The following is a 143,523-nucleotide window of genomic DNA, read 5'->3' on the forward strand; positions in this document are numbered from 1 at the left end:
GTGGCTGCGAGGAGAAAGGCTCTGCAATGAACGACCCTGAAAACACACGAGAGATGGCAAATAATCCTGTCCCTGTCAGCTGGTCCAGAACGTCTCTTGTGGAACGGGGTGGCAGGTAAGAGCTGAGTTTCAGGTAGAATCTAAGGAGGAAAAGTAAATCATCTCAGCTGTAATTATCAAAGTTAACGGGAAGGTAATATCCCACACATTTGTTATTCCCATTTCGTAGCTGACTTTCAAAATGCACAAATCCCAGCTGTTTTTTAAAGAGACTAAACTGCAAGAAATCCATTGTGAACAGGATTTCTTTTTTGGCTATGAGTCGTGTCTCAGTTCCTAGCGATGTTTACACTGATTTCGTGTAGTGATTTGTGTCTCAGCCCTTTGCTGAACCTTTTTTTCCTGAGCTAGTTCCGAATTTACATTTTAAAAGCACAGAGGTTAACAGCTGAAAAGGATGTCACAACTCAGACAGTTGGTATTTCTTGTAATCTGGGTCTGCATCTGACGAAATGCAGAAAATGAGGAAAAGAAGAACTGAACTGGGAATGCTTTAGTTGCTCATATATTCTCACTGGAGAGAGATTAATATCCGTTTCCATTCTTTCTTTTAAAAGCATAAACTTTTGAACAATCGTATCTGAAAAATGCCTCCCCCACCAAAAACCCTGCAAAACTCTGCACAAACTTTACAAAGCTATAAATGACAAGCCTTTTTCCTTGGAAGTGAATATTTTCACTCTTTTTCTTAAAGTAACAAACTATAACTCTCAGCCTAGTCCTCCTTGATGCTGTCATCCAGCAAATAACGTTATCATGCAATGGCCGAAGAATAAATTTGTCCTATGGAAAGGAATAAATTCCATAAATTTGACCTATGGAAAGTGAGTCTGGAGAATGGTGGAGCTGCCTTCACAAGCCCATTGCACAAAACTGTGTTCTGCAAATTCAACTTGCAGAGGAGTGATAGAAATCTGACTGCAACAATGCCCGTGCCCACGCTCCAGCATGAAAAAAAAAAGTTGTGAAAAGCATCTTGTAAGAAACCTCTGTGATTTCTGCATCTCTGCCTTCTAACTCTGTGACAAATCTAAGAGAAAGAATGCGTCTTCAGATCCACTGTTAACTGGAGGAGCTGCCACTAATTATTAATAGCCCAAAGTCTTTATTTGTGAGCTTCAGTGATGATTATCTGTGCATGTCTGTGTCCTGGCCAATAAGTGTTCCTTTGATTTCCTAGACAGCAGTGACAGAAACAGGAAAACATGTATGAGACATTATATTTTCGAAAAATGTACTTTGAGAAAAAACAACCCAGCAACCTGCAGCTTTCTGTCTGCAAGATAAAAATCAGACATTGATTTGCACTGAAACTTTGTCTGCACTGATTAACAGTCAAAGATGTATCTTGTATTTATGGAAGATAATAATTTTTGAAGAACAATATGGAAAATATTTGCCACTATGAGAAATTGAAGTATCCCCAATAAAAGGTAGTTATTTGAAGTGTGAATTTTTGACATCCCTGGGGCCAGAATGGTGGCCCGGATTGATCTCAACTAACCCGAAATGCGTAACTTGGGAGTGCAGTCACCCCAGGCTTCTTCTAGAGCAGTGTGTTTTTATCCTCGTGCATCTAAAGCTGCACGTTGGAAGGGCTTGTGACTGTAATTTTGTAAGGTCTTATATAAATATGCTTCATTTTGCTCTGTACCTCCAAGAGGGAGCATTATGGCTTCTACACGCTGAAGAAGGTTGAAAACCATTGCTGTACAGTGAAAACAGAGGTGAGGTACTCTACTAGAGATCAGCTAGATTGAATCCCCTTTTAGAGCATGTCTTTATTGATTATGGAAGAATCTATGGAAATTACACTCCTAATACGTAAGCTCTGGCTACAAGACCAGAATGAGGTGGAGCATGTGTGGCCCTCTGCCTCTGTATCTGTTTGCATAGGACCTCGATCAGTGCAGCACGGGCTGATTACAGCCTCTAAGTGCTGCTGCTGTATGAATACTGTTATTGCAACCGTTGCATATGCCACTTCCTATTTCATGCTCCTGATTCCGTTTCTATTAGTGGCTGTGTGTCATTATCACTCACTCAGATACCAGCAGAACTTACCATTTGTAAATGCTGGCAGATGGCAGTGCAAGTCCTTCCCCGGGCATTACAACGTACTGTTTAAAATCTTAAGACAAATACGGTCATCTGTAGATGCTTTCAGATTGTCATCTGGCCATAGACATCCACTTCTCCTAGTAATTTCAGCTAAACCTTTGAGGGTTTGGCACATAACGAGAAATCAAGCTGGAAATATCTTAAGTTAAGCAAAAAGCCTGAAACCTCAGGGATGAAAGGTAACATCATTTTTAGACCAGGGAGAGTCGGAGAATCGTGCCTAGGAAAATAATGTAAGTTATGGTCTGGCAATTAGAGCAGGAAGAGTGGTAGCCGAATACAAATCCAAATGGAAAAGCATAGAAATAGGCTGAATGAGTTGGGAATTAAATTGTTAATCTATCAGCTAATGTAAAGAAAGAAAACATCTCTCTAGAAAGGTTGGTCAGCACAGTTATCAGCTGTATTAGGACTGTGAGCTACAATGTCTGAAGAGCTTTTTAAGAGCCAGGGTGTTGCAATAACAAACTAAGACTTAGTAATTAAATGGCTTCTGTTATTGTCAAACCTGCTGGGTTGTTGTTTTTCTCTTTTTCACACTGCCGCAGACCTTTTCTTTTTTTTTTTTTTTTTTTTTTGTTGTTTCTCAAACAGCCTCACTGAAGTCTGTTCCAGAGGGAAGAGAAAACACATCAGTGAGGAGCTCGTCATTGACAAAGAACTGAGCAACACTTAGGGACAGAGCCTTCTAACACCAAACGCCCACGGAGAGATGCAGTTTGGGATTGAGTGAATCACACAAAGTCCCCAGCACACTCTTCTTTTCAATGCTTTCTGCCCCAAGCTTGTCTCCTTGTCAGTAAGTTCACCTTGAACTTGTTGAAACTGTGTAACTAGGCAAGAAATTCAGCTTGATTTCCACTCCTGATTTTTCTGTAGGTTTGTGTCAATCACTATTGTTTGCAAAACGTTTCAAGTTCTTCACATTGCTTAAACTGAACAGTGCAATGCTATTATGTACATGTTTGCAGCTCTTGATAATTGGAAACAGAGTTTGATTTATTGCCATACATAGCATTTCCCTAAATCAGGAAACAAATATATCCAAGGTAGAACCTGGGAAAATCTGGAAATACACAGCCCTTTCTCTGGTAAATTGAGCATGGTCCAATATATTGAATTTGTTCTTTCTCTCTCCTTTCAGTTCTCTTGTGCCTTTCTGATGTGAAAGACAGAGAATCTCTGCCAGCAAGGACACCAATCCAAGAACTCCTGAGTCAAAGGATTGCTTTTTATAAAGCCACACTTAAAGTCCAGTCTGATACCAAAGTTGCTGTTCTTGAAGGGATGCAAAAAGAACTAGTAACACACACTAAAAACTAAATGTTGTTTCCTGTTTTGATCTGAACAATGAGCCAAAAATTCTGGGTTGTGGGGTTTCTTGCAGTTTGAGAGAGGAACAAAAGATGATATCAAGCATTTCCATCATGCAGTCCTGGTTGCAGCAGTTTCCCTAGAAGGGAGGGAATCCTGGAGGTCCTGTGTCTTAAATACATGCTAAAACACATAATCTGTCCACTTCCCTCCATCTCTTGCCCATGTTCTGCGAGAAACACTGCACAATCTGCGCTTCCTTCTGCTTTTGTTTCTATTCTTTTACAGTTTTCTGTCCCTTTTTCCTACCTGCCAGTTTTCTTTTTGCATTCCTTAGATTCCCATCTTTCCTTCTGCTCTCTCTCCCTGTTGTCTCTCCTAAACCTTTTCACTGTCAGTCTTATTCTCATTTTTCAAAAATCTTCATTTGACTTAGTTCACACTTTTCTTTGCATGGTAGGGGCTCCAGCAATTACTTCTGTAACTTTTGTGACCTGCAGCTTCTTGGAGAAATCTTTACAGGGAGGCCTTGATTAGCTCCAGTGACGATGTAGCTAGTGATCCAAGGGATAGTGGGAAAAGGAGCTGTGCTGTGAGGAGCTCAGTGCCAGCATACTGGACAATATAGCTGTCAAACTAAGTCTCTCCTGAGCATGTATAAACTGATTTTTCCAGGGTCTCAGAGCTGTGTCACATTTGGGAGAACATAATGAAAACAACCAAAGACACAACATTGTCCCCAGGGTTACATGTGTGGCTCCATTTCAAGTTCCTGCTTCAAAGCACAGAAATGCTAAAGCTTTTCAGCAATAATGTTTGACTGACTGTATTTTTTTTTATTATTTTATATACACAAAATATTTCTTAACATTGGTCTTGGAAATGACTGAATTTTTTTATTGAACCTTTCCAGCAAAATATCAATGTAAAACAAATGTGGCAAAGGTAATTTCAGCTTGAAAATTCCAACATAGCAGAACTTTACTGTGGAAAGCGTGATCAAATCTTAATATAGGATATTAGTGCCTCCGCCTTCGGTAATAATTTGAAAACTGAAAATTAAAATACTGACAGTTTAACAGAGAGTAATGAGCCATCATTTGTCAAAAATAATATTGTAGGAAAAGGTCAGCTGTTTGGGAAAGCAAGTGCCTGTGGATTGACAAGGTTAATCATAAAAATAAGCATACTGCTGCCAAATTGTCAGATGCTGGGTAAGCCACGGCTGAAAGAAAGTGTTTTTGCTTAATGGAAGAAATGTAATGATTTACCATCTGTGTGAAGTTTTCTTCAGTGAAGCATGCAAGCCTGAAATACATGTTGTATGGACAAGAAGCAACCACAGCTTTGCTGGTGGAGTTCAGGTATGATTAAGCCATGAGGCTCAGTCCAGTTAACTGCACAGAGGTAGGTGCCTTGGGCTGTTTGAGAAGCCCCACAGTACCTTACTGGGTCTTCTGATGCTGGTTGAGAAGGAGCAGGTATCCTAATTGTGACATATTGGCCAGCCCTGTGAGGATGTCTCCTATATGTATATGTCTCTTGCCCAGAGAAGCTGTAGATGCCCCATCCCTGGAAGTGTTCAAGGCCAGGTTGGATGAGGCTTTGGGCAACCTGGTGTAGTGGAGCGTTTCCCTGCCCATGGCAGGGGGGTTGGAACTAGACGATCTTTGAGATCCCTTCCAACTCTAACCATGATTCTGTATCACAGAGCATTTAAAATGGTGCTAGAAGTCCATCTATGAACTGACTCAAGTCCCTAAAATGAGATTGAGCTACAGATTAAAAGACTCGCACCCCATGTGTGTACAGATGTGACAGATATCTAAGCTCCTGTTACAGATGGCAGTCTCTACCGGGTAATTAAGCTGATCAGCCACTACAGACATAGCTCAGTTGCCTGAACATTTGAGGTGCCATAGGGCATGTGACACATCTGTGTGGGCTGGCAGATATGACAGATACAACAGGAAAATAAGCCCTTCTGGAAGAGCATCTGTAGACCAGGCAAGATAAATTAGGGCATCTCAAATGGCTCGACACTTTCATTTAGGCAGTGCAGTCTACCTGCTACATCTGGACAGCTAATCTTTCTCTAGGCTCCATCAATAACATTGACTGCAGGCTCAATTCAGTTGACTACACATGAATAGCAATAAAAAGTTCCATTATTTAGTTTTGATGTATCCCTAATGGACTTAAAATAACTTCAAATAACACTTCCACACCAGATAAAATAAACTACATGTGATTTATATATGGAAAAGTTTCTTCACAGACACAAGGATTGAAGACAGACCTGAAAACACGATAAACAGAACTTGACAGCTAAGGCACCTCACTCAAAATGGAGAATGTGCTGCTTACTTTTGACTGGATATTATTTGATTGTTTAGGCAGTTCTTGACATGGTTTTTGCATATGGCAGAGCTTTTTTGCTGATTGGAGGCCTTTTGGTGTGATCTGGTCATATCCGATTGTGAATTTCTCTTAGCCTCCAAAACTGAGTGAGTGACTAGATCCCAGCTGCCTTTAGAAATTTATCCATCCATGTCTCTGTCTCTATCAGGCTACACCAATGAATTAAACAGTGACTGTTGCTCACCAAGATAGGCTGCAGCTCCAAGGATGTAGTTACAGCTCCCATAGCCAGGAGGAAATGGCCCACCTTTGGTAGGAAGGGCCTAAACCTTAATTAATTACATAATTACCAATTCATACCAGCTGGATGCATCTCCATAATTCCCCCTTTTTGTTTGCCAGTTTTTTGTTTTTAAGGCTTTACAGTGAGCAGAGACCAAGTTCATTCATTCTGACTCCATAAATTCCCACTTCCCTCTTTCTGTCAGGGTAACAGCTTTACCTTCTTTGTCACAGGAATTCTCACTCTGGCTCAGGCTCTGCCAAGGGAGTCAAGATCTTCAGGGTCTCACATCACAGTCACCAGATGTTGCTCACCAAGCTAGGCTGCAGCTCCAAGGATGTAGTTAAAGCTCCCACAACCAGGAGGAAATGGCCCACCTTTTGTAGGAAGGGCCTAAACCTTAATTAATTACATAATTACCAATTCATACCAGCTGAATGCATCTCCATAAGTGACAGACATCTTCACAAGGCAGTAGAACTCAATCCATCTATATCGTCAACAAAGTAATGGCCTGGCTTGGATCCAGGCAAACTAAAACTCTCCTAAGCAATTTCCAGGTGCAGTTTAGGAGTTAGCATGGGCCAGGGATGATTTCCCAGGACAGAGAGCAAGACAGAGAAACAAACAGAAGGAATAAGAAAGAAGATTATTTTCTATACTAAATCAAGTGAAAACCTCTAGCACTTGTGAAGTCATCTAGAAACATGATTGCTGCAAAATAAAATAAAACTGGGCCAATCAGAACTTGATCCACCTTCTTTTCTCATCTTTTGCCAATTCTTAGAATAATTGTATTATTAGAATTAGAATAATGTATTATTACCATGCCTATTTACCCTTCTATAAGGCTTCCTTTAAACTAGATGCCTAAAGCCCTTCTTATGTATAAAAGAGAAAAAAAGCACCTTTAGTGTGTGATCCATCTGATCTTTAGATGTCTACATTAAAACAAAATGAGTCTTTCACCTGGAAATACCTGTTGTAGTGTGTAAAGGGGATCTAGACTAGCTCAGACGATTCCCATCCAAATGTTCCTCCATAGTTTCCTGAGAAGCTTCTTTCTGCAAACTTAGTCCACTAATCACTAAAGTCTTCAGTGAGAGACTAAATGAGTACATTCAGAACAAGAAAACTAAGGAGTTAAGACTTCTATTTTGGGCTGCAAAAAGGATATTTTGTTTGACTACATGAAAAGGTGCTTGTCGTGGGTTAGGCAGATCCGGCAACTAAACCCACGCAGCTCTCCCACTCCAGTAAAATGGAGAGGAGAAAAATGTAATAAAAGAGCTGAGGGTCGAGACAGGAACAGAGAAGCACCCACAAACCACGGTCGTGGGCAAAAGAAGCTGTTTTCTTAAATCAAAACAGTTTGTTAACAGCTACTTACAAAGAGAAAAGCAAACAGAAACAGTTACTTGAGAGGATAACAAGAAAACAAGGCCAGAACTTAAAATCAACACCACTCCCCCCCCACTTTGCCTTTTCTTCCTGGCTCTACCTCCTCCCCCCAGCAGCACAGGGGGGCAGGGAATGGGGGAGTGCAGGTCAGTTCATCCCGTGCTGTTACTGCCGCTTCTCTTAAAGGACAAGGAGTCCTTACACCATTGTCCCTTGCTCCAGTGGATCCCCTACTCATGGGGAAAGCGTGAGGCCTACCCGCAGGAGGCAAATCCTTACCCCATCGGATTTGCCCCAAGTGCCGGCTTTACCAGTCTCGGACTTTTAAGGAGCTGTAGCCACTCGCTCTGGCGTGGGTCGTCATATCGACCTTAAATGCGTCTCCGTACAGACTTAGATGCGTAAATGCACCTCGACCTGTGCCCACGATTCACAATAGTCTCAGGCTCAGGCATCTCCTTTAACAAAGCACCTCCCCATCGGCGGGGGTCATCCCACGGACTCTAGATGCTTGCCGTGCTCAGGCTCCGGCATCTCTTCTCAATGTGGATCCTCCACGGGCTGCGAGTGGGTCTCTGCTTGCTCCACCGACGGCTGGTTGCAAAGGGGCCACTTGCAAGGGGGACTCTGCTGCGGCACACGTTCCGTTCCATCTTCACTGACTTGTTATCTGTGTGGCCATTTCTCTCAGATCTCAGTCTTTTCTGGGTGAACTCGGCCCGGTGGGCACCCCGGTAGCGGAGCTCTCCTCGAGTTCCCCAAGCAGCTCTGTCGGGGCCATTCCCAGCGGCTGGCCCCGGCACCGGCCGCCGGGGAGCGGGGGCCGTGCCCCCCTCCTGTCTCCTTGCCCGTGGGCAAAGGCACACCTTTCCGGTGACGTAAATAGGGCAATTCGCAGAGGCGCCGATTGGCTCAAGCCCCGAGGGGGACGGGAGTCCGGTCTGATGGGCAGCTTCTGCCACCCGGACCTCCCCCCCCACATCAAACCATAACAGTGCTTTGTCTGACCATAACATACAAGTTACTTTTTTTGTTTGTTTGTTTCAAAATATTTCTTTAAAAAATCCAGTCAAAACCTGAACTATTTGCTGATCAGACATGGCTTATGGAATTATAGTCAACTTGGTTACTTTCTGCAGTTGGGAGGAGTGTCTCAATTGAAAACAAAATAGATAAATGTGTTTCAGTTGTTTTTCAACTTTTTAATGTATTCTGCAGCTGCTTCATAATCATAGCAAAAATCAACTCTGTTATTCATGCTGACAAGATGGAAATTGATGGAAAATTATGGAAAAGGAGAAGCCAAAGCTTTTCATGTTTGCAGCATTTTCCCCAGCTAAACATGGCAGGTCCCTCTTAGCCTATTTTTGTATTTTCCTTCCAGGTTAGATTATTCCATCCTAAAATAGTTTAGGCTATACTTTTAATAATGGAAAAACATGAGGGGCATTTTATGTGATACAAAAATTGTCTCCAGAATTGATTTTCCTCTGCATATTGCAGAATACCAAGTCTGGCTTGAAGAAAATTCCATTCATGCGAGTACAAAACACTCTTTTTTCCATCATTTTGCCTTTGCCAAGTGACAGTTACACAGCATGTTAGAAGTGATTGAGGCATTCACCAAGTGGTATGGACTTCTCAATAGAGTATGATGATTACTGGGGTGACTTACCAGTCAAAAGGCATTATATTTGCCATGGCTCTGTTGTCATTAAGCACAGATGAGACCCACAAGCAACCATTGCTCTGAAAAATACAGTTCGCATAATGTTGAATTGAAGGAGCTTTCCAAGGAAAGGGGCTAGGAAGAAACATCTCTGGCACACATGACACTAGCTTGTGGTGCTTCTCCAGAGACCAGCCTGCATCACGCTAGAGAAAGACATTTCATTTTTTCCCTGGCAGACAAAAAATGTACTTGAGGTTTTTCCAGAGGGTCATTTGCTGTATCTGCGTTTAGCACATATTCCAGAAGTGCAAAGTTCACCCTGCCAGACGTCTTAATGGCTAAAGCCACCTGGAATAGCTTTGGTTCACTCAGAAACAAACTAAACCATATTTCTATCAGACAGGCTTCTCATAAAAAGTATTACAAAGGAGAGATCTCATTTTAAAGATGAAGAAAAGAAAACACAGGGAACTCTCTTGCCTAAACAGAAAACTGGAACACAGTCCTAGTGTTCCAGATGTCGTCTTGGTGCTGTATCAATGGGAACACAAAAGTTACTGTTGTTTATTGCACTGACAATCCTGCAGCCCGTGCTACCTCCTTGCACCAGTTATCTTGCCTGATATTGCAGTACTTTGAAATTTTGTACCATCTCTTTAGAGCAAAAGAGAGAAACCCTGCTTACTGCTGCTCATTAAAAAAGAAATTGTTCCACTCTTTCAAAGGTTAGATATAGTTTCTAGGCACATTCTGAGAGCAAAACTCATATTCAGCCCACCTGAAAACCCAAATTGGGCTTAATTTTCACAAAATCTGTATTCATGCCTTATCTGTATTTCTTTATAAAATTTTTGAGAAGTCCAGTTCTTGTCCCAGAGGGAGCTGCATTCCTTAATAGATGTTGTGAGTCCATATATCTCAGATGAGTCTGTTAAGTTCACAAAATTCTCTGAGATTTCAAAATACAGCTATTATGAAAATAGCCATTGTTATTCTTGTTTTTAATAGCTGCTGACAATCATGAATATTTTGAGGATAAGTGCCAAGTTAGAAGCTGTGATTCTGAATAGAGCTTTTCAAATACGAATGGACTCTATTATGTTTTGGGTAATTTCGTGAGAAGCTTTATGTTGGTGTGTCTGGACTCTCACCCAAGAAACATCTGGTGGACAGGGATCAGACTGACACAACAAAGACTGGCAGTCATACTTACATGTCCCCTTGTGGAGCCATGTTTATGGTTTTGGTTGTGCTGAAGATGACGTACATTTCATCTTTGCAGGGCTTTATCAAATTTACTTGAGCTGCCTGAAACTCAGCATTTCCATTTCAGGGCAAATGTTGAAGTTTCACAGTATATTTTCATTCTCAGTATGAATAAAATCACAAGTATAAAAACTTTCCTGCCCATTTAGTGCAAGTGCAAGGCCAAGTGCAAGGTCCTGCACGTGGGTCAGGGCAATCCCAAGCACAAGCACAGGCTGGGCGGAGAATGGATTGAGAGCAACCCTGAGGAAAAGGACTTGGGAGTGCTGGTGGATGAGAAGCTCAACATGATCCGGCAATGTGCACTGGCAGCCCAGAAAGCCAACTGTATCCTGGGCTGCATCAAAAGAAGTGTGGCCAGCAGGTCGAGGTAGGGGATTCTGTCCCTCTACTCTGCTCTTGTGAGACCCCACCTGGAATACTGTGTTCAGCTCTGGAGTCCCCAACACAAGAAGGACATGGAGCTGCTGGAGTGGGTCCAGAGGAGGGTCACAAAGAAGATGCACTTTTTCCAAGGGCATGTAGTGATAAGACAAGGGGCAATGGATTTAAACTGAAAGAGGGCAGATTTAGATTAGATATAAGGAAGAAATTTTTCACTCAGAGGGTGGTGAGGCACTGGAACAGGTTGCCCAGGGAAGTTGTGGATGCCCCATCCCTGGAAGTGTTCAAGGCCAGGTTGGATGAAGCTTTGGGCAACCTGCTGTAGTGGGAGTGTCTCTGGCCATGGCAGGGAGGTTGGAACTACATGATCTTTGAGGTCCCTTCCAACCCAAACCATTCTATGATTTAGAAAAGTGTTGCTTTAAAAAAACATATATATATATATATGTGTATATATATACATATATATACATGTACACAGGAAACTTCGCTACAAAATGAAATTGTTACTTCAAAGCTTATTTTGAGTTCTTTTTATCTTTATATTAGTTCATTATATCCTGACATAATAGTTCTAGTGGTCCACGATATGGCACATCTCATTACACTATATCCTGTCAGGATACGGTCCAGGTAAGGATGTTATTACTGGGAAGCCAGGTGGGCAGTTTCCAGTGGGTGAGATTCAACTACAATTACCTAATTTTAGGTATCTTTTTTGTGTGGGGACTACATTGGAGCTGATGGCCAAATTCCTGGTTTGGAGAGGGATTTTCTACAGCCAACAGAGCCTAGAGTGCAATCCAAGTCACTCTAATGTAGATATCTACATTTAGGCAGGTGAATTGCTTTCCAGTCTCTATTGCCTGTATTGACTAGTTCCCCAGTAAGTACAATGGGAGCCAGACTCTGTTGTAGATATGTACATTTACGTTTGAATTTGGTGCTGAATTTCACTCTATACTGTTCACCGGTGGAATGAGAGCTTTCTGAGAACAAAGTCATGTCAATAACTTGAAGCCTCTTGTTCATTTAATATTGTTATCTTTGGAATATACCTGAGACCATTTCGGACCTGTCATCCAGAATGTGTAACCCGAGCAGTGAACATGAAAGGCTATCTTGTCACTGAAAAGACTTGTTATATCTTTAAGCTGTTAATTTAAAACCCTACCGAAGCAAAGCTCTGTAGTTCATGCAAGACAATTCAAAGCCGACTGGTTTTACCTGAACCTGTCTTCACTAGGATCTTGTGTTGACTTTTGACTTAGCTGTTTGATTTAGCAATCAGATATAAAACCACAACATTTTCGAAGCTTGTCAAATGAAGATGCTTGGAGTTAAATTCTTCCAACCACATGTCAATGTCTGAATCTGAGAAAATTACCTCAGGCTCCTTCTATTGTCAATGGGAAGAAACAGGCATTTAGGGTGTGAGTCATCTGACCTATTTCAGATGTCCATTTTGGAGTGATGAGTTGCAGATGAAATGCTGACATCTCTTCATTAATTACCAGAGAAGCAGAGGGTGATTAGCTTAGATGTAGGTGTCTAATGGGGTTAGATGAACTCATCTCATCCCCACTTCAGAGTACCATGAGGGCATGCTTCACCTCATCAGCAGCAAATAGCTTTATCACCCAGCAAACACCACGGCTGATATGGGATCTGTACCAAGAGTAATCTGCACAGAGATGAGAACAGGCACTGAAACTGGAGCTCCATTTCCATTTGAGAATGATTCACAGCCCACTGAGGTCCACGGGAATCTTTCCACTGGCTTCAGTGGGCTTTGCAAACTCTGGGGTTTCAGCATACATTAATTTAGCAGCTGGGTGCCACAATTTAAGATAATATTCTTCTGTTTTTTATTATTAATGTTTTGCCAAAGGTTGCCACTCTTGCAGCAGAGCTGGCAGAACAAAGTGAGTCATAGACTAATTTGGGGGCTCACTCAGTGGTAAAGGCTATGTATATGCTAACCGGTTAGTATACATTAGCACAACAATTCCTTCCCTTAGCACCTGAGTCTCCTCTGATTTGGTTGATCCACAGTCTTCATTGTCACATCAATCAATAGTTCATCCTTTTGTCCATCTAATCCAAGGCTACCACTGGTCTATGGTTTATGAAGAACAGCTTCCCCATCCAATCTGAGTGTTACCACCTTCCTCAAAGAGCCTCATCAGTCTGGTCAGCTGGCTCACCAGAGACAGGAGTAAGTTAGGGAGCCTATTTTAAACTGATTACATAGGTTCTTGTTATGAGCTGTGAAGGGCAGGTCACTGATGGGTTGATGTAAAGGGGTTCTGGTGGCAGGAGAGGGGATTTGCTCTTCGGGACTTTCCTGGTTTTGGAACTGGATCAGACCCAGTTCTGGCCACCAGATCAGACTCCCATCCCCCTTGGGGTTGAGCCAATTTGCACCTCTGCAAATTGCCCTATTTAAGTTGGGACAAAGGAACCGGAAAAGGTGCTTTGCCTGGGGGTGAGGAGAGAAGGGAGGAAGGCGCTGCCCCTGCTCCCCGCCTCCTGGCCAGATGGCTATCCGTGCCGGGCCGGCGCCACCCGCTCAGGATGGCCGTGGCGGCACCACTTGGGGAACTTGGGAGCGCCCTGCTCCCGGGGTGCCCGCTGGGCCAAGTTCACCCAGAGAGGACTGAGATCTGAGAGAAATGGCCACACCGACACCAGGTCAGTGAAGATGGAACGGGACGAGGTGTGCCAGAGCTGAGTTTCCCCTGCAACCGGTGGCGAGACGGCAGGCGCCCCCCCTGCAGCCAGGATGGACTCGGTGGAGCAGAGACCCACTCGCAGCCTGTGGAGAAGCCCACATTGGAGAAGAGATGCCTGAGCCTGAGGACGGTCGTGGAGCATGGGACGCACGTCAAGGTAGAGAGGCACCTAGAGTCCGTGTGACAACCCACGCCGGAGTGAGTGGCAACAACTCCCTAAGAATCCGTGACTGTGATAAAAGCCTGCACTGGAGCAATCCGATGGGGAAGGATTGCATCCTGCGGGTAGGACTCATGCTGGAGAAGTTTGTGGATTTTCCTTGTGAGTAGGGGATCCACTGGAGCAAGGGAAAAAGGGTGTAAAGGACTCCCAAGCCAAGTCTGTTTTGCCCGGGACCATGGTTGGTAGGTGCTCCTTCTCTGTTCTTGTCTCGACCCTCAGCCCTTTTATTATTTTTTTTTTTTTTCTCCACTTCACTGGGGGAGGAGTGAATGAGCAGCTGTGTGGAGTTTAGTTGCCGGATCTGCCTAAACCGTGACAGTCACCTCCAGCAGAAGGGAGGTGGGATGATGTTTCATCTGGAGGGTGCCTGTCTCTGACTGTGCTGTAAGGGGTACCTGTGGGCAACTAACATTTACAGGACTGTAACCAGAATGTGAATCCATCAATAACTGTTTCCCTGCCATACAGTCTCTATACTTCCATCATTTGACCATCTTGAAGTCTACATCTCAGTAGCAAGTCTGGTGAATTAAACAAACTACCTCTGGTGATGAGGGGACTGAAAGTACCTTTGATAAGAATTCCAGGTAGACTAAACTTTTGGGATAAAACTGCATGTTCTTCCTCTCTTCCAGACAGGCAGAGATGTTGCTTATATGAAGGAGAACTGTTAAGTAACTGTATTACTGAAGGTTGAAACTTCATTAATCAACAATAAGTAACATGAAAGGACCTTGTAGCTTTTGGGGCAAGTGAGGACTTTGGAGAGGAAATACGAGGGTTTAAGGATTTGTCTTATTTTTGTGGCATTGTGGGTGCTTTTGCAATACTTATACTTTTACTCACCCCACTGCTCCAATCTTCCTTTTCAGTTTCTGGGAAAGATTACTCTCTTGTGCCTGAATGCCTCAGAGAACATGCTGTTGCCTTACTAGCAGAGCCTTACAGGTACCAACAATTTTCTGCAACAATGAAGTGGCAAACTCATGTTACCCCTGTTGTCCAGATCAGTGTGATATGACTTTCACAGTCAAACTGGGATCATTCAAATACTAATAACATCATTGTCTTAATTGTGCTTCTACAGGAAGAAACTGGTAATATAAAACCTTTGCAAAAATAGTATTTAAGTTGGACAGCTAAAATGCTTTGTCATTTTAAATAGCAAGCAGGATTCATGGCTGCTGCATGATCTGAGGAATTTCAGATTTTGGTAGTAATGGAAACAAGGAGAATATATGTAAAGTTTAAAGCCTTAACTCAACATTTGAGACTGCTAGGTTCCAGTTCATCCTTTCCTGTAGGTTTCTTGTGTTGCCTAGAATACGTCTGTCAGGACAGAATTCCACTCAATCAAATCTAGCTGCCTCAAACCAGATGGCTTGTTTAAAAGACACCTCTCTGGGTTCTCTGTGAGGTCAATAGGCACTTCCAAATGGCAACTGAACTCATTCAGATAAGATGAATATTTCTCCACCAAGAGTGCCTGTCTTTTACCATTGACTCTAGAAGAAGTCTGGATGACCAGTTTAAACCAGATCTGAAACTTTTAAATGGTTTTGTTTAGCTGAAATAAATTCTGTTCTAATGTTAGGGTTATAAAATCCATTTAAGTGCATGTGACAGACAGATTTTAATATATTCAGTTACAAGCCAATAAATAAGTTTTGCTTCTAATGTTAAGGCTATAAAATCCATGTAAGTACATGTGACAGACAAATAGTTTAATATATTCAGTTACAGGCAAAAATAGATTAATATTATCCTGTCAACTCCACGCATTGAAGTGGTCACAAGTCAGTATCACAGAAATGATGAGTGAAAAAAAGCATCATAATTATGGTTCTTTATTTACCTCATGTTTTTTGTGCCTGTTGTATTCATGCTGTCAGAGTTTTTTCTAAATAACCGTAATGGATAAAGATGGTCTAGAATTTTCTTTTCCCAATGAATACAGATTCTCTTCTAATGAGGAAATGGAGCCTACAAACAAACAAACATGTTTGCAACACGGACTGAATAGAAAATGCTCTTGGGGAGGGATTCTCCAAATGACCAGCATCTCTACTTCCAGATAAGCTGAAGTGTGCTGATGTGAGTTCAACAAGCCCCCAACAAGAAGCCCCATTTGCCCCCAAGGTCTGTGCTTGTGTGAGTAAAACAAGCCATCAGCTGTGCTCTGAGCAGCAGGGCAGGTGGTATAGCACAGGTCAGATCTCCACGCCTGAACCTTCTTCCCTCCCAGCGCAGGAGGGAAACTGCCCACCACGAACAGTCCCTGGTGCACTGGTATCCTTTGAATCATGTCCAGGCATTGCCTGAGAGAATGCTGATTTGCACAGGCCAGAACTCTGCCATGAAATGTGCTAACAATTTAAAGGATATCAAAAAGAAAGCTTTATTGACATCCATAGTTTAATTTTTGGGCATTAAGGCAAAGAAAGACTTAATCACTTGTCTAAAAGGAGACAGGAAGACTGTGGCAAGGCAAAGAACTGAACCCAGCACTCCCCAGGGCCCTCACCGCAAGACTGTTGTGTTGTGTTTTTTTCTGAGGCTAGGTTCATCTCTGTTTTTTTCAGCGTAATTGAGTGCAGAAAGTATTCCCAGTTGCTGTTGCTGTTTTTAAGCATGATCTATTACAGAATAATCTGAACCAGTTTCTTAAAAGTGAGATTTTTTTCCGGTGTACAGCAGAAAACTTAAGCAGCAGAGGAATTTGTGTCATACCTACCTGGAGATGCAGAAGGCTGCAATGATGCATAGCTTTTCTGAGGCCTTTTGTCTTCTTACTGGTTTTCCACTGTGGAGTGACCTTTGGAAGGTAATCAGAGTGAAAAGTCAATGTTAGCAAAGCATAGCTGAGCACTGTTTAAACATGGAGGAATTAACTGAAAGTTTCTCCGTGCAAATACAGGGAATATCCACTAAATATTTAACTCACCTGCTGATCCCACCTTTGTTTCCTGTCAAGTATTAAAAGCAATGAGCAAAGCAGCTGACTGCAGGTTAGTAACACTTGTGGGAATTATTTTTTGCAGCTTAGATGATGTCTTATATCCCTGCAACCGGCATTTCACACCACTGCAAAGAGGGAGTGAAGTGCCGGGAAGTAAACCCTAAAGCACCTTCCAACGCAAAGGTGTGGGATATGCTCTCTGAAAGCAACGTATAGCTGCAGCTCAGTTAACTTGGAAAACCCAAGCAATTAAAATGTTAGTGCCAAATATCTAATAATACTGAGAAAGTAGTACAGTAGTTTCTCTTTGCATCACAGTCCTACTCCATGCCATGTTTACAGCCAGCGTGAAGCTTGGTAGTTTGGTACAGAGATGATTAAATGCTACTTGGCTTAAAGGGTCAAAAGGCCATGGAAAGGAAGTCAAGACAGCATAGCTGCGATTTCTCTCACTCACATAAATATAATCTGAAGGCCGAAAAAGAGACCAGACCATGATTTTGCAAATTTGACAAAGACCTCGAAAGCAACAGAAGGTCTTGACATGAGGCTTCTGGTGCCATCTCTGCTGCTCAGGACCGTTAAACTCACTCAGCCAAGCAGTATCTTTCACATGAAGTTAAGATCCTGGGAAATTGCCTTAGCAGTGAGTGGGTAGTTGCATTAGCAGTTGCGGGGCAGGCAGCTATGCTGAATGCTGTCCTTAACAGGGTCATTTTAAAAGTACTGTTGGTGCCACCACAGCTTATTGTAGAACAGAAGTTTTGTCTTCCCTGGTCTACCTAATAAGAGATTTGTTATCGTCAAGTCTCTGTTGTGCCTTTGTTTCCCAATCTTTCTGTCTTCTTTCTCCATTAAACATCGTGTTCCAGATTGACAAGGAAACCTGTTCTTTTTCATCCAAGAGAAGCATCTTCATGAATTTCCACTCATATTTTTCACTACATTTTACAGGATTCAACCTCTCAGCCATTTTTCTCTTCCAAGTCTCTCTAAATAATACGTTGCAATCCTGGCATTTCTGAATTCCCAGTGTGGGTCCATTTAGAAATTAGTAAGAGTAAAATTAGCCAAACCCTAATATGAAAGAAAATTGGCCTCCTCTTAACACTATTGTTCTATCACAATGGTGGCGAGAGGCAAAAGCCAATAACGGCGCTGCATTGTTACCAAACACTGAGCAGAAATAGCAGGAGATCAGTCAGACCTTGGAAAATGTAGGATCTCAGTGGATAAATCAGAGGCAGAAAGAGGAAGGAAGTGACTCGATGAGTGTCACACAGTAGGCAATAGCAGGGCCAGCGCAGTACTATCGAGTTCATCGGTAGTGCTGCATGATTGCAGCCTTGAACCCTACTCCACCGTCTGTCTGCACTGGATACCAGCCATGCTTGCCTTGGTATCACACCCCTGCTCTGCTGTATTCCTGCCTATGTGGAGAAACTGGAAGAGGGAATAGAGGCGGGTACACCTTGGACCTTCAGCCCTACAGACAGTGTTTGTAAACCCAAACAGTGTCCAGAGACTCTGTAGTGTCAACACAACTAGGTTAAACCATTTTCATAAAGAATCTCAGTATATACTTCAGGTCTGTCCCCAAGGGTAGTAAAAAAAGTAAACCTTGATCTCTTGTCTGCTACTCTGGTAACCTTACTTCTGACTAACTTTAAATAAATTTAACAAGCTCCTCTCAAAACAAATCCCCCTTTCCCTCCTCCAGTGAAGTAGGAAACACTAACACAAGCAAGAACACAATCAATGGAGTTTACCAGAGGCAGCACTGTTTTGTTTTTTTTTTTCTCCTTATGCCTGTGTTCAAAAGGGCCCCCTAGTGTTTGCCATTCCATATGACCCTGCATGCCAAACATCCCCATTTGTAGCCATCACCGCCACAGCTTGTTTTGCCCCGTCTCAATTCTACTGGATCCTAGTCCTGCTACCAAAGTTAAGGAACAAAGAGAAGGACCAGTTTCACCTGTGCTGTTGGAGTGATGCAACCTCTCATCATGGTTCCAGACCTCACAACAAAGTGGAGAGAATTGGGTTTTGTCATTTAAAAGAGGAAGGAGTGAGTTCGAATCAGCACTAGGTCATATGAAAAAGAGACAAAGAAGGAGCAGAGCTGGGACTAGTCTTGAAGCTGGGGAGACTCCAGAAGAGCTGGCCTGCCTGCTCCCAGTGCTCCTGGAGGGATCTGGGCAGGTATGGTCCCAAGCCTACACATTGTGATTCCTTTCTGATGTCTGTCTCCCTGTGGCATGATTGCTATTTTGCTGCTTCCAGGACACTTCCGAGCTTAGGATCACAGACAGTCAAATCTTTGCTGTTACCATGCTACAGTTGCACAGAACTGGAGAGTCTTAAATGATTTAATCTGTTCGCTGGCTTTGTGGTGTGTAGAATGGCTGCAATGCATTGCTGCCCAGTTCATCCTTCTCTTTAGCCACACACCTGCATGCAGTCTGCCTGGAAGTGTGCAGAGGATGATGATAAAGAGCTACTGCACAAAAATATTCTTGTAGTGATAGAGTTCTGGGTGGTCCATTCTACAAATCATATGACTTTCTCATGGTCTGAATGACACAGAGGAACCATGAATAAATGGAGTTCAAGGTCAAAATGCAAAGGAAAATTCAGCGGAGCTTGTCAGTAAATGGTTGGAAAATTACTTAAACTGCAAGCAAATGTCCTCTCGTGATTATTTATGCAATTTCCAGCATAATGGGACATGAATTTGTCTTTGAAACCTTGAAAATGAGAGGATTAGTGCTGTTCATACTATTAAACTGAGGTCTGGCAACAGTGTCACTATATTAAATATGAGCAGGTTTGCATTGTCAAATTCCACACCGTGGGCAATATGTTTTATTCTTCTCTTCTCCTGACATACTAGTAGTTTTGATTTTATGTTAGCACCTTTGGTGCCATTTTTTTTCTACTCATAGCGTATTAGTGTCTATGTTCTCACACCTTTGAAAGAAATAGCTATAATATTCTTTGTACTTGCATGTTGCATTAACCTTTTGGTATCTCATCGCCTCTTTCCCTTCCCACCTCATGCTATGTTTCTGCTTTGTCTTGTTTTTGTGTTGCTTATCAAATTAGTGCCTTTAATTTCATATTTGGGAGCTGTGAAAAAAATTAAAAAAAAAAAATTGTCCCTGAGAGGGCAGCCTATTGCCCAGTTGAAAAGAGCTGCCATGTCGTGTCAGGGACATGACACGTCTTTACTCCAAATGCGACTTTCCTCACAGCTGTACATCTTGTCCTTTCCTTTACACCAATGCAGAATGAGAACTGATGGTTGCCACCTACATACATATTATGACACTATTGTTTAATAAATGAGAGCTTCTGGCTTTAGTTCCATGATGTACTTACTGGTCCTCATGTGGAATTTGTACAAATTTTTGTTTCCTCATCCCAGTCACTGGTCATTCATGTAGTGTTAAACTGCTATTCACCCTCACCTCAAACTGCCAGTAGCATTGAACTACTCTGAGAAGTGAAGAATAAAAGTGATGTAAAAAGTCTTAAAATCATCTTTCAGTCCTGTTGGTACAAGATGGTCTTGGGTTTGGAGTCCATTTTCTGCTCTAGAGTCAAATACTCACTGGAATAACAGCTGCAACTCAGGTCTTCTTGGTGAGTCTCTAACTGCTATGGTGGGGAGTTATACTCACTTTGACTAGGTTAACCAACAGCCAAGTATTATATGTAAAAATGATTTTAGTGTCCCTAGACCAAATTTAGACTTTGTAAATAACTCCTCAGGCAATAACATGCAAGTCAGTGCAGACATCCAGAAGAAAACTGGATGCTTTTAAATTGCTATGCTTGAGGTTGCAAATACCAACAAGATTTGGTTGTTGAAAGTATACAACTTCATGAGTACTTTGAGAATTCAACTGAAATGCTGATTCTGGTTTTCATAAATGGAGGTGAAAGCTAGAAGTTCAGATAGAGGTCTCAACTCAAAGATGAGCTTCCAAAAGTAAGACTGCAGAAATAGCCTAATAGTTAAATGAAAGGAAATTGTACAAATTCCTGGATAATATGATGAAGTTATCTCCTCCAAAGAGTTTGAAAAAGTACTGATAATTCAGGACAATTCCCATGTTCCTACAGATTCAGATTTGGGTTTTGGTTTTGTTTTTTTTTTTATGTGGAAAGGAAGAATAAAGTTGTAGGACGTTCTAACTTGGTAGCACGAAGTGATTACTTAACCCATACCCTGTTTTGCATCAACAAAAGGAACTTTTTAAAATATATGTATATATTTACATCAAATATGTATATATGATTTCATGGTGAGTTCGTTTTTTGTTTAAAGTTTCACAAAAACTTTCAGAAGTGGGTAGGTAGCAACTTTATTCTTCCATCTGTCTAATTTAAAGAGTACATTCTTAAATTGAAACGAAATGTCACAAAACAATTCTAAAATACGATCTCTCAAAATTGGGTCTGTCAAGATATATCAACTTTGACTGTGCTTTGGTTGTAAACAGATAATCTAGCTTGACCTGATGTGCAGAAAGATAATGCTGGGTGCAACTTGCTATTGTTAAACAACACATGAATAATGCACTGGACTTGGGATCAGTCAACTCTTCTGGTTTTCATGATTTATTTTATTTAATAATCTTCTTCTGTTTCATAACTGAACTGTTGATGTAATCCTACCTCATGTGAATGCTAAGTTCAGGGTTTCACAATAAATGAAATGCCATCTAAACCAGCATGAAATATCCACACAGTGTAATCTAAGGTGCCCACAAGAGTTGGAAAAGGATTAGGCTCCTGGTATAGTCAATGGGGTCTCCAGGGAGTAATTAAATTCTCCGCAAAACGTTTAAATCTTGCCTCTAGTTTCTCTTTGCTTGCCTGAAGAAATTTAGTATCTTATTTTAGTAGTGAGAGGATAGACCATGCAACAAGTGGGAAAGCAGGAGATCTGGCTTGGACTGGGTGACATCAGGCTCCCTGAACTGACCCCTCTATTTTGTTTTCACCAAGAAAGGCCAAAAAAGAAACTTCAGGTGAGCTGACTACGTAGCACAGGCCAGGAAACTTTCCAAAGAATTTTCTTTATCAGAATTATAAACTCTATTTGAGCACTAATAATGCTTCAAAACAGTCACTTCTCATCTACTGACTGCACCTTGAGAATCTATTTCTCAGCTAAATGTTTACACCCAGGATAAGAGTGAAATCCATGGGCAACATCTGCACCAGGGAACTGAACAGTGTCACTTTGTCTTCGAAACCAGTGACCTGACTGCTTAACTGGGAGTGGTCCTGGACCCATTTTAGCTGGCCTGTGCCTAGGAATGATTAAGGACAGTACTAGTTGGTCCAGCCAAACAGCAGCTCTTCTGTGAATGCTTTAACAAGGTGAACTATTGAATTCTGGTCTCTTTGTGGTGATCTGGCACTGTTTAATTTACCAATATTATGGTTTTGTGTGCACTATACTGAATTAATTGTCAGAACATAGCAACCTTCTACTGTCTGTCACAGGATTTACCGTGTATTCTGCTGACTCTAGCAGACATTTCTTTCCCAAATTGGGATCAAATGGTGACCTCTCTTTCTTGAACAGACTGCACTGATTTGATCAAGCTACGTAAGACTCTTATCACTAGGCGTGTTTTTAGCCTTTTCTCATAAAAGAACTTCCTTTTATAACTAATATTTTATATATTGTACCTTTCTTGACTAAGCTGATACTTGCTTGTACACCCAAGGCTTGAGAGGCATTGCAGCAAACAACTACATTAGCTGACTACCTGCTGCCAAGGAACATTCAGTGAAGGACATCTGCACTGAACAGCTAATGAATAGGTGCCTCATTTCTTGAGTTGCATGGTGTCATTATTCAAAAACCATATGAGGCTTTGAATGAGAGCACAGAGGGGCACTGAAACAACTTGCCCACAGAGGAGCTCCAGCTGTTGTGGAGTCTCCATCCTTAGAGATACACAAGACCCAACCAGATACAGCCTTGAGCAATCTCCTGTAGCTGACCCTATTCTGAGCAGGGGGCTTGGACTAGATGATCTTCAGAGATGCCTTGCAGCCTCAGTGATTCTGTGATTCTGCGATTCTGTGTATGCCCTTTTCATCGGATCGAGGTTTAGAACATCAGTCTCTCTTCACCCTGATAAGATTCAAAGTCTGTCCTGCCCATTTTTTCTTCCCTCTACCCATAACTCATGCCATCCTAGCTGTCCAGTCTAAATAGGAACCTTGCAACCTTTTTGTCTTATCTGCTCAGATTTTTCAGGCCAGAAAATTCTGTTTTTGAATTAGGATTTTGTAAGCTCTGGAGAAGAAAGAGTGGACTGTTCCATCTAGTACTTATCTACGCCAGGGATACATGCAGATTTTGATGTGCTTCTACTGACTTTGGAGTGACGTGGGATGGGTTGGGGGAATTTTTCAGAAACACTTGAGCTGACCACGCATAAGCCAGCCTCAGTCAAGTGATAGCTTAGCACAGGGAAGTGGTTTCTGAGGAATCATTGAGCTGTGACATCTCTTGAAATCTCCATTCTGATAATACTATGAGATACAGTGCCTGTTCTCTGATGGGAAAATAGGCATTGCCTCTGCTCTCCTCTGCTACATCTTGCCTACATTTAGCCCCCGGCAGCAAAACTAGGGAACTAGAGCATTGCTGTGGGCTAATGAAGCCACATAACTCTTAGCAGTGCTCAGTCTCCTTTAAAAATAAGGTTTGTGTTTGTGACAGCAGAATTAGTGCTGAATTTGATACCCAAGTTCTCTGTTTAGTGATGGAGGCAGATTTACTAAGAATAAAACTCTTAACGCCCAGCATGCTGATAGTGGGGAATCCTAATGTGGGGCCATGGTCCCAGATACAGAGATTTTGTTTCTCTGAAGTGAAAATTACACCCTGAGCAGCACCTCTGTGAGACTGGTTCACTGTGAAACTGTAGCTAGTGGCCAATACTGAACTACCATTGCCCCTGCAGATTTTTTTATGCCATAGCTGTTCATTGCAAAATACATTAACAACTCTGGGAGCAAGAGCTCCCTTCAGCACCATACTAGAGAGTCAGATACCATTTGTTTTTTCTCCCTCCAATCTTGTGACTTAGGTGTGGAGTAATCCAGCTTCAAGTGGAGAGGAAAGCATCTTTGTCCTATGTCGTTTGCCTCACCCCAAAGCATCTACAACGTGCAGAATAAAACACCCTTATAGCTCTGGAGTCCCCAACACAAGAAGGACATGGAGCTACTGGAACGAGTCCAGAGGAGGGCCACAAAGATGATCAGAGGGCTGGAGCACTTCTGCTATGAAGACAGGCTGAGAGAGTTGGGGCTGTTCAGCCTGGAGAAGACAAGGCTCCAGGGAGATCTTATAGCAGCTTTCCAGTACCTAAAGGGGGCCTACAGGAAAGCTGGAGAGGGACTTTTTACAAGGGTGTGTAGTGATGAGACAAGGGGAAACGGATTTAAACTGAAAGAGGGGAGATTTAGGTTAGATATAAGAAAGAAATTCTTTACATTGAGGGTGGTGAGGTACTGGAACAGGTTGCCCAGAGAAGTTGTGGATGCCCCATCCCTGGAGGTGTTCAAGGCCAGGTTGGATGAGGCTTTGGGCAACCTGGTGTAGTGAAGGATGTCCCTGGCCATGGCAGGGAGGTTGGAACTAGATGATCTTTGAGGTCCCTTCCAACCCTAACCATTCTATGATTCTATGATTCTATGAAAAACACGTATTCGAGTCTCTGAAACCAGAGGAGGGAACTGATTTCTCCATTTCACGGAGAATGATTAAGCTTTTAGGACAAAGGTGCCCTGAGAAGGCTGTGAGTGCTACTGAGCACTGTGCTGTATGTGTTGTGCTGCATGTGCTTGGTTGCTGAATTAAACTCCTCAAATTCTTCAGTGCAGGGATCCCTGGTGTGTAAATCCCAGACAGCTTCAGCAGGGAACAAGCACAGAGACATGCAGCAAAGCTGAGGTGGCAGCACATCTGTGCATGGCCAGTTTTCCTTTCTGGTGAAATTCAGAGCTTTGAAAGTCTTTCAGATTCCTAAGGATTTCAGAATTCAGGCTGGTCCTGCTATACTTAGGCACCTAAATTCCACCTAGATTGCACATGGGATGTCTACGTGCTCTTGGAGATCTTAAAATTCCCTATGTCTGAACAGAGTAAAATAGACCAAGCAGAGAATGATGCTAATGTAGCTTAGCATATCCAGGTACTAGAATTAAATAATTCAGAATAGATCAGCTCTTCAATGTGCTGGCTTGATACTGCCCAGGCTAAAAGTCGACTTGATGACATTGCAGCTACAGACCTCTGAACCGTGCACCAAAATCAAGACCTGCATCTGTAAATTGATAGATGAGCCTGTAACGCATATTTGGAGCCTGGAGCAAAACTCAGGATTGTTTATCAAGACTGAGTGAGCGTTAAGATGATGTTAGGCTCAGATATTTTAAGGAGAAGGTGAACCTGGACGTGAGGCTTGCCAGGTAACGACAGTGGAGTGTCACTAGAGTGAACTCAGAGCTTGGTTCTGCCGTGGTGCCCTGCAGTTGTGCACGGACTGAGCAGCCTCCAGTTCTGCCCTGGAGCAGCTCGGAATGTCCTGCCTTCAGTGGTGGAACTTTGACCCTTCTGAACCCCTGCAGCAAACAGCTTTCCTCTAATACTTCAACACAGAAGTATTTCCCAGCCCTGTATTTCCCATACACAGCCGTAAAGCTGGAAAACTAAACTACTAACCTTCCTTCCCCTGCCTGATCCCTCAGCCTGGGTTTATTTCCCAAGGTTGAACAACAATTGTTTTTGCTTAGCAATTGCAGTCTGAAGGGATTTGCATTGTGGAGTTGCTCGAGGAGCCGAGGAGCAAAGCGGTGTGAGAGGAGGGAGTGGGTGGAGAGATGCTCTGCTAGCCCGGCAGCCCGGCAGGCGGGATCACTCTGGCACTGGCTCTGCCCAGCTTTCACTCTGTCTCCCGAGGGAGAGAGCCTTTCTCTCGCTCCAGGCTTCTCCCCTGCCACACAGAGGGGGAGAGAGAGAGGAGAAAGCAGAAGGGTCCTTCCATGGAGCACCCAACTGCCTGGCTCACGGCTGCAGCGGGCAAACCATGAGGAAGGGTCTCTTTGCCCCGACAGTCACTTCGCCTTTGATCTAAAACTTTCACCCACTTCCAGAAGGGAGGATGGAGGAGCAATACATTTCCAAACTCCACCCGGTAGTGGATTATGGAGCTGGGGTCTTTCTTCTGATCATAGGTGAGTTCTGCCTTCACAGCATGCTTGTTTGCTTCAAGCCTGGGAGCGGACACGCCGGGGTGGCCCTGGCTGTTCTGGGGTCAGCACCAGCGGCTCCAGAGGAAGCTGGAGGGAAATGATGGAAAATCTGTTTCCACACAGGTTCCTGCTTCTTGCCTTCAAGTTTGTTGGATGCCAGGATTAACCTCCGCTCTCAGATTTGGAGAGGGACTTTTTACAAGGGTATATAGTGATAGGACAAGGGGCAATGGCTTTAAATTGAAAGAGGGGAGATTTAGATTGGATATAAGGAAGAAATTTTTTACTCTGAGGGTGGTGAAGCACTGGCACAGGCTGCCCAGAGAAGTTGTGGCTGCCCCATCCCTGGAAGTGTTCAAGGCCAGGTTGGATGAGGCTTTGAGCAACCTGGTGTAGTGGAAGGTGCCCCTGCCCATGGCAGGAGGGTTGGAACTAGATGATCTTTGAGGTCCTTTCCAACCCAAACCATTCTATGATTCTATGATTTGCAATCTTTTGTTTTGATGCTGAAGACTTGCCAGCTTTAAGTTTGCCTCTGTGGCATCACAAGTGTTCAAATTAAGTTGTCTACTGCTTATCCTGGCATCTCAGTCCTGTGAACTAAGAGATGAGGCAGTCCCTTTCATGAGACTGATCAGAGGAGAGCAACTTTGGTCTGACACTTGCGGGGGGGATGTTTATTATGCACGAAGAAAAGCTATGTCTTGGTAGGATAAACTGCTATAAAACAGCAAAGGGTTTCCAAATAGCACTTATGTTTTTTATAACGGCCCGTTTGCCTTGCTGAAGGCAGATTGACAATGAAATACAAGCGGGAATATTTACCAGTCTGCTCCAGCACAGTTTTAGCTTAGTGTTCTCTTCCTTGTCTGTTTGTTGCACGTACCCAGGTGATTTGTTTACTATCAGTGTAGATTTGGAGAGGAGCTGAATTGGTTTAGGCGTGCAGTGCAACTGAATTTTGCTGTGATGCGAGTCACTTCCTCTCTTCAGCTCATTCGAAAACCTTGGCTGAGATGCATTTAAGAAAGACAAGCACATATATTTTTATGTCCTTTAATAGAGAGGCTTTGGGCAGCAATGCTGGGCTTTAGCATTTCACATCTCACCCTTCTTCTTGCACACTCTTCCCTGCACTGCACCATGCTGTGCTGTCCTCTCAGTTGTGCTGACAGCAGAGAGTACAACTCAAGGTGAGAAAAATCATTGTCTGCAAAATGACAAAGGGTTTTTCTTTTAGTCCAAGTCAGGATGTCAGCTCCTTTCTCACATAAATGTAAATATGTAGACGTAGTTAAGGTAGTGGGACGGGGCAGCAATGAAGGGCTGGAGGCTGGAGCTCCTCATGCTGATATTGCTCTTGTGCTACCATGCTACAGTCTCACCCTCTCCTAAAGGGCTTGTAGGCACCGAAGCTTCAGGCATAGCTTCCAGCATTGGATCAAGAGCCCCGCATGGCAGCCAGGCTCACTCCATTGTGTAGGGAGTCTCAGAAACATCCCATATATGAAGCAGTGAACTTAACCGGAAACCGCGTTGTATTTAACCATAGATTTGCACCTCACTGGGGGCTGCAGCAAGGCCTGTTTGTCCCCTGAAATTATGTTTTCATTAGGAAACAACAAGGCCAGGGCATGGGCTGCAGTACTTACCACAACTCTTGAGAGCTCAGGGAAGTCTTCAGGCATATCCAGAGGTGCCAAGTGAACGTGCGCGGTTAGAAAGTGAATGAATGAGGGATGTAAGGTCTCAGATTTGCATCTCTGTTCTGTCTAAGGCTTTCTCTTGGCATCTCTTCCCATTCTCAGACTTATGCCAATGAATTTATTCCATTTTGTTGCATGTGCCTTTACTAATTCCTCTGTGGGCACTTTATTATGTGGCATCTGTGAGCAAATGCAACTTTTCTGCTTTCACAGCACCAAGGGAATGTGACAGAATCTTTTTCTGTTTCCCTATTTCACTTCTGACTTTAGAGGACACCTCCTAAGGAAAACCTTTGATCAATATGTAGCTCCAGCACAATCTTCACTTGAAAGAAAAGAGAAAATGAGTTGTTTGCTACATGAACTTTTGACACTGTTGTCATGAACGCTTTGAAGCCCTATGGCATATCTGAATAATGTATGTCTGACAGGTCCTTTTGCAAAGCAATCTCTGGTCTGTTGCATGCCCCTGGCAAAACAATTTCTACGGTCTGTCTCACTGCACCCAGAGACCGCTAGAACAGTATGGGTGTCTGAACTGCAGCACGTAGCGATTGTGGTCCTTGACCAGTGAGGACCTTGAGCTGCCCAGCAAGCACATGTTGACTTATCAAGGCAGCTGAGAGCCCAGGAGGCTTGTGCAGGGGCTCCAGTGGAAGATACATTGCAAAGAGGGAAGGCTTTGGGAAGTGGAGGGCACCAGAGGAAAGCAGGCAGGACAGCTGGAGTTCTTCAGTAGGAATTGAATCATAGAATCGTAGAATGGTTTGAGTGGAAGGGATCTTAAAGATCAGCTAGTTCCAATGCCCCTGCCATGGGCAGGGACACCTTCCACTCCATCATGTTGCTCAAAGCCTCATCCAACCTGGCCTTGAACACTTCCAGGGATGGGGCATCCACAACTTCCCTGGGCAACCTATTCCAGTGTTTCATCACTCTCATTGTAAAAACTTTCTTCTTTATCTCTAATCTAAATCTCCCCTCTTTCAGTTTACATCCATTGCCCCTTGTCCTGTCACTACACGCCCTTGTAAAAAGTCCCTCTCCAGCTTTCATGTAGGCCCCTTCAGGTACTGGAAGGCTGCTATAAGATCTCCCTGGAGCCTTCTCTTCTCCAGGCTGAACAGCCCCAGCTCTCTCAACCTGTCTTCATAGGAGAGCATTCCTAAGTCAGGAAGGAGAAGTGGGAATATCACCAGGGTTAAATGAAGGTGAATAGACCCATTTTACCTGATAGTGTGGGCTATTCACATGAGGTAGGAGCCACAGGGGAATAGGTGGGATATAGTGCATGGAGAGGGGTGTGACATGGAATTGAAGAGCTATGGGGTGGTAGGAAGGGGCAAGATATGGTTGAATACTCATATGACAAAATTTCCCCTAGTTGGTAAGGCTGGCCAGCACTACAGAAGGCTGTGAGCAGAAATCCGTAGCCCTCTTTGCTCTACCGGATCCATTGTGGAAACACAACCTGATTGGGAAATCCCTATCTAGTAGGGAGGCAGGAATTGAAACCCAAGGGCTGGCTGAAGGAAAACAGTGGATACTGTGGTGAGGATGCTGAGCTGCATAGCAGCTCTCGGAAATACCATCCAGGTGGCATTGCCTGTCTGCTAAGAGAACGAGTTTCCTCGCCATGAGCTGGAGAGCAAGGTTTCACAGCAGGACAGAGCCAATGTACACTGGCGTGTTTTCAGAGCATCAGCACAACACAATGTTGGCCTGGGAGGTGCTGAATTCTGGCTCATCTGCCAGTCTGTCCTCTCTTCTAGACTTTAGTCCCAGGCAAACAACTGGCATTTTTCATGTCCTTTGTATAGATAAGCATTTCACCAAGTGTGCTAACTATGTGATACTATTGTCTGTGCTTATTCTCTTCCCTTCCCTTCCCTTCCCTTCCCTTCCCTTCCCTTCCCTTCCCTTCCCTTCCCTTCCCTTCCCTTCCCTTCCCTTCCCTTCCCTTCCCTTCCCTTCCCTTCCCTTCCCTTCCCTTCCCTTCCCTTCCCTTCCCTTCCCTTCCCTTCCCTTCCCTTCCCTTCCCTTCCCTTCCCTTCCCTTCCCCTTCCCTTCTCTTCTCTTTTCTCTTTCAGCTGTCCTCACAATCCTTGGAAATTCAGCTGTCCTTGCTACAGCTGTGAAACGCTCTTCCCTCCTGAAGTCACCGGAGCTGCTCACAGTCAACTTAGCAGTAGCAGATATTGGGATGGCGATCAGCATGTATCCACTGGCCATTGCATCTGCCTGGAACCATGCCTGGCTGGGAGGAGATGCGTCCTGCATATATTATGCCCTGATGGGATTCCTTTTTGGTGTCTGCAGCATGATGACCCTGTGTGCCATGGCTGTGATTCGATTCCGTGTTACCAATTCATTCAAATCTAACAGTAAGTATTTATGTGTCTGGTAATCTCATAATGGTCCATTTGCACTGTTATGTTCAGAGAGATGCTGAATATGGCATGGAGTATCAGCTCAGTAACTGTAGGAATCAGCCTCAACTTTTAGTCCAATATCAAACCCTAATGTTCCTAGAAGGATCTGATTAAATTCCTTATTAAACAATGAGGTTTCTCACTTGTCAGTATTACCAAGTGAAACTACCTGAGCGTAGAGGGCCCAAATGTTTTGCTGGACCAGACTGTCTTACCTTCCTGTTTGTGTGCAAGCAGACATACTGGAATTTGAGAGGAAGGAGTATTCTCCTGGCATTCCTGGGCTGGGAGCACAATACATTTGGAGTCAGCTTGATCTTGTCAAGGTGTCTGAGTTACCAAACTTTAGATCGTCACCAAGGGCTGCATTCAGGTCTCACTCAATCCACGGACACTCTCTGTTATGTTTCTCAGGAAGACCAAAGGTTAGGGAACTGCAGCAGCAGCCCAGGCGTATTTATAGCCACTATCCTTCTGTTTGACAAGAAGTTATGGCAAAACCCATGTAGCTGAGATGAGATCCATATGTGCTTGCTCTTCCTCTTCCTTGTAGGTAACAGAATCACGAAGAACACTGTTCGCATCTTGATTACTTTAATCTGGCTCTACTCCTTGCTCTGGGCCATTCTGCCTTTGGTAGGCTGGGGCTACTATGGCCCTGAGCCATTTGGCATCTCTTGTACAATAGCCTGGAGCAAGTTCCACAACTCCTCCAATGGTTTTTCGTTTATCCTGAGCATGTTCCTCCTGTGCACAGTCCTGCCTGCACTGACCATCGTTGCCTGTTACTTGGGAATTGCCTGGAAGGTTCATAAAGCATACCAAGAGATCCAGAATATTGACAGGATCCCTAATGCAGCTAAACTGGAGAAGAAGCTGACACTGGTGAGTTATCCCAGCGATGAGAAGAGTCTGCAGTTATCAGGAACTTGCAGAGAACTGGCTCTTCTCATGCATGGCTCATGATGACCCTTCATTGATTTTATCTAGTATTGACCAAAGATGGAGATGTGGATTGAGTCTAACCCATACTCTGCACTCCTCAGAGGAGCAGGGGGCTCCTGGAATCCTTGTCATTTCAGTAGCTTGACCAAGATAATATATCATAGATACAATGCAGCTTGTTAAATCTTCAGGCAGTTGCATCCAAGATTTTCATGACCATATAGCTTTCCAGTCATGCTGGAATAGCTGTTGAATCCTTTCATGTTGTATCTGGGGTGGAGGTCTTGTTCTGTTGTCTTAGGTATTTTTAATTGACTGAGTGACTATTTTGAGTGAGAGTTACACAGAAATTATATCTGAAACAGGTTTTTTAGTATAACATTTTTTCATATAAACACTTCAGTTGCTCATTTCTTGTGGAAAAGCAGAATTGACCCAAGTTTTCTAGAGGCCAATCTATTGTTAGGCTATACTTTTGGTTGGGCTTTGTCTCCCATGACATATTGCAGCCAGTTAGGGAAGGAGATGAAAACAACAACCACCTTACAAAAACCCACGGTGTACATCTGATAGGTGGGAACAAAAGCATATATGCACTGTGCAGTGTTACCTGTGCTCGTGCCAAGCTGGTTCAGGTGTGGTTTCATCCACACACCACGTATCAGACCCAGCCAGTGCAAGGTGAGAACTGAAGCCCTGTTTCCCTTTCAGATGGCTGTGCTCATCTCGGTGGGGTTCCTGAGCTCGTGGACACCGTACGCAGCAGCCAGCTTCTGGTCCATATTTAACTCCAGTGATTCCCTACAGCCCATTGTTACACTGCTGCCCTGTCTGTTTGCCAAATCCTCCACAGCGTACAACCCTTTTATTTACTACATCTTCAGCAAAACTTTCCGGCGTGAAATGAAACAGTTGCAGTGTTGCTGTGGCTGGAGAGTTCGTTTCTTCAGCACCGACAACTCTGCTGAAAATCCCGTGTCGATGATGTGGAGTGGGAGAGACGACGTACGTCTCTCTCCGGCTGAGAAGGTGGAGAACCAGAGAGCTGCAACTCGCTGAAATGCAGCGACGGTTTCACGACGTGAGTCGAAACTTGGGCTCACTCACGGGTCCAAACGAGTAGGAATGCAGCGCGTGGGACGGCAACTGCGTACCTTACGTCAAATACAAAAGTTTAAGTATGTATTTTCAAGCAACTCTCTATTACTGTCTTTAAGCTACACAGCAAAAAAAAATCCGCTATTTTTTTCATGAAATTCTGCTTTAGAGGAAATAGATAGATTTTTGTACTAAACATAAAAACATGTAAACTGAACTTATTTTCAGGGAAACAGAGGATTTATTATTTTTGTGGGTTTTTTTTTTCTTTTACTTTTGACTTTTCAATGCAATCTCTCTGCAAACTCTTGGCTCTATCAGTAAAAGAGCCATCAGAGAAAACCACAGGTTGAACACAAAGTGTTAACCAAACAAATACAGCTGAGAGTGTAGATTTCCAGCAATACAGACAGAAAACCATATGAGTAGCAAGAAATATTCCCTGACAGCAAAAGTGGCTGCTATCAAAATGTCTTAGAGAGATCTACAATTCCTTGCTCCTTGTAATATAATTCCAACTCCTCAAAAGACAAGCTTGAACAGGAGTCAAGCAGCCTTAGTCTGAAGAGATGAGGTGGGAACGTGGCAGTCAGTGAAGGATGTCTTCTGCGTATCATGAACAGCACAATGAGAAGTGAGGGAATCTCTCAGCAAAAGGAACTGTGCTGTCGCTTGCTGAGCTATAACAGTTCTTCTACCACAAAAGCTGTTGGAGCATTTGTTTTCTGGAGGAGCACTCAGTATATCATGACAAAAAGCATCCTCAGGATAACCTGCCCGGCAGTAAGTGATCCTGCAGCTGCAGTCCGAGCTCTCACCGCTTCGGCAGGAGCTCCTGAGATGCGGGGTTCCTCGCTGGCTGGAGCACTGAGAACAGTTTGCTGATTCAGTTTAAAGCATATGTACAACCATAACACCATCCTGCTAGCCAGTGCTAACAAAAGAGGTTGCGAGGTGGAAATGTTTAATTATCTCTCTCTCCCCCTGACTTACTGTTTGTGATTTTAAAGGATGTAACCACATATCTTCAGGGTTTGAAACGTTGTACAAAATACGGCTGGATGACAGCTGCAGCAGTTCTTGCTTCCCCTGCTTGCTCAGCTTTGCATTAAGGTCGGTGAAGACAAGAAGAGGCAAACTGCAGGCAGATTTGGCACAGATTTTAAACAACAATCTAAACCAATAGTGAATGGACTTTGAGTTCTTGAAAATTTCTACTATACTCAAACCCTAATAATGTTTCATTTTATAAACTACAGCTAAGGCCAACAACAGGATTAAAAGATAAGCTTAAACACTTCTGTGGCTATAAGGATTTCTGTTACTGTGGAGTGTGGATTACAAAACAACAAACAAAATGAGACATGAGCTGTAACATACACTAAGGCACAAATTAATTACTAAGTCGCAGGTCAGGAAACTTTAAGGAGTTTGTCTTCCCCTGAACTCCTGCCACTGGCAGTGTCGCCAACTCTTATAAACATTCCACCAGATTAAATTAGGTTTATTTGTAAAAAGTTGTGAAAAATTCCTAATTTAAGTTGGCCTCCAGGGTGACATTATCTTATCCTGGGTTGTCACTCACAGATGCTCCATACAGAAGGAGACTGCATTCAATCTTCTGTCCCAAATACAGAGAGGTGAAGCATCCTCTGGGAAACAATCACCTCTGACAGCCCATAGCACAGGAAAATGGGAAAAGAGGAATGTGAAGAGCAGGAGAAAACACCAGTAACTGAGAAGGGAGCATGTGAAAGCTGAAGGAAAGTACTTGGGAAGAGGAGAAGAGGCAGGAGAGCATTATGCAGGTAGAGCGAGGAGATGGCAGAGGGAAATGCAAAAGAGCCAATAGTGTGAAACCAAAGAGGGGTCAGAGGAGCGTGTCAGCAGGTGGAGAAAATGGTAACATGCCAGAAAGGGACTCGTTACAGCCAATGTCAATTATCAGCATCACACAGTAGAGAGGGTCTTACTGCTCATTGTTGTAAAGCACCAATTGTTTGATGAACAGCTCAATTCAAGTGAAAAAAAAAACTGATCCTGATCCTGAAGGTTGTGAAACACTAAGAACGAGGAACGGATTGCTACTCCCTTACAGTAATTTGTCCTCTGGATCATCTGCCATGGTCAGGACGTTACTTTACAACTGAAAGTCAAGAGGGAAGTTTCTTTCACAGGTAGGGCACTGGCCTGGGACTCGGAGCTACGCCCAAGTCTTCCTTAATCATAGCTTCTTTCATGAAAGACAATGCATTGCAGTTAAGTCAATTCCTATGCGTAAATTAGGATCTCCAAGTCTCCAGCCCTTTGTCCTATCTGTATTCCTTGCATCTTTGCAGACCACAAAACGTCTTACACATAAAAAAAACCACCTACTATTTTGGAACCTCCTAAGGGAAATGACTTAGCCATGCAGTAACCTGCCGCTACCTTGCTCGTTCCTATTGGAAAGACCTGCCTGTCTTGTCCCGTGGTTTATAGCTATCATTTTGTCCTGGAATTTGCAGAGTACCTATTTGATTTTGCACTAACCCGAATTCTCACTCACCTGAACAGCAGTGGTTTTAAAGCAGCCAGGTTGATGATGAGCGCGTGCAGCATCTGAGATTTTGGTAACCGTTCACCGTTACCAATGAGGGCTGACAACCTCACATCGGCTTGTCAGTAAGCACTACCTTCATCGCTGCGCTGCTCCAGCAGCAGAGAACATATGGGAAAAGCATGTTCCAGCTTAGCTTGTCATCCCATGGGGAATCTAATTAGGCAGTGAACTGAGACGAGCTTGAAGTTGTTCAAGTTCCCTTGAGTATCTTCTTTCCTTAAAGGGCCTAATACAAACACTGTGTGCCGGGTGAGAATTCCCTCGACTTACCATTTTGTTTTCCAGCCTTGATATGACAAGAGAGAATCAATGTGCATTAGCCAGTCCTAGTCTAGAGCTTCAAAGGGACCTCCTTCAAGCATTGAGGGCCTGGAGAGAATCCAATTGAAGTTGGTGGGGAATTTTTTATTGAATTCAAGGGAACAAGATGCAGATTTTAAAGACCATTAGAGTTAAAAAAAGAGGAAGCTGTAAGGCAAACACAGGTAGGTGGCATACGTTATCAAAGAGCAGAGAAACCATAGACAAAAAGAAGTGAATGAAACAATTGTCATAAAGTTTAGAGGTCACCAACACTTCAACTATGTATTTTTCCAGTTGGCAAGCTAGAAGGCTTGTCAGTAGACATAAGGGAGTATTTTTATTGTCACTTTCTGTATATCCCGGTTTGAACTACACCAATCTCTCCTACAAGGAATCAGAGGCTTATAAATAGTTGCAGATAAAACCCCAAGGAGATCTCAAGGCAAAGGTTTGGTTTGGGATCAATACTTTAAACCTTAATTAGAAAGACAGAAGAAAACAGCCAGTCAGTTAACCTCCTTGTTTCTGAGTAGTGTGAGACTACGGGCACGTAACCCATTAAACAAGCTTATTTCAAGTGAAGTCCTCATCAATTGCAATCTTTGACGTGAGGACACAATGCTATTAACTGTATCTGCAATTGCCAGCCAACCACTGAAAATCTTATTTTGAATAAGGTACGATGGCACCGAACCTCTTACAAGTATTCTACAGCCTCTTCCACCATGATGCAGACACAAGCATTATCCCAGGGAGGCTGTAGTCTCATTTATGATGTGATGCAATGAGTAGCAAAGGAAAATGAAGGGGGAAAGGCCACAGACTGCCCCTCGAAAGACCCTCCCACACCATTTGCCTTGTATGGATTCCACAAAGAACTTATCAAATGTACAAATCAAGTTCCTTCTGAAGGGGACACAAAAATAGTGAGAATTTAGGATCTATTTACCTGAAGAAAGCCCAAAAGCTAAATATACAGGGATAGCAAGAACAACACTGGACAAAAACACAGAACTAAGTAAGGGAGAAGGAGCGCTGGAATGAACTTCATTTGAGAATTAGGGAAGTATCAGGAAAATGTGGTGATGTAGACAGTGCGGAGTCGCACAGCTGCTCCTACATGGGCCACTGCCAGATGCAGGATTTGTATCTTATTAAACAAACCATGAACTTTGAAAAATCATGGTTTATCTACTTATATGTTTCTAAAGAGAGTTAAGTCAGATTAATGTTAACATCAAAGCGCTGCTGGATTCAATCACATCTCTGCTGAACTTCAGAGATTTTGCCTGAAGACTTCTAGGTCCACAATGCCTGCCAAAAAATTCAAAAGAAGTTATCTGCATGCAAAAGAGATCAACCAAAGAGCTGGAACGGATATTTTATTTATCAGTATATCTGGAAAAATAAACAAACCCACCTATTGAATTCCCTTCATTCCCCGAAGTCATAGTTCTAGAGATAAAATTTTCTTGTGGGTACATATATAAATAATCCTCAACTAGAACAAGCAGAGAATTTACAACTTTCTTAGAAAGCACAAAACACCAGGCCACAGGGCAGTGGAACCGAGGGAATGTGGCTGGCCATCCCTTGCTGATGATTACACTCTGTAAGCGATTAGTATAAGGCTGGTTGCGTGGTGTGAAATTTCAGCATTACATGGATTGCTGCCTCTTCTCCAGGCACTTCTCAATATCATCCAACACTTGGACAGCTGCTTTTGGAATACGAGTCCCTGGACCAAACACATTGGTAACGCCGGCTTCATACAGGAAGTCGTAATCCTGTTCAGAAAGAAATTTAAGACCTATAGTTAATAGTGCAACAGAAAATTGACCTCTACAATTGGTGTGTGCTCTGTCCTGCATGCTGGGCCTGAGAAAGCATATGCAACAAGCCCAGAGAGAAGCACCACAGCATCAAGGGAAAGAGCAAAAAAGGGTAGTTAGGAGGAAAAAAATATTAACAAAACATCCATGGGAAAAGTTTTATTTGTATAGAATCAGACTAATGCCAGATTCTTGGCAAATACTGAAAATATAACCTAATCTAAATTTGATTTGACTTCTAATTTTGAAAATATTGCTTTAAATAAGGGCTTGGACCAGATGACTGCCAGTGGTCTCTTGCAATCTAAGTTACTCTAAATTTATGATTGTCTTGGAATTTCAGAAAGACCTGGGAAGCACTTATGTAGTCTCTCTTACTTCTATATAGGATATATAGAAGGCTCCGGGTGATCTTATAGCAGTCTTCCAGGACCTGAAGGGGGCTTACAAGAAAGCTGGAGAGGGACTTTTGACAAAGGGATATAGTGATAGGACAAGAGGCAATGGCTTTAAACTGAAAGAGGGCAGATTTAGATTAGATATTAGGAAGAAATTCTTCCCTCTGAGGGTGGTGAGGCACTGGAACAGGTTGCCCAGAGGTGTTTTGGATGCCCCATCCCTGGAAGTGTTCAAGGCCAGGTTGGATGAGGCTTTGAGCAACATGATGGAGTGGAAGGTGTCCCTGTCCATGGCAGAGGGGTTGGAATTAGATGATCTTTGAGGTCCCTTCCAACCCAAACCATTCTATGATTCTATATTATACTTTTTCAAGCTACAGGCTAGTAGCATCCCATTGAGAGACTGGACAATGCAGTTTGTGTCTTAGAAAAATAATATGAGTTCTGTTTGTTCAATTTAGAAGTCTGTCACTCCAGAACACTTACCTAATTGGCTAGAAAAGGAAGAAGTCTGGGAAAAGGGAGTAACAGGAGAGTTATATGGAAAATCAATTTGAATCCCTCTAGACAGAAGACGACCCTAGAAGTGATACAGCCAGGCACAGTGTGGGTGAACTAAGGAAAATTTTATGACAAAGGCACAGAATTGACTGCAAGGGAATCACAGAATGGTTTGGGATCCACCACATGTCTTAGTCAATACCTGTGCCTCTTCCAAACTGTTACTGGAGGTCATCAAGTCTCTTAAGACAAGAGCTAGCCTTTATCAGTAATATGCAAGGTACTGGAAATCAGAAACAACAGAGTATAAAGCACATCTCCCTGAGGCTAGTCTTTTCATAACAAAACTTAATATTCCATCCAAGAAACATGGAAGTCATACCAGGACACAGTGTACAGATCAATGAGACCTGACAGCACTCTGACCATCCTGCAGATCTGTGCTGACCTTGGTGATTGTACACAGCACCCTTCAGCACTGTAAATCACCTCTGACATTAACAGAATATAGGAAAATAGCTAAAAACAGCACAGACAGAAATAAAGCAGTCTCTTAGTCTTGATGAAACTATGTTGACCCGTACCTGAGGTGGGATGACACCTCCACATATGACAAGAATGTCTGGCCGGCCAAGGGCATTGAGTTCTTTGATGAGTTCAGGCACAAGAGTTTTATGACCTGCTGCAAGCGTGCTCACACCAACACAGTGCACATCTGCATCAACCGCCTGCTGGGCCACTTCTCGAGGTGTCTATACGAAAAGAGAAGTATATGATAAGCATTAGCCTCAGCCTCGTTGCAGATCAAGCCTTAGAGGGGAAATCGCTGCATCTGAAATACATCGGACACCGCTCAATCAGTCATACCTGGAAGAGGGGACCTATGTCCACATCAAAGCCAATGTCTGCAAATCCTGTAGCGATAACTTTAGCTCCTCTGTCATGGCCATCTTGACCCATCTTTGCAACAAGTATACGAGGCCTGCGCCCCTCACGATCCATGAACTTGTTAACTCTGATTGAAAACACGTATTGTATTACTGTAAGTCACTGAGAGTCATCAGAAGTATTTCCACAAATAAAAAAGGCACTGGCTGCAACTGTAGCATCATTTCTGTACATCAAATCAAAGATCTAAGTCACAGTTTGTCTATGTAGTCTGCATACTATGTTAATATTCATGTTATGTGATAACTAATCAGTTTCTTGTATTTACTAGCCTCAACAATAAAGCATTCTTTTTAAAGAAAACCACTCTACTACTTTTGTGCTTTCTAACAGACAAAATACTGAATTTTCTGAGGGTTTAATGAGCTGAATTACAACTACCTAAACCACAATTTCTAGATTTTAAGAATAATTATGACCGATTAGTTCAAAAGTACTTGCACGGCACACAGGCTATACAGATGGGTCCCAGACATCATGCTGCGCGTCATCATTCAGCCAGGCACAAGCCTGTGCAGAAAAGGATTACTGCATCCCCCATTCTGTGCTCTCATTCCAGTGCCTCCCTTGTTCTGGTTAGTGGCAGTTCCTATTTCTGTTGTATTAAACTGACTGTGTAACCCCAGCCTCAGATACTAATCTTTCATATTACTGCTCAATATGCACGTACTGCTGGTATCTGTCCTTGAGTGGGAAATTAAAACTACTACTTCTCAGAAATAAAAGGTTTTTAGTTTTTTTTTTTAATATCGTACTTTTCTGAGTGTTCTGTTAATGATGGAGTTGTATGGATTTGGTGCGCCTTGAAACCATATGCTGACCTGGCTGAGATAATCACTCTATGAATCCAGTGTTTTAGTTTGGGGAAAAGACAGACTCTAGATTTATTTATCAGCACAGATTTGAACAGCCTCAGGAGATGAGGGCAGCACAGGAAAATGCATTGTGTAAGAGGGAGAAAAAAAAAACAACTCGGACAGCTTACAAAGGAATTATGTCAAAAGAGCCTGAAGAAGCAGACTGACAAAGTCTCTGCTCGAGGATGTATAGGAGTTGGGCCTGCCTTCTTTATTCCTAAGGACTGCTGAGAATATCAGTGAAGTAGTTATCTGAATTGATTAGTGATATCTTAAAATCCTTTCTCTGTATTGTTTTCTGCTCCCATATTCTCCTTTTCTTACTTCCCCACCCACAGGCTCCCTCCCAACAAGAACAGCTCTAGGTGCTACAAGCCTGCCAGGCTAAGACCACCTGAGTCACTGCAACCCAGGGCTTGGGTGAACCACGAGGCAAGTGTGAAATCACACTTTTGAAGGCCTGTGCAAAGGTGACACGCAGTAAATCCAGTTCCGTTACCATGTTTACTAAGTGGTACACATGACCTTGGACATTAAGGCAGGGATGTGAAGAAGGAAGCTACTTCTTGATTCTCAAGGAATCAGTTCAGTTCAGTTTCACGTAAATGCATAATTACAAATACTTCAAATTTAAAATAAATCCTTAAAATAAAAACCGATGGTGACATCCCCCAGCACAACTACTTTCGAGTCAGGTTAAACATCCCCGTTGTGAAGTCATCAAGTAATTCCCTTTTAAGAGATCCTGTAACTCTTTCATGTGTAAGTCCCAACACGCAGCAGGGACTCACGAGCATTGATTCACATTACATCACCACCCACTACAGCAATTCAGTCTCTTCACCCAAGAGGACAGCAGCAAAGGCCAAAGCTGACAAAAGGCACAAATGGGCGCTGTTTTCACACATACTTCCATCTTCTGATGTTTTCTCCCTAGTGATATGAGTAAGTAACACCCGTAGAATGGAAATTGTATGTGGATATCCAGACAGATTTTAGCCTTACAATTTTAGGAACTGTGAGTGTGAAGTTGCAGAGACACCTTATAGGCAGACCAAAACCAGGCTTTGCAAATATGAATTGCTGGAAATATTTGTAGAGATTACTATCACAGTCTTCAAAAGAAGCAATCCAGTGTACGGGGATTTCAAACAATGTTTCTCAGCTTCTTAATCTTACGGCTGCCTAGTCTATTTGGACAAAATCCTCAAATCGTAACATCACCTCAGTGGATTTTGTTTGCAAGAAAATACCAGTTCAATTAAGTTTTGACTGTTCTCTTATTGCACTTCTAATTCTGCTTACCTGCTTACAGGCATGAGAATGACTGTGCAAGTCTTTGATTTATTCTGGGGATGTCATTCAGGTTTGGGGAACACTTTTTTAGGGCACAGCAAGTAGCACATGTATCTAACGGATTAAATGTGAGATTGTGTTCAGCTTCCCGGGTAGCTACTCTCACCTGTTGATGGCATGAAGAATTTCATCACTCTCTCCAAACTCCTGGCGATAAGCTCCGCTCACCATTCGGTCACTGGCTTTATGCTCCCCAAACACCTTTTTCATTGCATCTGTTATTTCTCCAACAGTGCACCTAAGATACAGAAACAAAGTGTTAATGCTATCAGGAGGCTTATATGAAAACAGAATAGAGAAACCACTGGCAGTGGCCCAACTATTTGCCTTGCTGCAGGACAAACTCATTACACTCGTTTCTGCTTTGGTGCTACAGCTCTGAACATAACTCACTCCGGTGTCATTCACTCCAGTGTCATTCACTAACAGAACATGCAAGGCTAATTTTAAGAAAATACTGTTTTGCTGATGTGAGAAGTGATTTTACGAGTGACAAGGCAATGGGGAAAACTGCATGGGAAAATATTTCAGGAAATGAAATCAAATTTTCTCAACTGGGAATTTTTTTGGCCTCAGACTGCAAGATCTTGCATTTGGACTCATACTAAAATTCAAAATATAAATGAAGAAAAAAAAAAAGGAAGAACATACAGAAAAGACTGAAGCCTAACTTTTTAACTGGAATTTGTTTGCCTTTCCCTTGATGTTTACAATCTAGTATTGATTATTCTTCTTCAATACTCCTGACATAGCTCCTTTATCCGCTGAGATGCAGAAGAACCTTAGAAATCCATTTACATGGAAGTTACAAGCTTTGTTTGCTACTGGAGACGCTGTGCATGTTTGAAACAACACACATTTTACTGCTGTAGCACAAGTGCTAGAAGCAATCTATGCTGCGCTATCTTCTTGTACAAACATCAGCCTCTGTCCCAAAACATTTAAAAATCTCATGCTTAATGGATTCCACCTTTCTGCTTAAAATCGATAATGCAGACTGTACCAAAAAAGACAATGCTATGCTCTAATTACAGTTGAGCCCACAACCAAATACTTGATGAAGGGAATCTACTTAGAAGGGAAAAACATTTGTGGAGAAAGAGCAGTTCAGCTAATAGCTCCATCACAGCAAGCTACTTACTTCTGCTATGAAATTAACTATGATTTGGTACTGTGTAGTGATTTTGAACATATACTACTGAGCTCCTGATGAAATCTTTCATCAAAAATATTTTGATGAATATATTTTATGCTTGAATAAGAAAATACTAAAGAACTTGTGTCTACTAAGAAATTAATACAACTTGCTGCAAACTTTGTCAAAGTGAAAGAAAGAAGATCACTACTTTTATAAAACACTCTAAAAGTATGCCTACAAATATAGACATCAAACCCCATCCATTTGGCTATTGCTAAGTACGTTTCAAACCCCTGGAATTCACATGTTCTCCTGTCATATTGCATTTAACTATAAGCTACTCTCAGGCAAAAATAGGTTAAGCATCCTCTAAAGCTTTTCTATAAAATGGTCAAATGAATTGTACTCAGTTTTCATTCTGCTGTTTGCAGTTTCAGTAGCTGTTATCTGATTCCTACCATAAGCAATTTGCCAATTTGGAGTCTTTTCCATAATCCAATGCTGAAAATTCTGCACTATTCCTTCTATTTCAATTGAATTACACTAATCGTCTTCATGATTAAAACCCATCATTTTCCATTCAGTAGCAGACAGGCCCCTCCACTAACATGCTGGTCATACTGGTCTACTTGTCTACTACTTGTAAAGGATGAACGTACTTACTTGAAAATCTTTTCCCATCTTGCCCCTTACAGAAGGGCTCCCCATAAAGACTCACCATCCTCCTTCCAATACTCTTTTATCAGATGCCATGAAAACTTCTTTCTGTGGTCATGTACCATATGTAGTTTTGGGGCAGAAGTAAGTTTTGTGTTAGCAAGTGATGTAGTGGATCTGCAGTCCATTAATGCTTTTACAAATAATAAAAACGAGGTCACCAAGGAGAGAAACTAGCAGTGGACTGGTCAATTTTGGTACAGTAGGTATAAATCCATGGTAAATAAAACACTATCACCCTGTGAACTTTACAGTTCAAAGACAGGTGCAGACACGCTGCTGGCTGAATCGTGACAAGCTCTCTGTGGGAGAAAATGTATTAAAAATATGGCTGTTAAGTGTTCAAGGAAAGAGAATGAAGGAACTTGAGACATCACAGTCAAAATAGGACAGTGTCCCAGTAAGGAGTGAATTTGGTTTGCTCATTTCTGGGGCATTTAGTTAATTAAGGAACAGACAGATATGGTCTATTTTAGAGACTCTTCACCTTAGATGAAAAAAATAAATGTTCCGCTGGACTTTAAAGGATGCCTCACTGCTCTACTCAAGAGAATCTTCTACATCCTTGTCTAGCTAAGTAAACTTATTTCTCCTTCAATCAAAAAATATTTTCACACCAATCTGTGGTGCAAGGAAGGATGAAGCAAGAGACCGTGACAAGATTGTGAATATCCATTTTCACATCTCAGACACTTCTTAAGCTCCCTGACCTATGAAAGAGCAGGGTGAAAAAGAAGCGTACTTATGTCCTGAAACTGGTTAAGAGTCTGAGTTTTGAACAACACAATGTGTGTGAACAACATAATTTCATATGAGAATCTTTGTATCTGTATTATTCTTTGTAAGAAATTAAAGCACAGCCTTGAGAGACTGTAAAATGTAATAGTCTGTCTTACCATGTCAAACTGCAGACATCTTTTACTTCCACCTCTGAAGCAAAACCCAAAACATCTCAAGACACCAACTTCACTGACACCATACCCAAGAACAGTTAAAAGGTGAAAACAAACCATTGATTTTTAAACAGCAGTTGGATATTCGCCCCTACCCTCAATACCTTGAACGTGCTGCTTCCACTGCAAGAGCGAGTAAATTGCCTTCCCCAGTAGCAGCACATTGTGTCAGAGCAGCAAGACATCGCTGGGCTGCTGCTTGGTCTCTACTAGCCTTCACCTAAAGAGGAGGAGAAAAATATCAAGTTTAAACAAACTACAAAGTGAACTAGGAAGTCGAGTGTGTAAGACTTTCTGATTTCAAATATTAATTCTGGAGGCATGGAATTGCCAATATATGCTATATATTTCAAAAAGATTAGAAATAAAAAGGTGTCTCAGACCTTAAAACGTGTACTAGTCTGTTAAATAACTCTAAACCCATTAGATCTACATTTCTACTAATTATGAAAGTGGATGTACATTTCTGGTTCCATAAAACTGTCCCCTAATAGCACTTGACAAGCTGCACCAAATAGTCTGAGTCATTAATTAATGTTACGTACTTTTAGAGCAAAACATTGCACAGCTATTTTCTATCTTATTTTCACAAACTGTAAAGTTCTCGATTTTGAAAGGTTAGACGTATTCACGAGACTATCTGAAACACAATGATTAAAACCAAATGAACGTAACAAAAACATTTTTGTTTGGATTTGAATACTGTGTTTCTTGAGATTTTCCATCAGCCTCCACTGAAGCTGAACAGAAATCTAGCTTCTCCGCTAAAGACTTGCACAGATTTTCAGAAATTTGAGGGTCAAGTTTCTGGCAAGCCACCTTTACTCAAGTTCTATCTGCAATTACAAGAACTTTCATTTTTAAGAAGGTAGTTCCCACCTTATTAATCTTCTCGATCTGCTTGCTACGGACTGAAGTATTATCAACAGCCAGAACTTCGACTGTCTCCTCTTTTTCTAGCTGATGCTTGTTTACTCCAACAATTACTTCAGACCCTATTTCCAGTGGAAACACCAGAAACTCAGAATACATTTGCAAACTACGGTGAAAAGACACAATATTAATAGGGCAAGAAAATTTTGAGCATTACAATGCAGTGCTTTGCTTTATAACTATATATATTTTAAATATTTAAAGTTTTTTCTCATAGGAAGGATTTAAGTCTGTATTTTACATATTTTACAATGAGAGATGATTAGATGCATGAACATTCAACACAGTGAATACTGGGCCAGAAAAAAGATTTGAAATAGAACAATATTTATCTTAAAACTGATTTAGTAATGAGTCACTAATATACATTAGCTATTTTTTAAGTTTATGTAACTGAATTTTACAGAATTAAGCAGAAGTGCTGGCCTCCTGCACTGCTCTGCATTTACTTTTCCGATTTACCAGACAAATAAGAAAGCGACGTTCCTACCTAAAAGCACTTTGTGTGAATAACAGTTAATTTATCGTGTTGGAAAACCGTATTTTAGCTTTCAGCAAGTATGGACTTAACAACTATTTTCATTTGTAGTGCCCAATAACATTACTACACTCTTCAAAGCAACATGAAGCAATTTACTTTGGGAGAGAAAACACAGAACTTTATTGATTATCCTTTATTGCTCTTAATTAAAGACCTGCTTCAAATTTATCCTCCGAACAAAACAGTTCATATAACTTCTTTCATGTTTGAGTTATTCCAAGTTTCTGTTACTGGACTGCTACTGGAAAGCAGGTTACAAAAAAACAGAACACAGCTATAAGCACACACGTATACGTATCTCCACGTATACTTGCTATATGTTTACATATTCATGTACACATATATATCTCACAAACAAAGAGCTGCATCATCCTCTAATCTGAGATGACCGCGTTTTTTCTGACCTGCAGGAAAAACGTGCAATTCTCAAGCAAAACGAGGAATTTGGCCGGATCGTTCAGTATCGCCATCTGCTGGCGGTCACGCTTTTAAATTCAGGAGTCACACTACAGAGCTACTACTCAGAAATCAATCGATTTAACTCCTTTAAAATAGTGCTGCTAGTGCTTTGTCTAATCTAGTCTTAAATATGTCAAGCAAGACTGTTTCCACACTGGTCCTGTATTTCATACATCCCGCTATCTCTTTCCAGAAGCTTTCACTGATATTCAACTAAATTACTACCATTTTATCACTCACGATCTGCTACTCCTAAACTAAGAAGAAAAAAGAAACAATGGAAATGTGTGTAAAAAACCTTTGTAGAAAGATACTCTATCTTCTGTTTTCCCTTCTTTCATCTCCTTGCTCCCTACCAGAGTCAATCCTGGCTTGTCTTCGGGCTGCACACTCTTCAATACGAAGTTTGGGAATTCCCTCAGCAACAGCTTTGGCCATTCCACCCATTTCTTCTATCTCCTCGACAAGCTGAGAAATGAAGAAGATTGAGAAAATGAGTAGTAGAAAGGTTCAAAAAACGAGCTTTCCACTTGTACTGCCATCTAATGTTTATTATATTTATATATACCATCCTGTGGTCTAAAAGTGTGTTTCCTATCTCCATGTCTCTGACTACAGGTTTTGTTATAAATTAAGAGACATTTCAAAGAGCATTTTTATTACCCAAACTCCATAAATTCAGTAACAGTGCATGGCACATTGTTCACCCAATAACACCCATGGATGAAAAAGCTTAAGATTTGAGACCTTGACTCTGCACTGACTTCTGCCTGCCAAGCAGCCCTTACAGCTACATGTATACAAACACAAATAAATTGAAGAAAGCCAGGGTCAGTTCTCTGATCCTAAAGACAAGTGGCACGGCATGGTTCAGCTCTCACACAGCAGAAGCCCACTGAGCTCCAAAGCCGGGTGACTGCATTCAAACTGCCTAGTGAACACGGCCATCAGACCGTGCCTGGCACTGTCCAGAAGAGTTCCAGTTGACAAGGACTTAAAAAACAGGTGTCAGACAGTGCACTAACAGTGTCTTTACAGTCACAGGTTAGTGTTTGAGCCTGTATTAGCTTATTAATTTGGGACTTTGCATAAGAGCAATAATTTGCTCAAAAAGAGAATCACTGGGTTTAGCTGTAGGCTAGACATGTAGGCATGTATGTTTATGCAGGATTGCCACTGGTCAGACTACGTTGCACAGTGCTTTTCCTGAGCAAGTAATGACCGGCAGCTAAAAACACTATTAAAAAAATATATTCTGATCCAACAGAAAAATTTCTCCTAAATTCTGCATAATAGTCAAGTATGGCCAGACAACTGTCTGTCTACATCATTGACGATAAAACTTTGCTTTCAATAACCTCTAGTTTTAAAGTCTCAAGCAGATCACCACAGGCATGAGTAGGCATGTAACTAAGTAGGTTGGTTTGACTCTTCTTTTGAACTTTTTTTTTCTTACACATAAAACAGAGATCCCAGCAAACTGGAAGTCGCAGCATGCAAGGACTTTGCAGGGCTTGATTATTTGTTCCACACTGGATGTGGAACAAATAATCCCTTTTGAATGTAGTCTACTAGAAGGCCGAAGTCTCTCTCTGAATATACACTGTATTTTTGAAAAGCTAATTTACAAAGAAATCACTGAAGCTAAGTGTAAAATAATTCCCTCTTCAGAAGTTACCAATTCATCAAATACTCCCTTAAAGGGCATTTCTCAAAACTCCTATGCCTAACGTTTTCCCACGAAACATAAAATGTGACGCCAACTGACCTTTAAAGCAGCTTCGTAGATGTCATCGGTGAGGCACTCCATGAGGTAAGATCCCCCCCAAGGGTCTGCCACTTTAGGAATACCTGACTCCTCTTGAATTATGATCTGCGTGTTCCGAGCAATGCGAGCACTCTTCACTGTAGGCAAACCCAAGGCTTCATCATATGAATTTGTGTGCAAAGACTGCGTACCTCCAAACACTGCGGCCATTGCTTCAATCGTCGTACGGATAACATTGTTAAAGGGATCCTGGAAGGAAAAAGAGCTCTGAAGCTCAAAGCTTCTGCCACAAAGCTGAGGCAGATTAGTCATGCAGATACTACTGCAATATAATCCCAGATTTTAGGTCAAAATTTTTATCTGCTCTTTTCATGCATCTGGATAGTTGAGTTGTATATATGTGCCTTTACAGTCAGAAAAGAGTTATCATGATGTCCAGGGGTTGACTTGTATTTTGAGAAAGATTGTGAAGATTCACCCACTGCATTTACTCATCTTATTTCATTTGATTATTGAGGGAAGTTAACAGTAGCTCAGGCTGCATATCTAATTCTTGACATGCTCAGGGTGAAACATATCAAAAATAATTAAGAGCTACCAATGTAATATGACCTTCAAGAAGGCAAAAGGAATCATGAGATTTGTGAATTAAATTATCTTCCATAAAGAAATGGAATTAATATCACTATTTTACAAGGACATGGCAATTCTACCCACACTGGAGTCTATTTCTGGTTCAAGTATTCCATTTAAAGAATTACAGAAAAACATGATTTGCATACGCAAAAATGTAAAACCTAATTTAGAAGTGGATACCTATCTCAAGGCAGGCCAAAGGAAAATACATTTGCCCTCTGAAACCTATAAGGAGCAAATTCTGAGCACTGAGGAGCTATATTAGGATAAACAATGTTTAGACAGGAAAAAAAGGTTATGATGCAGACAGAAATATATTTACACTGGACACTGGAAGACAGCTGATCACATTTTTGGTAATATTAATATTTTGCATTCATACAATACTTTAAATTGGAGGACTTGCAAAGACTACTGTTCAAAAAATTCCATTGTTTTAGTTTTACTGCATTCCTGTAATGTAAGCAAACATTACATTTGCTCTGAAAAAGAGAATAAAACTGAGACACAGAAGTCAAATAACAATGGTTGCAATCACCACCTAAAAATAACTCATATTGCATGAAATGGACTGAGAGTAGGCCTTGGAACGAGAGCTAGAATCCAGCTCTGACCTCACTTGGGAAACTATATATGCAGCCCAAGGACTTATCTTCTTGTTGTGAAGTGATGTAACTCAATGGGAAAAGCAGAAAGTGTACTCAGTTTCAAAGGAGCAGATGAACTATAACTATTACTTCACTCTTCAGCAGTGAGAGACAGGGGCATGAAAGACTTCCTTGGATGCCCAAATGAATTCTCAAGCCAGTGACCTTGAGAAAAAAGAGCCTCTACTTCCTTATTCAGTTCAGTTCTGAAACGATAACTTACAGGACAAATCCAAGAAAAACCTTCATCCTCTGAGTCCTGAATTAACATAAGTACCTCTCTGCAATTCTCTCTCTACTTAGCAGGTTTGGATCCTATTCTCAATTCAGTATCCATTAGACTGTCTAGGACAATGATTCCAGAATGAAAACGGAGCCAGCCGATGAAAAGTTAGACAATAAGACCCTGCCTATCACCATACTGGAATCCTTGTGTGAATACAGTCTCAAGCAGTTAGTTTCTGCCCCTTTACCTGAGCACTACAGGGCAGTCCAGAATACTGAGGTATTTTGTAAACCAGCATTTTGGGAAGCAATGCTGCTGGCACTTCCTAAGACTTTTTGTTACGTAAGCACAAAGACGTATCCAATGCTAGTGTGTGCATTTGTCAGACAGAGTAAGACAGGTTGTCTCCTTCAGAAAGTCATAGATTCATAGATTTCTAGGTTTGAAAAGACCTTAGAGATCATCGAGTCCAACCATCCCTAATCCCCATTAAACCATATCGCTAAGTAGATCATCCACCCTATTCTTAAACACATCCAGGGATGGGGACAAAATCGCATCTTTGTAAGTAAAAAGAGCAGCGCCCTTTACGATATACACCACGAAAACATGTTTAAATGAGGAAGTCAATGAGAGCTCAATTTCTAACCTGCTCAGTGAGTGACCAGCCCGAAGTCTGACAGTGAGCTCTAAGCAGAAGAGATTTGGGATCCTTGGGCTTAAACATTTTCTCTATCAAGTGAGCCCATAGCCGCCTTCCAGCTCTCAGCTTAGCTATTTCCATATAGAAGTTCATGCCAATTCCCCAGAAGAAGGAGAGCCTGTAACAAAAGCACATGAACAGGACAAAACATTAAACCACTCTCATAACTGTTTCAGTTAAGGAGAAGTCATATAGCACAGTCTCTGATGAATTTACTTTCACAAATATAACCCAGACACAAGATGATGGGAATGTTCCTGGACACTAATATCAATGACTACAGAACGATACATATTTATGACAATAAACTGTCTTAGCCTCCAAACAAGGCGACTGCAAGCCAACTGCCAGCGACAATGGTCCCTAGAACCGCTAAACTGTCCCCTGTGACTGTTTTGGGGAAGCCCTAGGTCAAGCAGCATTCCAACAAGTCACTAATACAGACAGAGAGACTCTAGTGCCAGGGAATGCTCTTGGACATGATCTACTAGTGTAGTTATGCTCACAAATTACTTATAATGAAAAGACATTATATATTGTAAGCATGCTTTCATCCTTTTCCTGATGACTGTAATCCTAATCAAACATCAGTTCAATACTGGATAGCATGTCAGGCAACAGACTGATTGATCTACTTTTTCCTTTTTATAGCTTCTATGATTTATACATGTAAACACATATAGTTAAAGTCAGTAAAACTCATTATACAAAACCAACACATTTTTAACAGTGAATTAGTTACTGAAACAATTTGCCACAGGCTCTTACAGATTCTCCCATCATCAGAAAGTCTGAAAATAAGGCTGTATCTTTTTCTACGTGAACTACTTCAGTTTTGTCACAGATTTGGGAAACAGAGGTTAATTCAGCTGACTCCTATAGTTTAACTATGCAACAGGCTACATGAACAATATCCTTTGGTTTTTAGACTCACTGTACAGTTAGGGAACCTGTAAATCAACTAGACCAATGAAACTGTGATTCTCCTTAAAATGAACTGATAATTTAAAGAAATTTGCAACTGTAAATAGAACTACTTGAACTTCCTCTCGCTAAATATTCCTAAATACTTCAAAATAATACTAATGAAAAAAAAAATCAATAATACTACAGCATAAAAGGACTGGAAGAGCTTTTGCTCTATTCTGCAGTCCTAAAGCCACAACTGTAACAGCTTAGGGATCCTCTTTCTGACCCAGAGACCAACTGTCACAACAGACCTTGATCGGGCTTGTGCATGAGCGTTATTGAGTTTATTAGCACAGATGTAGTCTAAGTGTCTGTTGGACCAGATGTATTTTCATATCATTGAAACTGCATAACAAAACCAAAACAAGACCTATCTGCAATGTAAGCATTGCTGACATTGCTTGTATGTGTAAAGATACTGAATTTGATATTAAGCTCTGGAGGTTTTACCAGAAGTGAGTTTTGTACTTGCATTATTTGTTTAGCTCACCTTGGTGCAAATTCATCAATGGTAAGACCAGCTTTAAGTCCAGTTCTGCAGTACTCCAAGCCATCTGCTATAGTATAAGCTAATTCCAGAATGGTGTCAGCTCCTGCCTCTTGCATATGGTACCCACTGATTGAAATGGAATTAAATTTTGGCATATACTGCAAAAATAAAAGACAATAGGGTACAACAGCAGACGGGGGCAGGGATCAGAGCATTCTTTTATCAACATTCACAAATAATCCACTCTCTGTAGACTGCAAATACAACCCATCTCTATTAAATGGTGTTTGCAGATGTTTACTTCACATGCTTTTACCTTTTTGCACTACCCATTGTGCTTAAACTATCATCCACCATAAGCATCTTTCTCAGTTACAGGCTGTGTTCCACCTCTCCAATGAAAACGCAATGAAGAAAACAACTGCTAGTACTGAACTTCCAGTCATCAGTTCAGGACTTCAATCCTTTCATTATCTGCTTCTCATGGTTAATTTTGTAGCAGAAGTCTTTCAATATTTCCCATCTCTTTGCTCCTGTCCTAGTTTCAGCTGGAATAGAGTTAATTTTCTTCCTAGTAGCTGGTATAGTGCTGTTCTGGGTTTAGTATGAGAATAACGTTGATGACACATTGATGTTTCAGTTTTTGCTAAGTAGTGCTTATACTACCTCAAGGACTTTTCAGCTTCCCATGCTCTGCCAGCAAGGAAGTGCACAAGAAGCTGGGAGGGAGCATAGCCAGGGCAGCTGACCCAAACTGGCCAATGGGATATTCCATACCATATGACATCGTGCTGACTATATAATCTGGGGGAGTTAGCTGGGGCAGGTGGGATCGTTCCTCGGGGATGGGCTGGGTGTGTGGTGAGCAACTGCACTATGCATCACTCGTTTTGTATATTCTATTACTATTATTTTCTCTTCCTTTACAGTTCTATTAAACTGTCATTATCTCAACCCATGAGTTTTATTTTTTTTTCCAATTCTCCTCCACATCCTGCTGCAGCGGGGAAGGAGCAAGTGGCTGCGTGTGCTTAAGCTGCCAGCTGGGGCTAAACCATGACAGCGCCTGCTTGCAGCTGTATAACACTTCGTAACTATGTGGCTTCTTACTTTCTATGCAAAGAACAGCCTGTCTGTTCCTCGTCTCCAAGCTTCCTGCCGTCCTTTTGGGCTTAGGCTCACCTTAATCTGACTTTAATTTGCACTGACTTAAAAATCTTAAAATTTATGCCATAAGTGATTTGGGATCTCAACTTCTCCTCCTGACCCTTTCCACAATCACACCATTCTGCACTACAACAGTTCTTCCGGTCTTGTGCTTTGTTCTCCAAAGTGCCTCATAAATTGTTATCTAGATATAACAGCAGGAGTAAATACATTTAAACAATGAATACCTTTGAGGTGTACTGGAAGATGTCAGCAATAATTCGCATGGATGGTTCTGGGGGGAAAATGTACGTATTTCGGACCATGAACTCCTTCAAGATGTCATTTTGGATTGTCCCTGTCAGCTTGGCCTGAGGCACTCCCTGTTCTTCTCCAGTTACAATGAATGTTGCCAACACGGGAATGACTGCCCCGTTCATTGTCATAGAAACTGACATTTTCTCTAAAGGAATTCCATCAAAAAGGATTTTGGTGTCTTCCACTGTATCAATGGCAACCCCAGCCATTCCAACATCTCCTCGAACTCGGGGATTGTCTGAATCATAACCACGATGGGTGGCTAAATCAAAAGCAACAGACAATCCCTGCTGGCCAGCTAAATGAAACAAAACAAAACAAAACAATAAGAAGAGAGATACAGAAGTGTTAAACAGACTTGTGTTAGAACTGGATGGAAATTTATTGATTTTATTTTACATCATCCAGGCTTGGATGACAAACCAATTTTTGATATTAAACATTGCTCCCTCTCCAAACTTTTCCAAGGCCTTCTCGTCTTAAACTTCAAATGAAAAATCTTTTAATTGAGAAAAAATATTGTAGTCCTTCAAGCTCAGCCACACAATCAGCTTACTATGCTTTTCAAATTAATAAGTAACAGCTTAGCCAGAAGTTATACATATGCACAGATGGACAGTATGAGGGCTTATATACAGAAATTCTACTTAGCTGGAAACAAAGCGTGATAAACTGCATCGCATTACCTTCTCTTCATCCCAAATTAAACACATGCACACATACATTGTTTATTGCTAAAGTGAAGTGATGCATTACTAAATCTGCACTGAGAACATTATTCATATAAAGCAGAGAACAGGACAGTCAGAGTTCTTGACAGACTTGTTGCTGTGACATGAAACTCTGCTTAACCCCAGGCAGTCACTCTCTGACGAGCACTGCTGTTCTGAAGTAACTACATCTACTGCATTCGCAATCTGCTTCTCAACATCAGCAGAGCTCTTAACTGTCAGATATCAGCTACTGCCTTTGATCTAAAAAGCTAGGTGTTAGCTCTGAAGGACAATGACAAAAATTTTACATTTCTGACTAGTTTCAAGCAACAGAAATTTCAGCAATTACGAGAACTGAAAATTAATTATTATTGAATGCTCTTTCAGCATTCCTCTACTTAGAGATTTTAATTGAATTATTAAAAATGCGTTACAAATAACTAGGTCAGATTCAGAATCTATGCTAAATAATTCAATATTAATACAATCATTAACACAATAAGATAAAATTAAAATATCACAATGCCAGAACTCGAATAAAGATGAAAAATTCCTGGCAGCAAACATTGTCGAGTAAGTGAGCTGTGTTACCAGCTACCCCAAGTGTTAGCATTTCTGCTTCAGCAGCAATGTTTAGCAGTAAGACAGAGTACTTCAGAACAATCTTTCTATTGAAATGTTTGTTTGCAAATCTCCAATACCCTGTATTTATGATTTCTTAATTTACTGAGAGTTTTATAAACGGAAAGCATCAAGAGTACCTGCAAGAATACTGCAGTGGCTAATATTGCTTCACATTAGCTAACCATGACATGGCAAGAGGTGAAAATCACCGAACAACTCTTCTCCCCTGCCCTAAACAGTTATGTTTTGAGTAGGAAGACCTGTAATGTGGGAAATAAAAGCATCACAGATGTATTACTCAGAAGGCAAATTTCAGTGCTCTGCTGTTTTGACAGGTAAAGTTATAATTAGCTTCAAACAATTGCTAAGATGTATGGCTGGGGTAAAATTAATGCTTCAGTCTATCAAGAACAACTTTTTAGTAATGATTTTATAATGTCTATCTCAATAGTATATCATGATGATGCTCCAGCTATTAGCTAAACAAATTGCTGCAAAGAACAATGCTCCACAGAAATACTGGGAAAACCGCCCACAAATAAGGAAAATACCAATGCTTTTAGGAAGCTGGCTTTACCAATATACCATGAATGATACTATTTGTATGTATTTATGAGTTCTTTTGAAATTTATAACATGAGACGGCAACACAAAATGTCAGAATGGACTAACACCAGAAGTGCCAAGTGACAAAGTTCAACGTTTTTTTCCACTACAATCTTCTCTCATGGTCACAAAATGAGTGTAAAGTGCTCAATGATCTCTGTGGGTTGGACACTGAGATGAAGCCAAATTTCATTTCTGTCAGTGTCAAGGCAGAATAACTAAAAATAGCATTTAACGCATTCATTTTTCCACCTCAATAGCAAAATGAAGCCAGGGGAGTTTCAGAAATGATCCAATTTCCCAGTATTAAAGAAATACAGCACCACCGCAAAAAGCCTATCAGAAATCAAAATTCACTAGGCAGAATAATCACTTTTCCCATGTAATTCACCATAGGAGTGTCCCCCATTGCTTTGCAAGGCAATGTTGTTCCCCAAATCAGCTGTCTTACCTTTAATGTTGTCCTTGTAGAACTTGTTGCTCTCCTCCACTGTACTGAAACCAGCATATTGGCGGATAGTCCACGGCCTGTACGTGTACATGGTTGGGTAGGGTCCTCGAGTGAAAGGTTTCATCCCCGGCAGCTCCTCAGGGAGGTCTTTTGTGTCCCTTTTGGAGTACAAGGGCTTGATGTCGATCCCCTCTGGGGTGTGCCAAATTAAATCCTTTGGATTCTTGCCCTTCAGCTGCTTTTCAGCAAGGGCAGCCCACTCGGGGTGCAGCGGCTGTCTGTGCAGCGAACGCCACGCAAGCCTGCAGGCTGGAAGTTGTGCCAAGCATGGGCAGCGGTGGGGTCGCAGGTGCAGGAGAGCATCCTTGGCTCTCAGCATGTCTGCTCCACTGGGTGGTGACTAAGACAATAAAAACATATATTTTGCATTATCATAGAAATCCGACATGGGAGAAATGAGCACGGAGAGGGTAAGCAGTTTGCTAAAGCCAAAACAATTACTCAGGAACAAACTAAGTGTATTTATTACTCACTTACTCATTTGACAGACACCCCCTCCCCTTCTCTTTCAACCAGACAATGCATAAAACAGAGAGCTCAAGAAAAATCCTAGTTTCCTCTAGCTAAGGAAAATGTTCCTACAACTCATCTACATCCATCTATGAAATATGTAACTTATTTCAGTCCCTAAGCAGCACCATCATTAATCAGTCACTGAAAGTCAGTGTCATGCATGAAGACGGCATGCCTAGCTACCTTCTCATCTTCCCATTTCTCTCTCTCATCTACGAATGTCTTAATGTCACAGAGGGACCCTCAACATCAAAGAGGCACTCTGAAGGAAATGAACTGTCACAAAATTGCTGACATGTCATAAACTTTGGAAAAGGTGGCTTGGGCTTCATGGAAATCAGAGATTTACTGAGAAAGGAGAAAAAAATGTGACATGCAAGAACACAGCGATAATGTCAACTGCAGAGCTTGTCTCACCATGCATGAGCCTGAGACAGTGGATAAGTTCAGTAACTCCTGAAAGCTGTCAGCTTCTCTGCTTCTGCTCTCTGTACCCTATCCCCGCAACTCCTTCCCAAGCCAAAATAGCTTTATAGCTTGGCTCCAAGGGCAAATCACCTCCTCTCTGCCTCACCTCCTTCTCAGCTCCCGGGAAACACATGCTTCCCTGAGTCCTTTATGAGAAAGTCTGCATAAATCTGGAAAGCATTTCTATCACTGTCATGGTGCTGCAGCAACATGCTACACCTAAGTGCTTTAATAATATATACGCTATGTGTGGTATACATATAATGTGATGAGTACTCCGTTCCCTGCAGAGACGCGATCCTCCAGCCAGGACGGAAGGAAACCTCTGCCTCCGCTGCTGCCCGGGTTCCAAGGCGATCCCCCCAGCCCCGCACCCCGAAGGAACCACAGATCCGCCCTGTCGCCCTCCCCCGCACCTCTCCCTCCACTCCTCACACCACAGCACCCACAGCCGGAGCGGGGCTGAGAGCCGAAAGCCCCGCACCGCCCTGACAGGCCCGCCCGTGCGCAGCGCCGAGCGTCCGGCACCCGCTGCCGCCACAGCCCGCCTCCAGCACGCTAAGACGGACGGGGAGTGGAGGCTGCCCCGGGGGATCGCTGGGCGGCCTGTGAGCTCAGGACAGATCCCGGCCCCCACCGCTACCTGCTGCCAGCCCCTCCGCCGACCCCCACAGCCGCAGCGGCAGTGCGCATGCGCCGTGTCACCCAGTGCGTCTGCGCACAGCGCAGTCCCGCGCCCCTCGCAGGAGGCGGGAGCTGGCAGTGCGCATGCGCGTCGGCTGCGCGGGGAAAACGGTTCGGTAACGGCCCGGTGCTCTGCCGCGGAGTCGGCGCGAGCGTTTGAGGAGGCGCCGGGACAGTGAGTCGTGGGGCGGGATGAGCCGGTGGGAGGTTTTGTGGTGGTTCCTGCTGTGTTATCCGGCAGCAAGGAGAAGCAGCAGCGTGGGGGTGCGGGGGCTGAGTGGTGGAGACTATAGCTCCCGAGATGCGCTTCGCTCGGCGGGCCTGTGCCGCGGCGGGAGTGGGCAGCGATGCATGCCGGGAATTGTGGTCCGCGCCTCGCACTGGGCCGTCTGTTGTAAATGCTGTCGTGACTCCGCGACATAGCGAGGAGTCGCGCTGCGGACTGAGGCGCGCTCGGAGAAGCAGACCGCGGCCTCCCTGTTGCGGTGGTTACTGGAGGAAAGGGGGAGGCGGGGCTCGTTTGCCGGGTGTTGGTCGCGACTGTCGCCGGGCAAACCGCGACGGGGCCTCTGCGTGAGGGAAGCAGCAGCCTGGGGGGATGAAAGGAAAACTTGAATATATCTGAGTCGTTGTGGTTAGCGGCTAGTGGGAAGAAGAAAAAAAGAAGGCCGCTGGGATGTAATGATTACTCTCTTCTATCTGGCTGCTTTTTTCTGTGTCTCTGCAGTGAGTACGGCAGGAAACTATAGGGTTAAACTGCAGCAAAGAACGTTGTGGTGAAGTGCTAGGGTAAAAAATTCTGGCAATAGGATGTCTGTGCTGGACTCTGTTGGAAAGATAAAGAATTTCTATTGTTGAAGGCCTTTAAGAACAAACTAAACCGTTCTCAGGTCAGTTACTGTTACATTGCGGTGCTGCTCTTTGGCTTACACACATGCTGGCTTTTAAGTTTAGGAAGAGATGTAGAACATGCAAAGGTTTGTCTAAAAGACAGATGGGGATGCTTTTTTACTAGTCCTGCACTTAGATAAATAGGCAAGATTTAGGCTTTATGTTAGCAAATATGCAAATGTTTGTGCTAATTTAGCACAGGGCGTTTCTATCGTTTTGCTTGTTAATATGTGGCTTGTACTGTATGGATTATAATTGCTGAGTTTTAATTTTGTTTTTGTTTCCTCCTGTTCCATTTGATGTACAGATAATGAAACGTCACCATGCATCTTCCAGTGAAATGGAGGCGACCGCTGGTGGAGGATCAGCAAAAAAAGCCTTTAAATCACAAAATCAACAAGGGCCTTCCAGCAAAATAAAGGGAACAGATGGAGAAGGAAGAAAACAAGGTCAAAAAAGAAAGGTAATCATTATTTTGGATCAAACAAGTTAGAAAAGTAACAAAAGAGAGAAAAAAGAGGCATTTTTGCCCAGTTTTCTACTTGAATTTATAGAAAATATTTCATTAACTAAATGTAGTCCTCTTGAGGAAATGTCCAGTTTGAACAGCTATTTTGAGATCCACTACCTTAGCTGCACTCTGGTTTCCAGATTTTCTAGTTGTGTGCTACTGTGCCTTTGACAAGTGGAGGGAGGCATTGCCTGATGATTGATAAAAATGCAAGCTGGCTGTGCAGTTTTGAGGGCTGCATAGCATCTGTTTGAACAGAGTGATAAAATCAGAGTTCATAAAGCTCAGGTGACGTTTATTCAGTTCTGGAAAATATTCTCTGCATATCTCAGGATTGGCCTAGGCAGCTTTCTGATGGAGAGAGCTTGCTTAACCACGGAACTTATGAATAGCATGATCTCAAGATGTGGCTGAATAGCCAAACATCCTGTGCATTTCTTATTTCATGATCTCATTCTTGGAATAGTAGGAATTAAGAAGAGTGATTTGGTTTCCCTAACCTGCTTGAGATTAATTACTGTTTCACAGTTCAAAAAGCCTTTTTAGGGGTCAGTAGCAACAGACCTCTGTCAAGCACTGAAGTGCTTTCACAACCTTTTTGTCGCAAGTTGCTAGTAGTAAATTAATGGTTGCACAGCAGAGGATGTTTCAAAGTTACCATATTTGCTGTAAATTTTTTCTTTTCAGCAGGTTACTCACACAGTCAAAAGGAAAGCCAAGAAACACAAGGACTCTTCCCCTGCAGGTAGGATTGTATTCTTTCCTTATGTTCGTCTCATGCAAATTAAGTATTTTGAAAAAATACTGAAAGTAAAAGTGGTAACTGCTGTGTTGAAATCATAGATGTCTGAGATATGTCACTGAAATAAGTTTAAAAGTTTTCTTTCTAACCAGTAACAGTGAGTGTTTCCAGTACAGTCTTAGTTAGTGCGCCTTCATACTGTATGTGTTATATATGCACATATTAATCATATGCTTTTGTTTGCAAGTAGTGTTTTTCTCTTGTAATATTCCACCACATGCACACAACGTCTTAACTTTCTCTTCACAGGTCATTGTCTTCTCTGTTAACCTTCTGTGCTAGGACTGGCATGTGTTGTAATTAACATACAAATGAAATGAGGACCCTCTTACATTGATTTTCTTACTTATATATGTTCCTATGTATATATTACTTGGGAAAGTATCTGTTTAGAATAAAACTGCTGTAAGAAAGAACCTTTTCTATTTTGTGCTTTTTAAACAACTTGTGATTTGTAAATAATAAGTACCACCTGACCTGGATAGATTTGACCTAATAGTTTTCTGGCGTGGAAGAATCTTAACTGTCACATCTTTGAGTAAGATGTGAGTGAATTGAGACACAAAGCTGCTTACTGAGGTTTGACAAATCATATAATATTTTTCCTTTTTTCCTTTGTGTTAACAGGAGAAAAATATTCTTCAAAAAAGGTGAAGCTAACCAGTTCTAAAATAGGATCTTGGCAGACTCTCTCAGAGAGCAGCAGGCAGTTTCTGGAAACTGTAATGGATTCAGTAATACTGTAAGTGCCAGATATCCTAATGATTTTTCTCTGTTTCCATGGGAAATAAAGTAAAAATCGTAACATTGCTTGAACTGGAAAAGCTTTGGAACTTTTTTTCAGCAATATGTCTGACTGTGTATAGTTTTGTCCAGTATAATATAACAGTTCCTATCTGAAGTTGTAAATTTTCAGCTAGAGAAGTTCTGACTATGTTTACTTGTTTACTTCACTTGATGTGTTCTCTGTGCTCGCATGCTTTGTGATGAAAATTCTGCCTTTATTTTCTTTCCAGATCTATTTTGTGCCAACAAAGTGAGAGAAAAGGCGATGTTCAGAAACAACTCAATTTACTGAAAGAAAGGTAAGAGAAAGGTAAGGAGTTGTATCTTCAAAAAAAAAAAAAAGGGAGAGAAGGTATTTAGTTTACACAATTGTTTTGTACCATGCTTACACAATTGGTCCAAGGACCAATCATTTAGGAAATCTTAGAAGGGGGAGTTGATGCAAAATCAAGGAGGGAAATATCATGGCAGTACATAGGTTGAACCCACTTTAACTACTTCTAGATGAGTAGCAGAACCTAGAAGATATTCTTAAGAGCTCCTTGAATCAGCTTTGTATTCTTTATACAGGGTTTAAATTTATGGGCAGCTATTTATTTTGTTATTGGCTTATGATAGTGACAGGAGCAATTATAGCTAAATTTTCTTAAATGCTGATTAATTTTCTGACTATTGAAGTTCAAATAGAATTGAGTTTTTGTCTTGGGGCGTAACTTGTAGCCTTTTTATGTCATTGTGGGAGTAATTATGTATGTTTGAGCATCTTGAGAATTTTTAAGTGCATGTGTGTTGGTATAGCAGGCTCTTCTCAACATAGAGCCGAAGCCTATATGTTACTTTCTTTGTTCTTACAATACCTCAAGGTTTAAACATGAGGAACTTGTTTTTCATAAATGGCTTTCTTTTTTTTAAAATGTATAATTTGTGACGTGTTTAATTTATGAGTTACCAAACTTCTGCAATATCATCTGAGATGCATGGAAATTGTGGTAATTTGATGTGTCTAACAGGCAGATCCAACTTGGAAGAATTCAAGTCTTCCTCAGAATCAGAAGGACCTTTGAGAGCAAGCTAAAACTCTTCCTCTGGCATAAAACTATATATCATATTTCACAAAAGCATTTTACAGATTTTAAGATTTTACTAAAATGATCTTTGGAAGCAGTTAAAAATGCTGCTTTTAGAACTCAGTTTTACTTTGAAAAGCCCAAAGGTCAGAACTGGGAAAATATTGTTTAAGGTTAATTTACATTTACAATCGGAGAATGCAGGCCAAGGGGATAGAAACCACACATTGGTGTAATAATAAAGGTTAGGACAGTGAGATTTCTTGTTGCTGGTTCCTTCCTTAGACATCTATTCCACATGATTTTTGGAAAACAATTCAAGATAGCTTTTCTTCCTGCCTGAATCCTTTTACTTCACTGGCAGCAGTTGGGCTAAATTGAGTATAGTTTTTCTCCAGAGAAATCATTAGTCAGTTTTCTTTTTGTTTTGCAAAGAACTCCAAACAAGTCATGCTTTCCTTTTTCTATAATACAGGGTGCTGAGATTTTTCAAGACTTTAAAGGTGCCTCCAGGGAAGCTGGGCAACCTGAAGAACGTCCTAAGCCTTCAAATGGCAGAGAAACAAATGCTTGAGACAAATGAAGAGTCTTTGGTACAATTGCAGGTATGAAAGACAAGAAAGGGAAGAAAATATCTTATTCGTCTGCTGCTGCTGTTCAGTGTTTTCTAGCTGTTTAGTAGAAGGACTGCTGGCTATGCCTGTGCTGTTCATTTGTTCACTATTCATCATTGTCACTCACCTTTGCTACAAAGCAGCGTATCTTTTTGGATGATTTTTCAGCGACTCAGCTAATGCTGATTATCAGTATCTTATACATAAAAAGCTCACCATCTCTAAAGCGGATTTTATTCTGGTTTTGTGTCTGTTTTTTCTTAGGAAGAAATAAATGAAGCTCAGCGATCCACAGAACACATTGAAGAACATATACAGCAACTGCAGTACAAAATCCAGGTGCTCAAGAACCAGTTAGAGGAAGATGAAAAACAGGCCAGAAAGGTATTTCCAGTAGATGATGGTGCATTCCTCGAAGTAGATGGTGTTTCCAGAGCTAGCCCATATAAGCTGTTTCTGCAGAGCATGTCACAGGAGGAAGGCCTTATCTGTCTTTGGGAATGTAACTTTTCAATCTTGCCAACTTCAGTTGCAGAATTAAGTTTAGTTTTCAGAAGCTGGATGATGACAGCCAGTTTATTTGCCTACTTGTGTGCCTGATGTTTGATTTGGGATTTTTTTTTCCTCTTTTTCCCCTTCTAGGTATTCCAGGAAAATAGCAGTGGAGAACTCCACCTTCCAGAACTCCCCAAGTACAGTTTACAGGCACCCACTTTGCAGGTGAGCATGGAGTATATTTTCAGAGACACCTTGTCTATGAGAAGGAAGGCAACAGAACATGCTTTTATCACTTAACCTCTGCCAGAAAGGGCAGTTTTGAAATATCTGAAAGTTTTCTCCTTTTTTTTTAATTTCTTTTCATTGAGAGCTATATGCTTGCATTTAAAAAAAAACAGAACAAAACCTTAGAAAACCTGCCATTTAAATGATCACTTGTCTTTTCCTAGGAACTGTATAGTTGTAGGGAATGTGTAATCATTTCTGAATATATTTCTCTGTAATTAATGGAAGGAAGACTGTCTCATTCTGTGCCTTTGATTTTTTAGTTTATTTTATTTTTTGTCTGTATTTAGGTACAGCTAGGTTGCATGAAAGTGAAATTTCTGTTGGACTCCATGAAAGCTGTGTTTTATTTGCTGTCAGTTATTCTGTCTTTCCTTCTTTAGGAAGAAATTTTGAAGACAAAAAATCAGAAAGGTCTTTTAAAGGATATGAACACTATTCAGCAGTCAGCTGACTTGAAGAACATGTTAACCCTCATTGAGAAGATCTATGAGAAGGTGGACTTCCTTTGAGAAACCAAAAATATGGAGTCTCGTTTGAAGCAAGATAACCTATGCCAGCACTCCTGTTTTAATGTGGAGCAGCAGGATGCTGATCGTGGAAACAGCATTTGCTTCCTAATGGCTTTACTGTTGTGACTGCTGAATTTCTGTTAAACATTTTCTGTGAATATTGGTATATGAATTTGTAGATGCATTCAAGGGCTCTAGTGATTTAAGTGATCGATCAAGGTTTGTTTGGGGCTGGTTTATTTGTGAAATAAATTTTCAGGACTGTTTGACTGACTTGTAGCATTCCATCATTGGAAGAAGGTCAATAGCAAATAGCAGAGAAATGAGAGAGAAGTAACAATTAAAGAAAAATTTGCCACTTTACGGGTACAAGTGTCAAGTGGTAGAGGGAGAGTTTCTGTATATTCTCAGAGTGAGATGCAGTCAGTCAGCTAGTGCTCTGGGCAGTAGTGTACCTAAACTGTCCAAGGCAATTGGGCAGACCAACAGAGTAAGTACTCTTGTGCTTATAACTGTGGACCTTTTTGGTGAACATTAGATGTGAACGAATGTCCTCTTTCTAGTACAACTGGGTTCTACCTTCTGAAGTGTGTGGGTCCCTCCTGGAGGAGTTACAGCCTCTGAGACATTGTTCATCCTGGTGATCTTGCAAACTTCAAGCAACTGTGCTATAACTCATGCACAATCTTTAGATGGTGTCCGCCGCTTTCTGAATTAATAAAGACCTAGAAATGGAGGTGTAGCCTCTCCAGGGCTAGTGGCAATTGCTGACAAGAAGCAATGTAAAGAACAGAGGCCCATTTTGCTCATGAGAAAGTAATTTCATAATTTGTATCCAAACCCCCAAGTTCAAAAATAGTGTTTAAACTGAGTGCATTGAAACTGAGTGCATGTTTTGTTCCGTAAATGGTGAGCAGCCCAGGAGCCCTTGGAGCTCTCGTGCATGGCAGTGGGCTGCATGCCAGCATCCTCTCCTTGAGTAGTGACACCTCTCAAGGTTACTCCTCGAGACTGAGAGATTCCTTGCTGCAACAGATCCTCAGTAACTGACTAATAGCTGGCTAGACTTTGAAGGTTTGCTAAGATTATATTTTAGATTGATTGTGCACGTATAATCCCTTAAACATAAACCCTTGACCAAGTCTGGGACTAGGATTGGATCCAGCTGCACCTAGACTCCTCTCTGAGGAGTTTAGAAAGCAAGGAGGTCCTTTCTGATCCTTGTGACTCAACAGGAGGGTCTCCCTGACAGTTTTGTCTGACCCTGTCCTCTATGCAGTAAATAATCAAGTGGATCTTGCCATCGAATCTTGTTAAACCGCTGTCGCATTGACCTTCCAGCTTTGTTAACTCACTTTCTTATATCAATAAAATATATCACTGCTTCTCTCTTACGAGTGAGAATCGCTCCATCCACGACAATATGTCTCTTTGGAGAAAGCTGGACTTGGGAGCATTTCAGTGGGATATGCTTTCAACATACGCACATTATCAAGTGAAAATTGAAGAAAGAATGTGAAACCTGAAGGTCTGCGTTATTTAGCCCAGATTAGGCAATCTAATAGGTTGATCCATGAGTCATAGTTAGTCCATACCTCTGGTCCACTTCTGCTCTCCCCCGATAAATAAAAAATATAAGAGCACCACTTTGTTTTAGAAGTATTGTAAGCCTTCATTAAGATGTAATGTTGTGAATTATTTTGGCTGAAGAATTAAGAAGACAGATATCATGAAAAAGTAATTTGATTTCTTTTTTTTGAACAAACTGGTGCTGATTAGAGCTCTAGGAATGCGGTACAGCACACATTTTATAGGGTTTGGGGATGACATTAAATGAAATAGCAGGGCTGAGGTCCAGGTCTGAGATGGAAACTCCGGGGGGAGGGTGGAAGGTGAATTTCTGGAGGAGACTGGTGAAGAAGAGAAAGAGCTCCATTTTGGCAAGATTCTCACCGGCGCAGATCCTCCGCCCTGAAACGAAATGCAGAACAGACCATTAGAGAGCCAGTGGGAGCTGCTGCTTCAGTAGTTGGAAGAAATAAAAACCTCTGAGCAGCTCTTATTCTGAGGAACATCAGTGGAAATTTAGAACACTTGAAATGTCATATCCTAGCTATAAATAAAGAACACAGTAGTTTTTAAAAGCCTATTGAGTACAAGAATCATCTGAGAGAGAGGATACTTGATCTTCAGAGGTACGATAACCTGGTGATTTTTTTTTTCTTCGTCTAAATGCTTTCATTTGGGGAGAAATATACAGAAATGCAATCTGAATTCCTTAATTCCAGTTTTCAATAACATTTGTATTTTTCGTAATTTTCAGGTTTTTCTTCTACTTGATTCAATTTTTGCATCCCAGACCAATTTTGACTGATTTAGTCTAGACTTTGGGTCTATTAATCTAGTCACAGGCAATTTTTTATATTAAATTTTGTCAGAAAAGACCTTGGAGACTCACAAATGCTGGCTAGAGTGAGACTGAGGAGGAAGGTGGTGGAGATATTCTATGGAGCCCCTAATGTAAGCCTTTCTTCAAAAACACTGTGAATATAAGTTTTTCTCAATCCTGGTTAAATTTAGCAGCTTGTAAACTGCCTTAATCAGAGCATGGTGATTCAAGATCAGAACTAGCAAAGACCTGAACTAAGATTTGCTTTTAACTGCCTTGTGTGAGAGAAAGAAAATGGAAGAGCTATTGCATGGCTGTGCTATGAAAAGCCCCCCAGGGAAAGCCTAGACCTGACACTCCCTGGATGCGCTTTCATGTAGGACATCTAGACTTAAATCTGAAAAAGGCCTGTAAGTTGAAAGTAGCATAAGCCCTTTTATGAAAAAAATCTATTTACTATATATTCAATGGTGAGTATGATAAGAAATGACCTTATTCAAATATCATGCAGAATTAAAAATGCACAAATAGGGTCTCTAAAAAATGCAGTGTTGTGGATATGATAGACAAGTTACCCAAAGACTGATGTATAGGAACTTAATTGAGCAATGACAGAGCTTGCAAAGCAGGAGAAATGCCAGAGAAGGAGTAGTCATTGTGAGGGTAGGAATCTCCTATGCTTTGACAAATGGTGCAGGTGTGTAAGCTTAGGTGAATGCCATGCTCTGTGGAAGCCTCAAAAAGCAAACCTTTTCTGTCCTTTGATTTTACACAGAATTTGGGATTTTATTTAAGGCGACTTTTCTTTGTTGGCACAGTATATGAAGTCTTGATCCTGGCCGACATTATTCAGGACTTTTTAAAAGGGACGTGCAAAAATTAACCATAATTTCCCAGGAAAGACACAGAAACTACCTTCCCTGTGTGCTTTGTGTGTGGTCATAGACAATGCAGCTGGATATGGTAAGAATCAGAGACAAAGAAGCTCAGACTATAGAGGAGTTGCAGGCTACAGATTATGGAACAGAAATGTGTTGTCTAAAACCATCATGGAATTTGCTGAAAGCCTCTCTCATATTTAAGAAAGCACTACAAATTCTGATTTATAATGATTGCGTACTAACTGACGGACTAATAACATCCAGAGGCTGGAGGAATTAGCAGACATCTGTGAGCACTCTTTCTTATCAGAGGCGTGTCCTGAGAAATCAGTGAAACACGTGTTGTGAAATGGTCCCATGAAAAAGACGTGTGTGGAGGCCAAGCTTCAGTAACATAAAACCCACTGGTACAAGTCATTCTTGTCTAAGATTTCTAACTGCAACAGCAGTAAATGGAAAGGAGAAGGCACCTGCTGAAAAAGGCATAAAAGCATCTTTCTTCATGAACTTTCCTTTGGCGTCAAGAAAGTGTTCAGGATAGAACACATCTGGTTTCTCCCACTGTGATTTGTCTTGCAGGACAGAGGTCAGTAAGGGGATGATGTAGGTTCCCTGTGAAATAAGACAGTAGAATTAATCCATGAGCAAATATTGTGGTGACAGTAAGGGCAATAAGACATCAAGACTGTCAGCTTGCAGAAGAAGATTATTTTGACTGCTGTTATGTGACTTCATTAGAGAGTTCATGTTTATCATGTTAACCTGGTTTGAGAAAGAAAAAATGCATAAGTAACAATCTTGTAAGCATCTCACCTTGGGAATGAAATAGCCTTTGAGAGTGACATCTGCAGCAGTTTCATGAGGCAAATCCAATGGCAAGATATTAGCGAACCTCTGAATTTCATGGATGACAGCATCTGTATATGGCATTTGAGTTCGATGCTCAATTCGTGGAGGGTTTGACCCTATCACTTGCTCTATCTCTTTTTGGACCTTTCCTGAGGAAAGAATCAACTATAAGAAACAAAGAAGGACTCATTCATCCCTGAGACATATTGTACTTTATGAAGTATAAAAAACCTTGAATGAAAACCATAAACTCTCCCAAATCTTTTCTTCCTTTCAGAAGTAATGAAACGTGGACAAAACTGCAGTGTTTATTTCTTTACCGATAAAAAACCTAAACCCTCCTCTTTTTCTGCCCTTTCTTCTGCCTAAAGTTTCTTACTCTGACCAAGAGGCGTTTCAAAAACCCCACTTGACTCTTAACAACCCTGTATGATAAACTGGAATGCAGATGTCAGACAGAGCAACTCCCTGAATCTTCTCAGGCACTTAGAGCCTCACTGTAGTCCATTTAGCATCTGCACAGACCTTTAGTTTATCAACAGCCTGTTTTTGAAGGAAACCTGGAACAATTTCATTCCCCAGCACAGGACAGCTCTGTTCTTCTTAATTAATAGTTTTTGACTGAGAAAAAGACCTGTCCCATATGAACTCTGTTTGTAATCTACCAGGAGGCTGACTAGTGTGTCCCTCACTAGGTCTGAACCACAGGGCACAGCGATACCTAGAAGATAATCAGCTACAAGTCTTGTTTTTTTGTAACTTAGTGTATTAACAGGTATGTTGACCCTCAAGGTTCCTGTTCAGTTCCTGGTGCCTTGAGTGTACATAAGACCACTTACTCTGAATTTCAGGATACTTTAGCATCAGCAGAAAGCCCCAGTTTAGAGTGGTGGAAATTGTCTCAACACCAGCAGCAAATAAATTTCCTACCAAGTTTATCAAGTTGTCATTATGGAAATACCCTTTGGTAGTGGATTTGTCCTGAAAGAAGCAGTTTAAATAAAAGGATGAAAACTTAAAGCTTTCCATGTGAAAATGCAACTTACATACCTAAACATTTACTAAGAAATAAATCCTGTATTTTAAAAAAGTGTGAAAGACAAAGAAGCACTTTGGGGTTGTACCTGTAGAATAGTGTTGACATAGGTTTTATCTTTTGCATGATCTCTGCCCTTACTGGGCTCAGATGTAAAGAGATCTGGTTTCTCTATGAAGAAGATAATTCAGATGTATCAGAGTCTCCAAATAAAGACTCCAGTAAAGCCCAGGTAGTGCTTTTGTTTTATAATGCATTATGTTTGTGAAAGAGCCATAAGGATTAAGACAACAGAGAAAACATAAAAAGAGTCAGCCTCAGTGAATATATTGCTATAGTCTGGAGAAAAACATAAATAAAGATAAACGTTTGCGGATTAAAAGGGGGTGGAACTGCAAGAGAGTGAAATATCGATTCAACTCTACTGATTTTTCAGATGTGTTTTGTCAAAAATAGATTCCCTAATGACATATAGCTATAATTATAAAGACTGAAAGGAAATTGTAAATGCATTCATATAACCATAAGACTTCAAATAAATAAGAAAAGAGTCCGTTACCTCCTGCTGTTTAACAAGGAAAGCATCAATAAAATTTCTTTGATCATTTTTGTCCAAAGTTTTGAGATGTTCTACAAAAGTAACTTTTACATAAGCATTGAATTCTTTTTTGTTTTGGAGAAGAGCCTTGTTAGCCCTCAGCAGGAATCCAAGATGTGGGAAGATGTTGTACATCTACGAGAGCAAAAGATGTTAGGGAGAATTTAGCAGCCAAAGATCTGAAAACACTACAGAAACAAATTAATAATATTGTGCCAGTTTTGCAGGTACAAAGACAAAGTCTTAACATGAATATTTTGTTCTGTAGAACATGAAAAAGTGACTGGAGAAATTCAAGGTGCAAAATCCATCAAGGAGCACTGATGGTAAAGAAACCTCTCAGACCCAAACTACTGGAAGCAGAGACTATTTTGCAGGAGTAAGGTAAATGTCAGACTCAAAAACCTGCAACTTTCCACCATGAAGATGGAAACATTGGCCAGCAACTTTTTTTATTGTTTTAGCCAGCTCTTCTGCCAACTGTGTTTTTCTGTTTCAAAGCCTGAAGGAACAGAAGTTAATCTGGTGTGTGACAGCATTGCATGTGAGTATCAGACCATATTTATTACTCATTGAGACATTTCAGTGTACTAGAAGCATGGAAAGACATCTTTTGTATCAGGGCTCCTTGTACAGGTAGACCACATACTCTATAGCTTCTCCCTGCCCCATGTTCTGAGAGCGTACTGTTTTGCCTGGGTACTTTTTATGTGTGAACTGTATTTTGAGGGAATGTTGAGCTTACTCTCCGTGCACTACATGGTCTGATTTTTTTCAGTCCAGATTTAGCACTCCTCAAACAGTAGCTTAAGTATGTTTTTGAAAGATTAGGGGTTTAGTTGCTGGCTTTAAGATTCCCAGACTGTCTCTCAAGCTTGTTTTGTCCCAGAAGGTGCTTGTAAACCTATTATCTCTCAGAGTGTCAAATTTTTCTCTTTAAGAGGAATAATTGACTACCAGTATTACTATGTTCCTATGGCATCCAGAGGAACAGCGATCTAAAAATGTTTATCATTACCGTAACCAAAGGTTTTCCAGCAAGCCTCATGTTTTCATTGGTCAACTGTAGAAGTCTCAGAAATCTGGAGTCTTTGTAGTCAAATCGTTTTCCAAGTAATATTGATACAATTATGTTAGCAACTGCTGCATTAATTATTTTACTAGCATCAAAGGGCTTTCCTACATAGCGAACAAAAGAATACATTACATTGTGGCAAGAGACTAAGTAAATTTAATACTAATTATTTCTATTTATTTATTACTCTTATTGATATTATTGGTTATTCAATGTTAGAATACCATGCCAAGACACAAAATGCCAGGGAAGTCAAATTCATCAAATTGTTTCAGCCTGAGTACAGGATTTCTTAAAAAGGGCTGAACTTGAGAAGGTTTCTGGCAAGCCTCTGAGTACTTGAATAAAACCTTAGAGGTTTGAGGAATGAATCCTCTACCTACCTTCTTGTGACCCAATGACATCTGCCAGATACCCATATTCCTCCACAATGCGGTCTTCAATGGCCCTTTTTCCCATTCCAAAGTCTCGTAAGGTTGTTAGAGTAAATCTTCGCATCACCTTCCAGTTTTCACCACGAGCAAAAATAATCCCTGACACAAAGAGAACATTTCAAGGTGACTTTAAAGATTTTAAATAACTAATTTTTACACAAATAATGTAGACATTTAGTCGGAGTCACTTTTAAAACAAGGTAAATTACATCTGACTGAGGAAAAAAACAACTTAAAGTATTTTCAGGCCTTATGAATAAGTTTGTTGCAGACAAAAAGTAGGATAAACTATTTAAGAATATATATCTCTCAGAGATATTTGTCACTGAAAGAAAGAGGACATTACAAATTCAATTTCAAACTGCTGGTCATCATACTGTGGATGTGGAATTACTCTGAGACCTCATATCTCTGATGATTGCAGGAGAAACCTGGCTAGGCACAAATGTCTTAAAATTTAGATAGAGTCTTAAAACCTCCTCAATCAGTTTTTCACTGGAATTGTTACACCATTTGGCTAACCAGTTACATTTTTTTCAAAGAAAAAAAAATTAAAGAAACCTTACATGCAATAATGTGATAAAAAGATGCAACTGTTAAAATGTTTGCAGAGTTTTCCCGAATTTGTCAGGAATAATTTGTCAGCAGTAGTATAATATTCATTTTAGGAAAAGGACGTTCTATGATAAGCCCAAAACAACAGAAGTCCAGAACCAACTAAAGAGAGCTAGAAATGCATTCCCTGGCATGCATGTCCCTGTTCTAGATCCTGAAAGTGTGAGACTATCCGTTATCTGTTGCTGTGGTTATTGTTATAATTATGGTTGTTTTGTTGTCACTGTCAGTAGTTTCAAATTTGAATAAACCCACTGAAGTCAATGAAATTGCTTTCTATTTCCAATGCCTTGGATAGTCTATGATCCAAAGTGATGTGCCAGCCTCTGCTTCTTCTGTAAGAAAAAACTTTTTTGAATAAATCAAGCTGATGAGGAAAAAGAAAATCAACTCACCGTGTCCTTTGGTCATATCTTCAAAGATGGGGATTATAGGTCTCTCTGCAAAAGCATCTGCCTGGTTTACGAGAGCTTCCTTCACTGTCTCATACCCAGAAATCACTACTATTTGCCTTGGCCCCATCTGAACACTGAAGACTGGTCCATATACTTTTGACAGCTGTCAGAAAAAGATAACGGTAATTTACAGCTTTTACAGCTTACAAATAAATTCACCATCCTTTCACTGCTGCTGATTTTCCTGTCCTGCCTCTAAGTTACTAAAACGTTCAATATTTTCCTAAGTACAGAGAAGGAAAATTGATTTAAATAATGTGAACCTGCCAGACATTATGATAGCTAATCACTAAATGGCACAGTCAGGAGTGGAGTCTCATTGTGCTAAACTCAGCACAAGCGTTAACAGCTGAAACCCCAAGTCAGTCAAGGGTTGTGCTGACAGCTCTGTTTTCCCTCAAGAACCCCTGTAAATTCAACTTTTGCCTCATGTTTTCACACTGATCTCTGTGTTATTGTTTTTCTTTTGTTTACAGGTTAAACCTGTTCAAGCTTTTGCTACCATTATTGTATAAAACCCACAGTATTTTTCTGGACCAGGATCTAGCATTAGGTAAATTCTCACTTTTTCTGTATGACTACATCCACAACGAATCTGTCTCAGAGACAATGTGTCAAAACAGAGTCGACTTTTTCAAAGCAAAGCAATTTATTAACGGTTACTTAAAAGGACAAAGGGAAAGAAAACCAGTTACTTGAGAGGATAAAAAGAAACAAAGCCAGATCTTAAAAACAACACCTTCTCCCCCCTTTCCTTTTCTTTCCGGCTCTACCTTCTCCCCCAGCGATGCAGGGGGGCAGGGAATGGGGGAGTACAGGTCAGTTCATCCCATGTTGTAACTGATGCTCCTTTTCTTAAAGGAGGAGGAGTCCTTACACCCTTTTTCCTTGCTCCAGTGGATCTCCTACCCACAAGGAAAAAACCACAGACTTCTCCAGAGTGAGTCCTACCACAAGATGCAATCCTTCCCCATCGGATTGCTCCAGTGCGGGCTTTACCACAGTCTCGAATTCTTAGGGAGTTGTTGCCACTCGCTCCGGCGTGGGTCGTCATATAGACTCTAGATGTGTCTCTACCTTGTTCGTCTCATGCTCCACGACTGTCCTCAGGCTCAGGCATCTCTTCTCCAACGTGAACTTCTCCACGGGCTGCGAGTGGGTCTCTGCTCCACCGAGTCTGTCCTGGCTGCAGGGCGGCCACCTGCCGTCTCGCCACCAGTTGCAGGGGAAACTCAGCTCCAGCACACCTCGTCCCATTCCATCTTCACTGACCTGGTGTCTATGTGGCCATTTCTCTCAGATCTCAGTCCTCTCTGGGTGAACTCGGCCCAGCGGGCACCCCGGGAACGGGACACTCCCTTACTTCCCCAGGCAGCTCCGCCGCCGCCATCCTCAGCGGGTGGTGCCGGCCCAGCGTGGGCAGTCACCTGACTGGGAGCCAGGGAGCACGAACAGCGCCCTCCTCCCTTCTCTCCCCACTCCCAGGTAAAAGCGCACCTTTTCCGGTTCCTTTATCCCAGCCTAAATAGTGCAATTCGCAGAGGCGCCAATTGGCTCAACCCTGAGGGGGATGGGAGTCCGATCTGGTGGGCAGAACCGGGTCTGACCTGGTTCCAAAACCAGGGAAGTCACAGGGAGCGAATCCCCTCTTCTGCCACCAGAACCCCTTTACATCAAACCATCACACAATGTTTGGCCTAAGCTGATAACTTTTTAGCTTTTATAAGCAGATTCATTTTCATATAACTCAATGTTCCTGATTCTCTTGGCAACAGGAGAGTGGTTTCCTGACTGTATTTATTTTCTAAGATGTTCGCACAGAGAAACAGAAGGCAACTATTTAGCATTGATACGCAAAATGTTCAGCAACTGGTAAGTAAGTCCAGCCAGCTATAAGAAATAACATAGCAGCAGTGTCTGAATTCAGAGTAGCTTCTTCAGTGATGATACTTTTATCCCAAACTGCTGTATCTGTGGCAGAATATGATCTTTTCAAGGGATGTTCTCCAGTAAGGACTTTCCAATGCTTGCAACGTTGATTGCATATGGTCTTCAGCTGCGTTTGCACGCTAAGTATGTGTGAATTTTAAACCTTGAGCTAAGCTCAAGTCAGAGAACCAAACTTCTCCATTAGAATGGATTCACTGGAATTATAGCAGAGATTTGTTGGTTCTGTTGGACTGAAAAGAGATGAAGCTTGCTTTTCCAACTCAGTTAGGCTTCATTGGATAGCTACAGATGATTTTCCAGATACTGTGTCTCAGCAGTCTTTTGATTTGTGGATGTAGCATACATACAGATATGTAGGTGCAAATATCCTTTAAAAAATAATCAGCAAGGAAGACATATGTAATTTCAATGTCTATGTAGAAAAACCTCTAAGGACCAGGTTCATAGAAGTCTTCTAATTCAAGATCAGGAAAATCCTACAATAAACTAGGTTAAGAAAGTAGTAGAAAATACCCAAAAGATTTATCACTTTGGTTTGCTAACAGCTTTGCTCTATATTCTGGCAACTGTTGGCCCTGAATATTAAGCATATATAGTTATCTTCAGCTTTTGGGGAAGAAAGGAGGAAAGGGTGGTAAGAAACACCAGACAAGGGGCAATGGCTTTAAACTGAAAGAGGGTAGATTTAGATTAGATATAAGGAAGAAATTTTTTACAATGAAGGTGGTGAGGCACTGGAACAGGTTGCCCAGAGAAGTTGTGGCTGCCCCATCCCTGGAGGTGTTCAAGGCCAGGTTGGATGAGGCTTTGAGCAACCTGATGTAGTGGAAGGTGTCCCTGCCCATGGCAGGGGCGTTGGAACTAGATGATCTTTGAGGTCCCTTCCAACCCAAACCGTTCAATGATTCTATGATTCTATATAAATCAGTGGAAAGTGGAAGGAGTTATACCACATATCAAAACCACTTCTTATTCAGTTGCCTTTTTCACAAAATTGCCGCAAAAATAAGGTGAACACCTGTAGTTAATTTGAGAATTGTTTAAGACTGAAAGCTAGATGCATGAAGTTGCAGTGAAGAAAGCAAGTATTACAGGAAAGAACAAATCTCTCTGCATTCAAAGTTTTCTGCTCAAATAACAGTCTCCTGTCCTTTGCTAAGGGTCATCTGTAGATGTAACACTTTGGGTGCAATAGGAGAAACTCTCTGCCATCTTGGACTATGAGGCTTGGTGATATGTGCAGTTATGGGACCAATAGTGATTACCTGTAGATAAGTCCTGTAGGGTCTCTTAAAATCAAACAAATGCAGATTTCCAATGATGGGTAATGCTCTTGGTCCTGGAGGAAAATTCTTCACCCGGTGATTCTTCCAGAAACCTCCCATTTTCAAAATGGATAGAAAAATCAGGATTAGCACTAAACCGATGGAAGTGTAGCTGCTCCAGTCCATCTCTATTCAGCCAAGTATTTGCTACAGAAGAGAAACGAGAAAATGTGGACTCTGGATCTCTGCCTTCCTGCAAAAATTTCCTTTGAGAGATACTTATACTAGTCCATAAACCTCTTTCCCAGTGAAGAGTATGTTTTTCTTGCGATTGATGACTGGTTTTGTTCTCTTCCCCTGTGCTTGCTAATAAGTCCTCAGTATGGTACTGAGACAGGTAAATGTTTGCTAGCCATGCCCGTGTGACTGGGTGAGAGTGTAGCTCACTGTCCAAGAGTGAAAGTCCAAGAACACAGAGAATCATAGGTCATCAACCTGGTGTTTAGTACAAAAGTCATAAATTCTGCATGCTCTTCAGGTTACTGATTAGCTATATTTTCGTCATTAGTATAGGCACAGCCTTGATACCCTGAAAACTGAAATCAGAATGCCAATGCCCAAGAGATTAATCCACAGGGATTTATTTTTTTTTAAGTGCTTAGGAATTGATATAACTTTGTTTTCATCAAATTCGTTGGGAATTTCAAATCACAGAATGGCAGAATTGTTAAGGTTGGAGAGGACTTCTGAAGGTCAGCTGGTCCAACCCCCCTGCTCAAGCAGGACCACCTAGAATTTTTTGCCCAAGATTATGTCCAGATGGCTTTTGACTATCTCCAAGGAGGGATACTCCTCAGTCTCCCTGGGCAACCTGTGCCAGTGCTTGGTCACTATCACAGTAAGAAAATGTTTCCTGATGCTCAGAAGGAACCTCCTGCATTTCAGCTTGTGCCCATGGCCTCTGGTCCTGGCACTGGACACCACTAAAAAGAGCCTGGGTTTGTCTTCTTTGTACCCTTGCTGCAGATGTTTATGCACACTGATAAGATTCCTCTGAGCCTTCTCTCCTCTAGGCTAAACAGTCCCAGCCCTTGCCTGCTCAGTCCTGCTGATTTCATCCAGCAGGTTCCTGCAGTGCCAGCAGGTAGTGAGTGAGCTGAGCAAGGTGAAAAGAATTGCAGAAATAAAAGCTGGAAGAAAAAGAGGAAAAGGAGGAGAAAAAGTAGTAAAAGAAGGAACCAGAGGAAGAAGAACAGGAAGACTGGGAGAAGTGACTGGACTCGATGATCTTAAGGTTCTTTTCCAACCTAAATGATTCTATGATTCTATGATTATCATGGAGATGAGTGACAGGTTGTGAGTGTTTCTTCCCTGCTTGGGAACATTTCCCCTTGGACCAATGTTTGTGGCTCCTTCAAGCTCTGACAGGCAATGTCTCTAGACACGTCTTGAACCAAATAAGTTGTTTCTAAAGTGTTAAGTTTATGGTAGTCAAATACTTTACTGCTCTATGGTGTTTTACATGATGTGTGAAGAGAACTTGTTCAGGTTCTTCGAGGAACAGGGGAAAATTCTTGTGCTGCTTAGTCATCTGAGTGAGCAAGACTCGGTAGAGCAAAAGCCATTCTTTTCACTATCTCAATTCTCCTCACCTAACATGAACTGAAGAAAAAAATATCCAAATTGGATGCAGACATAGAGGTCATTGGCCAAACTTGATGGAAAATTTGGCAATCTGGTCACATTGACTGTGTCACTCACAATAAAGTAAGCATCTTTGCACCTTTGAAGACAATGCTGGCGAGAGTTTGATTCTAAAGTTGGGTTTGGTTTTTTTTAAGAATTCCATAGATCTTATGAATATGCATATTATTCTGAAGTAAGTTAGTTCTTAGTTCCAAGTGTAGGATTTCCTCTGGTACTCTTCAACATGTTTGCATAGTAGTTCTGAATTGAGACGACATCTATCATTTTCTTGTGGTAGGTTGTACTAGTATTTATGTGTATCTCTGTGTGTGTCTCTGGAGGAATGTGTAAAGAACCAAGGTCTACCTTGGAGGTCAGAGAAGAGAAAATGTCGTTGTATGAGTATGTATGTGATCTGTGCAGTACCAGAGACTGATCCCTGGCTTGTTTGCTTAATGAGAAGGTGCATAGATGTAGGGACACATATGCAGCGGTGGACTGTTAATATATTTTGTATTGAATGCATGTATTTTTTGTTTCTGAGTCAGAAAGATATCTGAAAAAAGCTCTAGGAATAGTGTAGACCTTAAAGGGCTTTGGGTGGATGGAAAACTCATTGGAAGGGAAGAGGTCCAGGTCTGCAATGGAAACTCTTAGTGGAGGTGAGAGGTGAACTTCTTCAGGAGGCTTGTGAAGAAAAGGAAGAGCTTTCTTTTGACAAGAGCCTCACCATACATACTTTGTTAACAGGTTGATCCTGATGAGAAAGGGAGAAGACTGTATGTCCCCAAGAAATATCAAATACAGTTGATCATCTGCTCATTTAATTCATGCATTTAATCAGCATCAACTTTGAATACAAATGTTAAAAGAAATTTTGTAGGTAAATGTTCAGTAAATGTCTTCAAAATAAATTTACCTTTCAGTAATAAAATACAAAGATACTGCTCTGAAAGAGGTAGTACTGAATATCTGTAAGACAGTCTTCAAAGTTATGATCACCCACTGGTGTTTCAGAAAAGGTCTGAGTGTCAATAAGACTGACTTTTGGTTAGTTTAAATAACAAATAATTGCTAATAAGGTGAAATAATAATAAGATAATTTTTTTATTTCTTTAAGTCCAACTCTTTTGTTTCATTTTGTTAAAATTTAATCTACCTGTATTTAATCTATTTAAAAATTTTAAAAAAAAGATACACTGCATTAGAAACATTAAATTTGTAGTTTTCACTTAGAAAACCACCAATCTTAGTGGCTTCTGTTAGTTTGACCCTTCAAGAGAAAGACATCTGTTTTCTGATTAGGACTGGATACAAGAAAATATCTTTTAAAAGATGGCTGACCTAACCTCCAAAATGCTGTTGATTTGAAAAATATCAACAGTCTCCTAAGGTTTCTTCTGAGAATGATAAAATCCAAGAAAGAGCTTTCAGTATCCTGATGATGGAATCTAATTTCAAGTTGAAAGCTACACACAGTAGCTGTCATTTAACTCAGCTTTTTCAGATATTTTTGTGAACAGCTTAATGAATGTTGATACTGAATGAGTTTTTACCTACTTAATAAACTCCATCTTATTCAAGCTTTTTTTTTAATGTGAAAACAAGTCCAGGTGAGAACAAAGGTGAGATAGAAAGTGTGTTTGGTGATTATTGGAGAGGATAAAACATTGGCAGTCTTTTATGAGAAAGAAAAATACTGGTCATCATGAACCTCAAATTTAGAGCAGTTGTACTTTAACTTTGGTTTACTTTTTAGTTCCATCCTCAAAGCTTGTCCTTCACCCTGTGTCTCGTTGAACTCCTTGCTTTCCTTTCTTGCCTCTATATGGCTCCCTCTTTGCTGAGCAAAGGGATTCTTAGCAAAACATTTAAGCTTCTGTAAGGCTGGACACCTCTCCTTAGTGTCCAGTAAAATATTATATGGAAATTGCACCTATGTTAAGCTCTACAAACTCAGGGTATTCAAATCTTTGATTAATCTGGAAATAACCAACCAAAGAAAATACCCTAAGACAGAGAACCAAATACCACTGACATCTGAAGTATGGAGGTGAGCGATTAGGGTAAAGAACCTTAGGAGAAACAAATGATACACTTCAAGGGCATGGTCACATTGAAAACAAAGTGGTGTTTAAAGATCTGATTAAACAAAGGTTATCTAGAAAGCCAACAACTACTGTTTTTCATTTCCTTGTGACACCACTGCAGGCATCTTTGTGAACTGTCTGTTTGCATAGAGTCCATTTGGAGTGAAGAGCAGTCTGAAACATGCTGGGGAAATTCTGTGTATAATCTTTTCATATAGGGTAGTCAAAGGGTTTAGATTCATCTGTCTTGAGCTGAAGCCCTTGTCTAAAGCTTCTGACCGTAGTGAATGCACGAATTTTGGGTTGTGCATGAGCAGCAGCTCTCCACTATAGCAGGATTGAGACCACAGGAGGAAATCAAATCTGCATGGATGACCAAAACAAGAGATTTGATTTATTGTCTTGCTCCGAGCTGCACTGATCTATGCCAAGACTGCCTGACAAATAATCCAGACAGCCCTCATTGCAGGTTTTTTGCATGCCTCCTTGTCCCTTTTCCTATTTCTTTGGCTTCCCCATCTTGGCCCACTACTATTTAAATTTGGTTTGATCTCAGATTTGCTACATCTGTACCTGAGGTTAATATTTCAGCTTCAGCTATACTTACAGAGGCACTGCTGGACTTTCAAGGTTATGCTCCCCAGAAGGTTCCTAATTCTCCCCTACAATTATCTGTGCTATTAGGCCATTTCTCATACAACACAATATTTTGGTTTTCATTTTAATTTATCAGAGCGTTATATTGTTTCACATCCAGCAATTTCTCATATAATGGTGGGTAGTTTCTCACATCCTGACCATTTAGAATCATAGAATGGTTAGGGTTGGAAGGGACCTCAAAGATCATCTAGTTCTAACCCCCCTGCCATGCACAGAGAAATCCTCCACTACACCAGGTTGCCCAAAGCCTCATCCAACCTGCCAACCTGGCCTTGAACACTTTCAGGGATGGGGCATCCACAACTTCTCCGGGCAACCTGTTCCAGTGCCTCACCACCCTCAATGTAAAAAATGTCTTCCTTATATCTAATCTAAATCTGCCCTCTTTCAGTTTAAAGCCATTGCCCCTTGTCTTATCACTACATGCCCTTGTAAAAAGTCCCTCTCCATTTAGCCTAACAAACAGAATTACATTCTCAGTAAGTTAGTTAGTTAGTTATTAACTAACTTTCTTCTCTCTTTCAAAAGTCCCTCTCCATTTAGCCTTACTTCATGTGAGTTTAGTCATCCAAGTGCACCATGTGGTTTAAGACGTCGCTTCTAGTCCTATTTCTCGTTTGATGTTTTTACAACACGTGCTTTTTACGTTTTGAATTGTCCTAATGCTTTTGCTGTATCATTAATAGTTTTTAAGTATTGTGAACATCAGAATGGACATATCAAAGTATTTTTCACTGATACATTTGTAATACCTTTTCCAGTTGTTAAAGTCATATATACAACTCACATGATTTTTAGCCATTTAAAACATCATTTCCCAGGCTAAGCTAGACTTCTAGGGTTCCTCTTTGTCAAAAAGGAAACAAAGAATTTCCTGAAAATGATGGCTGGGTTAGGCAGAATAAATCTCCATGTAGAGGGATCCATCTCCCTACTCTGTTTTTTGAGAGAACCTAAAGGACTGATTTCTCTGGGGCAGTAATCTTCTGAAAAAAGGCAGAGGACAATAATGATAAGATTTTTATAGTCTGTCTATGTAAGGAATCTTTTGCAAGCACTTCAATACTTTGTAAATTATGCACAAAATACTTCCAAAATCTTTGCACGTGTGATACCTACACTGTTAAATACCTTCTCATATTTTAGAAAAAATATTGTTTGAAAGCTTTGAAAAGATAAAAGATTTCTTCTAGCCAACAAGGTGTGAAAGAATCAGTCCTTGCATATCTGCAAAAGAGCATGTCTGAACTAAAGTGTGTTATGACAAATGCATTTTCATTCGTAGACAGAAATCTGACATATATACCAGTATATAGCTGATATACCATATGGGATAGTCCTGCCTAGTATCTTTCTAAAGTTTTCCAAGGAAAAATACATCAGCAGAACCAAAACCATCTGTGCTATTTTATATGAGAGGACTTTTCTTCTTAAATCTGACAAGACTTGAAATAAGATGGTGATAAAAAAAAGGTCTGGAAAGTTCACCCACTGTAGCTTGTCCTTCTGAGATGTTAGTGGTAGCTTTCTATGTCTGAATGATACTCAGAGGCACTGTAATCCTTCTGTTAGAGTTTCATTTCCCATCCATTGCCTCTCAATGGATTACTTCACGTAGGTAGACACAGATGTGTGACTCCACTCCCAGCTACTATCATCTCCTACAGTTCCTTCAGATACCTCAAATTTTTTCTCTCTAAATTGAGCAGCCACTATCAACACTTCCCAGGTAGAGTTAATTTACATTAATTTAGCTTCAGTCTTCTTTCTGCTTTGTCCTGTTTCAGGAGGCAGTGACTTCATAGTGACTAACCACACAGAAGTTCTCCACTAAGTCTTCTGCAGGTTGAACATACTTGCTTTCCAGCCAGCTCCTGAAAACTTACACTTTTTCTTCGAGCTAGCATTTAGTTCGATTCATATCTATTGACATAAATAGTGCTACTCTCCACTTATTACTGTTGGGCTTAGTAAGATGTATTATGTAATTACCTATTTTTCATAGCTCCTACTTGATTGTCTTATTGTTTCCTTGAAACACTCTAAATCTGTGCCAATAATGACATTTTTCACCATTTCACTTTCTTCTCTCTTTCAATAACTGTATTAACAAAGAATTTTGATACTCATATTTCCTCTTAGTATACCTCATCAATCACTGTATTCTGTGCTTTGCCAAGAAAATTATTTCAACATTTTGTTTCCTGTCACAACCAATCTTCAAAATACAGCACATTTTCTCCCCCACCTGAAAATACAACAACATACTTTCTTAAAAAGTTAATTTGGGATGCTCTGGTGAAAAGCTTATTAGAATCCAAATAAACAATATCCATCAATTTTTTCATTACCATCTTCTTGATTATCCCTATGCAGTTGAAGGATGTGACTGTAACTTGGGAATCTTGCAGTTGAATATGGTGTCCTGTAAGAGGCTTGAAACACAAAGGTTGTTTCAACGGCTATATTGTCTCATGATGACAAAAGGTAAAATACAGATAACTTTGTAGAGCAGTTTGTCATGGCTTTTCTTTTTTTCTCTTCTCATTTTAGATGAACAAATATATCGAAAAGATCTAATTAATTCACCTGCACTTGGCAAAATGACTATGTATTCTAAAATCAAGCTTGTTTTATATTACAAAAATATAGCTATCTACATCCCCTTCTTGAAAACCTGACATGGTTAGGACAATACTTGGATGTTGTTTTTAGCATTAGAAACTGAAAAGAGCATCCTTAGCACAGATATTAGAGATTAATTATTTTTCTACATGGTGGCTTCAGGTCTCCTGTGCTCATCATAGTTGTTGGAGTGAATTTCATGTAGTATCTCCTCTGCTGGAACCTGCCATGAAAATCAAGGAAGAGGTCAGTTGATGATATACAGGCTTACTTTTGCCAAAGGAGGAGACTAAGGTGCACTGAGAATGTAATTCTGTTTGTATATATTGTGTGTTTATTTATTAATGTTGACTCAGCCTGACATGAACCAGCAGTTCTGCATTCTGAGAGCTGAATTCAGGATTTTCTTAATAGAAGGATTCCTTAACGCTGACACTAGCTATGAGAATGCAAAATTAATATCTGGGATTTTCAAAGAGCTCTAAAGAAACAAGGTGACCATCTTTAATGAAATGTAAAGGAAATCATATACCAAATATCAATGTCCCTTCTCATTACCTGACAAAGCTCACTTACTTCTGCGCAGTTCTACTGACACTACAGGACCTTCAGTTGAGCAGGGTTGTATTATCACCACTGTTCAACACAGACTGTGAATTCTTCAGCCAGACACTAAAATTTTCCCTTTCCTGTAATTTTTTATCATTTATATATGACAATCTATTTCAGATCTTGCCAAAAACCAGTGCTTTGACTTTTCTGAGGTCAAACAGTGAATGACTTGCAGAGCTGTCATTAAAAGTTGTTTTTTCTTCCTGATTGTCATTGCTACAGCTGTTCATTTGGCTCAGAACTTCCCCTTAGGCTGCAAACTTTCTCTGACCAAAAGCCAAATTGTGTAGTTTGTACTGGAGTTTGATTAATTCAAAAGTAATAAAACTTTTTGTGTTCACAACATTTTATTTACAAGGAATTTATACTATCTTTTTTTTTTCTTGTCTTGCCTTTTTGAGTTTGTCCTCACATACAGGAAAAAATTCAGATTGCCTAAGTTAAGAATCTGTCATCAGTCTCTAATGAAGGGAGATGCAGAAAGCCTACAAACAGTAAAGGAAGCTTCTTAGATTAGCCAAGAGGAAAGGTACGTTTGAGTTTCTGCTCTGCACTTGATTGTAGGTATCCAACCCACTGATGTATGTGGGACTCAGCTGACCAAATCTAGGTCTCTATGGCATAGAACTCTACATTTGAGGTAGGCAATGAAAGGTCTTTCATTCTTAGAGGGGAATATAGACACTTGCAAGGTTTTAATTCATGTAACCTAACATAGATCTGGAATCACAGAATCACAGAATCGTAGACTCATTTAGGTTGGAAAAGACCTTTACAATCATTAAGTTCAACCAGTAACCTAGCACTGTAAAGTCCACCACTAAACCATTCCCCTAAGCACCTCATCTACACGTCTTTTAAACACCTCCAGGGTCAGTGAGTCAACCACTTCCCTGGGCAGCCTGTTCCAATGCTTGACAACCCTTTCCTTGAAGAAATTTTTCCTAATATCCAATCTAAACTCCCCCTGGTGCAACTTGAGGTCATATCCTCTTGTCCTATCACTTGTTACTTGGAAGAAGAGACTGACACCCAGCTCATTACAATTTCCTTTCAGGTAATTGTAGAGAGTGGTAAGGTCTCCCCTCAGCCTCCTTTTCTCCAGACTAAACAACCCTGGTACCCTCAGCGCTCCACACAAGACTTGTTCTGCAGACCCTTCACCAGCTTTATTGCCCTTCTTTGGACACATAGCAGCACCTCAATGTCTTTCTTGTAGTGAGGAGTCCAAAACTGAACACAGTATTTGAGGTGCAGCCTCACCAGTGGTAAATACAGGAGGACAATCACTTCCCTAGTCCTGCTGGTCACACTATTTCCTATACAAGCCAGGGTGCTATTGGCCTTCTTGGCCACTTGGGCACACTGCTGGCTCATATTCAGATGTCTATTGACCAATACCTCCACGTCCTTTTCCACTGGGCAGCTTTCCAGCCACTTTTCCCCAAGCCTGTAGTGTTGCATGGGGCTCTTGTGATCGAAGGACAGGACTTGGCACTTGGCCTTGTTATACCTCATACAATTGGCCTTGACCATTGATCCAGCCTGTCAAGATCCCTCCGTAGAACCTTCTCTCAAGCTGATCAACACTCTCGCCCACCTTAGAGTCATCTGCACACCAGTGATTCAAATGAACTGCAATCTAGAGCCGTCTCTTCATTGAGTATAAAGGGAGACTAGCAGGGATATTTCAGATGTACTTGTTTCTCAGCCCCATTGTTTGTGTCTTCATGCATAAAACAATAGTGCCAGGAGGCCTGTCTTCTGATAATCTCAGTGGTCAGACCATTCAACCAGGTAGCAGAAGAGCTTCTGCTCAGTCTAAGGGAGACTGATCCTACAAATACTCAAGAAGTGCTCCAAATATCTTTCAGTTTGAAATTCTAGATGACAGTAGAAAAGCTGCAGCATTTAGCTCAAAATGCAAATATCATGCATCTAAACTACAACAAGGAAGAGGAGACCTGACAGAGTGAGTACTTAGAAATGAGATAAAGAGCTCCACTGAGATCTCAACTTGTTGGCTCTATTCTTGCTATCTTATCGAGGTTAGTTGAATGTAAATGGCATGACTAGGTAGCAAGTTCAATAAAGATCCTGGAGGTAACCTTGGTAAGTTTACAGCCTGAGGCAGAGCAATATCTTTGAAAGTTAACTTGTGTGCAAACCACAAATCCCAGGTGGGCAGAAGTAGTGTGCTATACATCTTCCAACATAATGAAAATAAAAGGAGGTTGTATCTTACCTCCCAATAAACAGAGTCATCAAAGCAGTTCTGGTCAGATGCTTGTCCCAAGAAGGGCAGCTTTAGAATACCACCTGCAGGAAAACCAGCATTAGAGGTTAAAAAAATGGACAAAATGTCCAAATAAATGTTCCTCAGATGTGCCTGGGGAGTCATCTGTGTTTTCTGACTCATTTCCTACTCTACAGAAATGCCCAAGCATCTTGAGATATTAGGCTCCTCATTATGAGAGATGATGCAGGTTTCTTCATGTCAATATGAATAAGAGCTCATTTTTAGTTGCTTAAACCTTACCCAGATTTCAGACTGAATTTTCTGTTTCAGCCTGAATTTTTGTTTGGAAAGGATCCACAATCACGTGGAAACTCGTGACACATATATGAATATGTCTTAATCTCAAACTAGTTTCTGTTCAGAATTTTAAGTGTCTGAATCTAGAGAACTACACCCAGAACAACGTCTTACTATTCCTACATACAACTCAGTATCTTTGAAACATGTATTCAATAAGATATCTAGACTTCATTTGAAGACAAAATTATTGGAAAACTACTTTTCCGTATTTTTCTGCCAGTGTGCCATCATGCATTATTTCTATTTTTCTATTTTGTATTATTGACATGAAATTGTTGATACATTGAAGTTCTCCATGGGCAAACCTCTAAATTCACATGTATTTCAATTGCTATACGCATCATACTGACCTGTCAATGCTCCCCCAACCAATGCAATTCCAATTGTGCTGCCCAGGGCAGCAGCCTGCATGCCAGGAGTTAAGTGGACACTTTGCCTGAAAAGGACAGAAAAACAAACCATTGACAATCAAAAATTGTTGCACTTGGAGACTGATAATTGGTCTTATAATATTGTACTTGCTATCTGCTGGACAAGATGGCTCATAGCAAAATATCCTGCCATTGCTGTGTACAAGAGAGAAATCGTATGGGATTGATTTGTTTTGGATTTGTTTTAGACTACAGATGAAAACAAGTTCTTTGTTTTCTTTTCTGTTCTTTGAAAAGGTTATTAGTATCTTGTAAGCCTTTAGAGAATGGGCCTCTTTGTCAAAAAGACCGACATTTCATCTTCTTGGAGTCTTTTGACATAGTGGAAATAGCCCATTTTGCCAATTTTATTTAAAATCTTTCAGTTACCAGCAGTGTAATTGTAAAAACATAATAAAGATTCTTCTACATTTGAATGGTTCTGAATGCTGTTTTTTATGATGTTTTTAATTTATTTATTTTTACTTGAGCTTTTAATTTGGAACAAACTTGGTATGTAAACAGTGTATTAAGGGCAGCATATCAAGAAGAGTCCTATTTAAACCAGAACACAATGTCTAACATCAAATCAAAGATGCATTTTCTGAAAAAAAATGATAATCAGATCCGAGGAAGGTGGAAAATCAGGACAGACCTTCAAAAATCAAGAAACTCCTTTCTTTCTTCTCTCCATAACTCACCTAACGTCCTCTTTTACTGCAGTTACTACGATGCTAGCGATACCTCCCAGTATTCCAGGTAAACCATGTAAATTATGAACTCCACAAGTGTCTTGAATCTTCAGTTTGGATGCCAATAAAGGCTGAAATGAGGGGAAATATGAAGTTTATAGTGAGTTTAAAGTCTTCCATTATCTCTAGAGTGATATGCAAAAGAAAGTAGTGCAAAGGTGCAAGAAACAGTTCAACTTTTTTTGTGTATGCAAAGTTCAGCTATAAAACCTGCGGTCTTTACCTTCACTGCAAAGTTGTTTATATGCAGAGACAACCAAGTATGTATGTATAATGGTACAAATGTCCAAACTTATTGTCATAAATACAATGATATAAAACACATGACAGTCCACTGATATTCCTAATCTTTTCAGCCACTGCAGCAAAGGTTGAAAGAGATGGCTAAGCAACATGTGCCTCCCTGTTCTGAGTCTTCTAGTCAGGTATTGTCTTCCAGAATATTTCTCTATCAGGAAATGCCAGTTTAAACAGTTTGAGTCAGAATATTTTGTTTCTACATTTTGCACATGAAACAATTCTGTTTCATGCTTTAAAAGTATTTTTTGATTACGGAGCTATTTAGAAATTTTAAAAGGCTGAAATGCAATTAGTCCTGTTTCACTGAAGCATGGACCTGCAGCAAAATTCTGGCAGCTGCTTGAGCAGAAATCCCAACTTTAATGAACTGTAGTATCTTCGTGATCCTTCTCTGTTTTTAACTAGGTGCTGGACTGAAGTTAGCTTGTAAGCATAGATTTAAATCACATTGTTTTAACGATACAGTTGTCTAGAGCTTGTTCTCTACAGTGTATCAGCCACTTTCTAAAATCCCTTTTTAGCAAATCGAGGGATCTCCAGTACAGCCAATGAAGCAATAAGTAAATGAGAGCAGAGGTGGATCCTTGACACTTACAGTCAGGAAGCGGAACCCAAGGACAGAGACGATTGCAGCAATGCTCCCAATGCACATGGCAGCAAAAGGGTGGATTGTCAGGTCAGCACAGGTACCCACTGCTACTCCTCCTGCCAAGGTGGCATTTTGAATGAGAACCTGCAAAGAGCATACAGATATGTGGAACACAGGCTTGTCTTAGGGCTGGGTGACTTGTAAGTCTTGCTTGCAACCAGAAGTTTTCCTTCTCTTCAAGTGGGACTTTTGCAATGAAGAATGAACAGAAATTTAAAACAGAGCTCCCTGTTACATACTCAGAGCGTTAGATCAAAGCTGCTCTAAGCCAGTTTAATGAAGTCCGACTTCTGCAAACTCTCTAAAAACTCATCTGACTTCTCAAGAAGCTAGGCTGAGCCAATGAGAAGTGCCTTCTACAACAGCAGCAAACTCTGCAAGCTCAGTGAGCTGTTTCTGCTCACCCTGGCCTTAGATAAACACTGCAATTGCTGGAAAAAAGTGTGTGAAAACACAGGACTGGATTTTAGGGCCAGGAGACGAAAGGTTGACAGCCCCAACCTAGTTTGGCTTTGCCTGTTGAGCAGCTGCACTGTGAGATTGCCAGGGAACAGGTCGTTGCTATTTTGGCTATTGCAATGTGGTAACTCACATAGAATCTTCTTTGGAATAAGAACCAAAAGTCCACCTGAATGTTGGACTAATGTCTCTATGGTCCAGCAGGTTCTGTGGACAAGAGAGAACAAGGGAGCAGGACCATCACTGTAATGTCTAAGAGCTTTTCACTCTTCAGACGCAATGATCCCACTGAGGAATCACCACCTGCCTCAAGCAAGGTGGGTCGCCTCAGGGCTCAATCTTACATTATAACTTTCAGAATTATAATAGCTCTGATTTTCCCCACAGTATGAGCAAAGGCTCCAAATAGCTCACAGACACTGGGAATCTGCTAACCATCCTTATTACAGAGGAATGACTCAATTTAACAGAGGTCATGATGTGATTCTTACCATACTGAATTTGATTCTTACCATACTGAATTTGCCTCTTTGATCCATCAGGCTGGAGAGGGCAAATGTTACGACAGTACACGCAGCCAAGGAATAGTAAGTGTTGACAATTGCTTTAATCTGGCAAGCTTCTCCAGATGCGAGGGCAGAGTTAAAACTAGGCCAAAAAAGCCAAAGGAACATGGTACCTGGATGAATATAAGTCAGAACAAAACAAAGACTCTTCAGTCACGATTTCAACATGAAAGATCCAACACAACAGAACTTGCCGCAAGAAATGAGAAAGATGATCAATAAGAAACATGAAATAGCCAAAGTGCTGGGAGAAATAATAGATTATGCAGAAGCTTTTGACACTAGCAGCTGGGATTTTGACACATGGTCTTTATCAAATCCTTCTGAAAAATTTCAACACACTGTGACCCCTTGTCATGCCCCACTCACTGCCCAAACTCACCACCACTATTACTTCACTTACCAATCATGGCAAATATGTCCGAATGATAGGTAGATTCTTCATTTTCATGTTTGTTTTTCAAACCAGGACGGTACAAGACCAGGGTTACGGCCAAACCAAAATAAGCTCCAAAAGCATGGATCGTCATTGAGGCTCCAACATCTGTGGCCTGCGATAGGGACCCAAAATAATGCCATAGATTTCATACAATATGAAGATGAGGGTTTGATGAAGGAGACGTCTGGATGACTTTAATAATTTGTTTCTATGGTAGAAACTAGAATCTAGAATATGTAAACTGGAAGTGTTACAAAGTGAAACTGTTTGTTATAAAAAGAAAATTATTATTACTGAATAGTTGTACCTGAAGTATTTCTGTAACTAGATGCTCGTTGCATGCAAAGATTGTGATCTCCAGAATTGTCAAGATCAGCATCTGAACAGGACTTGTTTTCCCCAGGACTGCTCCAAATGAAATCAAAGCAGTTGCTGTACTGAAGTCTGCATTTATCATGCTGAAGTTAAGAAAACAGATAAAACCAGAACAAAGGAAAACAAAAACACAGGAAAAAAGAAAATCAAAATAAAAAACGCAAAGGGATCTGAAATAAAGCTGTAATATCAAAGCTCTCATACCATTAAAATGATAAAGCTTTAACTCTTCAGATACAAAATCATCAAGATCATCTTTGTGGATGAAAATTAAATCAAACTTTTCCAGATAGGTTTTTCAGGGATTTTACCAGCTATTGAGGAAGAAGTGTGGGAATGTTACCTCCTGTTTATACTACATATGTGTTTACCTCGTTGAAATTATAGCGAAAAGTCAGATGAGATGTGTGTTGTGGATGTGCAGGGATATTTCCAGCTCTGACTGTCACTTGAACTCCAAAGATGACAGAGAGCTCTTAGCTCTGGTCACATGGTTTATCTCATTTCAGAAGCCTTGCATGCCTTTCTATCACTGTGCATCATGTTTGCACCAGCCGTCAGGAAGGACCACTGTTAACAGGTTATGAGGAATGTCAAAGATAAATAAAACCACAAATTGGTCAAAAACTTGCAGCACAGAGGGGCACTAACTTATGAGTTGCTCTACAAATGCCTGTCTGTGAGCATTAGGGAGCTGCTTATATTATTTCTGCTTGTCCCTCAGTAATGTTTGAATGCTGTTCTTCTCAAAATTGTCTACAAGTTGCCTCAGAAAACAGAACTGCAGATATGGAAAACACTCTGAGACCTTGGTAGAAGCAGGATAGATGAATGTGAAGGGGATTAAAAGTATCTGGAGACATTACTCATGAGGTCTTTTATTTTATGATAGGGGCCCAGAACCTACTGCAGCATGGTGCTCATGCAAATCATTCCTTGAGAAGCAGGAGAAAACCTCGTGAGTGAACAGACACACTGTTCCAGCCTTTCTTCAGCGATCTCATACGTCATGAAGGGACAAATCCTTTCATGACTTCTGGATGCAGGTGATGGTGCACTGCTGCTGGAAATCTTCCAGCTTCCAAAGCTCCAGATATTCAAAACAGTCTCTCTATGCGATCTGTGGCCCACGTGTAACATAGCACCTCATATTTCATCCCACCCTTTGGTTCTCTTGGCCCAGTGTGCCAGGTGTTGCGCTTTAGAGGTGAAGGGCAGATGAATGTTGAGAGGTGGACAGTAAAGCTCAATCAAATTTCAGTGATCTTAGAAGTCTGATCACACAGATGTTGTAGTTTATGGATTCTTCTGATATCTAAAGGGATAGAAATGTCAATTTTCATAAATTCACTGTACCTTTCGACATTAATTTGAATTTTTTCTCCTTTTGCGTTCCAAAATCCTTTCATCAGGGTTCCCCATTGGAGACCAAAGGCAGCAATGAGCATGTTGACACCAACACTGCTGAATCCGTATTTCTTCAGAAAGGTCATCAGGAAACCGAATCCAACAAATATCCCTACATGGACATCCTGAAAGACTGAAGGGAAAACAGGTCTGTGTGACTGTTTTGGAACAGTAAACTTGGAAGTTGGAAGGAAACTTGGAAGTAACTTGGAAGGGAGGAAAGCTAGAGACAAATGGGGATTTAATAGAAAAGAGTTCCAAACTCATGCCATCAATGTGATCCATCCTTCCCCACCTCATGATCAGTCTACTAGTTGAAGATTGGGTATCTGGAAAATGCAAGACTCAACTACTCATTTTATTCCTTGCTATATCATTATGGAAAGAACACTAGATATATATACTAGCAAATTTAATGTGTCTGGAACTGTTCTCTGTGTGCGAAGCTATCTGGAATATTGCAGCTTCATGTCCTTACAAAAAGTTCTCTTCACCCTCGAATAAAAGTGGTCATGTCCAACATGCTCTGGCTAACTCCAAAATTGTACATGGAATTTGCTTGATAGAGTGATAGCTGGCCCAGTGCAAAGGTATGTTTGTTATCCTAGAAACTATTGTTCAAGAGATTGATTTCTTTATTTGGGTAAAACAAAAAGTCATTTAAGATAATGTCTAAAGTAGTAAATTAATATTGCTAATCAGTGTATACTTTACACTTCAAATATGCTTTTTTTAAAAAAAATACAAATTTTGTTAAAATGCAGCTAGCTTTTTCTACTTTTTCTTTATTTTTTTAAATTTCCTTTTATAGGCTTTTTAATACAAACTGAGTTGATCAACACAACATGGATATTTTCTATTTCAAAATATTTTTCTACCCTGAAGTGTTTTTCGTGATTTAATGATGTCTTCACCAAACAGGTTTGAGTCCTGTAATTAAAGCTTTTTCTCTGGTTTTATTGTTAGTAAGAACCTCAGTATAGAGAAAGTATTTCTTTTCATTTCTATTTCATTGCCTCTTGCATGCAAATATCTGGGAAAAACATGAGACGTTGTTCTGGTTAGTACAATACTTGGCTTGAAGTTGTTTCCCTGTTGGGGGAATGTTCCAGTATTCCTGCGGTTTTGCTATATGCATTACCATGTTTAGCCAAAAGAGGGCCCAGAAGTATAATAAGTTACTGGAGATTTCCAATAAGCTCTATTATATTTGCACTGTCATATTCCAGCCCTGACCTAGCACTGAAATACACGCATGTATGTAGTAAGATCCTTTACGTTGGGCTATAGGCAGCTAAGAAACTGCATAGAAATGCAGGTGGTTCACAGACATCCACAACCTTTTTGCTTCCCCTTTAGGCTGGACGTTTTCATTTCATTTATTTCCTGACTTGAATAACAGCCAGTAATGGGATTTTTGAGACTCTTGTAATCCTTTGGAAGCTTCCCGTTTTCTTCCATTGCTCAATTTCCGAAACTACTGTCCAAACTCTTGTGTTGTGCTCACTGCTTATTTTAAAAGGTACACAATTAACTTAACTTCCCTGTTTAGGCATTGGCTTTCAATACACTTGCATATTTTGTATTGCAGTGATGTGCAAAAAATAGCTGTCTAACTTAGAGCTCAACATATTCCTTCGCCCCAGAGGACTTGGCAAGAGATGAAAAAGATATGACTGGTCAAAATATAAACAAACCATGCTAATACAATCCTCCTGAGCCTACCAGCAGCAAAGTTTTTAGTGTCTTGGTGGATGCAGAACTCCAAATATAGCTTAATTTGCCCATATTCCTGTGTCAGAAAGAGTCAGCACGAGGTGTTTACGAAAAGGATTTTAAAGTACAACATCATTTGATGGGTATGTCCGTGTGTGCACCCTCCCAGCTTGCAGCAGCCTGTGCCACAGGAGCACAGAGCTGCAGCTTTGTACCTGACTTGACCGTGGTGGTGGACTGCACATCGAGAGCTGCGCTCCTTCAAATGTCTTGGAAAACATGTTGCAGTGGTTAGTGCTGGTAGGACCGAGAGTGGATAGCCTTCCCAGGGTTCCTCTAACACTACCCTGATGATCTAGGGTACAGGTCATCACCCAAGGGTTTTTGTGGGTTTTTTTAAGTGGGAAAAAAAATATATAGGCAGGTCACATGAGAAAGCTCTTCTCAAATAATGGAAGGAGTAACCTGAGCTCTCCCCCACCTCTTTTTTGAGGATAAATGGAAACAGAATGCCCTTTTGTCTCTGTTTAAAAATAATTTTCTATGAGTGACCATTCACCCAGTAACCTGTGAGATCATCATCTTCACATCTGAGAAGTGGCACAGGTCATTTGATTGACTCTTGCAAAACTACTGTGTTAAAATCTTGTTGATGTTACCAAAAGATACAGAACTAGAGGGTAAATCCATAGAAGCTGCACAGCAACATCTAAAAAAGTAACCTTTCTGTTTGACTTTGGCAGAGGAAAATGAAAATGTATTTAATAAACTCTTAGCACAGCACATCAAAGTGATATATGACTTCAGCAGTTTTAAGTTCATATCAAACTTGAGCTCCATGCACAAAATGAGGGGTACATTTGAAAATGAACCACTTCTGCTCTTTCTATTATTTAATCAGCATATGCCATGGACATTTCAATAAGGTTTAAGGCATAACCCAGCACTAGTTTTGCCCATTCACAGGGCAGGCAGCTTCAGGTAAGAAAGTTTTTCCAGTCTCCCAGAGGAGTTTACGGTTTGTTAGCATTCAACATATTACTTGCTTTTGTTTGTAATCTCCCTGTTCAATCATTGCAGACAAAGCAGATGATAAATTGTTCTCATCAAAATAATTCTATTCATGTGTACAACACATTAGTAAATCATGTCTAGATGAGTAAAAGATGCTTTACTGCTTAAGCAACGTGACTCTACATGTGAGCAAAAGAAGAGGTTTCAAAAGCATCTTGATTACATGAGTTTAATTCTCAGTGCCCATCAATAGGGCTTCTCTATGTTCGGGTATCTTTTGGAAAGTGCTTTTAGAAATCTTACCCCTGCCTTGAAGATTAGAAGCAATACTGTTTGAAACAAGGAGCCGGTTGCCATGTAATGCTGGGTCTTCCTGAGGGCTAGCCGTGGTTCATATATATGTTTTAAAGCTGTCTAGAGTTATTTACACAAAAGATTAAAAGTCCCGGTTAAAACTAGGTTAATTCATTGATGTTGAGGACAAATTTCATAAAATGAGTGAAGACCTTCAACCAATCTAGCCCATACCTTGTGCTTTAACAGACTCTTGCACATTCTTTTAAAGGAGAGTAGGTCTGGAATGATTTCAAATGATGGAGAAAGTAGCACATTTTGAAATAAACTGTTTCAGTAACTATAGTACTTCTATTCCATGATACAGGAAATAAAGATTGTAAAAAACACTCCTGCAGATCCTGACCAAAACCTCTGCACGCAATTCTGCAAGGCTGCCCAGAACCAACATAGTAATTCCACTGCAAGATCTGCACATGTTAGTCAGTCTCAATGCAAAGATGCTTGTGGCATCTAGGTTTATACTAAAACTGTGATTTTGCTCCACCTAAAAGAGTAAGTAGAACCTGAACAAGAGAGGTGCATGAGTTTTCCTAAGCCATGAATCATGTATCAATCACAGGACAGTACATACAGGATACCAGTACTAAAGAAATCCTCCAGGAGTACTTGCAAAACCATCACATACCTTTGTCCTCCTGTTCTAGCGGCATGGCACACCTGAAGTTGTCCATCCAATTCACCATGCCTGTACTTGCATCCACCAGAAATAGATATAATGCAAAACTATGCTTTGGGAATGCTCCCTTCTCAGGTCTCCTTACCTGAGTGAAAAACTATAGTGATCCTCAATACTATTTTTATCTTTCTTCAGTCCAAAAATACTGACATAGCTTGGATTTAGATGATCTCTGAGGTCCCTTCCAGCCTATGCCATTCTATGATTCTATGATTCTACGATTCATGGTGCTGAGGTATTTAAGGCATATAAAAGCAAACCTGGCATCGCATTTCTGAGAATATAATTTTGCCCCTGGATGAAAAAACTAAATCTATGAGGTAAAGATGGGTTAACATCTCTGGGGATGGCATTGGAAGCAGTTTGAACCCCTAATTTTGTGAACTCAGGACAAATCCTGACTCAGAATGTGTCCTAATACATCTATACAACCATAGCATTAACTTTCTGCTAGGTCCTTGGGCAAACTGTGCTCCTGTGTGCACTTTGTAGGCAGGGATGTTTGAGGGAAAGAGGGCCTAACAATGAAAACACAGCTATTAGGACATCCTGCTTATCCTCCAGGATCTAAAAGTCCAGCATTATATCTGTGGTTAGTTTATGTCTCTACTGGTAAACTGAACAGCCTGGCCAAAAGGCAGATGGCATAGCTTGACTCTCATCTGTAGAGCTACATGTTCTTCCTTCCCAAAACATTGTTCCTACCTGTAATATCTGTTGTGACCAGTCCCTTATCTATGCTATGCCTAAAGCCATAGCCAGGAGGAGGTCAAGGTGCTGATTTGCATGAGCCAACACCATGCCAGAAGCTTGTTCAGTAGTGTGGGCAACTGGGCGACAGTGTGCAGGTATAACCTAGTCATACACTGCCTGTGCAGAAAGGCATAGGACACAGCAAGCAGTTTGCCCCACATAATTTAGACACAAGTATTAGGGAAGAAATAACTACATGTGATCTCTAACTGGATAGATTACATTTAAAGGCTTCTATTGTAGTGGTAGTGTTTGATGAGAAGAATCCTTTCCGCTGTGATGTTGATGACGCTCCTGCCCTCTCTCTGACACCTTTTTAAAATGGAGATATTAAATTAAAAAACAGGGCTCCACACAACGGCTGGGAGAGATTTTAGTTAAGTGTGAAAACAGCCTACTCCAGGAGCTCCCCAGGGAACACAGTACCCACAGTGCTCATGTGATATAGACAGTCTCCATTCAGAAGACTCGAGGTTTACTGAGAAATGCACCACAGCACTGTAAGGGACCATTGAGGACTATTAAGGCATAAGCACAAGGATGCCATGCACCTTTCTTCATTTTTCTTGGTAACGGGGACTCCAAGAAAATGCAGGTCAATTTAGTACCAGAGACAGCAGTTATGATATTCAGACTGGAGAAGGAAATTTTCTCTTTTCTTGCAGGGAAAACAGACCTTAATCTCAGCCTGAACAACACGTCCTAGGTATAGCGTCCTTCTGGCTTACCAAACTACACAAAGATGCCCCAAACACTGTTGTTCTGTGGCTACATTTGTTGTTGTGTTGTTTAGGGATAGTGTCAGAGAGGGGGTAGGTGGACTGGTATTTTAAAAAATGGCTATGTTAATAAAACAGTAGTGCCAGAGTAGAATTATCTGTGCTGTCAAATTATTAGTGTGATATCTGGAAGAGTTTTTGCCTAGGCCAACTATCACCTCCTGGGTGACAGTGGACCGGGGGTCATTCCCAACATACCATCTAGATAAGGCCACCTAACCTAGAAAATTGGATAGTTCATTATCATGGACATGGCCAAGCTGTGTCTCAGAGAGAGAACGGGCTCTGGCATAGCCTAAGTTATTATGTCTCAGGGATACTGATGCTTCTCAGTGGAGTTAACCCAAATGCAAGTAATTAGCCCCTGATGTTCATCAGCTGACTTGCATTTGGAGAAGAATAATGCCGTGTATTCACTCTTCTCTCAACAGGACAATGCTCCATGTAAGAACACACAACACAAGACTACTATGGAGTGAGGTGACCCCAAGATCACATTCCCCTCTAACAGTCACCGAAAGGCCAGTTGGAATGAGGCAAAAAAAGGGGTATATCCAAAATTGCCTGAGTACTACATACAGGTGAAGAGTTCGGTACCATTATGGTCATCATTAAGAGGATTGCAATCAGAGCTATCAGTCATTAAGACATTAGAGCCAAGAAGAAGAGCAAAAAACCTTCGATACTGCCATCAAGACACAGGATGCTCCTCTTCAGACTTCTCTTTCTGTTTATTTACAGCAGTCTGATCTTTGCATGAGGAAGGGGAGAGTGGGAGAAGTTAACAACTGCTTCTCAGGCCAAAATTTTTCTCCCTGAACTTCAGTACACATTTGCAGAACAACAAATCAATAGAAACATTTGCAGGCTGAACTATTACTGTCCAGAACTGAGACACTACTTTGAAAGATAGGAGAGGGTTATCCACCTTGTGACAAAATCTATTGCCCTTCAACGAGGGCAAACAAAATTTGTTTCTGCAAACATACTTAGCGATATGGTTTAATGGGGATTAGGGATGGTTGGACTCGATGATCTCTAAGGTCTTTTCCAACCTAGAAATCTATGAATCTATGAATATTATGTAACGATGATGAACATGCTGCCCAATTTCCATTTTCTGATAAAACAACCTTTTGAAACCTGGATGATAGTCATGAAAGTCCCTGGTGGTGTTCAGAGCCAGATTGGATGAGGCTTTGAGTGACCTGATGTTGTGGAAGGTGTCCCTGCCCATGGCAGGGGGGTTGGAACTAGATGATCTTTAAGGTCCCTTCCAACCCAAACCATTCTATGATTCTATGATTCTGCGATTCCATGACATGTTCCATGCATTTTCATTATTTGATACAGTATTGAGAGTAGAAGGTCCAGCAAGAAGCACTACCATCCATCTCTGCAAAATGCTAAAATTGTTTAAAGCTATTCATATTTCTCCAAGTTTTAACTTGCTATGCAAACACTAGAAGTATTTTCAGAACTCTTCTCTCACAGAACAGCTAACTTCTCTGCAGTTAGCTACTTTCAGAATTTTGTATTTGCTCGATTTGAATTTATCTTTGAAGCCTGCTACTTTCACACCTCAGAAAAACTTTGTTTGCCCCAAAGCATGCCTTTCTTTTCTAGCTATATCATTAGGTCTCATAAGTTATTCAGAAATCTTGCTTAGTTTAAAGACATTTTAAATTCTATAAATCTTAGACTTACATGGGTATAAAGCTAGGGAGCCGCTGGTGTCATAATCCACAAATATCCCAAACAAAACAATGATGATCACTTCCAGAAGAAGAGCCAGGATCGAGAACTTGAACCTCATGTTGGTGTCAAAGGCTGAAGGCATTGCAGGAGAGCAGACGGCTGTGAGAGCTTGATAAAAGACGCTTGCCTTCAGTGGAGCTGCCTAATTCAGTGGGTCTGGGTGATATAGCAAAAAAAAAAAGAAAAAAAAAAGAAGAAAAAAAGAAACATAGACAGGCAAACACACTGTCACACCCACTATGGGAGGGAAACAGTATGGGTGAATATAACGATTTCTATTTCCTGGGCTATTTCTGTGCATGAAATGCTGGCTTGCATATTTTTTTCAGTTTATAATGTAAAAGAGCTCATTTAGCCACAAATATGCTTCTCATTGTCTTATAGGTATTTTAAAAAAGAAACTGCCTTAAAGAAAATCTCACATCGCCTGATTTGCTGCACATAGTAAGGAACAGAGTGGCAGTCAATTGTGTTTCCTGTAGTCAATCATTTCTTCAAGTTGTAGTTTTTGTTTTAGAAGGTAAATAATTTTTCATTGTATATGAAACATGGATAATCTCCTCTGTCTTCATATAGGATACGATAGGCAAAGAGGACCTCTTTCCGCAGGCTGAAGAGGTACTTGTCTTTATTTCACAGTGAATGAAGTACTCATAGAGCACATGTTCTCATTGTGAACTGTTATTTAAAAAGAAAATAATCCTACTTCTTCATAAGAAAGGACATTTCTAGTTGCTAGGAAATAAAACTGTAGATTACGAGAAACAATTTCAAAAATCAGATCACTTTTTTCAATTTTAATTGTTGCTTTTTACATTTTCCTTAGCTCAGACTAATGAAAATAAGTCAGAGACCAAATTTCTCAAATGATTTTAAACAGCTCAGTTTGTAAACTTTCTCACGAATAAAGAAGCAAGCTAAACTTCACTGAAATTACTGTTGGATGACCACTTGAGATTCACATTGTTTGTCAAAATTTGTCTTGACTCTTAAAAGTTTTGTGGATAAAATATTTTATTGATGTGATACTGAGTAACTTGGCCTCTGTTAGTCCAATATTCAGAGGATAGGCCAAAACTGTTTGGCAGGAGCCTTTATTTCATGAAAAATTCTATCTGTTAAAAAAAGGGATGATATTGCAGTAGTAAACTAATTGGTCATGAAGTAGTAGTGTTAGGACATAGCAATAAAATGCCGTTGTCAGTCCTTGGGTATAAAAATCAACATAATCTGTAGATGCTGGGAGGTGATGTTACCTTGGGTTGCTGTCCTGGTGAGACAACTGTTGGAAAACTGCTTATATGCTATAAAATTTAAATAATTATTTTTTTTTAGGCTACATCTATGGTTATATAACAAGCAGAGCTATGACCTTTTCTCTGGTCCTGAGGCCAATTTGCATATTTTTCAATCTTTAGCTTGCCATGCAGGGTGGTTGACATCAGGCGTCTTTTAGGAATGCTGTCCTGTTCTTGGTAACTCCTGGACTAAGTCTGCTCGACACTGCCATTGTAATCTTAGGAAGGACAAAAGTCCTGGCGCTGTTCAATTTTCTAGTATAAAGGTAGTATTAGACCATTGTACAAACTAAGTTTAAAACAATCTTAGCTTTTTCTCCTGGAAAATGGGTCTGTGGCCTTGGAATGCAAATCAAATTATTTAGGAAGAAGAACACAACAGTCTATCACAGAATTCAACCTGCAAGTAGCAAAGCTAAAATAAGCATATATATTTTTCCTTTGTAGTGACTGTATTTGATTTGAACAGCTCAAGGAGAGGAAGCAGAGTTTTATTAAAAAGCCATTGCTCATCCTTGCTATACCACAGGGTAAGACAGCAATGTTTGACTGTAAGGACCTGTGAGCTCCTTCATTTGCACAGCAAGTGATTTAAAAAGAAGAAAACCATGAGTAAAGTTCATTGGTTTTTACCCATAGCTCAGCCATGAATAGCTTGTGTTATTCATTACATAATGTTTTCCCCAGTGAATATCTCACGTGACAAATGTGCAGCCCTTGTATTAAGTCCTTTCAGGAGTGCAGAAAAAGTTCCTTATTGAAATCTTACTGGGGAAAGTGCTTTTCAATAAACATTTAAATTTTAAAAGAAGTCAAGTCAAGTTTATTCAACCAGGACTTTCTTTGACATTATTATTTGTATCTTTATATCTTACATTGCATGCAGGTACATAAACACAGACACATACATAAAATTTATGATGAAAGACTTCATGCATGTCTAAGTCAATCGTGTTATACTGCCTTTGCAGTTAATGAGAAATTATGTGCATCTCAGGAAAATGATTAGTCTCAACTCTCTTAAAAAGGTGCAGAGTCCTTCACTTGGGGTGTAAAAACCCCAAGCATCGCTATAGGCTCGGGGAAGAGTGGCTGGAGAGCTGCCTGGCGGAGAAGGACCTGGGGGTCTTGGTTGACTACCGGATTGATATGAGCCAGCAGTGCGCCCAGGTGGCCAAAAAGGCCAATGGGATACTGGCGTGTATCAAGAATAGTGTAACCAGCAGGAACAGGGAAGTGATCCTGCCCCTGTACTCGGCACTGGTGAGGCCGCACCTGGAATATTGTGTCCAGTTTTGGGCCCCTCGCTTTAAGAGAGATATTGAGCTCCTGGAGCGAGTCCAGAGAAGGGCGACTAAACCGGTCAAGGGGCTGGAAAATAAAACTTATGAGGAGCAGCTAAGGGAGTTGGGGCTGTTTAGCCTGGAGAAGAGGAGGCTGAGGGGAGACCTGATTACAGCCTACAAATACTTGAGAAGGGCTAGTGGGGAGGTGGGGGAAGGGCTCTTTACATTAGTGATGGGTGATAGGACAAGAGGAAATGGGTATAAGCTTAGTCAGGGCAGATTCAGGTTGGATGTTAGGAAGTATTTCTTCTCTGAAAGGGTTGTCAGCCACTGGAATAGGCTGCCTAGGGAGGTGGTTGAGTCCCCATCCCTGGATGTGTTTAAGAATAGGGTGGATGATCTACTTAGCGATATGGTTTAATGGGGATTAGGGACGGTTGGACTCGATGATCTCTAAGGTCTTTTCCAACCTAGAAAAATCTATGAAATCTATGAAATCTATGTGATTACAGACTCTGAAGAAATTATATTCCAATACTTGTATACTCCAATATTTGTCTTTCTAAATAAGTGAAACACTTCTCACCATTACCGAAGCTTAATCTGTCAACATTTAACTTCAGATATTACTGACTTTAAGCAAAAAGGACTCACAACACTAGCTGCCAGGAGGAAGAGGATGCTTTCTCCAGAGGGTGGAGTTAGGCTACTTTGCTCGCTGGTCTTTTTGGGCACACCCAGTGCCTCACTGCCTGACTCACTGCCTCACTTTTTGCCCATTGAGATGGGCTTTGCCTGGTGTCATGCTTGGAAATGGGGACTGCTTTGTGAAATGGCAGATGTTTTAGACATTCTCCTCAAGCGTCTCCAAGGGAAGAAGGTTAAATAGCCATACCCTGAGTCTGAAGCAGTGATGACAAGGACAACAGTTTCAGTTTTTCTTTGCAAAAGCTTAGATTGCTCTTTGTGACTGTGGTAAGATGTTATCCTGTCAAGTCATGAAAACGAGGTATCGATCCTGCAGCCCTACATCACAGTGGAAACTTTGTGCATAGGAGAAAGTCCTGCATTTTGGACTCATGTGTTTCCCAGATAAACAATTGCCGTGTCGATGTCTATCTGTCATTCCCATAATTTTTTCCTGATTGCCTTGTGTCTTTAGTGTCTAGGAAATTCCCTTGTGTCTTCCTATTAGCTTTAGCCCAATCATGATGGCTGCAGACACAATGAGAGAAATGAGGATGTTCTTTGATAAATACTGTTGCACTCCTGGATCTACTAACTAGCTTTAGATATTTGCCTTTCAAATGGCCGTTGAGTTTTTCGTCATACCTTTCTGTCTGATGGAAAACCATGATGTTGGAGAGGTATCACACCCTTTATATAAATAAATGTGAAAAGTTATGGCAGAATTTGAAGTAAGTAAAATAAAATAAATAAATAGACAAATAAAAGTAAGAGATAAACGGGTAGTTTGAGCAGTATCCTTGCCTAAAGAGTGAGAAAGAAGCTTCATTTAATAATCTTATTACAGAATACCCTCAAGCACCATTAGGAGTGGCATTCACCTGACCAGACATATGCTATAGACGTCTGTGTCTGCACTAGTCAATAATGCTTCCCTTTTAAGCTGGAAGAGAGAAACAGAAACTTCCAAGAGCAATTGATTTAATCTTAACAGAAGATGCCTAAAATAGGCTAAGCAGGACATGTGAGTGCAAAGATGTGGCACTCAATACTCTTTTGGTCATGTTTGTTGTCTGACACAGGCTCAAAATAGCTTCAAGATTCTTCCTAGAACAGAACTGATGTGGTCTACTGAAGAGGCTGATGTGATGTAAGACTCTGACTTCAGTTCATTAGAGTCTGAGCTCTGAGTATCCCTCAGCCAATGATGTGAAGTTATGGAGCATGACTTGAGTGCTCGCCAATCTTCAAGCTAATTGGTGTATGCTCTTATTGTGGACACAGGCACAGAAACCAGAAAAGCAGGATAAGGTGCACATTGCCTGCACACTGTGAGTTCTTAGATCTTCTGAACTTTGAGCTGAATAAGGGTTGTTTTTGAGAACATTGACATTTATCCCATTTCTGTGGTGTCACGGTAGAAGAGTTTTTTCATTAAACATTAACTTCAGCGCTTTGAGTCAGCAGATGCCTACCTCACCTCAAGTTGAAAGCTCAGCCAAGTAAATGCAGTTTGCCCATGTAGTTCTTAAATAGCCTTGAAGAGGGAAATGACAGTAAATGTGTTTTCTGACTCTTTGGATAGCAACAATGAGATCGTCTTGAATGAATTCATGTCACCTTGACCAGCCTTTTACCTGATTTCTTGCAAATGTGGGGAAAATAAGGTCACTGATGCACCACTGGAAATTTATTACAGTGAACACTAAGATGTCCATCAGAAGAGGGAGGAAGCACAATGGACAAATAACAATAACAGTTTAATGGATAGATGATGGTTTAGCTTATCTCACTATTACAGGGTTTCTTGCTGAAATAACTGTGTTTTATTTTTCCATTTAAAATCACAGGGACTTTCTTCTCTATGGCAGACCTTGCTTGACTACTTTGTAATGCTTTTCCTCTCCAGTACACAAAGAACTGGTAGAGGTTAAGACTAGCAGGAATTATTCAGTCTTTTAGTTCTCCCCACTAAATAGAATAGGCCAGAGAATTACATCCAGTTAAGCTGTGTTGGATATGTCACTACTATGCAGTGAACATTACAAAGAAGAAATAAAATGCAGAAGCAGAAGCTTTTGGATGAGATGTATGGCAAAGTTGCAGGAAAGCTCCCTTACACAAGGTCTGGTTTGTACTGCTCTTGTGATAAAAAAGGGACTACTGCAGGTTAACATCTTGTTTTAACATACGTATTTTTCTTGCTCCTCATCAGTCCTCTGTTCTTAATCACATCTGGGCACTTGATGTGGCATCTCATCCAGAGATGCTGTTCCTGTCACTGTGAAGTCTCTTACTAAGTCTTGCTATAAAGGCAAACAGGTATTAAGCTTCTGAAAAAGAGCAAAGAGATAACATCAGACACAGCAATGTATCATCTCAGTTGTCTTTTCTTACTGATGACTGTCTCTAGGTTTCAAATTTCAGTCTGGAGATGAGAATGAATCTGTATTTGTGTTCACTCTACTTTGTGCATCTTGTCAGAAGAGCAGTAGGAAAGGGCACAAGTCTTTTGTTCCTCATTGACATTTTGTGATACAACTTCACCAGCAAATGCAAGTGAATGTGAATCTCCTTGGGTTGCAGACACTCTACAACATCACTTGATTTTGATTTGTTACTTTCAATGTGTTGTTACATTCACGTTAATCAAAACAAAAAATGCCCAAAATATAGGTTGAGATTTAAATGGAAAGAGAAAATTATTCTACCAAAGCAAAAGCTTTGGTAGAAGCTCAGTAGTGAGGATACTGTTAAAAAAGAAAACTGGAAAGATGCACCTATAAATAATTATTTTCAATGTAGCTTACAGGATTTCTTAGCTGTGCTAGCTATAGAGTTAATTAGCAGCATGAATTTTGGGGAGTTATTTTCCAGTGTCATAGAATCATAGAATGGTTTGGGTTGGAAGGGATCTTGATGATCATCTAGTTCCAACTCCCCTGCCATGGGCAGAGACACCTTCCACTACAACAGGTCACTCAAAGCGTCATCCAACCTGGCCTTGATGGGGCATCTACAACTTCTCTGGGCAACCTGTTCCAGTGTTTCACCACCCTCATTGTAAAAAATTTCTTCTTTATGTCTAATGTAACTCTATCCTCTTTCAGTTTAAAGCCATTGGCCCTTGTCCTAACACTCCATACTCTTGTAAAAAGACCCTCTCCAGCTTTCTTGTAGCCCCTTTAGGTACAGGAAGGCTGCTCAAAGGTCTCCTTGGAGTCTTTGTTTCTCCAGGCTCAACAACCCCAACTCTCTCAGCCTGTCTTCATAGGAGAGGTGTTCCAGCCCTCAGATCATCTTCATGGCCGTCCTCTGGACGCACTTCAACAGACCCCTGTCAAGGAAGTAATGTATTCCGAATTACCTTTTACTTGAACATTGCATTATGCACAAAGGAGTCTTCAAAGCAGTTTCTAGCAACGCCTTCTGTGTTCATCTATCAGTTGAGATAAATTTTAAGTGGACTTTCAGTTCTAGGTAAAAATCTTGATCATCTGTGAATCTGCACAGATTCTGTAACATGTTGATTTCCCTTATTAATTTCATCCTATTAGCAAGTAATATGAATTTTCTCTACCAATTCTTTTCTGACCTAACAGTTTCATTTACATAGTGGCTTTTTTCCCCGCTTGCTTCAAAATGCCATATTGTAGAAAGTATTTTCTAGACATATACAAGATATTTTTCTGGTCTTATGAACAGATCGCATTCACTACTTTAATAATTTAAATGATCAACTTAAGTGACTAAGTTTGCACATGGATGGGGGATCTGTTTCTCTGTGAGGAATAAAGGCAAAAAAATAACTTTTGAGAAAGAGCGACTCTAGAGAGCTACGACATTACATGACGTAACTGCAACAGTAAGTGTACTCATCTGTTTGCCTTGGTTGTGACAGGTTGCATTTCAATCCTTGTTTTGTGGTCCAGGGACTTCTGTTCTTCATATCACGTTTTTTACCAATTTTCTGGGTTTGTGAGTTTTAAGGTGTCTACTCCATTTACTCCATTATCAGTAAATGATCCATGTGATTTCCACTTCCCTGTTTGCTGAAAACTAGATAAACCCCTTTCAGCTTTATAAATTATCTCTTTTTTTTTTCCCACCCCCACTAGTTACAGTTTTGCTTGGTACAATGCTGTGTTATTCCTGCGAAGGTCCCGGGTGTTCCATTTGCTGTAAGGAAAGACCACATCATCGAAATGATGACTACAGGAAAACTGCCGTATTTTCTGTTTCAGCAAAAGGGCTTGTTCCTGTCTGTTCCACTTCATCATGCCCTTCTGTTGAGAAGGTTAAGTACGTCTCTCCCCACTAAATCTTGCGGAGTACACAAATGGTACAGAAATCTTAAGTGAGTGACATAATGATAAGTTTGCCGCAATAATTGCAATGCATGCATGAAGAACCAAAGAGGGTGATTAGGGAATATTCCTCGATGAAAAGATGTGTTAGCTTCCATTTCCCTAGCTAATATAGCTCCCAGTGCTGCTTTTGTACAGCAACCCATCCATGGCAGCCAGATTGGAGAGGTTGTCTGCAGACTGAGCCTGTAGGAAACGATCTCCAGGGAGCTGATCCCCGAAGACCTCCTGCTGTGTGTGGCACTTTCATCATTTATATAAACATCAGCTTCCCAGAGGCTGAGCTGTGATCTTCTTGGTGGCACAGCAGCAAGGCACTGTTTAGTGGTCATGCATGAAATAATTAGTCTGACCTACATCACGATATGTCAAGACAGAAAGATAGTAAATATGTGATTTTCATGAGTGCTGTAAACTCTTAGCCACACCAAAAGTTAAAAATCAACATAAAATGTGCTTTTTTAACATGTGTTAACACTAATCCACAAATTCTGACCAGTACAAAGTTGTCACAAATTGCAAATGTAAGTAGAACAAATGGTACATGAAAAAATTCCCGCAAGAAACTCCCATATTGTTTGTTTTTCTTATGTACAACTAACATCTCCTTTAGTTGTCTGAATGTTAGGGAAGTAGAGACTTCTTTGTTTGTAGCTTGAATGCTGACCAAATGGAATACGTGACTTGTGACCTTCATAATTAATTTACATGACTGTTTTTTAGTTACCAGGAAGTAGGTACTAAATCACTGAATACCCAGAAATAGTCCTGTGCTATTAAACTGACAAGATGAATTTATTATTTCCTTGCAATGGGCCAAGCACAAATTCAATGAACAACTGCAACTCCATTTACTATGTAAAATACAACACCCCTTCCGGGACAAGCCAGCGCTGGAGGCACTACAATGAATTTAGAGCCAATAAATATGGGCATATAAGGAAAAATAATTTCATTTGAAAAGTCCAGTGTCTGAAGTCTTCGTATGTCTGAAGTCTTCATACCAATCTGTGAAAGATACAAGTTTTCATGCCATAGCTCATTAGATGCCACATTCTTCTTAGATACTTTCCAGGTAGATCTAAATCAAATGCTTATCAGCATTAAACAACTCATACAAAGTTGGATAAAAATCTTTCATACTGGTTTGTTCAACTGATCTGTCTAGATAGATCTGCAATGACCGTTAGTGTGAGGCTACTGGAATAAATTAAACTCCAAAGATTTAAATTTGGTTTACAACATGTTATGGTCAATATTATGTCAAAATGGTCTGGATTGTTGTTGTGTTTCAAAACCATCCATCCTTATGTTTACTAATGGTCCAAGGCCCATACAGGAGGCAGGGCAAAAAACAAGACTAGAGAAAGGTACACTGAGATGAGACAGGCTGAGCCGAAATGGGGCTCCTGGGGCCATGGGTAGGTGGTGGGAGAGGCTCCAAGGAAGGATGATGTTGAGCAACCTGATGTAGTGGAGGGTGTCCCTGCCCATGGCAGGGGAGTTGGAACTAGATGATCTTTGAGGTCCCTTCCAGCCCTAAACATTCTGGACATGCCTAAACTGTCCCACATGACATCCTTGTCTCTAAACTCGAAAGACATGGTTTTGATGGATGGACCACTTGGTGGATAAGGAATTGGCTGGATGGTCACACTCAAAGAGTTGTGGTCAATGGTTCAATGTCCATGTGGAGGCCTGTGACGAGTGGTGTTCCTCAGGGGTCAGTACTGGGACCAGTGCTATTTAACATCTTTGTTGGAGACATGGACAGTGGGATTGAGTGCACCCTCAGCAAGTTTGCAGATGACACCAAGTTGTGTGGTGTTGTGGACACACTGGAGGGAAGGGATGCCATCAAGAGGGACCTTGACAGGCTGGAGAGGTGGGCCTGTGAGAACCTCATGAAGTTCAACAAGGCCAAGTGCAAGGTCCTGCACGTGGGTTGGGGCAATCCCAAGCACAAGTACAGGCTGGGCGGAGAATGGATTGAGAGCAGCCCTGAGGAAAAGGACTTGGGAGTGCTGGTGGATGAGAAGCTCAACATGAGCTGGCAATGTACGCTGGCAGCCCAGAAAGCAAATCGTATCCTGGGCTGTATCAAAAGGAGTGTAGCCAGCAGGTCGAGGGAAGTGATTCTGCCCCTCTACTCAGCTCTCGTGAGACCCCACCTAGAATACTGTGTTCAGCTCTGGAGTCCCCAACATAAGAAGGACATGGAGCTACTGGAATGAGTCCAGAGGAGGGCCATGAAGATGATCCGAGGGCTGGAGCACCTCTGCTATGAAGACAGGCTGAGAGAGTTGGGGCTGTTCAGCCTGGAGAAGAGAAGGCTCCGGGGTGATCTTATAGCAGCTTTCCAGTACCTAAAGGGGGCCTACAGGAAAGCTGGAGAGGGACTTTTTCCAAGGGCGTGTAGTGATAGGACAAGGGACAATGGATTTAAACTGAAGGAGGGGAGATTTAGATTAGATATAAGGAAGAAATTTTTTACATTGAAGGTGGTGAGGCAGTGGAACAGGTTGCCCAGAGAAGTTGTGGCTGCCCCATCCCTGGAAGTGTTCAAGGCCAGGTTGGATGAGGTTTTGGGAAACCTGGTGTAGTGGAGAACTTCTCTGCCCATGGCAGGGGGGTTGGAACTAGATGATCTTTGAGGTCCCTTCCAACCCTAACCATTCTATGATTCTATGATTCTATGATTCTATGGTTCTATGATTCTATGATTCTATGATTCTGAGGTCAGGGCCATTAAAGCCTGTGAGTACCCTCAGTGCCCTAAAACATCATCAATGCCTGTTATTAAATACTAGACTTGGATAATCATTCATATTTCTGGTGATTTTTCCCTGTCCAGCAAACATTCTACACCTTTGGATGGCCTCTCCCTCATCTCAGGGTTTGTCTCCCTGCCATCACATTCTGCTGCTTGCTTTCAATTCGCTTTTCCTTCCTGGTTCTTTATCCATTTCTTTTACTTCCATTGTCTCCTTCCTCCTTTCCCATTTATGCATTGATTTCCTCATGAGCATCCAGCCTCTGTAATCTGTGGAAGAAGCACGATGGCTGCTTCCAACATGTTATTTATTGTGACTGACATTTTTAACCTCTTCAATCACCCAGCATTTGTCTGTTTAGGAACACAGGGAATTCTTAGGTCATTGAGGACCTTTCCTGGAATTGTAGGTAGCTTATCACATAATTCCTTCTATAAATGTTTTGCCTTCTCTTTGTAAAGTTGAGTTTCATGTCCTTCTTCATTCAGTTGGAATGCTGCTGCTCATCTTTCCAGTTTTAACGCTTAGAAAGTAATTTCTTCACTAAATTTGTTCATACAGTGTATATATCTTGTTCTTGTGATAAAAATATCTAGTAGCTCAAGCAGTTCTTACATTATTTTTAACCTTTCTGATGTTTGCAGAGGGAAATCATATCTGTCTTCAGCTTTTGCTTTTTCTAATCAAGAAGACTCTTTGGTTTTCTCTGATATTGCAGACTGTTTTCCTAATCATGTTAATATCTCTTCTTTTGGAGCTTAATTTCAGTTAACTTAATGACAAATAACCAGAGTTGTAAACAGAATTTCAGATCAATTCTTACCCATGTCATGTAAGACAACATTAGCTCTTCTTTTTTCTGGAAATGTGTGATACATCCTAAGGTGACAATTGACTGCAATCTCACTTTTATAGTTAACACTCATCCTGCAATTAATATATCCAGATTTTCCCCTGTAGACTTGCTTCACATCGACTTCCTCCAACATTATTACAGAAAACTGATGTCATGGTTTGATGTCGGGAGGGAGGTTCTGGTGGCAGAAGCTGCCCACCAGATCAGACTCCCATCTCCCTTGGGGTTTGAGCCAATCAGCGCCTCTGCGAATTGCCCTATTTAAGTTGGGACAAAGGAACTGGAAAGATGTGCCTTTGCCCAGGAGGGAGGAGAGGGGAGGTGGGGCGCTGCCCCTGCTCCCCGGCGCCCGGTCGGGTGACTGCCCATGCCAGGCCAGTGCCACCCGCTGAGGATGGCGGCGGCGGAGCCGCTCGGGGAACTCGGGGAGAGCCCTGCTCCTGGGGTGCCCACCGGGCCGAGTTCACCCAGAGAGGACTGAAACCTGAGACAAACGGCCACACTGACACCAGGTCAGTGATGATGGAATGGGACGAGGTGTGCTGGAGCTGAGTTTCCCTTGCAAGCGGTGGCGAGATGGCAGGCAGCCCCCCTGCAACCAGGACGGTCCCAGTGGAGCAGAGACCCACTCGCAGCCCGTGGAAAACCCACGTCGAGAAGAGATGCCTGAGCCTGAGGACGGTACGCATCTAGAGTCTGTGGGACGACCCCCGTTGGTGGGGAGGTGTTTTGTTTAGAGGAGATGTCTGAGCCTGAGGACAGTTTTGAAGCATGGGCACAGGTAGAGATGCATATAAAGTCTGTGTAGAGACACATTTAGAGTCCATATGACGACCCACGCCAGGGCGAGTGGCAACAACTCCCTAAGAATCCGAGATTGTGGTAAAGCCCGCACTGGAGCAATCCGGTGGGGAAGGATTGCATCCTGCGGGTAGGACTCGCGCTGGAGAAGTTTGTGGATTTCCCTCGTGAGTATGGGATCCACTGGAGCAAGGGAAAATGGTGTAAGGACTCCTCCTCCTTTAAGAGAGGAGCGGCAGTAACAACATGGGATGAACTGACCTGTACTCCCCCATTCCCTGTCCCCCTGCGCCACTGGGGGGAGGAGGTAGAGCCAGGAACAAAAGGAAAGGGGGGTGGAGAGGTGTTGTTTTTAAGATCTGGCTTTGTTTTCTTTTATCCTTTTAAGTAACTGGTTTTGCTTGTCTTTATTCCTTAACTAACTGTTAATAAACTGTTTTGCTTTAAGAAAGCCGAGTCTGTTTTGCCCGGGACCATGGTTGGTGGGTGCTCCCTCTGTTCTTGTCTTGACCCTCAGTCCTTTTATTATATTTTTCTCCTCTCCACTTTACTGGTGTGAGAGAGCGGCTGCGTGGAGTTTAGTTGCTGGATTGGCCTAAACCCACGACAATTGAGTAAGTGTTAAGCATGCAGTCTAAACTAGTCATTATGATTCCCTTTATGGTTTGAGGCTTCTCCAGGCTTATGCGTCATCCTACTAGGTTTGGACTACTTTTCTTCTCCTCCCCATTGATCACAAAAAACCCTCCAGATCGAGCTGCTTAGAACTGGACAAATAGCTTACCATCATCTGAAGAAGGTATATTACTCACCTGCAGCATATCTGCCTTCTACGCAATGACTCAGAAAAAGTTTTCTTTTTATTTAGAATAAGAGAAGACTAAGAGGATACATAATAGTACACTTCAAATGTCTTTAAGTTTTCTGAGATAATACATTTCTTGTAACACTAAAAGAGAGAAAGAGGAGTTCCATGTGGCATCCACAGAAATGAACCTTTACATTGTAGATGTCTACATTTATCTCGGTGAGCGAGTGCTCCCTTTATTAGAAATAAAATCGCTATTTGATGAATGTAATTGAACATATTACCCAAAGTAGGAAAAATTTACTTATTTCTTTCTCGCTCTTTCATTCTCTGACTGTTTCTCTTTCAAATACAAAACAGACAAACTCCACAGAGCTTTAAAGTTAGGTGACATAAATTCCTCCTGAAATCCTCATAGACTTTAGCTGGTTTAGCTGCACAGCAATTGTTAATTTGAGAAAACATAGTTTCTGTTTCAGGGACGAGGAACTGAAGCAAAGAATCCTTCACAGTCTGAAGATCAGGCCCTGACTTCTTCCAGGATCTTTTCCAAGGGATACTCAAGAAGTTTGGCACCCGGACCCCTGTCTAGTATGCTCCAGCTCCAATGCCTTAACTGCAAACATTGTCCTCAACTGTCTGACATGAGGATGATATTAAAAGAAATCAAAGCATTGATCTGTCTTTTGAGAAGTCTGCTTTGGGACTGCAGGACATCTGGTCAGGTTACTCTTATGTTTTAATTGCCAAGTATCATCCTTAAGGAGACTTATAAAACTCACCGTGAATGGCAGTGAGAAGTCTGGGTGTATGTTTTGGCAAATGAAACATGCACCATCTTTTGTGTCACCAAAAGGAGTCAGTCAGACCCACTCATCCCATTGTCTCAACTGGACTTTGGAAAAAGCTTTTTGGGCATTACTACTCCCAGCACATGCTGAGGGTAACCACACGATACTGTGACTGTTATTTACAGTGAAAAGCAAATACGTAATGAAAATAAATAGGTATCTTAAGGGCTGCTTTAATTTCTCCTAGGAATGGGGTTAGCTGAGACAACAGTGCATTAGATAGCACCATTTCTGCACTCAGTGTAGATGCCCAAGGAAGGAGGAAAGGTGGAGTGTTGAGCTTTCTCCTCCGGGTACGTAAAGTGGTAAATAAAACTCTTTAACCTGCAATGATAGTTCTCCAGACAGTCATGAAACTGCAGAATTCCAGGAAAGACACTCGGATAACCACCAAGTTGCAACAATAGTGTCTGCTTTGGAAAAAAAATAGCAGGGAGGAGACCCAAAACATGATTTTGATCTGGAAAGGCTTGTGAGTAAAATGTGTCCAGGTTTACCAAACTTTCAGACATGAGGTGTTTGCCTCATTTACTGCCATTGTCTCAAATATCCAGATTTTACTTTGAACCAAGAGGAAGAATGCTGTCCGTACCCTTCCAGAAGAGTCAGAGTGTGTGCAAACTAGCTACTTCCAGATCTTCATCTGGATCTTGCCAAATACTAACTGACTTGCTCTGACATATGCTGCTGTCACGACCAATGAGTAGGTTCTTCTACTCGTTGGAGGTATTTACAGCTAGCATCTTGTATCACCAGACTTTCATTGCCTTATGGATCAAGGTGGTGAAAACAGATCTTGGCTTTGAGTTAGTCTACATGTAGATAAGTCTGTATTCACATATCAATGAAGCATTCTACCGTTTCCTAGCTGGATACACAGCTTTAGTAGCAAAAGAGCTCTTTTGATAACATGTTTCCAATATTAAAAAAGAATCTCTGATGAAGGACATATTTTGCTGCTTTTATCCAGTAGGACTTCCGCGAGCACGGAAGTGTTGGAAGGTGAGAATTCTTCACACTTCTGAGTGGACAAAAACATTCCCATAAATCATTCTAACATTCGGTATCATATTTTATGCTCCTTGTCAGGCCGAGGAAATATGTCAAGCACAGAAGTGAAAAAAAATTTCTAAGGGGGCTTGCCTGTAAGCCACAAATTGGGGATGTATGCTGCAAAGGACACCTAGAACTTGTGGTTAAACTGAATGATTAAACTGTTCCATGTGATAGATTTCCAGGATATTAAATGTTCATGTGAAAGCTTAATTCTCTTTCAGATTTATTCCTTTTAATCAAACACAGTTTTACATTACTAATGCATTACCCCCTGTACAGTAAAAAAGGAAGGGGAAAAAAAGCAGTTTTGTCACTTGCGATAACCAGTATGTCAAGAAACCATCTTCTGACACAAGAAATAGTGACACTCGCACAGGAACAACTTCTAAAAACAAAGCACTAACTTAGGAGCTGACTTCAAAAGAATAGGAGACGTTTTTATGTTTTCTGATACATTGTTGGTTGAGGGATGAAAGACTCCTCCATCATATGGCCAGAGTTGCACAGTCACATCCTCACAAAAGGTGAATCCACTCTTGCTTTGAAATTACTGGGTTTATGTAATTTCTGTGCTTCAGAAGTAGTAGTGCTTAGAAACTGTCCCTTACTTTCAGTGCTTGAGTCTTCGGCAAAAATCACAAGGGCTACATCTCAACTTTTGCCAAAAAACGCATCTTTTGAGCCTTCAGGAATCACTTTGTGGGAAATTTGAGTTATCATATATGCCTGCATAAAGAATGTTGCATATCACTAAATAAAAATAATATAGTTTAACATATATTTCATTTGTTATCTTCAGTATAGGTTTCTGGAATATGTTTACCTTGGGAAAGGACTTTTTAAAGAAGATAGGTGAATGGCTATGCATGTCCTAAAGTAAAAACTGGTGTTTTAAAGTCAATGAATAAAATAAAAAATTTTGTATTTCATTCAAAATTGGTCAACAAAACAAATAAAAGCCTTAATATGATTTTAGTTTGGCAGCTTGGGTTTTCCTCCGTTACTTCCATCACATTATGCAGAAGTGGGAGAAGAAAAGAAAGCGGAGGAGTGTTAATGATGCAAAGCAGAAAGAGAAAAACATCATTTGATTTGAAATGATAATTTCTGTTACTGTGGAAAAAAAAACCAACAAAAAATCTGACAATCTTAAGTATTTTAAAGAGTAATTTTCAGTTACACGTATTGAGCATTGGGTTGCCCAGCAGTAACAGAATCAATAGTTAACATGAGTAATTTCCTTAACCTATGCAAGAGTATTTCCATGCCAATCTTCTACCTCAACTTGTCCTAAAAATGACTTTTCTTCAAGTCTTGTTAGTGATGTGGGTGTCAGAATATCTTTGTTAGCCCTAGAGAACAGCCCCATGGCTGCATCGCACAGATCTAAAACCAGAAGCCTGAGCCCAGTGACCATCCCGTGAACCTTCAGACATCACCGGTGGGTGAGACCAGGAGGGAGTGTCATTTCCTCAGTTATATCTCCTGATGCCCTTTGTTCCCTTGACTTGTGGTTAAACTGAGATATAATTATGCTGGAGGTGTCACTACAAAAATGCGATATTATGTTTAACAAGTCTTAGTGCTTCATAGGCTCTTTCTCAGCACTCACTAACTAATCTTCCTTGCCCTGAGTATGTCGGTTTATCTCTGTGTTGCAGTCAGTGAGACTGAAGCGAGGAGGTTAAATGTCTTGCTTGCAGCCTGGAGCGGAGACAGTAACTGTAAAGTCACTTCTTAATGAGAAAGTTTGTCTCCTGTTTTCCACAGTTTAACTCTGGACCTTACACTTAGAGGAACACAATATTTGGCAGCCTGGCCTAGAAGAGTTGAGAGTATCCCAGGTTTGGGGAACATCCTTGTCCTGTCCTGACATTGGTGGCCCTTTGCTGCTTGGTCTTGCTCAAGTATCATGTCACAGTTTTGTTTCTTGGGCTGTATTGGATATTCTGACAACACAAGTTTCTAATGGCATGTCAAGGTTTCCAACCCTTGCTTTCCATGTAGTACAGAGCCTTACCTTAGCTGCTTAACCTGCTGGTATTGTAGGTGTGATATGTTAAGGATATGAGTGAGGTAAGATTTATGGAAAAGTTGTTCTCTCTATCATACTGATAGATTGAGAAAAAATAGGAAAATTTGGGCCCATGACTCTCAACAAGACTTTGTGATACTGAAAGTGAAAGACCTTTCATTTTGCTTAGCCTAGAGGCTGATTCTCAGATGGCTAAATTAGATAACGTGACTACTGCAGTTGGTATATTTTAAATAAAAAAAAAACGTTCTTCACAACCCATAAGGCTGTTAGATTTACTTCAAAGTTTTTTTTCAAAACTCTGTGTTTAAAGTCCTTGTCATGTACGTTAACTGCTTAAGAGCTCTTACATCATTCTACACAGATAAGTCTTGGACTTGTACCGTAGTAGTTGCTCTTATCATCTCACAGCACATGTGTTTCTTGTGAGTATATCTGGAACCAGAATTGAAATTGTAAGAAATTCTTAGTGTTATTAGTTTCTCCTCCAAACGACACCTAAAATGTGGCACAATTCTGTATATGTAACTTCAGCATGTACCAAAAAGCATATGCTAGTACCACAAAGGATAAAAATCTCAAAGCATCAATATAAATATAAGTTTGTGAAAATCATTGGATACAAATGTTACTTGACATGCTGGATCTCAGTGATGTTATATTGCTTTTGCCTCACCTGCATATGGGAAACTCATATGCAGAAGCATCTCAGTCTTTCCAGGGACATGAACAACTAAGTGGGGTAATCCAGGCTCCCCTTGAAGTGTGTACCAAGAAAGAGGATAATCCAGGTAGCATTTCACCTCACCTGCTGTTTCTTCTATTCCACATTGGTATGGAAGCAGAATGTTTTGAAATTCTCTATGAAAGTAAGAAGGTTAATGCCTGGATACCCTGCAGTAGCCCAGCAGGATGCAGGATGCTCCAGAGTGACACTTCATGATGCAGAAGATTTCTTCCAGCTCTGCTTGCTGCCATGCTCAAACATCATAGCCGGATATCCAGAGCACAAAAGTTGGCTCTTTGGGGAGGGAGCTCTCTAAGAAATCTCTGATAATAAAATAATTCCTCTTTGAATATTCATTGGGCCAGAGAGAAAGGAAAAAGAAAGTATATGTGTAGAAGGAGTTTTAACCCTCATCTCCTTGGTTGTAAGCAGAAATTTAATCTTGGAAAATATCCCAGAAAACACCTGAGAGTTTTGCCAACATATCCTCTTGTAAGAGAACTAGAGTTTTATAGAATAGTATTTTCTGAGGAAGACATAAGTTTCTCAGGAGATTTTCACAAAGCTTTGGTTTGAATTACACTTTCTATGAATATCACTGTGTTTGTAGAAACCTGAAATAGTGGCATACAGTCATGATGTTGAAATGGAACTTCAGGCAGGTAGAATCATAGAATCATAGAATCATAGAATGGTTAGGGCTGGAAGGGACCTTCAAAGGTCATCTAGTCCAATCCCCCTGTAAGGAACAGGGATATCTCCAACTAGATCAGGTTGCTCAGGGCCTCGTCCAACCTGGCCTTGAACGTCTCCAGGGATGGAGCATCCACCACCTCTCTGGGCAACCTGTTCCAGTGTTCTACAACTCTCATGGTAAAAATTTTTTTCCTAATATCCAACCTGAATCTACCTCCCTCTATTTTAAAACCGTTACCCCTTGTCCTATCACAACAGGCCCTCCTGAACAGCCTCTCCCCATCTTTCTTGTAGAAAATCAAGGCTACCAGAATTATCCATTGATATAATGGAATATAAATTGCCTTAATTTGATAGTATAAATTGCTTTTATATGTTAACAATTTGGCCAACAGAGACAGGATGAAACAGTGGAGGGGAAGAAACCACTACCAAACTGTTTCTATATGTAATGATTATTTATTTATTCAGTATTAATTAAGAAATTCTGCGCAGGCAAGTGTTACAAACAGATCAAGGCAGCCCCAGAGCTTCAATTTCTAGTAAAAGAAGCAGCACCATACAGGCAGCAAAATGAAAAACCGATGCAGCTGAATATCTGGGTATGGTTCACCCTCTTGTGTTTTTAACCAGAATTGCAGTCCCATGGAAAATGGATTTTTGCTGGTCTAAAATAACAAAGGAAGGTGATAAGTGGGATCAGTCCTGCTCAGGGCTGATCTATGTGACTCAAGACCTGTGGGAGACCAGCACCCATTTTGAGGAGCGGCTGGTGGTCTAGTGGGACACCCTAGTGCATCCTGTGTGGTACCAGGATGTATCTCTTGCTCTGCAGAGGCTTGGGACGAATGTCAGGAGGAAGGTTAGCAGGAAGGAGCTTCTCTATTCAATGAGAAGATGCTGTTCTGAATGTCTGTTTGTTTTTTAACTTCTATCAAAGTTTATAAACTGCCAAAGTTTATAAAGTTTATAATTCTGTTTCTTCTGCATCTACCTTTTTATTAAAGTTAGAAATATAAAAATGAGATAAAAGCTGTAGCAGGTAAATAAAAAAGCTATAAGATTATTTGAAAATACTGTTTTATCAATGTAATAATCTTGTCAGTCAGAGACATGATTGTGATAATGCTCCTCACTAAACGGGTCAAAAATTTTCTCCAAGTAACCAATGCCACTGACAGGTAAAAATCTAATTCCTCAGTTCTGGGTTAATACAGATATACAGTCCTTTGAAATAGTGCCCTGCATTGTAAAGGACTTGGAAAGATATGAAATGAAAAACCTTATTCAAGGAAGTACATCATTGGAAACGATATGTGAACTAACACGGCACTGCAACCAAGCGCAGCAGATCCAGCTAAACTTCCCTCCAGGCAGGAGCTGGTGGTCTGCCTGCAAATAGAGGTGGGAGAAGGCACCTTTATCACCTTCGGCTGAACTTGATCCTCTTGGAGAGATCCTAGAGGTGTGCACTGCTAGGAAGTGACACTAAGATGGTTCCTGGGAAGTTCTGGAGAAAAACAGTTATTTCGATAGCGATTTTTGCAGACTTGGATCCATTTCCTTTTGGGGTTTTTTGGTAGCTGTATTTTTTTTTTCTACATGCTGCAATATTAATCCCAAGTGAGTGGAAGACCTCTTTACTCATAGAGAGGATGAGAAGGAATATTTGTACCTCTTTCTCTGTATGAATGCTTTTAAAAGCTTCCTATTTCTTGACTGTTGGTGCCATAAGAAAAAATTATTATTGATCACCTGCACACACAGGTGCATAAGAAGCTTTATGTTTAGGCCATAGGGTAAAATTTGGCAGATTCAGTGTGTGCCTCTTATTCTGGCTGTATAAAAAAATGCATCATTTTGTTGCTTTGTCTTTCTTTTCCAGTCTCATCATCACTCACATAAAATATAAAAGAGTCTTAAAATATCCATAAGGAATTTTTCAAATGAAATCATTGAATTATAAATAACTTTAATGAAAAGCTCTGTTTGTGAACAGGTGTTAAATCATGTATTTGTTTAGCAGGAATATATTCAATTTCTAATTAAATAGTAACAGAAGAAAATTAGGTAGAATTTAACATATTTTGAAAAAAATCATAAAGCGTTTTAAAGGTGTATTTGCCATTAGAAAGAAATGAATCAGTGAATGACCCACTGCAAGGAAAACCACAAAGTAACACATTAGTAGCTAAAGCATGATTTCTATAAAGTCTAAAATAACATCAGAGGTTGTTTGAGCTACTAGACTTATTTAGGACTGAAATAATGGTGAGATTTTGGAAAAAAATGTTGCCTATAGGTCAGACTGAGCTGATGCACTGAGAGTGAACACACTTCATATTGAGTTTTACTCTTTCCTACTGAGTAAGACTCACAGCAGCTATAATGACATCCATCAGGACATTACATGATTTGAGTGGTGCATCTACAGGTAGCAGGACACTTCTCTTTCACCATTGAATGGTTACAGCTAAACAAGATTTTCAGATTTTTGCAGGTTCAAAGACATCTTGATGCTTGCAAGGATTGGCTAAAATACAAGAGATAGAAACAAAACCATGAAATATTAATCAAAAACCAAGTCCCGGTCTGATACTTCTGCATTTTTCAAAAAATTTCTAATTTTCATATCTATATAGTCTTTGCACTTTTGCTCTGCTGTTAAAAGTGCTTGAGTATTATAGAAAAGGGAATGCAGGCAGGAAGGTGGTATCTTAAAGTTCCCATCTATTTGCACACTTTGACTTGCTCCACATCGAAGTTTGCAGAACCCACGGGGCTGTGCAGATCTTCACGTACATGTGGGTGCGTGAAGACTGACAATCTTTTCCCTTAGATGTAGGTGTACATCAAGACCCCAGAAGAGGGGTAACAGAAGATTGACTATGTGGTAATGGTCTGGTGCTCAAAAGCAACACAGTTTACCCATTATCATAGAATCATAGAATCATGACAGGATAGTTGAGGCTGGAAGGAACCTCTGGAGGTCACCCAGTCCAACCCCCCTGCTCAAGATTGTGCCTGTTCTGGTGGAGTATTTAATCACTCTTATTTGTAGCGGGAAAGGGAAAGGGGTATTTCTGAGATCTTTCCTCCAGGTTCGCGAGAAGTCAGTATGAAAAAGTAAAATACTACAAAGGGACAGCATTATTATCTGAAGTAATGCAATGTTTGTTGTAACAAGAAGAATACATTCACTTACTGCAAAGCCCTCTATCACAGTGGCCGGGACAGTCTGCACATTTTGGTCCGCTTCTGTAAGGTGTGGCTAGTTGCATTCCATTATTTCCTCTGAAATTTGAAAGAAATACAACACAAAACAAGATCAAAGTGTAGCTCTGAGCCATTAAGAAGAGTTTATGTTATTTATCACAATGAAAGCCATCCAGAAGTTTTTGGATAAAATTATTTTCATAGAGAGTCATGTTTCAGTTTTGGATATTCATAGAATACAAGAACTTTGATTTCAAATGGGAGGGACAATAAGCTTTAGGGAAATAAAATTAATCAATTATTTACATTTGTATATCATTATCAGTTAAAAACTATTCCTATGTGCTTCCTAGTTCTTCTGTTCTAATGGCTTTCAAGTGACTGTGGTTTATAAGAAAATAACCTCAGCAGCCGCCTTCTGACATGCAGCTGTTTCAGATGTGCTCTTTACTTCTGTGAATATATTTCTGTAGAGGGCTTTCACTTTGCGTCTGACTTTCTTGTTTGTGGTCAAAGTTAGAGGATGACTTATGTACGATGCCTCTTTCTGACAGAGATAGACCTTTCTTTGTTCATATGCTAAAATTTCCCTAGTATCTGTTTCAATGTGAAATAAAATAAATATTGCTATTAACCTGATGTTAAACCCAAAATACACATAGGTATTTTCAAAATTATAAATGGTTAAATTAAGCTGTAGTCATTTTATCCTACACATGACTGATGGACAGCAGGAATATTTGAAAACATATCCAGAATTATCACATCTTAAATGAGTAAAAAGGCAGTACATACGGAGGACAGTATTGGCAAACATAAAAGTAGTTGAACTGGTTCCTAGGACAATAGGCAACTGCACATCCAATCTGGTAGCTGTTGTACCAGATTAGCTGTAGAATAAAAAATAAACACATTATTTCAGAGTCATGTTTTATTGAATTCTTAACAAAGAACTCACAAAATAACAGAACCGGAACATAATTTTTTAGTTTTGGTTTGGTTTGGTTTGGTTTGGTTTTTCTTTCTATTTAGCTTTTAAGTTTACAGTTTAGCTGTCAGAAGGAATAAATAGAAAAATGAGTAAACCAGGTCCTCCAGTTTCCAAATGTTTTTGAACACAGTTTCTGACAGAACACAAAAGTTTAAATTCAAATATTCTCATCATAGATATTTTGCTTTGACATTCCTTAATCAGGTATTTCAATCCCTACATAGAAAATATTTATTTCTAAATTAAAGTAGTGAATTCTTATTTTCTGCAAAATAATATTTCTCTTCTAGACAGCTCTTCAAAAATACTGCTTCCATTGCCTCAGAATTAGATGAACAAGAGTTTTAATTTATGATTCCTCTTTGGATCCGAGTGTGAATGATAGATAATGGTTTGATGACAGTGACAATTATTTTTCTGACAATAAATATCTCCTAGCTCCCTTAGGTGTACTCTTCTAATTCTAGCATATCATTGCTCTTTATTTATATTCTCCATACCTGAGTATAGCTCTCAATATCGACATTTTCCACGGTTGCTCCAAATCCATACTTGAAATTGGAGGACTTACTGTACCAGACTTGAATTGCTTCAGTCCATGTTCTTGGGTTATATGATAGTAATACATTCTCACCACAGGTGACACCTGAAATAGAAGTAAATCTATTTTATTACTTAAGAGAGAAACAAGCTGTAGGGTGCAAGGTAGAACATAAAGGTTGTAGCTGCATCCTAAAAAAATCTCTATGATGGCAACCTATTTTCCCCGTGATTTTAAGAAGCAGACAATACAATGGAGACTGCAGGAAATGTTACTCTGATTTTGGTGAGCTTTCAGTCACAGATACTTATTTAACTACAAAATGTTACACAAAAATATCTGTACTTAGAAATACCAACAGTCATCTATTCCACTGTCCTGTCTCCAGCAGGAGCCAAAAGCAGACACTTAAAGAAAGTTATAAAAATAGGGCAAGTACATAGCATCCCTCTGTCTCAAGTTCCAACAATTTGTCTTTCAGGATATTTGTCTGACAAAGATGATGTTTTCGAGTTTAATGATCCTCAAAAGATATTCTGCAACGTTATCCTTATTTCTAATTCACATGCACAGGTGTCATCTTCAAATTGTCATTAACCCATCGGCTTAGGATTCACATTTGTCATGTACCATTAATAACTCTCTGCTCTCTTGGACTGATTTTCATCTCACACTTATTTGCCCATTTCTGAGCATTTTTGGCTGCTTTCTCACTCCAAACCTGAAAGACACAAAGGAAAAGGGATCCAGGTCACAGATAGGTTAGTGCAGTCTATGAAGGAGAAGAAAAAAAACAAGGAGTGACTCAGTCATTGTGTGCTGAATGCTCCTGTGCTCCTCAACAGAAAGCAGAGGAGTCATGTCAGTTTACACTGCTGGGGCATGGCCACTCTATTTCTTCAGCTCTTAAAGGTTGCAGAGCAGGTTATTTTGCACAGTATCACACAGACAGTCCTAATTAACAGAAATTTTATAACATACTGTTGCTTTCCTCTGGCTTTGTGTCTGAGTTAACTTTACAGGATGCAGTGCACTGAATGATATAAAACTGATTTTCAGCCCAGGTAGAGCTGAGATGTAGTGATAGACATCAGTTGGACTCTGAACTTGAGGAATGTTTGCAAGTCTTGCTGTGCAGGCTTAACTGTAAAGCATAGACCAGATCCTCTGTCCATAGGATGGGGATAACGAAGACTATCAGGGATGATGGGGATAGGAGCAGTGATGGGCACAGCAAGCATGGCCAAACCTTGTTTGCCCTCTTGACAGTGTGCGATTCAGAAACACGTTGCTGATGGTGCTCCTGTTCCACCTTTGGACCTTCCTTCATCCTTCCACACACACCTTCCTTCATCCAGGGCAAGTGTTTCTCTTCTTCTAAGAGAGGTGCTTATCCCACAGACTAAAGAGTGTTATCCATAATCCGAGAGGCATGACAGCAGTTTGTACCTTATCCCTGGTTTAAAGACTCTCCCTGAAAATGCTTGCGGTTGTTATCTATTGCAATGAGCAGATATAAAGCAAGAACTTGTGATCTGCTGTGTAGGCTATGTTAACGTAGATTTGACAGTGATAAATAGATGTGGCTGAGGTAACCCTGTGTTTGTATCTCCTGTAGACAAATAACTCTAGGCATGGAACACTTCTGATGTTGCTTAATTGAGTTTTACTAAGCGGAGAAACTAAGACATGTTGGTTAGGAGACAGGTTTCGAATACTGCTGTTGGCCCACTGTTGTGGTTTAAGCTAGCTGGCAGCTGAACACCAGGCAGCTGCTTGCTTACCCTCCCCCATCCCTGGCAGATGGGGAAGTCAATTAAAGGGGAAAAAGGAAGGAGTTTCATGGGTTTAGATAGGAAGAATTTAATAACTGGAATAAAATAAATTTAAAAGTAATATTGGTAAAATGATAACAAAATTATATTAATATATGATAATATAGAAAAATCATCAGTGTAATTGCTCACCACTTGCTAACCAATGCCAGTCTCGTCCTGGCTAGTGATCCCAAAACAAAGAAGTCCCAAAACCGCAGTCCTGGAAGAGCACAAGTCCCAAAGAGATCCGAAGAGAGAGACAGACCTTCCCAGCCAACCCTCATCTATATACTGAGCATGATGTTGTATGGTATAGAATATTTCATTGACCAATTTGGGCCTCAATCTCAAACCTAAACTCAAAGTCTAAACTAGGAATTGTAGGTCCCTTGTTCCAGCTATGCTCCCTCTAAGCTTGTTTTGCATCTGCACACTGGCAAAACATGGGAAACTGAAAAGTCCTTCATGTCTTAGCAACAACTGTGGACACCTGTACGTTATCAACATTCTTTTCATATCAAATACCATACTAAATCCAAAATACAGTGTTATTCTAGCTACTAAGAAGAAAATTAACTTTATCCCAGCCGAAACCAGGACATCCGTCCTGAGACCTTTGCAATGATTTTACAAGTGCTTGCAGCATTGAGGTGTGAAAAATTAAGCAAGAAGCCTGCAGAAATGAAAGGACAAAATTCTAATTTCTTCATCTCTATCTCAGAGCACGTTTTCTGCCCTCTCTCTTCTATGACTGTGGGTTGTTTAGAAGGCTACAATCTTGTGTTAATGATGTGAAAAACAAGCTAGTTGCAATGCGTATCTTACCATCTTCAGCATGTTCCTGGCTGTGGGAACTACAGATCTCCGTATTTCATTGTGTTGTTCAAGGATCTCTTTTTGGTTATGAAGCTTAAAACCAGGAACGGAAGAATTGACTGCTATTTTATACCAAATACCCTGGAAAACAATAACAATGAAAGTTCAAGTTATCAGAAGTTTAATAAGCAAGATAAATTATGAGCTTCTTGTCAAAGTAAAGCTCCTTGGAAAATTCCAGCTTTTCTTTATTGGTTCTTCTATTCTTATAATTGCTATTTTTTTTTTCCTTCCTTCCTCAATTTGAACTGTGCTTTTCATTAGGAGATGTGACTCTATATGAAATTTGTAGATAGGAATTCTACCTTCAGATATCTCCACATCAAACACGGGGAAAGCTTAGCTCTGAAATCAAATCTCAAGACTGATTTTAACCTCTTCTGTGCCCTAAAAATGTCCCTAACTCTTGTCACTTGTAAGCTTTGGAAACATGTGAAGCTAGATCAGAACTTAGGTTTGCAGAATATCTTCTGAAATACCTAAGGTCAAGAAAGCAATGAACAATGTAAATTGCCTCTTACATAATGACATCAGGTCATGAATCTTTGCGGAGAAAAAGAGTTGCCATGCTTACGTTGGAGTTTTCAGACTAAAGCATCCCTCAGGACAGGATTCTTTCCACTTAATGTCTAAAAATGAGACATCTTGGTCTAAGCTAGACACCTGCACTCTCTTTGTCATTACTGGGCAGAATAGAGGCAGCTCATCCCACCAAATCTGAACTTCTTTTTAAGACTAGAATAACCATTCTCTCCAAATATCTCTTTTTCTTTCCTTTGTTTGTAGAGAGAAGCTGGCAGAGATCTGGACAAAAATACAAAAATCTGTGAAAAATAAGAGTTCATTTTTATTGTCTTATGTTAATATATTAACAATAATTTCAACCCTGGATTATAAAGCTCTAGAGATCACTAGACCAGACTATGCCACATCAGATATTTATACAATGGGCTTAGATATGGCTCTTTTGAATAGATGAATGCTCCTACCTGTCCATCAGATTGGTGTAGCAAAGCAGCCAGGAAAATCGTTGCGGTTAGTAGGTCCATGTCTACAGAGAAAAAACAAAAACCAAAGTCCATTAATCTCTGCTGCATAGAGTTGGTGGTGTAAGGTGGCATGTAAGCAAGACATAAAACTGTCACATCAATCCTGCCACATAGAAAATTATTTTATTTGATACCTAATACAGTTGAATGTGCTGAAACTGCACAAATGAGTGTATGATGGTGCATGTGCACCACTATCTCATACAAAGACTCCACCTTGCATTGAAGCAGAGACTGTAAGTAGCATAAAGTCATCTGTTTCTTGTAATGGATCTACTCCCTTTTGACTTTATCCCAGATACCTTTAAATTTGCAGCATTTCCTTCATCTTTGCCTTCTTGTATAACAAAAAGTCCATTAATTTGTTCAGTAGGATCGCATCAGTGTCCTGCTTCATCATCCGTATCAGGAGCTGGTATTGCGGAGTGGAGCACTGAACACAACAGCTGTCTCCATTCCATTCCTGCTCCCTGTTTCTTCATCAAATCAGCATCACAATGCTCCCGTAAAAGCTTACATATCTTTGTATTATTGAGGGTATACAGGAAATCATGGCTTTTTAGTTGCTAAAGAGTAAAGATGTGGCAAAATCTCCAAGGAAGAGTAACTTTAAGCTCAGCAGGTTATCTTAAAACAGACTGAAGCAAGCAAGGAAAATAGACTTAAAAAAACCCATCGAACATAATAAATCTTAGAGCTGGCCTCTGAGAAGAATCCACAGCATGAGCAGTACAGATCAGTGGTAGAGATCTAGGAAATCCTGCTTGACAGGGAAACTATTGGGATAACACCTGTTAAGACCATAAACAGACAATGAAAATATAAAAGATCCACCAATCCATCTCTACTAAGTGATTACATAAACATGTTGATGTTAGGTCAGAAGAATAAGTTAAGAGCTTTTCCTTTTGGAAGGAACTGAAGGATGGATTCACATCTCAGAGAATTAACAGCAAGTTACCAGGGCTCTGAAAATACAACTTACATTTTATTCTCCTTTCACTGAGTAGAACAAACACTTCAAATCAAAGAAGACAAGTGAATTCTCTTTTCACTTGCATGGTAGCAATGCAAGACTAAGTTGTCTGATGTCAGACCAAAAGCTGTTGGGTTATTCTATGCAGTGTGCTATATTATATATATATATATGAGCTCACAAGGTAATGAGTGTGGTGTATCAATTCCCAAACTGATATTAAGAAAAATGATAGCACAGCATTGTCAAGCAGAGATGAGAGTTTGAATTCAATGAGATTCGTAGTTACATTATGATGGCATTGTGCCCCGGCTAAAAAATCTTAACTCTTAGGAGGTCTATTCAGCCTATGAAAACACCAAGATAATGTGATTTGGTGACTATATTGCTCCCGGTACTAAATAGTTTGCAGCCAGATCAATCATTTATTTCAGCACTGTATTCCATTGCATGATTTAAATCAACAAGACATATCCTGTCACACCAAAGACACATTCAGATATTCAGTCTTTAGCTTCTTTTCCCACACTTGCACAAGGAAATCACTTGCATGAATTAGAGGCAGAGATCTCACTCATATTAATGAACAATAAATTCTGAAACTGAAGGGATATGTTTGGCCACTGAGGACTTGTCCTGACATGCAGAAACAAGATCTTTCTGGGACTCCCCAGAAAAATGTTACGACTGGAAACATAAAACATTTCTAGCTCCAGAATTAAAACCTGATTAAATACTACTGCACATCATTGATTGGCAGATATGACAATCAAATCTGTCCCTTGAAGTAAATGTATTTGGCATTACTTTCAAAGTCAAAAGACTACAGTTCCCAGATACAATTATCCTTCCATGTCGATAGTATTCAATGCACTTCTATGCTTCCGAAAAGACAAGTGCTAACAACACATTTTTGGAAAGCTCTGCTTCTAAACTGGAATTTCATGCAAATTTGCTGGAATATAAAATAGTAAAACCTACAGCTAAAAATCTAGAAACAAAGTTTTATTTGAAAAATATAGTCCAGGATTTTGTGTTTAATCTTGGTGCTTCACTCCTCAGCAGAGCCTTTATCCTACCAGCTGATAAAGCTTTCACGGCATAGCAGGTTTGAAAGTTCATAAGAAAGTGAGTATTTGTGTTTTCAGTTACTTTGACACAAATTTTTTCTACCTTCTCTGAGTTTACATCTTTAACTTTCATTTGGTAAAAAAAAATTTCAGTCTATATTAATAAAATGGAATCAGCTTAGGTCATACTGAAAGATATAATAGACATTTTGATACTGTATAAACCTGAAAGCTTGGACAGATAGTTAACATTTCTAGATGACAAAATTCTGAGTTCAGCTGTACTGATATATCCCAATACTCAGGTGAAATAAATTCAGCATAACAACAATTCAAATGTTGTTAGAAAAGCATTTCCTGTGATTGACTACCCTCTGCAAAATGGATTAACTTATGCCCATATTTGAAGAAAGAAGCAAGTGAGTCAAAATGTTACCTTTTGCTCTAAAGATCTCTGGGAATTAGACTTCATTGAAGCCATTTCTCACCAACATAAGTGAGAGGTGTGCTTTCTAAGCAGAAGATATAATTTATTTTTAAATTCTTCATCTAGGATTATTATAAGCAGACATTTAATTATCTCATTTGTTACAACTTAGATATTAACTACATTAATCTTTGTAGCACAGTGCCCAATCAGTACTCATCAAGTGACTCTATGGATAAAATCTCTAATACCGAAATTAAATTCTGCATACATTTACATTACCTTCATCCAGACAGAATCCTTCTGTATCTTAGGAAGAGTGGCAGAAGTGAGAAGCTTTCCTCACTCTAGGGTTGTGTATATATATATGACTTCCTTTGTCAATATTTATTGCTGATAAACGACATCAGCTTTGGGGCTGCACATTTTAGTAGAAAAAACTTTTCTTAAGGAACAGGTGACTGAAAATGAACCAATCCAACTGCACTATTCTGGCTTTTTTTGCTTGTTTCCAGGGCAAGGAAAGAGAGGTCAAAGGCGGGTCCTTTTGCAGCACTTTGATTTCACTAAAATACTTGTAGTCTGGTTGTCAAGCTGCAGTGCTGGTGCTATGTTCACAACATGAAAGCTCAAATTTAGGGATGGTTGCTTTGCAGTTGTCTTTTCTGACTCTGGTAAAAGAGTGGAATAAATATTTTGAGGCAGAGATATGAATCAGCCAGTCGCTTCATAACCATGCACAGAAGGACATGGAGACTGGGCAACAAAGTGGTATATTATTCCAAGTGGTTCCTGAACTTCCATTTGCTAAACAAAACTTGTATTTCATTAGCTCAGTGAGGCCAAAAGACTGTGGCACTAGGCATTACTGCACACACAAGTCACCCCATGTGTTGCTCAAGAGTAACCTTCTTGCAGAATGACTACAGATGTGTAAGTCTTCCCCCTTTAGTCTGAAGAGATATAGAATCATAGAATCATAAAATAGTTTGGGTTGGAAGGGACCTCAAAGATCTTCTAGTTCCAACCCCGCTGCCATGGGCAGGTACAACCTCCACTACACCAGGTTGCTTGTGTGGCGTGTTTGCTCTTTTGGTCCAGTACAGCATCACTCAGCTCACCTTTCCTATTTGCAGAATCTTTACTTACACTCATTTATAAAGAAATATCACAAAATTAGCTTTGACAGGTCCTCAACTGGTCAACTGCGCTCTACTTAAACACATTCCGTCTTGCTCCTTCCATGCTGCCTGTTGGTTTTCAGAAGGCATGAAGCATCTGCACATCTCCTCATTCTTTTCTTGCAGTTCCTTCCCCATCCTTGCCTTTGCTGTGATGCCTTGCATGCTTGAGCACCATTTTCATTATGCTGGGTTGATGCTGCTGTCTAAAGTACAGCTCAATATTGTTCCATATTTTCCTGGTTTTGGCAGTACTTGTGCAGCTATATGCTGTTGCCAACATTTTAATATCGGATTATAATTCCTTCCTAACACAGCTGCTTTTGTTCTTTATTTGTATAGCGGATAGCACTATGAGAAGCTGCTTGTGATAAGGCCTCCCATATCCTTCCGTGTTCTGAGACAAGGGCAAAGGTGCTTTTGTTTCCGAAGTGCTTGTGACAACTTTGATGAGACAAGGGTTATCACCATCAGAAAGTCTACTAAACTTCCTACCACGGTTACTAGAATTGCATCTCTCATTGACTGTGAGAGGAGGCAGTCTAGCACCTCCGGATAATGTCCTGAGAGATAGTTCCATTATTTTACCCCATCCACTGTACTCAGTAATTTTCATTAATTTGATACAGTCACCTGAGCTTTATCTGTATTGTTAAAATGAAATAATATTACTGTAAATATTTCTTTAAAAGATGCCACACCTGTTTAAATAGTGAAATTCATTTGCTCTGTAAAGAATGTTTGTCAGATATGCTACAATTCATGGTCTATGGGTAGAATAATTGGGAAGAAAACAAAGATTGATAAAACTGACATCCGGAGCCATGGTACAATGACTAATTTAGTGTATCAGTTCCCTTTTCCTCATTTGGATTACCTGAAGGGTGGAGTAATTTAATTAAAAAAAAATTACCTCTATGGATTTCTGCAGATGTGTATATGCCTTTAAAGATAAATCTATTGAAAGTTCTTTAAAAAAAAAAGTCAGTTTAAGAGATTTGACTAAAAGTCCTTCTTCCAGCCATTATATAAACCTCTACTATGAGAATCTGATTTGAGCTCAAGCAATGAAGGCAAAATTCCAGTTTCTTCAATTCTTCAGTTCCGCTGAAGTTAATGACAGCTTAAAAAACGCCTTTGACTAAATTTGTGCTGTTCTGCGTGGTTCAGGCTTTGCATAGATCTTTTTCTTAACTGTACAAATCACCTTGCAGACCTGATCCTTTTAGCTAACTTTGTTTTGCAAAAAGGAATGTTATTGATTTCTTCCACAAAACCCAACTCACCTTCCACTCCAGATGCAGGTTAAAATTATTATTAGGGAGATAACCAACAGGGTAGTAACTGGAAGAGTTACTGTCATATGGGGGAGAATACCACAAAAAAGACAACACGAGCACAGGTAAAGGCAAGGCACATAAATGCGGAAACTATGAGTCTCTTGGAAGGCTGTCAGACTACCAGGGTTTTGAGGTGCTGAGCATAGATGACTTACAAATTAGAAAGTTTGGATACAGCACCATGATAATACTGCAACACTGGTTTTGAACTTGAGGAGATGTATGTTTTTAAAAAGGCCCATTTTTAAAAAGGGAAAAAAGGAAGACCCAGGGAACTACAGAACAGTCAGTCCAGAGGAGAGCCATGAAGATTATCTGAGGGCTGGAGCACCTCTGCTATGAAGACAGGCTGAGAGAATTGGGGCTGTTCTGCCTGGAGAAGAGAAGGCTCTGGGGAGATCTTTGAGCAGCCTTCCAGTACCTGAAGGGGGTCTACAACAAAGCTGGAGAGGGGCTTTTTACAAGGGCATGTAGTGATAGGACAAGGGGCAATGGCTTTCAACTGAAAGAGAGGAGATTTAGATTAGATATGAGGAAGAAATTCTTCCCTCTGAGGGTGATGAGGCACTGGAACAGGGTACCCAGAGAAGTTGTGAATGCCCCATCCCTGGAAGTGTTCAAGGTCAGGTTGAACGAGGCTTTGAGCAGCCCAATATAGTGAAAGGTGTCCCTGCCCATGTCAGGGTGGTTGGAACTAGATGATCTTCAAGATCCCTTCCAACCCTAACTGTTCTATGATTCTACAATTCTATGTGTTCAGACAGCACAGAGAGCAGATACAGCAAATCCAATCTCCTCAGAAAAACATGATGTCTGCTCTCTATCTTGGAGAGCAAAGCTGCTCATCACAGCTTTTCTCCACCGTCTTTCAATCCAAGCAGATGTACTGATTAGATCACTTCCCACTGTGACACAGCTGCAGTCTTTCAGGGCAGAAATTTGCTCTCACTTTGCAAAGGAGACATTTCTGGCACCATTGTCTACAGGTGATTTTTCAGATCCTGTCAGAGTCAAACCTGCAGACTGGCAGTGTGATGGCTCCTCGTTTGCTGGACTGCATCGACTTGGCTGGTTGAGTTTAAGCCTCTGCTGAACGCAGCTTAATTAGATCCATGGTGCTGAGGGAAGAGGCGCAGCTGAGAAAGACCTAAATGATTGCCTACGATCTAGATCTAGAAACAGCCTTCTGCTCGATCCTGTGATTGTTTTGGTCCTGTCCTTCTAGCAGCTGCTACTGAGCTTACATGCTTATATACATAATATAATGTTAGTACCTTGGAAGTTTAAAACTACTGTGAATAAATATTGCTCAGGTTATTTACTCTCTGGCCAGTAGCATGAAAATTCTCAACAAGTGAGGCTGTGGACTAAGCACACACGTAACTGCGTCTGACAGCATGGTTACCTGAGGCAGTGTTATTTCAATAACTACTCACATCTACCACAGACAGATCCTTTTATAAGTAGATTTAATACTTAAATATATTTATATATAGCCTACAAGATAGGAAGGAAGCATTTCTGAATTTCCTGATCTCTTGCTTTGAAATTAAAAGGGAGATTTTTAACTTCTTGTGACTCATAAACAGGAGTTCATTACTCTTACATTCTTCCTTAGAGAGATCAGCATCCTAGAAACAGAGCACAGGAAAGTAAAATATAAAGAGTAAGGTTTTTTCTTTCTTTTTTTTTTTTTTTAAGAGTAAAGGTCATCTTGACTGTTAATAAAACAAGGGATAAAATTGTCTGCATAGTCATATTAGTCACTCCCACTAGCTGCAAGGACTAACCACGTGCTAAGGGAGGATATTCAGCCTATATGACTATTCATAACCAAGGAAAAAAAAAATAAAAATTAAATGAATCAACAGTAACTGTGCATAAGCAGAGTATAATAGAATAGTTAAAAAAAATTGTAAACCAGAAACTTGGAGGGGCCTATTTCCTCCCTTCTGCCCTCAGAACAGGACCTGTTATAAATAGGCTATGCCTGGCAGGTATTTTTCTACATGGTTCTTAAAAGTTTGCAGTGAGGAAAATTCATGGTTTCTTTGGGTAACAAAATTCAGTCCTTTCTAGTGTTAACATTCAAAAACTGCTCTTTAAATCTAATGTGTGAAATTAGCCAAGGAAACTTTTTTTGTAGTGGATGTCATTTGCATGAAGTCCAAACTGGATTAGTAAATGATTTAGTTACTAAAATCATACACTTTTCATACCAAAGCTCAATATGTGAATGTGTTCATGCTCTTTTCAATCTTCTCTGTTGTAATGTAGCAAAGTTGGGCAATGTAAAAATGTAGCATTATTCCTTTTTAATTGTATACAGATTGGCACTTCAGCTACAGTTTAGATCTAGTAATTAATTAGAAACATTTTCTAAATCTATACTACAGGACATAAAGGATCAGGCTTCAGAAAAGAAATGTAGGGTAAAATTCATCCCAACTCCAGGGATAACTCAAGTAGTGAAAACACTTGCATTTGAGCCAGTCTTTTTCACCTCCCTTTCTTGTAAATAGCTAAAAACCACTTTTGAAGTCACCTTTAGAAAACGATATATCTAATGCATTTAAAATGTTAGATTACGATAAGAGAAACTATCAGATACAAGTCAATGAGACAGATAAGCTACATTCCTTCAGTCACGTTTTTCCCATAAAACAAATAAACTAGTGCCTGTGGAAAGTAAATGTTAACAACATGGATGGATGCAAAGAAAGTGAACACAGACGACTTCTGTATGGAAACTTCATGTGGAAGAACACTTCTTTTTCAAATATGTTTTCCTTTGTGAGAGTCTAGTGCAACCAAATAAAATATAGTTATGGCCAACTGATCTTTTAAAACAAATCTGTTATTTGAAATAGATCTGGCCAACAGGAAACACAGCAAGGAAACAACAACATTTCTCAGAATCTGGATTGGCTTTGGATATTTACTGAGTGAAGTAAGTTGTTCTTTTTTTTTAAAAAAAAAAGGAAATGGAAAATACATCCCTTTCCTTCTAACTAATAGTGAAAGACACAAAACAATACACACTCCAAATCATCATTGATATCTCAAAGATAACAATGACCTGGAGAAATTTATTTCTAATTCATGGATAAAATTGGTTTAAGGACTCAGCTTCAGTTTACATGGTTAATGACTTCAGTCATTAACTATCTCTGTCTAAAAAAGGCTATACAAACAACTAATGGTTTTCATGCATGCCTTTTTACTTACTTCATTTGCTGGGAAAAGGTGTTTCTCTAATCTAACTATACTGACAACAATGTGGGGACTTTTATAGTGGATTCTTTTAAAAAGTGTAAGCTCTAGGTTCATTCCACATGTAGACATTTTAACCTTCTTATATACTTGACATAAGAGTATATCAAAGACTCATTGTAGATGGCACAGAACGAAAGTTTATCTTCTTGTAACAGTGACCAGTTGGTAAAAAAATGTCTTGAACTTACTGAGACTGAAAAGCATCTTAAAATGTAGAAGAAAACAGGAAAATCTGATTTGAAAGTCAGTGAGCCCTGTGTGAACCATTCTGTTGACTGGTTGCAGTAAGCAAATGAGAAACACTTTGAGCAGTGAAAAGATAATCTCCATTTAAAATCACAGTATCCCAGAATGAAGAATTCTTTGGAAATGATATTGCTGATTGAGGTTTCGCTCATAATAGTTACTGAACTAACTGCATTTGGACACAGCCAGCCTTGTTTGTGGAGCAACTTCTCACCTTTTCTTGTAATAGCATAGAGGTTATAACACTCTGAAATGGGAAACTACTTGACAAAATATGGATCTGACCTACATAACCAGAGGGCTATAGTACATACCCATTCACAGCATATCTTGACTGAGAGGGCTCTTCACACACCTCTTTGAAGCTGAGCCATTCCACAGTCTGAGATGTGTGAATCATAGGGCTAGTTGGACAAAAAGGCAAGAAAGAGTCTTTAATTTTGTGAAAAAAGCCTTGAGAAAAAACACTGTAAAAGGAGGCGTAGTTTTCTGAATTTTACATCCTGTAATGTTTTTCCCTTTTAGAGAGACATATCTGATAGAAAATGTACACACAGTCCAGGAAGCAGAAGGTGGAACACTCTGTTCTGTAACAAACTGCAGACAAATAATTGGTAAGAAAAAAAATATGTCCTGGCTGAAACTGATACACGTCTTTTACAAGTTTCAGATATTGGAAAATATCCAGTTATTCACATTAGTATTAACAACATCTAAGCATATGTGCTTACGTTAGTGCTTTTCTATGATCAAGGCGGGGAAAAGCAAATACATACATTTTTTCTTCATAAATCAATGAACAGACTCTTTTGAAAGAAGTAATAAAATACGGTTGTGTCTAACTAAAAAAGGGTATCTGAAATGTAGGTTTCTGCATCTGAGCTAGCTAACCCAACAGAGGGAAGGAGATCTAGACTAGTGGCGACCTAAGTCTAAATGCAGCAGCCTGTATGGAGGCACTTGGCACCATTTAATGTAAAACAAGATGTCCAAGACACCCTTGCAGTGCTAAAGATATTACAAAGGACATACAGAAGACCTGTGCCCTTTCAAATTGTAGCTGGAGACCTGACAGGATACTCTGGGGCATCTCAGCACGTTCTGGACACCCAACTGAATAAAATGCTTAGATGAGACAGTGAGGGGTAACTTGGGAGAGACTTGTCTCACGTTAAGATGTCTAGAGACATTTGTAGAGACAAAAAAATCATACAAAACCAAACTTGCAGCAGCCAGAAATTATTTTAGAAGCATAGTAAATAAGTACTGCTAGGCTTCTGTTTTCCTTGTGTGACTCATGTCTTATAAATCATGTCTATACTAATAAATTTATCTCAGAACAACTGTCTTCAGAGCTGTAGGTCTGATGGCGTTGTTTCATCTACCATTCCAAATTCAAGTGAATTTACTGATCATGTCTGGTTTATGTTGCCATCTTTGTCCTCTGCTCTGAAATTCTGTAGTATCTTACTGATATCAAAACTGGAACAGGGACTACCTTTCTATTTCATTTGCCTTGGAACATGGTAGAATCTTAATGGAAAACATAATAAGCAGGAATTGCTGACGAGAAGGGGAAAGAATAGGAATGTAAAAGAAGAACCATGAAAAAAGGAAGATACAGGAACAGTCAAAGCAAGGTTAGCTATGATATGGGGCCATTGAAGAGCGTAATAACTGTTAAATTCATACCTACCTGTAGTTATGCTTTGTGGAGAAAGTCTGACAGTGAGCTGCATAAGAGTCAGAGCTAAATTCTGCTCTATTGTATCCATTGACCATACAATCACTGGATAAATGAGCAATTTAGCAATCAGCTCCTAGAACAGCAGACACGCTTTTCTCTTCACATCAAATGCTGGCAGTGAGATGTCACCACAAAAAGATCCTGCAGATGCCAAAAAAAAAAAAAAAAAGTTACTAACTCTCTTTTTCTGTCCTCAGCTTAATAACTTTGGCTAACGTCTTACATTTAGGATTTTGGGGGATGGGAATTTTGTCCCTCACTGCATCAGTACAGCTGCAAAGCACTAGGAGAGATCAACGTTGTTGTGCCAGCTGTGGATGTGGAATTGCAGAGGCTGCAGCTGTGTACAGAGAGGAATGGATGGGGTAAGAAACATCAGGCTGACGACTCATAAAACCCAAAGCATAGGGGCAGAAGTCTTTGATCATCACTATGAGAACAGTGCAGCAATAGCCTAGGGCCACTCGTTGCAGGTTGAAGCTCTTCCAGGTTTGATTTCTTACCCATCCAGCTCAAGCTAAGCAGCCAAATGTGCTTGCCAGGCAAATAGCAAAGCTGTGGCCTGGAGGGGGAGAACGCGCTAGCTGGGAGTCAAGCTAGAGCAGAAAAATATCTCTGATGTTGGGAGCAGCAGATCTTTCACATCCTACCTCTGACACTGAAGATGAAGAAGAGATATTGAGAGTATGCCACTTTTTAATGTCAGCTTGGGTTGTGATGTCAGCTAGGTTGACATTCACTGATCCTTAGGAGAATAGAGCCTACAGAGAAAGGGTAGATAGTGGTGTTGACATGATGCACATGTTAATGTGTCCCCTTTGCAACCCATAACAAGCTGTCCCTTAACCTAAATGACTCATGAACTACATACTAGCCTCTTCTGAGGAAGAGAAATACCTTATCTGAATGGTCTTGCCTAAAGAAATTATTGCTTTTGTATGTGACAGGATTAGTTTGAATCTGTGAGTTTTTAGTTCTGTGAAACATTGCAAGAAAAGACTTTCTGAAAATGGGCAAACAGAGAGAGTAGAACTGTAGTCTGGCTGCGGATATAGCAACAAACCAGTTTCTGAGTGAGCAGGCTCAGTGGGTCCAAAATCACGAATAAAAGTTTTACCAGTTTTGGCTCAGAATGTTCACCTCTAGAAGTAAGAGAGGATTTCCTTTCTATTCTTGTATGGAAAATTGTGAGCACTATTTTAGCTATCCTGAAACTGTCAGGGCTCGGGTCACATCAGTCAGTAAGTTTTGACTGAAGGTATTTTTTTAGAGCTGGGTAGACATGGTTCCTTTCTCCTATTAGAAGGAGATTAAAGCACCCAAGCAGACTATATGAAATCTAGCTTAATTCGCTCTGTTTTAATAGAGAAGACACAGCAGCTCTTAACAGAGGTCCCCAAAAGGAGTTTACACACTATTTTGAGAAGGCTGTTCTGTTGATATCAACAGCCTTATGGTTACGACATTCCCCTAGGAAGCAGTGTAGGTATATTCTAGTAAGCGTTACTTTAGAAATTGCAGACTCTAGACAGATAGGTAGTTGCAGATGCCCCATCCTTGGCAGTGTTCAAGGCCAGGTTGGATGACGCTTTGAGCAGCCTGGTCTAGTGGAAGGTGTCCCTGCCCATGGCAGGAGGGTTGGAACTAGATGATCTTTGAGGTCCCTTCTAACCCTAACCATTCTATGATTCTATGATTAAGGTGTTTATTGATTAGTGAACACACTTTGTGGTAATAAGCAAAGCAGCCAGCAATCTCTATCAGTAATCTAAAGAAACCAAATTTATCCATAATCCAGTTAATAAAATAACAAGCTGCTAATATTGACTGTTATGTAGCTATGCAGATGTTTATGTGCAATGATGAAACTGTTAATTATAGCTTTTAAATCTAATTGAAGATCTAGATCCACTATTAAATTACAATTCTATAAATACTGAGATGCAATGCTATTCCTCTCCCCATGTGTCCTAGGTTACGATTTAAGATGTGCCCAAAAGTATGTATTCTATCACCATCTTCATGAGCTGTTGAGACCAGGTGGGGCAATGTTTTCCTTGCCTCCTCCTCCCAGACTGTCTTCTGTTAATGGGCCATCAATGCCTTGCCCATGACTCGCGGATCACTCCCTTCAGGAGCCATCTCTGTTTGATGGGCAATCAAGGATGTACCGCCAGACTCAGAACGACGCCAGCCCCATGTGAGATGCTCCAGCCGGGAGAGGAGGGGGCGCCTCGCGGCTGCGCCCGCGAAAGCGGGAAAGCGGCGGCGGCGGCGGGTCGGGCGGGCTCTGGCAGGCACCGGGGAAGACAGACGGGCACTGCTCGCTGCTGGGTGACTAGTTGGGACAGAGCAGCCACTCGAGGTTTGCTGCGTGCCTTCCTCCCAGACCTGCGAGGGCTGGGGCCGTCGGCGTTGACCCTGCAGAGAAGTGGTTTTTTCCTTCTCCGCCGGGTTCCCGGAGGAAGACCGGGCCCACCGGCAGCACCGCCGGCCCTTCGGAGGGGGCCCGCGCCCTTCGGCAGGATCGCGGCTTCCGCGGAGCCACGGCTGCCGTTGCAGGAGGGCCGCAGCCACCCATTTGATCGGACTGCTGCCCGCACCCTGACCAGCAGGGCGTCAGGTCGTATTCTGACTCTGTCAGTGTTTTTTTTTTTCTTTTTGTGTACTATTGCATTTGGGTGGTTGTTGTTGTTGTTGTTGTTGTTGTTGTTGTTGTTTTCCCTTCTCTTTAATCTTCCCAGTAAAGAAATGTTATTCCTACTCCCATATCTTTGCCTGAGAGCCCCTTATTTTCAAAATTTTAGTAATTCGGAGGGAGGGGGTTTACATTCTCCATTTCGAGGGAGGCTCCTGCCTTCCTTAGCAGACCTCCGTCTTTTTTTTTCAAACCGAGACACCATGCCAGATGTTGACCTGATGCAAAATACAACAGCTTGTCCAATAGGGGACCCTCCAGTGTCCTGGTGGACTTAGGTTCCCTGATTGGCGTGAGGGATGTCTGTAGATGTCCATTCTCTTGCTGCCAGAAGATTCACTTGCTATTGTTCTTTGATTTTATTCCTTATCTTACATTTTTCTGAGTTTTAGCCCACGTTTTCACTGGCCTTACACTCCGTTTTCTCTACTCAAACACTTCTCAGATGACCATTCTTTTCCTAATTAGATTTTCACCCTTGATCCTAGTTTTGCTTCTAGCTATCCAGAATCTGATATTGCTGATAACATTCCCCAAGCAATCTTGCCTTTATATGGCATTACTGATACAGCAGATGTGAGTGCCATTGCAGCGCAAAACACCCCTGTTGTTCTCCAGTTCATGCTGATTATATTTACTTTACCATATCCAGCCACTTGACACAATCAGTCTACTTTAGCCTTGATTCTTCTGCCTAGCTCCAGTTGAACACAAGAAGGTTCTTATCTTATGTGCCAGTGGTTTGCATACCACAGCAGCAGAGTCACTTCTTTCACGTTTCTGCTCTGTGTACATAAAGTGAAAAGTAGAAGTTCCCTTAGAAGGTCTTAGCTATTGTGAGGCCTCTTCATCTTGCAGGTTCACTTGATGGGAATTTGAAATATTCGATATGTTTTGTTCTCAACAAAACCTACATGGATTTATGCATCGCTTTTTCAATCATTTGATCCAGAACTTGTCCTTGGATCAAATCAAGCCAACATGATCCAAAGTTGCAGTGATTCAAATGCTTCTTTTGTTCCCTTTTTAGAAAAAAGTTCCCTATTCATCTTCCCAAAGCTCTAAATTGCTTCTTCTGTAAGGCGGTTGCCTTCATGAAGCTAGTTGTTCATGGTTCAGAGATTTGTTCAATTAGTTCCTTAAGCACCGATGGTGAATTTCATCAGACTTGAATACACCTCTTCCAACTCATTGCTATCTTTAATCTTGCAGATAGATTTGTCCTGTCTTCTATTCTGGTGAAGACAATTTATGTGGAGATTTATTGCCTTTCCCCTGTGTATCATTAGGTGTTTAAATTTCACTACCTGGGGCATCCCTCTATCTGTGCAGCTTCAGGAGAGAAATAGAAAAAAACTTTTACATCGTGTCATTGTCATACGACAGATCTGCAGATCAGAGTCTCATGGACTTTTGTCGTGTTTGTCCTTTGCTCTGTGGAAAGCAAACACTTTGGGTCAGTGAAGTACCACTCCCAGAGAGCCAGAGTGTTTACCAGGAAACTTTCTGTTTTCCAAAGTAATTTTTCTTTATTATTCCATCTTGTACAACAGGGCATTTTTCATTTGCTCCAAGAATACTTTTAGTGCCAAGCAACAAATCACAAGCTCTGTGCAGCCTATCAAATAAACAAGCTAATGTATATTTACATTAAAAGAACGTCATCATCTAAAAGCCTGAGTTTATGAGCAAATTGCAACTCCTTTCCTTGATTTTCCTTCCTAAATCTTCTTTTTCTTTCTTTGTCTCTTAGTGCTGTGTGAAAAGCCTGAGTAAACACAGGAGAAACCATGCATAGTGACAACAATACTGGTCAAATGTGAAGGTCAGAGTGAGGGCCAGGTAATTTGGAGGCAGGTTCAGTGGATGACTCCAGCTTCCCAGTTCTTTGTTCGGTCACCTCTCATGTTACAACCTCTCTCTTCAGTCTGTTTGCTCTGGCATCTTCAGTCAGGCACGAACTCTTCAAGCAAGAGCTACAAAATAAAAAGTAATTATTTATTGCTTTATATGATTTTTATCATATGCAAAGGTGGCTCCTGTGTGACAAGCTTTGAGGCTAATAGGCTCACAACCATGCAGAATCTTTGCTGTCAGGGCAGCCACCAAGGGGACTTTTTGACATCCCTGGCTCCTTGGAGTCATGCTGAGATACTGATTTCCACCAGCTCTGTGGACACCAGTGGCCCTGATGACTCATCCAAAAGCTTGGTGATTCCCAACTAGCTCCTGACCTGCCTCTCTTGCTTGCTTTTTTTTTTTTTTCTTTTATGACTTCTACTTTTCCAGGCTGATGTTTTCCTTCTTGAATCATTGAGACACTAACAACCTTATCTCAACAGTCCTGCCTCTCTATGTTTCATTTGCTATCTTTTTACAGGCTTTCCCTCTGCTCTTTCCCAGCAGTAGGAGTGAAGGGTATGCACTTGGGCCATAGACTTCAGAAATGCAAGCAGTTGGACCCTGGCACTTATCTGGGGGGAGCTCACAGCCAGGATTGCAGAGCAACAGGATTACACTCATCTCAGTGTAAAATTCAAAGCTCAAACTATTTACACATATGTTCATATGTATCATTTCCTATTGCAAGCCTGCTGAGCGATTTTGACTCGGTAATGTTCAGTGGCCATAATGTTGACAGATGAACGAAGCTTTATACGCTGGTTTACTCTTGGTGTCACCTCCAGGTTTGCAGCAGGAATAGTTCACTGTTTGAGGGTGGGGATGCTCAGCTGGCTGTCAAAGCTGTGCATCAAGTCAGATATGCAAGGACAGTTAAGCCAGCTGAAGTTTCTTGTGAGGTGGAGGAGGAGGCTGATTTTGTAAACCTGTAGAGTCCAAATATTGTTTTAAGGTGTCCCTTTTGTCTTGTCCTTGTTCAAATCGAAGGGGCAAATGAATCATAGAATCATAGAATTGTTAGGGCTGGAAGGGACCTTCAAAGGTCATCTAGTCCAACCCCCCTGCAAGGAACAGGGATATCTCCAACTAGATCAGGTTGCTCAGGGCCTCATCCAACCTGGCCTTGAACGTCTCCAGGGATGGAGCATCCACCACCTCTCTGGGCAACCTGTTCCAGTGTTCTACCACTCTCATGGTAAAAAATTTTTTCCTAATATCCAACCTGAATCTACCTCCCTCTATTTTAAAACCATTACCCCTTGTCCTATCACAACAGGCCCTCCTGAACAGCCTCTCCCCATCTTTCTTGTAGGCCCCCTTGAGGTACTGGAAGACTGCTATAAGGTCACCCCGGAGCCTCCTCTTCTCCAGGCTGAACTCTTTCAGCCTGTCCTCATAGGAAAGGTGCTCCAGCCCTCTTATCATCTTTGTGGCCCTCCTCTGGACCCTCTCCAACTGGTCCATGTCCTTCTTATGTTGGGGACTCCAGAACTGGATGCAATACTCCAAGTGAGGTCTCACGAGGGCAGAGTAGAGGGAGAGAATCACCTCCCTCGACCTGCTGGCCACGCTCCTCTTGATGCAGCCCAGGACGCGGTTGGCCTTCTGGGCCACAAGAGCACATTGCCGGCTCATATTGAGCTTCTCGTCCACCAGTACCCCCAAGTCCTTCTCCTCAGGGCTGCTCTCGATCCATTCTCCGCCCAGTCTGTATTTGTGCCTGGGATTGCCACGACCCAGATGTAGGACCTTGCACTTGGCCTGGTTAAACTTCATGAGGTTGGTACGGGCCCACCACTCCAGCCTGTCGAGGTCCCTCTGGATGGCATCCCTCCCTTCCAGCGTGTCGACAGCACCACACAGCTTGGTATCATCGGCGAACTTGCTGAGGGTGCACTCCCTGCCACTGTCCACGTCACCGACAAAGATGTTGAAGAGGGCCGGGCCCAACACGGACCCCTGAGGGACGCCACTCGTGACCAGTCTCCACTTGGACATCGAGCCATTGACCACTACTCTCTGAGTGCGGCCATTGAGCCAATGAGAGGGAACATTCGCATTATCTGTACCTAACATACCCAGCAAGTCATCCTAGATTTCATCTACAGAGAGAGGCTTCATCACAGGGCACCATGGGGCAGCAAACCAGAGATCGTTCCTTGATCCATCCCATGAAGAGCTTTGTCCAAAGAACAACCAGCTGTGATATGGCATCCTATTATTACCCAGCTGGCATGAATGGAATCTAATGAACTAATTAACTAAGGTATAGACCCTGCCTACAAAAGGCAGGCCATTTCCTTGTGGCTGTGGAAGATGTAATAGCATCCTTGGAGCTGCAGCTCAGGCTGGTGAGTGACAACTGGTGATCCTGACATGGTACAAACACGAGAAACCCTGAGGACTGTGACTCCCTTGCCGGAGCCAGCCAGGGCTGGAGCGAGAGTCCTTTGGTAAAGAAGGTAAAGCTGCAAGTCCTGATGTGGTATTTGTGGGAGGGAAGTGTGCTGGAGTTGGAATGAATGGACTGGGTCTCTGCTCACTGTAAAGCCTTCACTTTCCTCTAAAACCAAAAAAATTGTCAAACAAAAAGGGGGAATTATGACATCCTATTATTACCCAGCTGGCATGAATTGAATCTAATGAACTAATTAACTAAGGTATAGGCCCTGCCTACCAAAGGTGGGCCATTTCCTTCTGGCTGTGGAAGGTGCAATGGTATCCTTGGAGCTGCAGCCCAGGCTGGTGAGTGACACTGTGATAGTTGCTTCAGTTCAATGTGGTGGATCCTTCAGACCGGCTTAGGAGCCCATTTCCACTAAGCAGAGATTTTGCACTGACCATTAATTGTAGCATAGGTGGGATGTTACCTTTGGGCAGCTGGCACAGAGAAGCACTTTGCAAGCACAGCTTCCCCTCCAGGAAAGACCAAACACACAGGGTAAAAGCCAGTTCCAGACTTCTCACTAATAAACAGTTCCAGATTGTAATTTTCCCATGTGCATGGTGTCCTGTTGCCCTCTAACAGAGAGCAGCCCTCTATCTCCTTCCCAGGCAGAGCGGGATAGCCATGGACGCATTCTGCGCACAACCATTTGCTGGGCATTCATTAGAATGGCTAATTTGGAGATAGGACTGCATAGGTGTCATGACAGAGACTTTTTCATCTCTTTGCAAGCCCAACTCTGCCACTTTTTGTATGAGTTCAGTAGATTTGCTCAGGATGTGGTATCTGATTGCAGCTTCAAATCTATATATATTGACACATAGACAGAAAGGCTTTATAATGACACAGATTTATTATATTAATATAGACCTGCTCCCAATCGGGACAGCTGTATAACTAGGACAGTTCTATGTCAGTGCAATTGAAATTACAGTGTTGGCTTGTGCTGCTTTATTTTTCATGGGGTGATCTAGGAACTCCTGGAGATTTGTCATAATCATAGAATGGTTTGGGTTGGAAGGGATCTTAAAGATCATCTAGTTCCAACCCCTCTGCCATGGGCAGGGGCACCTTCCACTACACCAGGTTGCTCAAAGGCTCATCCAACCCGGCCTTGAACACTTCCAGGGATGGGACAGCCACAGCTTCTCTGGGCAACCTGTTCCAGAGTTTCACCACAATTTTAATTTGAAGTACCCTGCTTAATAATTTTTGCTCATAGAAGATGCTTTTCATTTTTCCGTTAAGCCTTACAAGCAAATGATGAGCTTCACTTTGAAGGTAATGGCTGAAATAAAAAATAGAGCTGGAAGAAACTTTGAAAAGTCCAAATGCAGAATGCAGCAGACCTAAAGCATTCCGGACAGCTGTTTGCCTAAATTGGATTCGCCTCTGTCAAATTTAATCTCTGCTGAATTGACTCTGGGAGCCAATTGCACCCCCTATTCCTGTCCGAGAGATTAGTCTCTCAGACTAAATACTAAAAAAATAAAATAAAACTTTAAACATAGTACTATATATTGAATAAAAACTAATGCAGTTCCAGTTGTATGATGAACTGTATATTTTCTTTCTCACTCATTATGCATATAACCTTAAATAAATGTGAAGAAAGTATTAAGATTTAAGATTATGTTCCTTCAGAGAAAAAATGTAAAAAGAATTGTGAGGTGTGAGGGAATGGAAATCTCAGCCTGAAGACAGGCTCAGTGCCAAAAAAAGGGTCTTATCAAAAAACTATTTGTTTTATTGTTTTATCACTAATTAAATTTTTTCTTCCTCTATAGTAATTGATTAGATATCATTAACACTACATGGTGTTCATCAATAACTCACAGTTATCTTATTCTATACAAACAGTGATTTGTTTGTATCTGAATTGTATTTCTCATAAAAACCCTTGACTCTTTTCTTTCTTCTTAGTTTTCTCATCTTTGATTCTTGTTATGTTATTCTCTATTAACGTTATAAAACCTGCATTGAACATGTACTGCCTGCGGTTGTTGTTTATACTTGTCTGCTATTTATAATATTATTTTTTTAAATTATATGATATAACACATAGACTCACTCTGAGAGTTAGGATTAAATGGTACCTGCCTTCCTGTCCTGTTCTCTGATGGTGAAAGGTCTGCAGTTTCCCCAAACAGTCTCCCTCAGCATCCTGGCCACAGGGAAAGCTCCGTTGTAACTTGTCTTGAGCCTTGTCGATCTGCAAGGAAGTCTTCAGAATCCTGACATTAAAGACATTACTTTTCTGTGTAGCTCTTTCATCTAGTCTTGCAGAGTTTTAGCACAGTCTTAGTGAGACCAAGCTTAAATAGATGAATGAATAAAAATATGAAAATGGCACGAGTCGGTCATGCCAAAAGTGAGCCTAACCCCACTGTCTTTCTGCTGGAAAGGCCAAAACCAAACTCTTGGGAAGACTTGAAGGGGAGGATAAAGATATGATGCTTTCCAGACCATCTCC

General features: G+C 40.8%; 6 protein-coding genes across 12 annotated transcripts; 2 read left to right on the top strand and 4 right to left on the bottom strand.

Annotated features, from left to right (window-relative positions):
• Positions 1–25,982: 25,982 nt before the first annotated feature.
• On the top strand, positions 25,983–32,215 carry LOC104380578 (opsin-5). Its single transcript, XM_086623893.1, has 4 exons — positions 25,983–26,055; positions 29,870–30,163; positions 30,765–31,096; positions 31,868–32,215. The coding sequence occupies exons 1-4, from the start codon at positions 25,983–25,985 to the stop codon at positions 32,213–32,215; spliced, it is 1,047 nt and encodes a 348-aa protein (XP_086480019.1).
• Positions 32,216–36,448: 4,233 nt separating this feature from the next.
• On the bottom strand, positions 36,449–56,806 carry MMUT (methylmalonyl-CoA mutase). Of its 2 annotated transcripts, XM_009988094.2 has the most exons (13): positions 56,774–56,806; positions 55,090–55,489; positions 52,626–52,993; positions 51,232–51,389; positions 49,719–49,890; positions 47,561–47,809; positions 46,149–46,260; positions 44,739–44,854; positions 43,964–44,079; positions 41,158–41,289; positions 38,758–38,905; positions 38,475–38,642; positions 36,449–36,946 (listed from the first exon to the last, which is right to left on the bottom strand). In XM_009988094.2, the coding sequence occupies exons 2-13, from the start codon at positions 55,466–55,468 to the stop codon at positions 36,818–36,820; spliced, it is 2,247 nt and encodes a 748-aa protein (XP_009986396.2). In that variant the 5' UTR covers positions 55,469–55,489; positions 56,774–56,806; the 3' UTR covers positions 36,449–36,817. The 2 variants fall into 2 exon arrangements, with proteins under 2 accessions (XP_009986396.2, XP_086487557.1); XM_086631431.1 differs by lacking the exons at positions 36,449–36,946; positions 38,758–38,905 and having other exon boundaries at positions 38,548–38,642.
• Positions 56,807–56,923: 117 nt separating this feature from the next.
• Positions 56,924–64,184, top strand: CENPQ (centromere protein Q). Of its 4 annotated transcripts, none has more exons than XM_086631436.1 (9): positions 56,924–56,989; positions 58,013–58,168; positions 58,904–58,961; positions 59,646–59,760; positions 60,035–60,103; positions 61,347–61,476; positions 61,750–61,869; positions 62,128–62,205; positions 62,652–64,184. In XM_086631436.1, the coding sequence occupies exons 2-9, from the start codon at positions 58,016–58,018 to the stop codon at positions 62,778–62,780; spliced, it is 852 nt and encodes a 283-aa protein (XP_086487562.1). In that variant the 5' UTR covers positions 56,924–56,989; positions 58,013–58,015; the 3' UTR covers positions 62,781–64,184. The 4 variants fall into 4 exon arrangements, with proteins under 4 accessions (XP_086487562.1, XP_086487564.1, XP_086487561.1 ...); XM_086631438.1 differs by lacking the exon at positions 56,924–56,989 and adding an exon at positions 57,278–57,299; XM_086631435.1 differs by lacking the exon at positions 56,924–56,989 and adding an exon at positions 57,438–57,704.
• Positions 64,185–64,507: 323 nt separating this feature from the next.
• On the bottom strand, positions 64,508–74,528 carry LOC104380581 (cytochrome P450 2K1-like). The gene is made up of 9 exons (XM_009988096.2): positions 74,328–74,528; positions 71,053–71,215; positions 69,992–70,141; positions 69,552–69,712; positions 68,495–68,668; positions 67,739–67,880; positions 66,864–67,048; positions 66,521–66,662; positions 64,508–64,751 (listed from the first exon to the last, which is right to left on the bottom strand). Exons 1-9 carry the CDS (start codon positions 74,511–74,513, stop codon positions 64,564–64,566), a joined length of 1,491 nt encoding a protein of 496 aa, XP_009986398.2. The 5' UTR covers positions 74,514–74,528; the 3' UTR covers positions 64,508–64,563.
• On the bottom strand, positions 74,496–97,170 carry RHAG (Rh associated glycoprotein). Of its 3 annotated transcripts, none has more exons than XM_086631434.1 (10): positions 96,959–97,170; positions 89,906–90,089; positions 88,482–88,632; positions 88,139–88,286; positions 87,682–87,848; positions 86,657–86,794; positions 85,711–85,832; positions 84,950–85,035; positions 84,246–84,319; positions 74,496–74,534 (listed from the first exon to the last, which is right to left on the bottom strand). In XM_086631434.1, the coding sequence occupies exons 1-10, from the start codon at positions 97,089–97,091 to the stop codon at positions 74,520–74,522; spliced, it is 1,218 nt and encodes a 405-aa protein (XP_086487560.1). In that variant the 5' UTR covers positions 97,092–97,170; the 3' UTR covers positions 74,496–74,519. The 3 variants fall into 3 exon arrangements, with proteins under 3 accessions (XP_086487560.1, XP_009986399.1, XP_086487558.1); XM_009988097.2 differs by lacking the exon at positions 74,496–74,534 and adding an exon at positions 80,902–81,611; XM_086631432.1 differs by lacking the exon at positions 74,496–74,534 and adding an exon at positions 80,902–81,611 and having other exon boundaries at positions 89,906–90,106; positions 96,955–97,170.
• Positions 97,171–117,657: 20,487 nt separating this feature from the next.
• On the bottom strand, positions 117,658–123,741 carry CRISP2 (cysteine rich secretory protein 2). The gene is given in 8 exon segments (XM_009988098.2): positions 117,658–117,755; positions 117,758–117,784; positions 118,457–118,545; positions 119,263–119,357; positions 119,959–120,104; positions 120,630–120,720; positions 122,642–122,773; positions 123,682–123,741. Coding segments are annotated over 8 exon segments (738 nt in total).
• Positions 123,742–143,523: the final 19,782 nt, after the last annotated feature.

This window comes from Tauraco erythrolophus, chromosome 2, assembly GCF_009769465.1.
Source record: "Tauraco erythrolophus isolate bTauEry1 chromosome 2, bTauEry1.pri, whole genome shotgun sequence".
Classification (NCBI taxonomy): domain Eukaryota; kingdom Metazoa; phylum Chordata; class Aves; order Musophagiformes; family Musophagidae; genus Tauraco; species Tauraco erythrolophus.

Bases quoted from the DNA above. Each gene is read 5' to 3' on its own strand.
- RHAG (XM_086631432.1), bottom strand. From the start codon at position 97,091: ATGCCTTCAGCCTTTGACACCAACATGAGGTTCAAGTTCTCGATCCTG. The intron at 87,849-88,138 runs GTAAGTGAAGTA...ATATTCATCCAG, and splicing joins GGACATATTTGCCATGATTG to GTACCATGTTCCTTTGGCTT. The intron at 86,795-87,681 runs GTAAGAATCAAA...TGCTCTTTGCAG, and splicing joins AAAGAGGCAAATTCAGTATG to GTTCTCATTCAAAATGCCAC.
- MMUT (XM_009988094.2), bottom strand. From the start codon at position 55,468: ATGCTGAGAGCCAAGGATGCTCTCCTGCACCTGCGACCCCACCGCTGC. The intron at 46,261-47,560 runs GTCAGTTGGCGT...TTCATTTCTCAG, and splicing joins TCTACGAAGCTGCTTTAAAG to CTTGTCGAGGAGATAGAAGA. The intron at 36,947-38,474 runs GTACGGGTCAAC...CTTTCTGAACAG, and splicing joins GAGGTGTCATCCCACCTCAG to GATTACGACTTCCTGTATGA.
- LOC104380578 (XM_086623893.1), top strand. From the start codon at position 25,983: ATGGAGGAGCAATACATTTCCAAACTCCACCCGGTAGTGGATTATGGA. The intron at 26,056-29,869 runs GTGAGTTCTGCC...TTTCTCTTTCAG, and splicing joins GGTCTTTCTTCTGATCATAG to CTGTCCTCACAATCCTTGGA. The intron at 31,097-31,867 runs GTGAGTTATCCC...TTTCCCTTTCAG, and splicing joins TGGAGAAGAAGCTGACACTG to ATGGCTGTGCTCATCTCGGT.
- LOC104380581 (XM_009988096.2), bottom strand. From the start codon at position 74,513: ATGGACTGGAGCAGCTACACTTCCATCGGTTTAGTGCTAATCCTGATT. The intron at 69,713-69,991 runs GTAGGTAGAGGA...TTCGCTATGTAG, and splicing joins TGTCATTGGGTCACAAGAAG to GAAAGCCCTTTGATGCTAGT. The intron at 68,669-69,551 runs GTAATGATAAAC...TTGCTCTCGTAG, and splicing joins CTGGAAAACCTTTGGTTACG to ATGTACAACATCTTCCCACA.
- CENPQ (XM_086631436.1), top strand. From the start codon at position 58,016: ATGAAACGTCACCATGCATCTTCCAGTGAAATGGAGGCGACCGCTGGT. The intron at 61,477-61,749 runs GTATGAAAGACA...GTTTTTTCTTAG, and splicing joins AGTCTTTGGTACAATTGCAG to GAAGAAATAAATGAAGCTCA. The intron at 61,870-62,127 runs GTATTTCCAGTA...TTCCCCTTCTAG, and splicing joins ATGAAAAACAGGCCAGAAAG to GTATTCCAGGAAAATAGCAG.